Genomic DNA, 144,179 nt, shown 5'->3' with positions numbered 1-144,179 from the left:
ACTCAAATATGAACTGCCTCAATACAATATTGTAGAGCAGTTATCTTCCAATTAAAGCAAACAAACAAATGAACTGTCTTATGAAGTCAACATAGGATATAGTTACATAAAGAATGTTCAAACTACTGTAAATTGTGCTCATTTCATATGGTATCAAATTTATGCTCAAAATCCTTCAAGCTAGGCTTCAGCAGTAGGTGAACTGAGAACTTCAGATGTAAAAGCTGGATTTAGAAAAAGAAGAGGAAACAGAGAACAAATTGCCAACATTCGTTGGATCCTGGAGAAAGCAAGGGAATTCCAGAAAAACTTCTGCTTCATTGACTACATTTAAGCATTTGACTGTGTGGATCTCAACAAACCGTGGAAAATTCTTAAAGACATGGGCATACCAACCAGACCATCTTACTTGTCTCCTGAGAAACCTGCATACAGATCAAGAAGTAAAGTTAGAACTGGAAATTGAACAACTGACTGGTTCCAAATTAGGAAAGGAGTATGACAAGACTGTATTTGTCACCCTGCTTATTATTTAACTTATACGCAGAGTGAAAGTAAAAGTCAAGTCGCTCAGTCGTGTCGGACTCTTTGCGACCCCATGAACTGTAGCCTATCAGGCTTCTCCGGCCATGGGATTTTCTAAGCAAGAGTGCTGGAGTGGATTGCCATTTCCTTCTCCAGGGGATCTTCCCGACCCAGGAATCAAACTTGGGTCCCCCGCATTGCAGGCAGACACTTTATATGCAGTGTATATCATGCTAAATACAAGGCTGAATGAATCACAAGCTGGAATCAAGACTGCCATGAAAAAAAACATCAACAACCTCAGATAGGCACATGATATCACTCTGATGGCAGAAAGGGAAGAGGAAGGAAAGAGTCTTTTGATGAGGAAGACAGAGAAGAGTAAAAGCTGGTTTGAAGCTCAACATTCAAAAACTAATATCATGGCATCAGGTCCCATACTTCACTGCAAATAGATGGGGGAAAGACAAGCAGTAACAGATTTTATATTCTTGGAATCCAAAATCACTGCAGAGAGTTAAGTGACTACAGCCATGAAAGTAAAAGACATATGCTCCTTGAAAGTAAAGCTATGACAAAACTAGACAGTGTATTAAAAAGCAGAGATGTCATTTTGCTGACCAAGGTCCATATAGTCAGTTCAGTTCAGTTCAGTTCAGTCACTCAGTTGTGTCCAACTCTTTGCGACCCCATGAATTGCAGCACGCCAGGCCTCCCTGTCCATCACCATCTCCCAGAGTTCACTCAGACTCACATCCATCGAGTCCGTGATGCCATCCAGCCATCTCATCCTGGGTCGTCCCCTTTTCCTCCTGCCCCCAATTTCTCCCAGCATCAGAGTTTTTTCCAATGAGCCAACTCTTTGCATGAGGTGTCCAAAGTACTGGAGCTTCAGCTTTAGCATCATTCCTTCCAAAGAAATTCCAGAGTTGATCTCCTTCAGAATGGACTGGTTGGATCTCCTTGCAGTCCAAGGGACTCTCAAGAGTCTTCTCCAATACCACAGTTCAAACGCATCAATTCTTCGGCGCTCAGCCTTCTTCACATTCCAACTCTCGCATCCATACATGACCACAGGAAAAACCATAGCCTTGACTAGACGGACCTTAGTCAGCAAAGTATAGTCTCTGCTTTTGAATATGCTATCTAGGTTGGTCATAACTTTTCTTCCAAGGAGTAAGCGTCTTTTAATTTCATGGCTGCAGTCATCATCTGCAGTGATTTTGGAGCCCCAAAAAAGAAAGTCTGACACTATTTCTAGTGTTTCCCCATCTATTTCCTATGAATTGATGGGATCAGATGCTATGATCTTCGTTTTCTGAATGTTGAGCTTTAAGCCAACTTTTTCACTCTCCACTTTCACTTTCATCAAGAGGCTTTTTAGCTCCTCTTCACTTTCTGCCATAAGGGTGGTGTCATCTGCATATCTGAGGTTATTGATATTTCTCCCAGCAATCTGGATTCCAGCTTGTGTTTCTTCCAGTCCAGCGTTTCTCATGATGTACACTGCATAGACGTTAAATAAGCAGGGTGACAATATACAGCCTTGACGTACTCCTTTTCCTATTTGAAACCAGTCTGTTGTTCTATGTCCAGTTCTAACTGTTGCTTCCTGATGTGCATACAGATTTCTCAAGAGGCAGGTTAGGTGGTCTGGTATTCACATCCCTTTCAGAATTTTCCACAGCTTATTGTGATCCACACAGTCAAAGGCTTTGGCATAGTCAAAAAAAGCAGAAATAGATGTTTTTCTGGAACTCTTTTGCTTTTTCCATGATCTAGCAGATGTTGGCAATTTGATCTCTGGTTCCTGTGCCTTTTCTAAAACCAGCTTGAACATCTGGAAGTTCACGGTTCATGTATTGTTGAAGTCTGGCTTGGAGAATTTTGAGCATGACTTTACTAGCATGTGAGATGAGTGCAATTGTGTGGTAGTTTGAGCATTCTTTGGCATTGCCTTTCTTTGGAATGGGAATGAAAATTGACCTTTTCCAGTCCTGTGGCTACTGCTGAGTTTTCCAAACTTGTTGGCATATTGAGTGCAGCACTTTCACAGCATCATCTTTCAGGATTTGAAACAGCTCAACTGGAATTCCATCACGTCCACTAGCTTTGTTCGTAGTGATGCTTTCTAAGGCCCAGTTGACTTCACATTCCAAGATGTCTGGCTCTGGATTAGTGATCACATCATCATGATTATCTGGGTCATGAAGATCTTTTTTGTACAGTTCTTCCGTGTTCTTGCCACCTCTTCTTAATATCTTCTGCTTCTGTTAGGTCCATACCATTTCTGTCCTTTACGAGCCCATCTTTGCATGAAATGTTCCCTTGGTATCTCTAATTTTCTTGAAGAGATCTCTAGTCTTTCCCATTCTATTGTTTTCCTCTATTTCTTTGCATTGATCGCTGAAGAAGGCTTTCTTATCTCTTCTTGCTAGTCTTTGGAACTCTGCATTCAGATGCTTATATCTTTCCTTTTCTCCTTTGCTTTTTGCCTCTCTCCTTTTCACAGCTATTTGTAAGGCCTCCCCAGACAGCCATTTTGCTTTTTTGCATTTCTTTTCCATGGGGATAGTCTTGATCCCTGTCTCCTGTACAATGTCACAAACCTCATTCCATAGTTCATCAGGCACTCTATCTATCAGATCTAGACCCTTAAATCTATTTCTCACTTCCACTGTATAATCATAAGGGGTTTGATTGAGGTCATACTTAAATGGTCTAGCGGTTTTCCCTACTTTCTTCAATTTAAGTCTGAATTTGGCAATAAGGAGTTCATGATCTGAGCCACAGTCAGGTCCCGTTCTTGTTTTTGTTGACTGTATATAGCTTTTCCATCTTTGGCTGCAAAGAATATAATCAATCTGATTTCGGTGTTGACCATCTGGTGATGTCCATGTTTAGAGTCTTCTCTTGTGTTGTTGGAAGAGGGTGTTTGCTATGACCAGTGCATTTTCTTGGCAAAACTCTATTAGTCTTTGCCCTGCTTCATTCTGCATTCCAAGACCAAATTTGCCTGTTACTCCAGGTGTTTCTTGACTTCCTACTTTTGCCAAGAGGAGCAACCCAAGGAGTTGCAGGCACAGGAGGTCCAAGAGGAGCCATCCCACGTTGAAGGTCAGGAACGGTGGCGGTAAGGAGATACCCCTCATCCAAAGTAAGGAACAGTGGCTGTGCTTTGCTGGAGCAGCCGTGAAGAGATACCCCACGCCAAGGTAAGAGAAACCCAAGTAAGATGGTAAGTATTGCAAGAAGGCATCAGAGGGCAGACACCCTGAAACCATACTCACAGAAAACTAGTCAATCTAATCACACTAGGACCACAGCCTTATCTAACTCAGTGAAACCAAGCCATGCCTGCGGGGCAACCCAAGACGGGTGGGTCATGGTGGAGAGGCCTGACAGAATGTGGTCCACTGGAGAAGGGAATGGCAAGCCACTTCAGTATTTTTGCCTTGAGAACCCCATGAACAGTAGGAAAAGGCAAAATGATAGGATACCAAAAGAGGAACTCCCCAGGTCATTAGGTGCCCAATATGCTACTGGAGATCAGTGGAGAAATAACTCCAGAAAGAATGAAAGGATGGAGCCAAAGCAAAAACAATACCCAGCTGGGGATGTGACTGGTGATAGAAGCAAGATCCAATGCTGTAAACAGCAATATTGCGTAGGAACCTGGAAAGTCAGGTCCATGAATCAAGGCAAATTGGAAGCGGTCAAACAAGAGATGGCAAGTGTGAACGTCAACATTCTAGGAATCAGCAAACTAAAATGGACTGGAATGGGTGAATTTAACTCAGATGACAATTACATCTACTACTGCAGGCAGGAATCCCTCAGAAGAAATGGTATAGCCATCATGGTCAACAAGAGTCCGAAATGCAGTACTTGGATGCAATCTCAAAAACGACAGAATGATCTCTGTTCATCTCCAAGGCAAACCATTCAATATCACAGTTATCCAAGTCTATGCCCCATATAGTCAAAGCTATCGTTTTTCCAGTAGTCATGTATGGATGTGAGAGCTGGATCATAAGGAAGGCTGACCACTGAAGAACGTTTTTGAATTGTGGTGTTGGAGAAAACTCTTGAGAATGCCTTGGACTACAAAGAGAACAAACCGGTCAATCCTAAAGGGAATCAACCCTGAATATTCATTGGAAGGACTGATGCTAAAGCTGAAGCTCTAATACTTTGGCTACCTGATGTGAAGAGCCTACTCATTGGAAAAGTCCCTGAGGCTGGGAGAAGGGGGCAACGGAAAATGAGATGATTAGATAACATCACTGACTCAATGGGACACAAATTTGAGCAAACTCTGGGAGGTAGTGGGCTTCCCAGGTGGCACAGTGATAAAGAATCCACCTGTCGATGCAAGAGACACAAGAGACATGGGTTTGATCACTATATCAGGAAGATATCCTAGACTAGAAAATGGAAACCCACTCCAATATTTTTGCCTGGAAAATTCCATGGGCAGAGGAGCCTGGCAGGCTCTAGCCCATGGTGTCACAAAGAGCTGGACACAACAAAAGACTATGCCTCCAAAACCTTATAATCTTATCATCAAGGATCAAGAGGAAGAATCAAAAGTCTGCCACTCCTGCCATTTAACACAACCTCAGCATCCTACCAGTCTTGAACTCATTACAACTAATCTTATTATGTCCTTTATTCCTCATTATATTGGTTGACACAAGAACACTCAGTTTCCAAGATTAACTGCCATGTCTCTCACTCATATGCATGTCCCTGTAATCCTCATTCCATCACTTTCTAATTCATCAAAATCTTTCATGACACCTTCACATATTATCAGAATAACCTCCTATAGTCTGATCTTCTCCTCTGAACCTTTCCTTCATAGTCATGCTCTAAATTCATGCTCTTATCTGTCTTCCCTTCACAAACTTTGCTTACGAAAAAGTAATGATTATTTTTCCTCACACAGTTTTGATGCTGCAGAGCCTGGAGAGGGAGCATATAGATGCCTTTCTTTCACTCCACTTTTAGGCCATTCTTTTCTCATTCCAGACACTTTTAGTTTTGTGTATATGACACACTGTCTCTCAATGCTATTTTCTCACAACTGAGTAGTCATACCTGCTCATTTCTAGTGATTTTTTAACTTCTGAATCACAGCTACTCTCCCCAGTACCACACCTTGATTTTTTAAACTGTTTTCATATACATATGAAAAACAATATACAGATGATACTTCTAATACACTGGATTCTCAGGTATGTGAACTCATTTCCTCTTATTAGCTCATCTCTTTGTTTAGCTAAGCACTCTTTCTAATAATTGCAGACATTACAATGATAAATACATACAAATATGCATTATAAGTAGGTAAAACTTCTCTGGGAAAGAAAAAAAAACAACACAACTTGATCTGTAGAATTTACTTCTGGTATACCAATTGTCCAGTCATGGTTGATTTTAAAGTACTAATGATTTTGCACACGGTGGTGTGATCACTCCCCTAGAGCCAGACATCCTAGAATGTGAAGTCCAGTGGGTACTAGGAAGCATCACTAAGAACAAAGATACTGGAGGTGATGAATTCCAGTTGAGCTATTTCCAGTCCTAAAAGAGTGTTGCACTCAATATGCCAGCAAATTTGGAAACCTCAGCAGTGGCCATAGGACTGGAAAAGGACAGTTTCCATTCAAATCCCAAAGAAAGGCAATGCCAAAAAACACTCAAACTACCACACAATTGCACTCATCTCATGCTAGTAAAGTAATGCTCAAAATTCTCCAAGCCAGGCTTCAGCAATATGTGAACTGTGAACTTCCAGATGTTCAAGTGGGTTTTAGAAAAGGCACAGGAACCAGAGACCAAATTGCCAACATCTGCTGGATCATGGAAAAAGCAAGAGAGTTCCAGAAAAACATCTATTTCTGCTTTATTGACTATGCCAAAGCCTTTGACTGTGTGGATCACAATAAACTGTGGAAAATTCTGAAAGTGATAGGAATACCAGACCACCTGACCTGCCTTTTGAAAAACCTGTATGCAGGTCAGGAAGCAACAGTTAGAACTGGACATGGAACAACAGACTAGTTCCTAATAGGAAAAGGAGTACGTCAAGGCTGTATATTGTCACCCTGCTTATTTAATGTATATGCAGAGTACATCATGAGAAATGCTGGGCTGGAGGAAGCACAAGCTGGAATCAAGATTGCCGGGAGAAATATCAATAACCTCAGATATGCAGATGATACCACCCTTATGGCAGAAAGTGAAGAAGAACTAAACAGCCTCTTGATGAAACTGAAAGAGGAGAGTGAAAAAGTTAGCTTAAAGCTCAACATTCAGAAAGCTAAGATCATGGCATTTGGTCCCATCACTTCATGGCAAATAAATGGGGAAACAGTGGAAACCATGAGAGACTTTATGCTGGGGGGCTCCAAAATCACTGCAGATGGTGATTGCAGCCGTGAAATTAAAAGACGCTTACTCCTTGGAAGGAAAGTTATGAACAACCTAGACAGCATATTAAAAAGCAGGGACATTTGGAGATATTTCTCCAAAGAAGACATACGGATGGCTAACAAACACTTGGAAAGATGCTCAACATCACTCATTATCAGAGAAATGCAAATCAAGATCACAATGAGGTACCATTTCACACCAGTCAGAATGGCTGTGATCCAAAAGTCTACAAGCAATAAATGCTGGAGAGGGTGTGGAGAAAAGAGAACCCTCTTACACTGTTGGTGGGAATGCAAACTAGTACAGCCACTATGAGAACAATGTGGAGATTCCTCTAAAAACTACAAATAGAACTGCCTTATGACCCAGCAATCCCACTGCTGGGCATACACACCGAGGAAACCAGAATTGAAAGAGACACGTGTACCCCAATGTTCATCGCAGCACTGTTTATAATAGCCAAGACATGGAAGCAACCTAGATGTCCATCACCAGACGAATGGATAAGAAAGCTGTGGTACATATACACAATGGAGTATTACTCAGCCATTAAAAAGAATACATTTAAATCAGTTCTAATGATGTGGATGAAACTGGAGCCGATTATACAGAGTGAAGTAAGCCAGAAAGAAAAACACCAATATAGTATAGTAACACACATATATGGAATTTAGAAAGATGATAATGATAACCCTGTATGCGAGACAGCAAAAGAGACACAGATGTAAATAACAGACTTTTGGACTCTGTGGGAGAGGAAGAGGGTGGGATGATTTGGGAGAATGGCATTGAAACATGTATACTATCATGTAAGAAATGAATCGCTAGTCTAGGTTCAATACAGGATACAGGATGCTTGGGGCTGGTGCACTGGGATGACCCAGAGAGATGATCTGGGGAGGGTGGTGGAAGGGGGGTTCAGGGTTGGTAACTCATGTACACCTGTGTTGGATTCATATATAATTTATTTTTTTTAATAAAAATAAAATAAAAAATAAAAAGCAGGGACATTACTTTGCTGACAAAGGTCTTTCTAGGAAGGCTATGGTTATGTATGGATGTGAAGAGTTGGACTGTGAAGAAAGCTGAGTGCAAAGAATTGATGCTTTTGAACTGTAGTGTTGGAGATGACACTTATGAGTCCTTTGGACGGCAAGGAGATCCAAGCAGTCCATCCTAAAGGAGATCAGTTCTGGTTGTTCATTGGAAATACTGATGTTGAAGCTGAAACTCCAATGCTTTGGCCACCTGATGTAAAGAGCTGACTCCTTTGAAAAGAACCTGATTCTGGGAAAGATTGAGGACAGGATGAGAAGTAGATGACAGAGGATGAAATGGTTGGATGGCATCACCACCTAAATGGACATGGGTTTGGGTGTGGTCCAGGAGTTGGTGTTGGACAAGGAAGCCCGGCATGCTGCAGCTCATGGGGTCGCAACAAGTCAGAAATGACTGAGCAACTGAACTGAACTGAACTATTTTGCAACCACCTTAAAAAAATCCAAAGTATTAAACAGTTGGCTACTACAAACAAACTGTAGCTTAAATAACACATCACTGTAGCCATCTTAAATGTTATACTACTTTCTCATCACTTCCTCCTGTTTATCTCATTTACTTTGGTACCCCAAACTCATTACTCAGTTGGGATATTCAGTATATTTATGTCACCATCCTTTCATTGTTCCCTATTCCTTAACATGCATCTTTTCTATTTATCAATTATTAGTCTTTATTTCATTTAACTGGTTAGCATTTGACATTGTCCATTAATCGCTTCCTCTTGCTTTATAAACTTCCTTCACTAGGTTTCCAAGGTAACACCCTACTTCTATTATTTATTTTATCATTCTACCAATCTAGTTTTTCTCCCTGTATCTACTTTACTTATATCTTATCTTCTCAACTTCTTAGTTTGGAATACCATAGGAACTAGGCCTTCCATCTCATCTCTAAATTTTCAGTTTCTTGTTGATATGATCTATTCCCATAGATTTAAATACTCTCTATATGTCAAAGATTTGCAAAAATTTTTCCCCAGGCTAGTTATGTCCTCCCAAATCTATTCTTATAGGTCACTACCTACTTATCATATTCTATAAATTTTCTCAGACATACTAAGATACATTTAAATATAACAACTTTTTAGAAACTAAACTCCTGACTCAAGTTAAATTCTTTTTTATTGTCTAGTCTAAAGTCCTTAATGTCATGCATGACTTCATTGATCTACATCCATATCCAAATTCATCAGGAGAGCATAATTGCTCTATCTTCAATACATTCACATTCATCTCTCCTATCATCATTAACACTTCTTTCTCTCAGAACTAATGTAGCATCATCACCCATTTTTCCAGTATTATATTAACATGTTGTCATGCTCTGTATAGTGCTTATTAAATAGCACATGTTCACTGAGTGAAGAAACAAACAAGAGTGAGTATTCAGTTATTCTTGCCTACTTGGCTGTAAAAACTCGTAACATTTCATTATTTGACAAAAAAGTTCTCAGAAAATTTTTGAACCTGATATATCCAACTTTCTCCAGAAAATTTACAACTATTTTCTTGCCAGTGTTCTCTTGTTGTCACTGTTTATTCCCTCAAACAAACCAAAGAGCAGAATCTCCACCGTTCTTGTGAAAGGGAAAACAGCTTCTCAATATCTCACAAACTTTTCAGAACCTTACACTACTTACATGAAAATTTTTAAAATTTCCAGTTCATCTCAAAACTCAAATTATTTTTCAAATGCCTTATTTTTCCTGGTCCTGCTCCCTCTTCATAAAGTTTTTCGTTATTTTATTTTTTTGTCTCCTTTTTGCCCTAATATCACTGAATGTTCTATTCCTCACTGTTCCCATATTAAATTCCATTTTGCAATCCTGTCAGGTAGAGAAAATAATTTTCATTCATTTCTTTTTTGCACCATAACAAGGTCATTTTTCCAAATTCAAAATTGGTTTATAAAACTTTAATAGTTCCTGATACTTTAAAGTATTTGGTAGGCAATCAGTATATGAGATTATAGAGTTAAATGCCAATATATGAAGGGAGGACAATGTCAAACCCAAGAAAAAGACAAAGAAGGAAAACCGGGGGCATCAAACTAGAGAGTAGAAACAAACATTATCCTGACCTGACTTAGAAGGTAATAAAAGCACTTGTATAAAATCCACTAACTCCACATAATTCTCATCTCTAAGGATGAAGAAGTGATGAGAAGTAACTTAACTCTGTCAAGCATAGTAAAAGAAGTTGAATAGTTCCTTATAAAGGAAAGATTTATGAAGACTCTGGGTTTTCTTCAGGACCAAATGGTTTGAATGATACTCTCAGGGATCAGATATCACCTACAGGGATATATGTCACTTTCATTGTATTTTTTTCCTCTATAAAATTATTACATCTCCTATGCTTTCCTATATATTTTCAATGGATATTTGTCAGAATAAGAGAAACTCTCTCACGGAAATGCAAGCCTTATTTGTGATAATAAAAATGTGGAACAGTACAAACAAAACTCGTTTTCCTCCAAGAAAGAAAAATGATTCAATCATTCTTTGAATCATTCACTAAGGGCTGTGTTGTACTATTTTTCCCCTCAGCAATATTCCTCTGTGTTAGTGGGTTAGTCCAAAATACACTACAAAGAATGCACTAGAGAGTCTATTAAAAGGTACAGTAGCACCACTGGTGTGTGGAAAATGAATTATCAACAAAGTCGGGCTGGAGATATATCATATCTATTATTTACTCCTTGGTTATAGAATTTTTTTTTTTTTTTGGTTACAGAATATTTTTTGATGATTATGTGACAGTTGTTATTTTTCTTCATTTATTGACATAGGGGGAAATAAAATTTAGATTAATATTAAAACCATATTTTAGGAAAAGAGTACACATGAACATTAAAAATGTCGTTAGTGCAAACACTAACATGCATCAATTTTGGAGGAATGTGTGTAAACTACTTTCAAGATATGTTTTGTTTGGATGTTTGTTGCTTTATTTTTTATAGTTTGTGTCCCTGATTCATCAACTCGTTTGGCATGGTTTCCTCAGTACTCTATTTTTCAACTGCCATAATGTGTCCTTTGTGATTTTCTTTACCTCATTAACTTTACTTGTCCTTTCTAAATCTGTCCCTTCACACATATATATAACATATTTAGTGCTTATTAGCTAAGACATTTAAAAACACTTTTTTAAAAGAAGTCATTGCTTTTTTTACTTTATTTTCCCTAGATTTTCTTTAAGATACATATTTTAAAAACATTTATTTTTTTGGCTATTTATTGATGTGATATCTTAAAAATTACCTTCACCTTACAGTTTCCTTTATATATTTATGCTACATATGACTGTTACCTTTGTCTGTTGAGGATATTATATATGATTTTATTTTTAATACTTTATTAAAATGATATTAACAATTAAAAGTTTTCTTGGCATTGATTATACAACAAATATTTGTAAAATGTCTAATACATTTCATGTAATTTTCAAACTCTGTGATACAGAGATGAAAAAGACTGATTAAATCCTTGTTTTGAAGGAGCTCATATTCTAGGGGTACAGGAGCATCAGAGGTGTATATGATAATAAGCATAAAATCAAATGCAGACAAAATATTTCTGAAGTATTTTAGGAAGAATTAGAGCATGGTACTAGCATAGAAAATATCTGTGGAAGAAACTCTCAGAGAAGCAAGGCCAGGGAGAATGAGGCATATTGCATAAAGTTTGTAAAGTTTTGAGGTAAACTGGGAATTTAAAAATTCCCATGCATAAGGACAAAACAAATTTATGGGAAAGTTTTGATTATTTTTCCTTTCTCAGCAAGAGTGCCAATCATGTCTGAATGAAGTTAAGCCTTGACCTGGTGGAAATGACAGGCACTGAAACCAGGAAGCATAAACTCCCTGAAACTGGATTGTGCTCGGTATGTTTAAAAACTTGTTCAATCACTAAGTTGTGTCTGACTCTTTTCAACCTCATGAACTGCAGCATGCCAACCTTCCCTGTCTATCTCTATCTCCCAGAGTTTGATAAAACTTATGTAAAAACTAGTAAGAAAGCTAAATATATGGACAAGAGTGATCAAGCAGATAGTGGTAATAGATGAGATCAAAGAGATTGCTAGGAAACAGATCATATCTCTCAGGTCATGGGAAAGAGATGAGATATTTCTTTAAGTGTGACTGAAAAATATTGGTGTATATAGAATATAGAGGCTACATAATGATTTATGTCTTTTAAAAATCTGCCTGGCTGCTATGGCAATGGGCAGTGGGGAGGTAAGAGAGAATTCTGGTATTGTACTCCACAAAATATGTGCTACTTGCTTAGACAAGAGTTTTGGGAGTAAAAAGGGTAAGTGATGGTCAGATACAGAAAGTATATTGAGGGCAGAGTCAAAGGGATTTAAAAATATATTGGCCATAAAAGGTGAAATAAAATATAATCTGTAATGACTCATAGGGTATATTTGACCATTTGTGCAAATATGCACCATTTAGAGATGTGAGAAAATATTTAGAATGTATAGATTTAGGAGGATATATTAATAATATTTTGGTTGTGATAAGTTAAGCTATGAAATGTCTATTAAACCAAATATGGTGATGTCATATAGATGGACTAAAACAGATTGTAGCTCTAAGCTGTGCTAGTAGAGCTTTAAATTTGAGAGCAATTATAACAAAAAATTTTAAAAGTTATAGAACCAGACGAAGTCTGAAAAGGGAAAGATAATATAGAAGATACAAGTGATCTTGGGAGTGTCTCATCTGTTATGGTGTTATGAGAAAGGAATTGGTCAGGAAATAAAATTGGTAACAAAAAGTTAGCTAGATAATGATAAAATAATGGGTCAAAACCAAGAATATAAAAAGTGGTTCAAGAACAGGGCTATGGTATACAGATAGTATAAGATGACAATTATATATTATGGGTTGTTGTTCAGTTGCTAAGTCGTATCTGACTCTTTGCGACCCCATGAACTGCACCACACCAGGCTTCCCTGTACTTCACTATCTCCCAGAGTTTGCTCAAACTAATGTCCGTTGAGTAAGTGATCCATCCAACTATCTCATCCTCTGCAGCCCCGTTCTCCTCTGGCCCTCAGTCTTTGCCAGCATCACAATCTTTTGCAGTGAGTTGGCTCTTCACATCATGTGGCCAAAGTATTTGAGCTTCAGCTTCAGAATCAGTCCTTCCAATGAATATTCAGGGCTAATTTCCTTTAGGATTGACTGATTTGATCTTCTTATTGTCCAAGGGACTCCCAAGAGTCTTACAACACCACAGTTCAAAAGTATCAATTCTTTGGTGCTCAGCCTTCTTGATGGTCCAACTCTCACGTTCATATATGACTACTGGAAAAACCACCGCTTTGACTATACGGATGTTTAATGGCAAAGTGATGTCTCTGCTTTTTAATACACTGTCTAGTTTTGTCATAGCTTTTCTTCCAAGGATCAAGCATCTTTTAATTTCATGGCTGCAGTCACCATTTGCAGTGATTTTGAAGCCCAAGGAAATAAAGTCTGTCACTGTTTCTACTTTTTCCCCGTCTGTTTTTCATGAAATAATAGGACCGGATGCCAAGATGTCAGTTTTTTGAATGTTGAGTTTTAAGCCAGTTTTTTCATTCTCTTTCACCTTCAACAAGAGACTCTTTAGTTCCTCTTCACTTTCTGCCATAAGAGAGGTTTCATCTGAGTATCCGAGGTTGTGGATATTTCTTCCAGCAACCTTGATTAAACCTGTGAATCATCCAGCCTGGGATTTCACATGATGTACTCTGCATAGAATTTAAATAAGCAGGGTGACAATATGCATCCTTAACATACTCCTTTTCCAATTTTGAACCAGTGTGTTGTTCCATGTCTGGTTCTAACTGTTGCTTTTTGACCCACACACAGGTTTCTCAGGAAACAGATAAGGTGGCCTGGTGTTCCCATCTCTTGAAGAATTTTCCACAGTCAAAGGCTTTAGCATCAATGAAACAGAAGTATTTTTTTTTTAATTCCCTTGCTTTTTCTATGATCCAATGGATGTTGGCAATTTGACCTCTGGTTCCTTTGCCTTTTCTAAATCCAGCTTGTACATCTGGAATTTTTCAGTTCAAATACTGTTGAAGCCTAGCATGAAGTATTTTGAGCATTACTTTGATAGCATGTGAAACAGTGCAAATTGAACAGTAGTTTGAACATTCTTTGGCATTACCTTTCATTGTGATTGGAAGAAAAAATTATATTTTCCAGTTTTGTGGTCACTTCTGAGTTTTCCAAATTTTCTGGTATATTGAGTGCAATATTTTAACAGCATCATCTTTTAGGATTTGAAACAACTCAGCTGGAATTCCATCACCTCCACTAGCTTTGTTCGTACTAAAACTTCCTAAGTTCCAGTTGACTTCACACTCCAGGATGTCTGGCTCTAGGTGAGTGTCCACAGCATCATGGTTATCTAGGTCATTAAGACCTTTTTTGTACAGTTCTGTGTATTCTTGCCACCACTTCTAATCTCTTCTGCTTCTATTAGGTCATTGTCATTTCTGTCCTTTAACAAGCCCATCTTTGCATGAAATGTTCCCTTGGTATCTTCAATTTTCTTGAAGCGATCTCAAGTCTTTCCCATTCTATTTTTTTCCTCTATTTCCTTGCATTGTTCACCAAAGAAGGCTTTCTTATCTCTCCTTGCTATTCTCTGGATCTCTGCATTCATTTGGGTATACCTATCCCTTTCTCTTTCGCTTTTTACTTCTCTTCTTTTCTCAGCTATTTGTAAGGCCTCCCTCAGACAACCACTTTGCTTTCTTGAATTTCTTTTTCTTGGAGATGGTTTTGGTCACCACATCCTGCAATGCAGAAGACCTGGGTTCGATCCCTGGATTGGGAAGATCCCCTGGAGAAAGGAATGGCTACCCACTCCATTATTCTGGCCTGGAGAATCCCATGGACACTGGAGCCTGGCAGGCCACACTCTATGGGGTGGCAAAGAGTCAGATGACTGGATGACTTTCCCTTTCACTTTTCTGTAGTGTTATGGACCTCTCTGTAGTTCTTCAGGCACTCTGTCTACCAGATCTAATCCCTTGAATCTATTTATCACCTCTACTGTATAATAATAAGGGATTTGATTTGGGCCATACCTGAATGGCCCAGTGGTTTTCCCTGATTTTTTCAATTTAAGCCTGAATTTTGCACAAAATCTCTGAGTGATCAAGCCTCATCACTGGCCCCAGACAGAATTCCTGTCCTTCGGAGGCTAAGAATCCTGGCGTCATCCAGGGCTCGTAGCAGCAACCTTTCATTTTAATCAATTAATCAACTGATTCTTGCCTGATTATCAAAATGCATATATTCTTTTAACTCTAAAATATAATTTAAAATAAGTAATATGAGGTTGGGTTCTTTTCCTCCAATTACATTTCTGAACTTTGTTTTATACCCTCAGTTATTTGCTTCTTAAAGAGGAACTTTTGAAAGAATTTGACAGGTTCAAAAACAGATTTGTTGGAATAAGGGTCTTGTGTGTATTAAAGGTGTAAATTTCATTATGGAGAATTGACATCTTCCTAACTTCTTAGCTTTCCCTTATAGAAATATATATTTTCTATTTATCCAAACTGAAAATTCCTCACTAAAAATATATTATTATGTGGCAGGTACAATTACTTTTATTGCTATACACAAACACACTCAACATTTTTCTCTTTGGGGGAATTTAAAATTTATATTTTTTTTACATGAATATTAAGATTATATTATTAACATGTTGTTTAGTCACTAGGTTGTATTCAACTCTTTGCAACTCTATGGACTGTAGCCTGCCAGACTCTTCTCTCCATGGGATTTCCTAGGCAAGAAGACTGGAGTGGGTTGCCATTACCTTCTCCAGGGAATCTTTCTGACCCAGGGACTGAACCCATGTCTCCCACTTAGCAGGCAGATTATTTACCACTGAGCCACCTAGGAAGCCCATATAGTTATTAATAATTTTAAATATATATATATATATATAAATTTTCTAGGTACTTCATATTCTCATCAATACTCATAGCCTCTAGTAGAATCCTTAGTCATTTCTATATTCTAAAAGCATATTTTGCAAATAAGGAAAACTCTGGCACTTCCTGTGATGCCAGAAGTGGGATGTGGGAAAAAACATGGATGCTATAACATAATAGAATAGGGGGTTCCCTGATAGCTCGGTGGGTAAAGAATCTGTCTGCAATGCAGGAGACACAGGAGATACAGGTTTGATCCCTGGGTTGGGGAGATTCCCTAGAGAAGAAAATGGTAACCCACTCCAGTATTCTTGCCTGAAAAATCCCATGGACAGAGAATGCTAGCAGGCTACAGTCCAAAGGGATGCCAAGAGTTGGACATGACTGAGCATACACACACACATAATAGAATGGACAAAATTTAGAAAATTATGCAGTGAGGAAAACAACAAATTCTTTTTGAGGGGCAGGTACTGGAATGAGTACTGTAATAAAAAAAAAAGTTTAATTTTCATGTGAAGGAGCCAATGGAGAGAGAGAAAGAACATGATATAATGCAAGGTATTATATACATCAAGCAGAGGGAGAGGGTACAACTCTGGAAGGGACAGACAGGAACAGATGGAATAAAAAGATGGCAATGTTTACAGATAAATTTGTACATTTTGATGCAGAAGGATGAGGCATTTTGTAACTTATGGTTACCTTTTTCTTGGTGTAAGAGGAGATGTAGCTGTTATTTTCCTTACTAAATCAACATTTCTGTTCTGTTTTAGAAAGTGATTTTTATAAGGTTGGATTTATATTAGACTCAATCTTGGTAAATATATAATACCACAGTGCAATATTGTGTTTTCAGACTTTTTAAACAGACTTTAAAAGTCTTGCCCAAGTACGAGCATTAAAATTATTTGAGCAATTTGATTTTTAAAGTACCCAAACACCAATGGAATTGAAATGCTTGTCAGTCCCATTTATATTCCATTGACTCTTGGACAAATTGTCAATGTCAGAATTTGTGCACAGTATTCACAGTTGTTTCTGTACCATTATGCTTTGAAAGATTACATTATGTTATAGTGCATTCAGTTCCCTCAAGCAAGAAATAGGATGGTTTTCTATAGGTAAAAATATTTATTTTTACATTCAGACTGATCATTTCTGCCTCGTATTCTGGCTTTTTACTGGTTTTCAATTATATATGTAGTGTTAAAAATGAATCACAATTTTTAGCTTGTATGTAAAGTAGAATGTGGATGCAAATAGAGTTTGTAGAAACTTCCTTTTCAATTGAGTACTGGCATTTGATAGAACTTGACTACTTTTACATTGATTGTCAATGGCCATGAAAGCACCTTATCCTCAAAAAATAACAGAACATTTAACAGAGACAAAAAGGACAGTGAAAAAAGACATTCTTTTGGGTACATCTGGACAATCAGTCAGTTCAGTTGCTCAGTCATGTCAGACTCTTTTTGACCCCTGTTCTTCGGACTACAGGACAACAGGGCTCCCTGTCCATCACTAACTCTCGGAGCTTGCTCAAATTCATGTATGAGTCAGTGATGCCATCCAACCATCTCATCCTCTGTCGTCCTCTTCTCCTCCTGCCTTCAATCTTTTCCAACATCAGGGTCTTTTCCAGTGAGTCAGTTCTTCCCATCAGGTGGCCAAAGTATTGGAGTTTCAGCTTTAGCATCAGTCCTTCCAATGAATATTCAGGACTGATTTCCTTTAGGATTGACTGGTTGATCTCTTTGCAGTCCAAGGGACTCTCAAGAGTCTTCTCCAATACCACAGTTCAAAAGCATCAATTCTTTGGCATTCAACTTTCTTTATAGTCCAACTCTCAAATCCATACATGACTACTGGAAAAACCATAGCTTTGACTATATGGACCTTGATTGGCAAAGTAATGTCTCTGCTTTTTAATAGGCTGTCTAGGTTGGTCATAGGTTTTCTTCCAAGGAGAAAAGGTTTTTAATTTCATGACCGCAGTCATCATAAAAGTCTCTCACTGTTTCCAATCTTTCCCCATCTATTTCCCATGAAGTGATAGGACCAGAAGCCATGATCTTAGTTTTCTGAATGTTGGGTTTTAAGCCAACTTTTTTGCTCTCCTCTTTCACTTTAATTAAGAGGCTCTTTAATTCTTCACTTTCTGACATAAGAGTGGTCTCATCTGCATATCTGAGGTTATTAATATTTCTCCTGGCAATCTTGATTCAAGCTTGTGCTTCATCCAGTCCTGTATTTGCATGATATATTCTGCATATAACTTAAATAAGCTGGGTGACAATATACAGCCTTGACATACTCCTTTCTCAACTTGGAACCAGTCTGTTTTTCGATGGCCATTTATAACTCTTGCTTCTTGACCTGCATACAGATGTCTCAGCAAGCAGGTCAGGTGGTAGTGTGTGAGATGAGTGAAATTGTGTGGTAGTTTGAACATTCTTTGGTGTTGCCTTTCTTTGAGATTAGAATGAAAACTGACTTTTTCCCATCCTGTGGCCACTGCTGAGTTTTCCAAATTTCCTGTCATATTGAGTGCAGCATTTTCACAGCATCATATTTTAGGATTTGAAATAGTTCAATGGAATTCCATCACCTTCACTAGCTTTGTTTATAGTGATGCTTCCTAAGGCCCACCCAGTTGACTTTGCATTCCAGAATGTCTGGCTTTAGGTGAGTGATCACACCATCATGATTATCTGGGTCATGAAAATCTTTTTTGTACAGTTTTTCTATGTATTCTTGCCACCTATTTTTAATATCTTCTCCTTCTGTTAGGTCCATACCATTTCTGTCCTTTATTGTGCCCATCTTTGCATGAAATGTTCCCTTGTTATTACTGATTTTCTTGAAGAGATCTTTGGTCTTTCCCATTCTATTGTTTCCAACTATTTCTTTGCATTGATCACTGAAGAAGTCTTTCTTATCTCTCCATGCTATTCTTCGGAAGTCTGCATTCAGATGGGTATATCTTTCTGTTTCTCCTTTGCCATTAGCTTCTCTTCTTTTCATAGCTGTTTGTAAGGCCTCCTCAGACAACCATTTTGCCTTTTTGTATTTCTTTTTCTTGGGGATGGTCTTGATCATTGCCTCCTGTACAATGTCATGAACCTCTAACCATAGTTTTTCAGGCACTCTGTCCATCAGGTCTAACCAATTGAATCTATTTGTCACTTCCCTGTGGACAGTACTGATACTATAATACAAGGAAGGAGATCAACAAGAGAATCTTATTATATGAAATACAATGTGTAATAACTAAAACAGATTTAAGGGTGATAAAAATATAAGCCTCTTTACTTTCAGTCATTGAGATTGCTGCCCTACCTGACAAGTGTTTAACTAGGAAGAAGCAACTATCTGGTAGTGAAACTGTTTTGTATAATATATAATCATATTCTGGAGTTTAGATACTCTAATTTCATGTAAACAAAATAGTTATGATCTTTCTATCCATATATTTATTCATTTATGTGTTTCTTAATGTGATTATAACTAAAGGTTTAAAGAAGTTTTATGACCAAAGACAGCCTTAAAGGAAAAATAAAGGACTTACAGCAGTAGCAATGAATAATTAGAAATTTATAAATCATTATTTAAGAAAATTCTATAAACTTGTTATATAATGATCCACATACACTCTCTAAATCAAGAGGATTTGACCACCGTGACATCATCACTTCAACATGATGGATTGATTTATCAGCTCCTCCATTATTACTAAACCAAGGCTATGTGCCACAAGTCTTTATTATTATGATAAATAATTTAGAAGAAACAAATCAATCAACTATAAATTAATTCTTTCCATTGAGCCACTTCTTAACCTATGGAAATCTGGCAAAGAAAAGGATTTAATTTATAGAGTAATATCAATTAATAATTTAAAAATAAAAGAAATTAACTATAAAGATGTTCAAGCTGGTTTTAGAAAAGGCAGAGGAACCAGAGATCAAATTGCCAACATCCGGTGAGTCATCGAAAAAGCATGAGAGTTCAAGAAAAACATCTATTTCTGCTTTATTGACTATGCCAAAGCCTTTAACTGTGTGGATCACAATAAACTGTGGAAAATTCTGAAAGAGATGGGAATACGAGATCACCTGACATGCTTCTTGAGAAACCTGTATGCAGATCAGGAAGCAACAGTTAGAACTAGACATGGAACAACAGACTGGTTCTAAATAGGAAAAGAGGTACGTCAAGGCTGTATATTGTCACCCTGCTTATTTAACTGGAGCTTCCCTGGTGTCTCAGAGGTTAAAGCATCTGCCTGCAATGCATAGACCCAGGTTCAATCCCTGGATTGGGAATATCCCCTGGAGAAGGAAATGACACCCATTCCAGTACTCCTGCTTGGAGAATACTATGGAGGGAAGAGCCTGGTAGGCTACAGTCCATGGGGTCACAAAGAGTCAGACACGACTGAGCTACTTCACTTCACTTCACTTATTTAACTTACACGCAGAGTACATCATGAGAAACGCTGGGTTGGAAGAAGCACAAGCTGGAATCAAGATTGCTGGGAGAAATATCAATAACCTCAGATAAGTAGATAACACCACCCTTGTGGCAGAAAGTGAAGAGGAGCTAAAAAGCCTCTTGATGAAAGTGAAAGAGAAGAGTGAAAAAGTTGGCTTAAAGCTCAACATTCAGGAAACAAAGATCATGGCATCCAGTCCCATCACTTCATGGGAAATAGAGGGGGAAACAGTGGAAACAGTGTCAGAATTTATCTTTTTGGGCTCCAAAATCACTGCAGATGGTGATTGCAGCCGTGAAATTAAAAGACGCTTACTCCTTGGAAGAAAAGTTATGACCAACCTAGATAGCATATTCAAAAGCAGAGGCATTGCTTTGCCAACAAAGGTCCATTTAGTCAAGGATATGGTTTTTCCAGTGGTCATGTATGGATGCGAGAGTTGGACTGTGAAGAAAGCTGAGCGCTGAAGAATTAATGCTTTTGAATTGTGGTGTTGGAGAAGACTCTTGAGAGTCCCTTGTACTGCAAGGAGATCCAACCAGTCCATTCTGAAGGAGATCAGCCCTGGGATTTCTTTGGAAGAAATGATGTTAAAGCTGAAATTCCAGTACTTTGGCCACCTCATGCGAATAGTTGACTCATTGGAAGAGACCCTGCTGCTGGGAGGGGTTGGGAGCAGGAGGAAAATGGGACGACAGAAGATGAGATGGCTGGATGGCATCACCGACTCGATGGGTCTGAGTTTGAGTGAACTCCGAGAATTGGTGATGGACATGTAGGCCTGGCCTGCTGTGATTCATGGGGTCGCAAGGAGTCGGACACGACTGAGCAACTGAACTGAACTGAACTGAACTGTGAGATGTTTTCACGAGTTCCGATTATTTTATTCCACCATATCTTCAAATGACAGAATCACTGAATTACATTTTGAAGGACTGATCTGACAAAAGTATGAAATATGGACTGGAAAAGAGAAAGATTCTCAAAAAACAAAAACATGTTTTGCCTAGATAACAAAGTTTAATAGAAACACAAATACCATTTATATTTACAGGTAAACTTTAAAAACAACTTGACCCAAAAATGTATACAATTTGTATGAGGATTATTATTAAACTCGAATGAGAATCAAAAAGAGGCTTAAATAAATATGGAATCATTCATATATAGATGAAGATAGAAATTCTCCCTAACTAAGGATAGTAAAAGTTGTCTTCAAAAACTTCACTTAAAAAAAAAAAAAAAAAAAAACTTCACTTACCCATATCACTGCTCATATCACTTATCATATCACCTTATTCCCCTGCTGACAGGCTTGAAGCTATTCACCAAAATAAATAGACTGCCAGATATTTCTGAAAGATGGGTTTATTTGGGATCAAAAAGAAGTGCAATTAGGGATTGGTAACCTTGACAAGCCACATGCAAGTCCCCAAACAGGAAGGTAAAAGCTTTTAGAGAGGAAAAGGAAGTTGGGAGGACTGTAGAAAAGAGGTCCCATGGCTTTTCACTGTCTAGGTCCTTTCTAGGAAGAAGAAGAGTGTTTCTTCTTCTTGTTCAGCTCTTCCATTGGTGCTGGGCATGAGAGCTCCTTCTTCAAGTCCCCTGACTGTTTAATTTAGGCTTCCACTTATTAATTTTACAGAAAGCCATATTTGGGTAATTTTCAGTATGTCCCTGTACTTACAATGGATAAATTCCAATGCTTATAGAGTTAGTTATGTTTGTTCATAAATCTGTGTCAGTTCTGTGTGTTATTATATATAATGGAAAAATAATTTTATTTAACATAATATCATGCTTACTATATGCATTATGTACATGTATGCTAAGTCATTTCAATAAAGTCTGACTCTTTGTGATACTATGGACTATAGCCTGCTAGGATCCTCTGTCCATGGGATTCTCCAGGCAAGAATACTGAAGTGGGTTGACATGCCTTCCTCAGGGGGATCTCCCCAGCCCAGGGATTGAATCCACATCGCTTATCTCTTCTGCATTGGCAGGCAGCTTCTTTACTACTAATGCAACCTGGAAAGTCCTATATGCATTATAACAGCATGCAAATTATGTTGTTGTTTTCAGTTGCAAAGTCATGTCCAACTCTTTGCGACCCCATGCACTTCCCTGTTCCTCACTTTCTCCTGGAGTTTGTTCAGTTTCAAGTCCATTGAGTTGGTGATGCCATCCAACCATCTCATCCTTTGTTACCCCATCTCCTCCTGCCCTCAATCTTTCCCAGCATCAAGGTCTTTTCCAGTGAGTCAGCCCTTTGCATCAGGTGGCCAAAGTATTGGAGCTTCAGCTTCAGCATCAGTCCTTCCAACGAATATTCAGGGCTCATTTCCTTTAGGATTAACTGGCTTACTCACCTTGCTGTCCAAGGGAACCTCAAGAGTTTTATCCAGTACCACAATTTTAAAGCATCAAATTATTATAAACAAGAGCAATATGATTACATAATTATCTTTAAAGAAAATGTATACATTAATTTTAAAATGACAGAGTTTTATTTCAATGAAAAATAACCTGAGTTTCTTAGAGAGACTCAGTGAAAGTACATTACTGTAATGTTACTGTCAGAATAAGTGTGCCTGAGACAGTAGTAGATAGTAGAGAAATAACACATAAAATATGGAAGAAAAATGTGACAATCTTATATTTGAAATAGAAATGGTGTGAACTCAAGATTCATTTATCTTTACTCTAAAAAAAAAAATTGCTTTCAAATTTTGCCCAGTCCAGTAGCAATGAGTAACCTTAGTGACCAGTTTGGGAAAGACTCTTTAAAAAAAAAAAAAAAAAGGAAACAGGGGTCCTTAGAAAATGACCAAGGGTAGGTAAAGATCAAGAAGTTTACAAGAAGAGATATCATGTGTGCATCATATGTGCATTAAAAATGTATCTTTAGATTTAGAATCAATACCTTTGAAACACATATCCCTGGAATTTTATTCTTAGAGCATAGGAGTAAAATATAGAAACTGTGAGTAGTATGTAAGTTAAATTCTGTGAATTAATGTGAAAGTAGAACTTCATAACAAACCTAACCAAACAAAATTTAAATAAATGGAAATAGATTGCTATCATGATCTCAAATGACCTAAAGAACTCCAGAAATTTGATGGAATATTTATCCGATGAGAGAAATTTAGTATAGTTTATTTTTGTCCATCCTTTAGGCACAAGAGAGTAGGAAATTTAAATAAGCTTTGTATTGTTTTCCTAAGTAGTTTCTGTAACAGGCTTATGAACACAGGTTATCAAGTAGAAGTAAGCATCATTCCTCCTCTTTGATGTCATTTAATATTCTGTTGCCCAGAAAAATAACTATTAAGTAGATCTCTTACTTTCCTGTACCAGGTAACTATAAGTAGGGCCACTCCCACATTTTTGTTTTGTCATTACCTATGGTTCCTCTATGTTCTTCACATGCTCCTTTTTTAAAATTTTTTGCGTATGATCTTTATATTCCCATCTCCACAGCCTGGGATGCTTTCCCTTCTCTGTAACTCCTCATGGGTACTGTGCTTTGTGACACTGAGACCCTGCATGTTTAATCTTTTCTCTATATTCTTGTCTTTTTTCCCTTCTCTTTCCTTCTAACTATTCTCTTCTCTGCCTTTTCTGTTCTCTTCTCTTTTGTTCTTTATCTTTTCTTTCTTCATTGTCCTCTTTCCTTTTCCTTCTCTCTGTTTTACCTTACTCATCAGGCACACAAGGCCATGAAAAGGCAAACCATGACCCCTCAGTTCAAAGCTCATTTAAGAGACAACAATTTTTGTGGCTCTTAGGTCAAACTTTAAAGAAGGATTTAACTGTTAGAACTTCTCTGGGTCAGAACATAAAATAATTGTCAAATCACTGAGTTAAGTATCAGCCTCTGCCCCAGTATTCAATAGTGCTGAAGTGGGACACCATTACACATACATCAGTGATGATACCATGTAGCAGCTTGCTGGTGAAGTGAAAAGAGTGTTAGACTCTCAGTTGTGTCCAACTCTTTGCAACCCTATAGATTGTATCCCGCCAGGTTCTTTTGTCCATGAGATTTCCAAGGCAAGAATACTAAGATGGGTAGCTGTTCCCTTCTCCAGGGCATCTTTCTGACACAGGAATTGAACCCTGCTCTACTGCATTTCAGGCAGATTCTTTACCGTGTAAGTCACCAGAGAAGCCCAACAGTTTGCTTAAACAGTGCTACAGCAGGGGCAGGTTATGATGCATGTGTACACAGTGTTGTTTGTCCATGTTTTATGAGGCATGCATAATTTATGCTGTTTTCAATAAATATCTTTAAATATGTTTTCATCATTTTTTGTTTAACTTCATAACCTTTGAATTCAAATAATTTAAACACGACAGTTTTTCACATGGATATATTTATTATAGTCTGTGTGCTCTGTGTGTGTGTCAGTTGCTTCAGTCATGTCTGACTCTTTGAGACTATGAACTGTAGCCTGCCAGGCTCCTCTGTCCCTGTGGTTTTCCAGGCAAGAATAATGGAGTGGGTTGCCATGCCCTCCTCCAGGGGATCTTCCCAACTCAGGGATCGAACCTACATCTCCTGTATCTCTTGTGTCTCCTGCATTACAGGTAGAATATTTGCCCACTGAGCCACCTGGGAAGCCTTTATTGTAGTCTACTTTCTTTCAAAACATATGTAGTATCACCATTGAATGTAGTTTTCTTGGGAGTTCTCCATTTGCTATTATACATGGGAAATTGTTCCCTTAGATAGAAAAAATACTCAACTTTATTTCCTACTACTTTTAAAAATTAATCTCTTTCATTTAAATTATTACTCAATCTGTAATAATATACTTTAGAATCTGCTATGTAAATAGGTATTTTTACATAAAAAAATAGTTAGATGTTCCAATGCCATTTATTGAATAAATGTTCTTTCTGATGTAGCTAAAAATATACATTTCTTACAAAATAAAATAAAAAAATATATAAAATTGTGTGTATTTCTGGGCTATCTAATCAGAACCATTGATCTACCAATTGAACCCTGTGCAAGGAAAAATCTATTTTAATTATTGAACATTTATGGTATATTTAATGCCAATTTGAGCCAGTCCCTTCTTATATTAGTTTTCTATTCCATGTTCCAAATTATCATAAATATAGCCACTTAATTTATTATCTCACAGTTCTGTGTGACATAAGTTTGGGAGTGGCTTTAACTGGGTGCTCCGCTGAGGGTTTCACAAGGCTGAAATCAAGGTTTTGGTTAGACTAAGGAAGAATCTATTTTGTAGCTCATATATATTGTTAATAATTCAGTTCCTCATGGTTATGAGAGTCAGTTCCTATTTTCTGGATTACTGTAGGTCAAGCGGCTTTCAGGTCCTAGAGGGCACCCTCAAGTCTAAACCCTACAACCCATACACACAGAGTCCTATTTTGTTTTTTTTTCAAACTCAGCAGAATAATCTCTAACTTCAAAACTCTCCCTTCTGGAAGAGTCGAATTGCTTTTTTAAGTTTAGTTTGATTGATAGTAGCATACTTTTTTTTTATAAGTACCTATCAGAATGTGCATATCAGGGGCTAGAAACCTTGGGTGTCATCTTAGAATTCTACCTATTACATTTCTAATTTTTATTTCATTCAAAAGTATTTAAAGAATATTATGTGGAAGATATTATGCTAAGACATACTCCCTATCCTTACAATAAATTTATGATCTAATCTTATTCAAGATGTTTTGATCTAGACTTCCCATGTCTATTTTCAAATAAATCAAAAATACTCTGTAAATTCTTGATAGGATTTTGATTTTCATTGCATTAAACTTAATCATTTAGAAATGTTATTCTATGTGGTCTAGTCATACAGAAATATAGTTTTTTGTTTTACTATTTTAAAGTTAAATCCATTTTTTTTTCTAGATCAACTGAACCATAATTTTGAAGAGGACCAAATGCAAAGTATAGATAAATGAAGCAGGATAAGTTTTTGGTAATTGTTGTCACAAACAACCACAAAATTGTTGTTAAACAACAGAAATATACTGTCTCACAATTCTTGAGGTAAGAAGTCTATAATCAGTTTCACTGTGCCAAAATTAAGATGTTTGTGGGACCAGATCACCTCTGAGGATCAAATAGAGATTCCATTATTTGTTTCATTCAACTTCTGATTTAATATTACTTTTTTCTGTGTGTATCTTCTCCCTCTTTGTATCAAGTCTCCCCTTGCCTCTCTCTTATAAGGTCATTGTGTTGCATTTCAGAAACACCTGGATAATCCAGGATAATATCCCTATTTCAAGATACTTAATAATCTTTTTGCTTTTAAAGTAACATTTGCTGGTTCCAAAGATTAGGACCTGATATCTTACAGTGGCTATTAGTCAGCCTACTACAGGAAATGTACACATACTTAAACAAACAGATAAAAAATGATTAAGTTTACTTTGGTTGATAGAAGCATACAATTATCCTAAGTAATGTTTCAGCATCAATTAATTGTGGTTAATCAAACACATCAATTTGCTTTGATGTCCATCAGAAACCCAAATACAGTTATTCTAAAGTAACAGATGCTTTGTGAACAAAGAACAGGAAAGGACACTTTAAATCATCTAAAAAATATGGAAAGCAGATAAACAAATTTAAGCTGGCTTAGCAGAACAAAGAAACTAAAACTTAATATACAAAGTTTAAGATGGCAATAAGAGAAAAATGCTTGTAACTGGCCCTAGAAAGCACAGTAAATTGAAAAATGTGATGACAACAAGAGTGCATACATGTGTGGCTAAAACCAAGAATTAAAACTGAAAACTGAAGTAATCTAAAGCTTACATTCCCCAATCTACTCAGACCTAAATTTGAAGTTTTACTCTCTGGAAATTTTTAATTGGAGTTTCCACTAAACTTTGGCATGGAGTCTTCAGGCACAATGAAATTCAGGGCCATGGAGAAAACATGGGATTAAATCAGTTAACCACAACGATTTACAAAAAGATAGCAATCAGGTCTATAATCCCTATACATGGAATTAAAAGATTTATTTATGGAGAAAACATCTACATAGTAGTCAAGGCAAAATATAATAATGATTCATGGATATCCCAGGATCACCAGGAAAAGCCACTAACATATAAGATGAAGACCAATATAAGAAAGTAAAAATAGGGACTTGAAAGAAAGAGTAAAGAGTGAATGGTAAAAATCTAAAACAAAAGGAGTATTAAAGTACATAAAACAGAGGAAGATCATGAATCAGAACAAAATGTTATAAAAATGACTATTAATAAACCAAAAAGAAGTCTTACAAATAAATAACTCAATAGAAGAATTGAAAAATTGAGGTACCATTAAACAGTCAAGTTAAACATTAAAAATGAGAAAGATGAAATGATTAAGAAATGATAGCAAAACCATAGGCTAGGTCTAGGTATTGCAACATGTGAATAATATGAATTCTAAAAACTAGCAACATTGAAAGTGACAGTATTTTATACTGGTTTCATATCATTTTAATCCACTTGTTATGACTTAAGTAAAATTGTTTTAACACACCTGTTAATAACCAAGACAAAAACAAAACCAAAAACCTTCTTTTGACATAAGAATGAAGTAAATTGGGTCAGGATGTCATCATCTTACCTGTTGTCACTGATAAGCCCTTACCAGCTGAGCAGCTGAAGGGCTCCTCTGGGGGCCTATTAACAAAAGCAGATATAGAAGGGAACATTTACATTACAGATACGGTTTGTGAGGAATAACAAAGAGCTTCATTCAGGACAAAGCTACCCTTAACTGATCTAGCTCTCTGAAGATCTTGTTCCTACCATGGCTAGGCTACTCTTAGTTAGCAGTGGTGTTAAACTGTGCCACAGACTCAGAAGAGAAAGTGCATCTGTTTCTACCTCGGTGAAGCACAGCTCATAGGCAGTGGCACAAACTGGTCCCTGGAGTGATAATGCTGGGGGCACTCTAGCCTGCCCACTGAACCCTGTGTCTTCCTTTCCTAGCAACATGTTCTAGCAACAAGAAATATTGAGTATTGCACTGGCAAAATCAAATTATATAAAAAGTATCAGCTCAGTTCAGTTGCTCAGTCATGTCAGACTCTTTGCCACCCCATGGATGACAGCACATCAGGCTTCCCTGTTCATCACCAACTCCCAGAGCCTGCTCAAATCAGGTCCATCGAGTTTGTGATGCCATCCAACCAGCTTATCCTCTGTCATCCCCTTCTGCTCCTAACTTCAACCTTACCCAGCATCAGGGTCTTTTCCAATGAGTCGGTTCTTCCCATCAGATGGCCAGAGTATTGGAGTTTCATCTTTAGCATCAGTCCTTCCAATGAATATTCAGGTTTGATTTCCTTTAGGATTGACTGGTTTGAACTCCTTGCTGTCCAAGGGTCTCTTAAGAGTCTTCCCCAACACCACAGTTCAAAAGTATCAATTCTTCTGTGCTCAGCTTTCTTTATAGTCCAACTCTCACATCCATACATGACTACTGGAAAAACCATAGCTTTGACTATGCAGACCTTTGTTGACAAAGTAATGTCTCTGTTTTTTAATGTGCTGTCTAGGTTGTTCGTAGCTTTTCTTCCAAGGAGCAAGCATCTTTCATGGCTGCAGTCACCATCTGCAGTGATTTTGGAGCTGAAGAAAAAGTCTGTCACTGTTTCCATTGTTTCCTCATCTATTTGCCATGAAGTAATAAGACCAGATGCCATGATCTTAGTTTTTGAATGGTGAGTTTTAAACCAGCTTTTTCACTCTCCTCTTTCACTTTCATCCTCCTCTTACACTTTCATCAAGAGGCTCTTTAGTTCCTCTTCGCTTTCTTCTTTAAGGGTGGTGTTTTCTGTGTATCTGAGGTTATTGATACTTCTCCTGACAACCTTGATTCCACATTGTGCTTCATCCAGCCTGGCATTTCACATGATATACTCTGCATATAAGTTAAATAAGCAGGGTGACAAAATACAGCCTTGATATACTCCTTTCCTAATTTCGAACCAGTCCATTGTTCCATATGCGGTTTTATCTGTTATATCTTGACCAGCATACAGATTTCTCCGAAGGCAGGTAAAGTGGTCTGATATTCCCATCTCTTAAAGAATTTTCCACAGTTTGTTGTGATCCACACAGTCAAAGGCTTTGGCGTAGTTAATAAAGCAGAAGCAGATATTTTTCTGGAACTGTGTTGCTTTTTCTATGATCCAACAGTGGTTGGCAATATTATCTCTGGCTCTTCTGCCTTTTCTAAAACCAGCTTGAACATCTGGAAGTTCTCGGTTCATATACTGTTGACAGTATTGCTCAGCCTAATTTGGACTTTATTTTTGTCATTTGCCCTTGTCTGAAACCTCTACCCATACTCCCCCTAATTAATGTACTGTTTGTTTGAGTATGTTATTTCTTTATTATCTTATTAAGAATATCATCCTATATGCTGGTAGTCTGTGAAATTATTAAAAATCCCACATTGAACCTGTCTGTGTTAAATTATTGACAAAGGCAATTTCAGTCTCTGAGCACAACTAGTCCTCAAGCAAAACAGTCAGAAAGTACACTAAACACACATAAATACACATTTTCAAGAACTGATAGTGTCCTTACCCCTAAGGAAGAGTAAAAATCCAGAAAGTCACTTTATTTAGAGATTTCATAAAATTCTATACAAATTTGAGCTAAAAGCATCCAAGAATTTGAGAAACAAGTAATACTAAACATAGAAAGGCACTGGACTCATCAAATGGCAATAATGAAACCTAGAAGAACATATAAAGATGACTGAAACTCTGAGAAAAATGAAGTCCGTTCAAGAATTCTATACAAAATTTAAATGAGGGTAAATGAATCACTTTTACACAACAAAATATTATTTTTTCTATGTGATGTTCTTCAAGAAACCACTGAAATATGTTTTTTCTATTAAAACAAGTTAGTAAAGCCAAGAAGTCTAAATACAAAAATTTAGGAAAAAGAGAGAAAACATGAGAATCTTCATGACAAAATGGAAATAGACCCCAGGAAAATGTTGCTTCACTAGGTCTGAAGTTGCCTTTTTAGAGCAAAAGAGAGAGCTTGGTCTTTAAAAAGAGTAGAACAATATCCATCTACTTGGTCTGATAGATATATCCAGAAAAGAAGATTTTAACTACTAATAAAAGTTTGGATTAAGTTGTTGACAGATTTACAGAAATTAAATAAAAAGGAATTAGAGGCAATTATCAACTTTGGAGAAAACAAATATTTGTATAACAAAGGGTATGTATTCTGCATGACTAAATTCTGAATAAGAATTTTCATATTATTTTCATAACATAAGAACTATCTAAAATTTAAAATATAATTATATTGGGTAGTAGGAAGAAGGGCATGAATATGAGTATGCAAGTGAGTGTGTGTGAGAGAAAGCAAAAGAGAAATGGAGGTAGGACTTTAAGTAATCAAAGCATTCCTTATTTTAAAAAATCATTTGATGGCTAGGTATTTAAAATATCTAATTCTAAAAGTAGTCATGTATGGATGTGAGAGTTGGACTATAAAGAAAGCTGAGCACAGAAGAACTGATGCCTTTGAACTGTGGGGTTGGAGAAGACTCTTGAGAGTCCCTTGGACTGCAAGGAGATCCAACCAGTCCATTCTAAAGGAAATCAATCCTGTGTGTTCATTGGATGGACTGATGTTGAAGCTGAAACTCCAATATTTTGACCACCTGATGTGAACCACTGACTCATCTGAAAAGTCTATGATGCTGGGAAAGATTGAAGACAGGAGGAGAAGGGGACAACAGAGGATGAGATGAGATGGTTGAATGGCATCACTGACTCAATAGACATGAGTTTGGGTAAACTCCGGGAGTTGGTGATAGACAGGGAGGCCTGGTGTGCTGTGGTTCATGGGGTCGCAAAGAGTCAGACACGATTGAGCAACTGAACTGAACTGAATTTTAAAATATTAAAAATAGCAGGATTAGATTTAATTTATAAACATGAAGGTGATTACCTATAAATTATGTCACAATTTGAAAGTGCTTACCAATGAGAAATGAAAAAAATGTTTTGAGTAGGGAAGGCAGATGGAAGAATATCAGTAGCTTTTATAATGATTTTATGGAAATATTACTTTTTAAGATTTTATATATATATATACACACACACACAATTTTAAAATGATGCTTTAACTATTCATTGTATTTTTCAACAACATTGTCATGCATGCTTTTTACTTAAACTCATTACAGTTCGTTGTAATTGTGGTTTCTGTGGTTTTGCTTAGCATTTCCCTTCTACATATAATTATTTTCTGCTTTCTTTGCATTCACCTGACATATTTGTCAAGATCAAATTAATGCCTCATCATGAATGCTTTACTGTGTGTGTGTATGTGTGCAACCATTCAATCATTCATCCATACACTCATTTATTCATGAAAACAGACAATTAATTGCCTATTGTGAATTAAATATAGTGACAAACATTCTAGCCTGGAAAGCCAATAATGCAATTACAGTAATTTACACTGCTTTTTGTTTTCCTCTTTGAATTTTTGAAACACATTTTGTAAGGTCATCTTAATATAGCACCAAGGGCTTTTCTAGTGGCTCAGAGAGTGAAGAATCAGCGTGCAATGTAAGAAGACCTGGGTTTGATCTTAGGTCAGGGAAGATTCCCCTAGAGAATGGAATGGAAACCCACTCCAGTATTCTTGCCTGAAGAATTGCATGGACAGAGGAGCCTGGTGGGCTGCAGTCCATGGAGTCGCAAAGAATCGGACACAACTGAGCAACTAACACAATATAGCACTAAACGTTCCAGAGTTTTCATTTACTCCTTTACATCTCAATTCCTCAACGTTTTCAATTCCTCCACAGAGATTTAAACATTATTTCTCAAGAAATCCCAGAGAACTTTACATAGCATCAGAGAGGTTAATTTTAAATGCATAATGATTTATTATGAAAACAAAGCACATCAGCTATACATTTTTTAAAAAGCCACACAATTATAATAGCAATTATCAAAAGCCTATGTTCTTTAACAACAATCCTAGGAAATCAAATGTGCTTCCCTTGTGGCATAGCTGGTAAAGAATCCGCCTTCATTGTGGGAGACCTGGATTTGATCTCTGGGTTGTGGAGATCCCCTAGAGAAGGGAAAGGCTGTACTGTATAGTCCATGGGGTCTCAAAGTGTCAGACACAACTGAGACACTTTCACTGGGAAATTAAATAGTTAATCTAACTAGTTAATCTAAAGATAAAAATTGGAGTTTTAGATATGACTTCTAAAGTCCTAAGGCCTGGTTGCTATTTCCCCATGTATGTGATTATCTACAAATGATGTTAATATATTATCATTCTAAACAAACACAAGTCATATATTTGTTATGCTAAGTCCAATACCAAATTGACTATGTTAGAATAAAAACAGAAATAGAGAGTACCTCCAAAATCATTGCAGATGGTGACTGCAGCCATGAAATTAAAAGATGTTTACTCCTTGGAAGAAAAGCTATGACCAACCTAGACAGCATATTAAAAAGCAGAGACATCACTTTGCCAACCAAGGTCTGTATAGTCAAAGCTATTGTTTTTCCAGTAGTCATGTATGGATGTGAGAGTTAGACCATAAAGAAAGTTGAGCACCGAGTAATTGATGCTTTTAAACTGTGGTGTTGGAGAAGACTCTTGAGAGTCTCTTCGACTGTAAGGAGTTCAAACTAGTTCATCCTAAAGGAAATCAACCCTGAATATTCATTGGAAGGACTGATGCTGAAGCTGAAACTCCAGTACTTTGGCCACCTGATGCGAAGAGCTGACTCACTGGAAAAGACCCTCATGCTGGCAAAGATTGAAGGCAGGAGGAGAAGGGGACAACAGAGGATGAGATGGTTGGATGGCATCACCAACTCGATGGACATGAGTTTGAGCAGGCTCCAGGAGTTGGTAATGGACAGGGAAGCCTGACATGCTGCCATCCATGGGGTCACAAAGAGTTGCACACGACTGAGCGACTAAAATGAACAGAACTGAACTGATGGATAACTGTATATGCATACTGAAATTCATTCAAGATTAATCTAACACAGAGATAAGAGAAGATGCTTGCCTGATGGTTCACATTCAGGAACATCTTTAAAATCTCCACTCAAAATTATCTGCATCAGATCATCCTTTTTTGTGTTTTCCCTGGATTATAGCTCTGATAATGTCTAAAATCAAATACTTACAGCAGAGGAAAAATGTTAGGCTTCAACATTTATTTATATCTTAATACTGATATAAATGAACTATTAGATACATTTCTTAATAAAGTGACAGAACAAAACACCATTGGGAGAAAGGAAGAATACTAACACCTACTTTATACTAGGAACTTTATATATATTTTATATAATTTAAAATCTATTTCTGAATAATATACTTTATTCCCATTTTACAGATGAGTAGAGTAAAATTTAGTGATCTGCTTGAAGTGACAATAGAGTTGAAGAACTAAAATGTAAAGCTTCAAATGCTAAAACTCATACTTTTTACAGCTGCTTCATATATGTAAATAAAATGAGCCCAAAATCTGAATTAAATAGAACCTTCATTCTTTTCATAATGTGTCTCTCCATTCTGCTTTATACGGTATTTGTGAATGATGAAGCGGCAGCACAGAGTCACAAGACAGACACTGTAAATATCAAACAGAAAGTGTGCCAAATTGATCATTTTATGGTCTAGTATGGTATAATTATTTATAAATGCAAATATATTTATCCATATGTATATATAAATATGTTTGCATATATAATACCAGAAACAGTGATTATTTTTCAATAATAATTTATTGCAATGTTGAGAACATTCATTAATGAAGAATATCTCAGAGGAAAGGAAGAGGGCCCTCGATCCTTTAGAGTAAAGTAAAGAAGGGAATCATTGGTAATTATTCTGAGATTCAGAATAATGGAGAAAGGAATAATTCCTGAGATTCAGGAATAATGGAGAAAGGTTTTATCTTAGAACATATTAGGGCAGGGTAGTCCTTTGTTGTTAGCTCTTTCCTTGAAAGACAAAGGGGAGATTCTGGGAAACAAACAACTAAACAAAACATAGGATGCTTAGGTAAAGTTTAACATTATATAGATAAACACACACCCGGATCTAATACATAACCTCTTTAACATGTTTAACAAAGATTTATCTGTCTTCCCTATTCTTTAGAATGTTACTCTTTTGTTGTTTTAATATGTTAACATTTATGAACGTATTTATTTTATAAGAGCTCTAGAGAAAACTGAAGAGGTAGAAATGTGGCAGTACCAGCTATACTGACAATATGCTACAAACTGGTCAATGATAGTAGATTTTCAAGAGATATATTTGGCTAAAATTCAAGTGTTTTCAGGAGACCCTTGGTATTGAGAATTTCTGTTTTGTTTTGTTGTCAAGTACTCTGTGCTTCTTATCTCAATTGTTTTTCTAATACTCTGACTAGCTTTTCATTAGTCTAAGGAAGTGATTTCTCATCCTTGTTTTCATTGCCAGTTACCATCCCAGTCACTGTAATCTATGATAGGTGATATACTCTACTTCTTGAGATAATCTTACACAGAGATTAAAAGACAACAGTACTACCAAAAACAATTCAAACTAATTCATTTTTTGGGTTTGTTTTCATTTGAATATTAGTTTTCGAACCCAAACCAGCTATACAGATTACCCAAACCAGATAAGGGAGTTTAGAGAAAGCCTTTACCTGCATTTGCTGTTTTTCAAGTGTTTACTGCCTAAAATAATTAATATATCCAAGCGGAATATTTTGGAGTGGTATATTCTGCTATTTTTCGTGAGCAGCAGTTATCAATATATCAAGAAGAAAGGACTTCATTACATAGAAAACACTAAACAATATCAATGTTATTTCAAATATCATTTCCCTTGTCAGTTCATCTGTCTTACAAAATTCATTCTTTATTTCTTCTTTTCATTATTATTTATTTTTAGTTAACATCTATCACCTCAGAGTTGTGAATTTCTTTTTTCCTTGTAATGAGAAATCTTAGGATATATTCTCTTAGCAACCAAGAATTATAGCATACAGCAATGTTAAATATAGACATTCCATATTATGCTAAATCAGCAATACTTATAATTCATTCTTAATCTACTAACTTTGGTTAACAGTCTCATTAAGACACCTGAAAAAGTATATAGGTGGAATCTGAGGAATCCTGACTTAGCCAACTGGTACCAAAATGACATCAGAAGCTTAAGACCACAAGGTTACTCTTTGAAGTATAAATATTTTGAAGTATCTGATACAGTCCTTTTTCATGGGGCTCTGAGAAAGTCTCCTTTGTTCAATACACAGTATTTGAGAGATGACTAATGAGACAGCCTTTAGGCAGAAATCAGAATAAACTACCGGTAGACAGCAGAGATTTAAAATAACTGTGGTTAACTTATTAATAATTTCCAAATTTCAAAGTTCTAACAAGAGATTATAGGGGAGAAAAAAGTTATTTTTCCTACTATCTTCCTAGATTTCTGGTGGAGCCTTGTCTATTAGACAAATCAAAGACAATAGAAAAGCAAACATAAGTTTATTGGCATGTGCATCATGGTTACATATGGGAGTACCTAGAGATGAGTAACTCAAACAGGTGGTTAGAACTTGGGTTTATGTAGAATTTTAAGCAAAAGGAAAGGAAAAGGAGTTTTGGACTTCTGGGCAAGGGAAGGAAAGGTATGGTGAGATAAGTGGGAAAAAGTATGCTAAACAAAGCTTGTTTCATTATGTTGGTTAGTTAGTCTTGTAATTCAGATGTAAGTCAATGCCTTCTCCACTGGTAAGAGTTATTAAGAGTTCTCTTATTCCTGATAAGATATCTGGAGACATCATTTACAAATATAAATTTCCCTTATAAAAGGAAAACATGTGCCGTGTTTTTAGAGCTTTTCCACTGTCAGCCAGCTTTCAATGACCTTTATTTATTTATTATTTTTATTTTTTTAATTTTAATTTTTACTTTATTTTGCTTTACAATACTGTATTGGTTTTGCCATACATTGACATGAATCAGCCACAGGATGCTTGGGGCTGGTGCACAGGGATGATCCAGAAAGATGATATGGGGTGGGAGGTGGGAGAGGGGTTCAGGATTGGGAACTCAATGACCTTTAGCTAAAAATAATTCATATGCCAAAACAGCATATTTGTGTGTGTGTGGGGGGCATATTCTGATATCCTTCAAGATCATAACAAGAATGATGCAAAATCACTAACAAAAATATCTGGTTGTTTCTTTATCATGCTACCAATAGAGTAAGATCAATCAAAAAAAAAAAAAAAAGAAGTTCGACACAAAATACACAATAATATAAATATTAATCCTATTTCCAAAAAAGAAAGTGAATGCAATGTCTGGTTAAATGGAAAAATGTAATTTTTAGATACAACATTGGAATAAGACATATAATAATCATGAAGTAAAATTATATACTATAATGTGAACACAGAAATCATACACTTAAAAATATATTCAAGAATATATCAAGCAACAAGATTAAGACATCTATTGTATTAAACTCTTTTGGTAAGTTGGATGAGTTGTGAACTGCTAGAAGACGCTAGTTTCAAATTATAAGTTGCTACCTAGTTAACACTTGTTAACATATTGATGAAGTTTAGGACATTCTATCCCCAAAATATGGCACCTTAGCATGTTGAATATCTTAAGTGGAAAGAAATCAAGAAAAACAAAGAAGCAGGAAGGTCCCTCCGATAACCCAAAACAACTTTCTTTCCTGAAAGCAGGAGATGAATTTCCTATGTGAAAGATACTCTTCTTTGTACCAGGAGGAATGAAGACATTCTTAGCACAGAAACAGGGATTTGGGGGCAAAACAACAACAACAACAACAACTATATAAACAAACCTTGTTAATCTAACCTTTATCTTCCTAGTTACTTCTTTACCATTTACTACCCTTAGTACAAACACTTTTGTCTTTCCAAATTCTTTACAAATGTATAGATTGGTTGACAAAAAGTATAAAAGCTTCCTGCTCTGGTCACTTCTTTGGGTCTTCAGTTTCTTGTGAAGTCTCCTATGTATACGAACAATTTTGATAAAATATGCATGCTGTTTCCTGTTAGTGTGTTCTTGTCAGTTTACTTTTCAGACCAACAAGGGACCCTAAGAGGGCTGACAAAAACTTTCCCTCCCCTACAATGTGGGTGACTTATAACATTATACATTATTGCCTAAATCATCAGATCAAATACCACTAGGAATCTGATACATTTAGATGAACCCATTGAAACACTATTTCAACACTTTTTATGAGTTTAGTACATATTATGAAAAATAAGAGAATTGGCAAATCACCAAAAATTTCACAAAACCATATAATTTCTGAATGTTTTACTTACCTATTACATCTATAAGTTTAACCAAGAAAAAGCTGAGCATTTTTTCTGAGTTCTCAACTTCTCCGTGCAACCCATCATCAGAAACATATCAAATAAACCTGATTATTTATAGCACACTTCTTTTTTAAGGCTAAAGAATGTATCTTTGTAACTTTCCAGAAGTCCTCTGAAATATATCAAAGATAGTATTAGGTGCAAGAGACATCCTCTAATTTTAATTGAATTGAAATAATTAAAATCCAATTTGAGGAGCAGAAATCAAGTTGTCAAAAGATATTTGAATATTTCATTGACATAAATTGTGGGTGTCTGAAAAAAAAATACTTGGACACCTATTTAGTGTAAATGACTATAAAACCTTTAAAAATAAGCATAGAAAAAAATATGGTTGTAAAGAGATTAGTTTCTCCATAAATAAGCAATCTTTATTTTCTTAAATAATTAAAGCCATAAGTACTAAGGGCATGCTTGTGTTCTCAGTTACTAGGTCGTGTCTGAGTACGCAACCCCATGAACTTAACCTGTCTAGTTGCTCTGTCCATGGTACTTTCCAGGCAAGAATACTGGAATGGGTTGCCATTTCCTCCTCCAGGGGATCTTCCACATCTAGGGATCAAACCGAAGTCTCTTGTGTCTCCTGTATTAGCAGGCAGATTCTTCACCACTGAGCCACCTGGGAAGCCCATTAAGGGCATAAAACTACCGAATCTTTGCTATTTAGACAAATTACACACACACACACACACACACACACACACAAACTTTTCATATTATAGGGAAAATCAATATGAAATCAAGTAAATAATTCTATCACTTTTTGCTGTATCATTTAGTAACTTGGCAGCCTATGCATTTAGGAATATCAGTTCTGGTCTGAGAATTTGCTGGGTTGCAAATTCAGATGGCCAAGGGAATCATGAAGCATATATATACTGAGTCTTGATGCTAAAAAGGTATAAACAGTCCATTTTCAACATTCTTCCAAAAGACCTTTGATGACCTAAAACCTGAAGGCTTGAACTTCTGGAATCATAGAATTCTGATCATTGGATCTCAATGGAAAGAATCTTCTAATTTACTGTGAGCAAACAGCTCAGCAGTAAAATTTCAAGAGCAGGCTCCTAAGATCCATGTTTTCAAATTATAGACACAAATCTTTAAAAATGATTTTAAAAAATGTACCAACTACACACCTCAAACTGTGGCTACTTAAAGAATGTTTTGGTATCAGAAATCTATCAGAAGACTGCTATAACAAGACCTTTGTATGAAGTGGCTGACACTACAAATTCCACAGCTTCCACCCTAGATCTTTGCAGCAGGCCCATCTGTATGCCAAAAGCCATAGACTAGCATTTTCTTTCTTCTAGCAGGTTAACCTTTTAGTCTGTATCTTTCCAATTTGCTGCTTTCACGGTATTGGATTGCTGATAACTTAATTTTCATTCCTTAAATTTGTTGAAGAGCGGTTCTTTAAATATTGTAATATTCTTTTTATTCTTCCCAAAATGTATGCCAAGAGATTATCGCACATTTTGGCTACAGCTTTATATCCTGTGACTGTTATTTTTAATATCTACTACCTTGTTTCTCTGGATAAAAATCTAATCTCTATTTTTCTAAACACTTCAGAATATCATTGACTTTCTACTGGACACTTCTGATAAATGAAAGAATCTCATATTATTTATGACAACATTCAGTCACATTAAAATCAGACAAGAAATAGCAAAACATATCTTTGAAAAATAATTACAGATCTGTTCACAGGGGCTGAAGACACAACGTTAGGAACAAATATTGTTCTTTTTGTACTAATATATTTATTTTTCTTAGCTATTCTCCATCCCTACTCGGGGAATTTTTTCCTCCCCTAGGAATAAATCAATGGAATAAACACTTGCCACATTAAATGGCATTAAATTTAGGTTATATCTCTTTAAACTATTATGACTTCATTTTTTTTTTTTTTACCACACACAAACCTAATTTATGCCTAAGGAGTAATTATTAAAAACTTTTTCAGACAAGTAAGACCCTTGACACGCCCCTCCCAATTTTATATTGTTAGATTGTGTCTTGTTTAGTCCCTAAGTCCTGTCTGAGTCTTTTGCAACCTCATGGACTGTAGCCCTCCAGGCTCTTCTGTCCATGGGATTTCCCAGGCAGGAATCCTAGAGTAGATTGCCATTTCCTTCTCCAGGGGATCTTAACCGACACAAGGAACAAACCCAATCTCCTGCTAAGCAGGAGGATTCTTGACTGCTCAGCCACCAGGGAAGCACCTTAAATACCATATAAAAATAATACTTTGGTGAATTACTCAGAGTAATCAATCACTAATTCCATAAACTCTTTAAATTACCTGACACCGTACTTCTTACATTCCAAATAAAAGGTGGTCAGAAATTTATCATGAAGCTGAAATCATAAAGGTTCACATATGTTAAGGGTCCAGACATCGCGCCAAGCACAGTGTTTAGGCTGGGTCCATTCCCACACTTGGCCAAGGGCCTCCGAAGCAAGGCACTACTTCACTGTGATTCTGAGTAGGGATGCTGGAGGGACAGATGTGGCACTGAGGAGGTTTTGGGTTTGCTTGATAGATGACGTGAGTGACACACCTAACAGAACTTAAGAGACCACAGCCACACACAGCCGGGACAGCCCCGACTTTCTCTTGCCAGAATTCCCGCCGAGGGCTCTGAGATCCCACGAGATCTCGCTTCCTTCCGGAAGTGTGGTCTAGGCGGTGGAGGTTAGAGTCGGATTCAGACCCCTCCGTGCCACTCCAGGCACCCAGGGCTTCCCAGCACATTCTAGTTGGAGCCACAGTGACTCCTGGGATGCACCTGCCAGCTACAGATTCCAGCTGTGCTATTTGCCTTCCGGGGACATCCCGCACTCAACCGACTCTAGGTGACCATCACGGTAGGGAGAAAAAAAAAAAAAAGTATGTGTGCATGTTATATTTTTGTTTTGTTTTGTTGGGTTTTTTTGTTTGGCCATGTTGTGTTAAACTAATAGCTTTGACACTGTTAGCCAGCATGGTAGCTTTGCCGTTACTTTTTGTGTTGTACGCATTTAACTCCAGAATTAGTAGAAAACTCCATCTCCAAACTGAATTTCCAAGGCTGAACGTATAGAATCTGGAAAATGTTTAGTTGTCCTGGCTTCAACAGTTCTAACTTTGAAACGTTCAACCAAATCTAGTTGTGCTGCTCTTAGTCTCTGTGTGAGATGCTGCCACGAACTATATACTCACTGTTTCAGGAAAATTAGATTTCATGATTGAAGATTTTCCATCAGTCCTTTAGGATATCAACCAATGCAGAGACTTCTATGCTTCTGGTATTCTAAACTAAAATTTCTGACCCTAAACTATAGTAATAAACTCTGTACACTCACTTTTATTAACTTAATACCATTTTAAAATTGTCTTTGTTTTTTTACCTTCCATATTTTACTAAGTAAATAGAATTCAGATTGGTTATATCATTACTGGTTTCTTCACATGAGGTTGGGCCTTTTCTGTGATTTCAGTTATTAGTAAGAGTGAATTAGGCAGCTGCACTCTATCACAACATATTAGCATCTTCCATACAAATTTTTTTTTTTTTAAGTTGTGGGGGAAAGTATTTTAGAATTTTGAAAGGGGATGAATTGAATCTGTTTATTGCATTGGATATTATGAACCTTTTAACAGTATTAATTGTTCTAATCCAAGATGAAGGAAAGTTGCATGGCTCGAGCTAGCCTTGAGTTAAAACTCCCCTCCAGGTTCTCCCTACCATTCTATGCAAAACAAAGAACTCTCATGGGAAGAAAAAATGGACATTAGGTTGACTACGCCCAGCTCCCAGTCAGTCCAGCCTCTGGCCCATCTCCAAAATTCCTTGCCCCAGCCTTTTAAGAGATAACTACTCCCAGCAACCTTGGAGAAGAACAGGCCCCCTTAAGATAGTAACTTTCCACATAAATGCCTATATATACTTACTCATTTCTTGGGTTAGTGCAGCAGCTCGCTAATCTGACTGCTGCTCCTTCCCAAAAGGTGATCTGTTCCTGTAAAGTGCCGGTCTCTTTCTTTTTCTGAACCTTTTCTCTAAATCCCTTAACCTTACACAAGAGTGTAGGATACCTTTCCTTTTTTTGTGTTTTCAATTAGTTTCATCAACATCTTATAGTTTTCAGTATACTGTCTTTTACCTCCTTGGTTAAATTTATTCCTAAATATGTTACTGTTTTTTATGCTATTATAAAGGAGATTTCTTTCTTAATTTTTCTTTTGAGAAAATTTGTTGTTCAGTTCAATTCAGTTCAGTTGCTCAGTCATGTCCGACTCTTTGTGACCCCATGAATTGCAGCACGCCAGGCCTCCCTGTCCATCACCATCTCCCAGAATTCACTCAGACTCACGTCCATCGAGTCCGTGATGCCATCCAGCCATCTCATCCTTGGTCATCCTCTTCTTCTGCCCCCAATCCTTCCCAGCATCAGAGTCTTTTCCAATGAGTCAACTCTTCGCATGAGGTGGCCAAAGTACTGGAGCTTCAGCTTTAGCATCAAACACAAAAACAGCAGACTTTTGTATGTTGATTTTGTATTCTGCATCTTTACTAAATTTGTTTTCGGGTGAATAATTTCTGTGGCCCTAATATGCAGAATGGTTAATACCGTATTAAATATTTGAAATTTGCTGAGACTAGATCTTAGGGATTTTCATCACACACACACACACACACACACACACAAGTTAACTGTTAAGTTTGGTGCAAAAGTAATTGCGGTTTTGCATTGTTGAACTTTCCTGTTTGATATTGGAATACATTCTTACATAAATGTAGTTATGTTATACATCATTTTAATGTGCATTTATTGATTTATTTATTTCACTGATGACATTACTTGCTGCTCATTTTGTATTTATTTTATAGACTAGGGAAATGATGTTAGACAAAAAGCAAGTTTGAGTGATTTTTCTTATTCAAGTTCAAAATAGGTCAGAAAGTGGCAGAGACAACGTGCAACATCAATAATGCATTTGGCCCTGGAACCGCTTACAAATGTACAGTGCAGTGGTGGTTAAAGAAGCTTTTACAAAGACGATGAGAACCTTGAAGATGAAAACAGTGGCTGGCCCTCAGATGTTCACAATGACCACTTGAGAGCATCATCAAAGCTTATTGTCTTAAAACTACACGAGAAGTTGTCCAAGAACTCAGCGTTGAACATTCTAAGGTCATTTGGCACTTGAAGCAAATGAGAAAAGTGAAAAAGCTCAATAAGTGAGTGCCTCAGTAGCTGACCACAAATCAAAAGTATCTTCTTTTTGAAGTGTCTTCTCTTATTCTATGCAACAACAACGAACCATTTCTCGTTTAGATTGTGATATGCGATGAAAAGGGGTTTTTATACGACAACCAGTGATGCCTAGTTCAGTGGTTGGACCAAGAAGAAGCTCCAAAGTACTTCCCAAAGCAAACGTACCCAAAAAAGGTCATGGTTTGGTGACATGCTGCCAGTCTCATCCACTATAACTTTCTGTGTGCATGCTAAGTTGCTTCAGTCATGTCTGACTCTTTGCGACCCTGTGAACTGTAGCACACCAGACTCCTCTGTCCATTGGATTCTCCAGGCAAGAATACTGGGGTGGTTTGCCAGGCCCTCCTCCAGGGGATCTTCCTGACCCAAGGATTGAACCTGGGTCTCTTAAGTCTCCTGAATTGGCAGGCAGGTTACCACTAGCGCCACTTGAGAAGCCCATAGCTTTCGGAATCCCAGTGAAACCATTACATCTGAGAACTATGCTCAAGAAATGGATGAGAGGAACTGAAAACTGTAAAAGCTGCAGCTGGCATTGGTCTACAGAAAGGGCCCAGTTCTCCACAACACCTGACTGTATGTCACAACCAATACTTCAGAAGTTGAATGGATTGGTCTACGAAGTTTTGCCTCATCTGTTGCTTTCACTTGATCTCTTGCCAGCCAGATACATTTTCTTTAAGCATCTTGACAACTGTTGGCAGTGAAAAGGCTTTCACAACCAGGAAGAGGCGAAAATGCTTTCCAAGAGTTTGTTGAATCTTGAAGTGTGGATTTTTATGCTACAAGAACAAACTTATTTCTCGTTTGCAAAAATGTGTTGATTTTAATTGTTTTTATTTTGATTGATAAAGATATGTTTGAGTGTAGTTATAATGATTTAAAATTCATGGTCTGAAACTGCAGTTACACTTGCACCAACCTAATATATGAGGTGTTATATATGTTAATTAACTTGATTGTGGTAATCGTTTCATAATGCATACATATGTCAAATCATCAGGTTGTAGAGTTTTATTTGTCAGTTATTCCTCAATAAAGCTGAAAAATAACATTTTCCTTTCAATTATGAGGTAAGGAAATAACAATTTAAAGTTTTGAATTTACTGCTTTTGCCCAGATATTTTACAGTATATATAGATTAGAACATTCCTGTAAGAGAACTTTTGAATCAGATTCATTAAAGGTTTCTAGGAATTGAAGTCTTTCAAATTCTGTTCAAATCCACAAAAAATGTATATATCCCTTTATTTTGCTTCAGTTGTATCATTATGTCATCATATTCAGCATGAAGTAAAATGCCCAAATCTCAGATCTTGGCATCCTTCTAAAAGAAAAAAAATACTTACAAATACATAATTGCTTTACTAGCTGAAAAACAGATACACATTACCATTTACTAAATTTGCATGGTAGGTGGTTATTCTTCCTTCTGTAGTGCTTGGAGCTGTTTACAGACAGTAATAGGGATAAACTATTAGTAATTGCTATTATAATCAGCTATTTAATTTGGTGATGAAATAATAAGGGTTGATAAGCTATTTTGAGATCTTTCCATGTTGCACAAATGGTGTTTAAAAAAAAAAAAAACAAAACACTAATGAAACCTGTTTAGATGACCAAATCTAGTGTCAAATGAAGGTATGTTAATGAAAAAGTATTGACCTTGCTTTAGAAATGTGTGCAATACTAATTAATTGAGAATTGTCTCAAAATGAGCTTTAGTAAAAACATTTTTTCCCAGATAAAACCTTACCTCATTAATGACCCTTTTATATAAAAAATACTTTACAGTTCCAGATGAAAATTTAATAGACTCCTTAGTAGCAATTGAAATATAGGTTTCAATAAATGACTTTTACACTAAGTATTCCCAAACAGCCTCCTTGGATATGCTTTGACAAGTTTTTGTTTTCTCTTTTTATCCCTTTTTCAAACATTCCTCCTGCTAATTTCTAGTCTCTTCTCTCCAAAGGACTTAGAATTTGGAAAATAAAACAAAGCATAATTTTGCCAAATATAAAACACAGTTGGCTTTAAATAAGTGATTGTGGAGAGTTCCCAGATTTATAGAGCATTGCACTGTGAGCAGACTTAGAGAATTTAATTTTTGCTTCTCCATGTGAATTTTGAGTATTTATGAATTTATAAGTTCTTTCCAAGAACTAAAGAGAACAGTTTAGTGCAAGTTCATATGCTCATTCTTATGATTCTGCAATCACTATCACAGATATTTTGTTACTTAATCATAATTATTTAATTATTTAATATTTTGTTACTTAATCATAATTACTTAATCATAATTATTTTGTGATTGAGGGGGTTACAGTTTCTTGCTTCAGTTGTTTCACAGTTCTTAATTGTATGCCAGATGTTGGGTATTAAAGGATAATAGATATTGAATTGGAGAAGGATTGAAGTAGATAATATTTATCATCAACAAAAGACACACCCTTTCCTCAATCAGCCCTCTGAAATGGGACCCAAATCAGTCTCATGTGTAGTTAAGCTGGGTTTGGTTAGTTAGGTAATTCAGTCACTCAATTGTGTCTGACTCTTTGTGACCCCATGAATCGCAGCACGCCAGGCCTCCCTGTCCATCACCAACTCCCAGAGTTCACTCAGACTCAATGTACATCGAGCCATATCATCTTTGGTCATCCCCTTCTCCTCCTGCCCCCAATCCCTCCCACCATCAGACTCTTTTCCAGTGAGTCAACTCTTCGCATGAGGTGGCCAAAGTACCTGGAGTTTCAGCTTTAGCATCATTCCTTCCAAAGCAATCCCAGGGCTGATCTCCTTCAGAATGGACTGCTCGGATCTCCTTGCAGTCCAAGGGACTCTCAAGAATCTTCTCCAACACCACAGTTCAAAAGCATCAATTCTTCGGCACTCAACTTTCTTCACAGTCCAACTCTCACATCCATACTGACCACTGGAAAAACCATAGCCTTGATTAGATGGACCTTTGTTGGCAAAGTAATGTCTCTGCTTTTCAATATGCTATCTAGGTTGGTCATAACTTTTCTTCCAAGGAGTAAGCGTATTTAATTTCATGGCTGCAGTCACCGTCTGCAGTGATTTTGGAGCCCAGAAAAATAAAGTCTGACACTGTTTCCACTGTTTCCCCATCTATTTCCCAGGAAGTGATGGGACCAGATGCCATGATCTTTGTTTTCTGAATGTTGAGCTTTAAGCCAACTTTTTCACTCTCCACTTTCACTTTTATCAAGAGGATTTTTAGTTCCTCTTCACTTTCTGCCATAAAGGTGGTATCATCTGCATATCTGAGGTTATTGATATTTCTCCAGGCAATCTTGATTCCAGCTTGTGCTTCCTCCAGCCCAGCGTTTCTCATGATGTACTCTGCATAGAAGTTAAATAAGCAGGGTGACAATATACAGCCTTGATGTACTCCTTTTCCTATTTGGAACCAGTCTGTTGTTCCATGTCCATTTCTAACTGTTGCTTCCTGACCTGCATACAGATTTCTCAAGAAGCAGATCAGGTGGTCTGGTATTCCCATCTCTTTCAGAATTTTCCACAGTGCTTGTTAAAACTATATAGTTAAATTTAGATCAGCACTATTGTCATAAGCTGTTAATGTAGTAGCAGGAGTCTCCCTTCAGAAGGGATTAAAATCTGAGTGCAGCTGAGAGAGTTTCCAAAGATGACTGATCTCTCTCTCTCTCACTCTCCAAATATGTGTGTGTGTATCTCCTATTTGTTATGTTTCTCTGGAGATTCCTGATGAGCACATTACCTGTCAACCATCTATTTATATTGGTATTTGTATTTTTACTTTATTTCTCCTGCCACCAGAATGTAAGACTCACGAGGGCAAGGATTTTTATATGGCTACATTTATTATTTGACAGGAGTCTGAAAAAACAAAACTCCTTGAGACATTTTGGGCTTTGATAATATAATTCATGTACATTGCTTTTGACGCTTATTCCATCACTGAGCAACTTCACTTTCACTTTTCACTCTCATGCATTGGAGAAGGAAATGGCAACCCACTCTGGTGTTCTTGCCTGGAGAATCCCAGGGGCAGAAGAGCCCGGTAGGCTGCCGTCTCTGGGGTTGCATAGAGTTGGACACAACTGAAGCGACTTAGCAGCAGCAGCAGCAGCAGCAGCCATCATATCTTTTGCTTGCTACTGTGAATTATCTAACTGTATCTCTAGTTTTCTAATGTATTACTCTTAGCATATAATGTGTACAAATGATAGACATTTGAATTGTATCAAGTCAGCGGGAAAGCTAATAAGGGCAGCAAGTTTATATTACTAACAAACAGAGCTGAAACACTGTTCAGAATGAGTCACCTATCTGAATTTATATGATTCTCACGACATTCCCATTTCACAGATGAAAAAATTGAAGTAATTTGCCCAACCTTACACAGTGGCTAAGATGTAGAACAAAGATGTGAAGCCAGACATTCAGGCTCTGAAGTCCATAGTTTTACCACTATATTGTATCATGACTAAATGTAACTTCTCCATGAGGTTTAAAACCTTTAGCAAGCAGGATTCAACTGCAAACATGATTTCTTAGCTATTAGTGTCCAAAGGTTATAGAAATCATTTTACATTTAATTTAAACATGTATCTGGGGAAGACCTTGTTTTTCACTCAGGTGGCATATAAACCTTCTATCTTAATCAGTCCAGCTGCTGTAACAAAACACCATAGACTGTGTGGCATAAACACCATTTATTTCTCATCCTTCTGGAGGCTGAGGACTTTATGATCAAAGATGCTAGCAGATCTACTGTCTGGTGAACGTCTGCTTCCTTGTTTGCAGATGGCTGTGAGAGCCATCCCTCAGTGGCAGAGAGAACAGAAAGAAAGTGAACTTTTCCTTCTAAGAGCACTAGTCTCATTCTTGAGGGTTCTGATCTCATTAACCTAATTACCTCCCAAAGGTGTCACTTCTTAACATCTCTTCATGGAGGATTATGGATTCAACAGATAATTTTGAAAGGGATACAGACATTCAGAGCAGAACACCTTCCCTGACTTAGTAATGACCTGATGAACCATCAGACCAGTTACTTGCTTGAGATTTTTGAATTCTTACAGTAATATTGTTTTGCCTGGTTTCCAAAGTGTTCACATCTTTCCTTATTTAGCCTATATTAGCAAATATTTATCAAATGCCTATTAAATAAGCCAGAAATCATTCTAGATGTAGAAATGTAAAGTTCTGTAGAAATGTTAATATGAAACATCATCCCCCTTCAACATTTACCTCATAATATAACCAGAAGCTATTTCCTACTGTCATCCTAAAAAGCCTTCCTACAGTAAGTTAATTTTAGAAAACTAACTTAAAGAATATGGTTTCTATCTACTTTTTGAAATAATTTAACTTCTCTCACCATTTTATGGTTGACTCTAAAAGGTACACGTACTTGGTTACCGTTATAGCATTTCTAGTTAATGACTACATTCACTGAAAAAAAAAAAAAAAAAAAAATCTTGTGCTTGACTTGTCAATGAAGATAGTTATATATAAATCCATTTCTGTCCATTTCTGTTTTATATGTAATGTTTTTTAGAACATGTTTATTGCTTTACTGAAAGGCCCTCAAGTAAGTTAGAGTGCAGTAAAAATATAGATGTGTTTTTATTGTGGAAAAAGCGTGAGTTTTGGAGTTAAGTATATGAGGGTTCATTTATCTATATTGCAAACCATAAAAATAATCTCATTACTTAGTAATCCTTCCATTAACTTTTGGAAAGAAAATAAAAATAAAATGTGAGGTTTATGGACAAGAATGTTCAGAGAACATTATACATAAAGTGGACAATTGGAAACAATATATTGGTGTTATTGGAATAAGCAGTGTGATACAACTGTAACATGAAATACTATGCAGCCAGAAACATCTTATACAACATTTAAAGGTAATGAAAAAGCAAGATATAAATTTTATATTATTTTGATGAAAAAAGGTCATTTCTGCTCCTTATATTTGGAAAGATGTGGAATTAAAAAATAATCAAGTGCATAATTGTTTCATGTACATTATTTCATTTGTATTTAAAACAATTCTGTCAGAGATGAGTTATTTCTACTGTAAAACAAGAGAACTGATGTTTTCAGATGTTAACCAACTTTCTCAGTACAAAAGGGCTAATACAAAATTCTGATAAATTGAGCTTAGCTCAGTGCTAGGCCTAATCTAAGTTATCACAGAAAGGCTGTACCCAGTTGGACTTGCACCTGCTTTGGAAAATTCTTCCTGTCTTAAATAAGATGAGTATGGGCTATGTCTGTATTACTTATATATGTTTATCTTATATTTTCTCCAAAGAACAAAAATGTCTCTTTTCCTTGAATACAAAGTTTGGGGGTTTTTCACTTCTTGTCTTTTTGATATGCTTTCATGTGTAGATTACACACTGCTTGAGTTCAGAATTAATGTGCAAATCTTAAAGCTGCTTAGTTAAATTAATGTTCCTTCTTAAATATATTTGTCTCTAAATTGCACAGTCATTTTGCAAATAAAGGAAAACTTGTCTAAACTTTAGGAACTAGAATTGTAAGAGCAAACAATCTCAATTTATTAGCTACATTTGTGTCATAGGACACAAAAAGTGAACTTATTTCTCCCTTGAGATATTCTAAAAATATACTATACATATGCAAAACAAAGAGAGAAAATGTATACCTCTGTCTGGCTTAAAAAATATACAAAGACAATATCATACATACCATATTGGGATTGAATTATATATTGAAATTAAAGTCCTGAGTAGAATGAAATTTAAGTTTAATCAGTCAGCTTAATAAAGTTTGTTTTCCTAAAATTGGTTACTGTTGACTCCTGGAACTTCATAATATTCTGTTAGAGGTGTCGGTTTATAAGTTTTTCTCTCCTGCCAGACTATAAATTTCTTCAGGGCCAAGATCCTGTTTTACTAATATTTGTATTCTTTGCATTTCTATAGACCTGACATCTGGGAGAATTTGAGTGAGTTTTAAGAAGGAATCAGTGTAGACTAGATCTAGTTGAAATTTAATAATTGATAGGATTGTTGATACAAAATGGTGAGAGTATTTTATATTGTAGGGATTTGTTTTGCTTTTGTTCTCCCCTATTGGATATACAGAATGAAACCATTTTCCTGTATTTCTAAAATTATTCTTTGTAGAAAATCAGAAATTATTATGAAACCAGCATATAACTTATATAGTTTCTGAAAGTATGCCTCTTTTGATAACTCTCATTTGATATCTCCCTTTGGTGTTAATGTGGAAAATACGCTTTGTGTAATTGAAAAATTTTTCTACTTGACCTTTCAATTTATGGTTATACTCTGTCTAATGCTGAGGGAAGGCTCAAATGAAGAGGCAGTGTGCTATAACTCAAACCTCAAAATAGTAATGTCATAAGACCTCAGTTCCTGACATAGATTCAGCAAAAATCACAGTTTATTGTTATATGTTTTATTTAATTTTTTTATTTGTTGCAACCATGAAGAAAAATATTGGAATAGAGTAGGCAGCCACATATTTGTTTAAATCATTTATTCAACAGGCATTTTTCTTCTTTAGGTATACAGCACTGTCCTAGCATGTACACACAAATATAATCTTGGAATTTCATTAGATAACTCTAATGCCTTATTTTAGGATAGAAAAATATTGGCATAAAGAATTAATTTGAGAAAACTTTACTGTTCAGAAAAAATTTGCTGAAGAACAGTCATTGGGTCACTCACAAGTTAAAGAGAACAGAAGGAAAAATATTGGTTGTTATTATTGTCAGTGGTACTAACTAGTATCTGAGAATGCAGCCAAATAGTTTTGTAGAAAATAATACTAATATAAGTAGGAGGGTAAAAACAACAAGATATCTGAGAAAAAGGAAAGAAAGGCATGGAAAGAGAAAAAATGAGGCTTAGTATATGAAGAAGGGGAACCTAGGGTCACTATTATGATTTTGGAATTTCATTAACAATACCAGCACTTAATATTCCCATCCACCACATGCCTAAGTGTTAAAGCTTGTCAAATATCTGTTTATAAACAAGGGTTACATTTTAATGTCAAAATTAGATTTCAATTTCTTTTTTATGAGAAGTTCTAGAAGCCAGCAAAAATCAACCCCTCTGAAATTATAAAAGATATATCTAAACAATCATGACAGATTTTCTCCCTGAGCTAGGATATGGCCTGTGTATGTATCCATTGCACAAAGCCTTAAAATAACCACCACCAAAGAAGGCTAGTGTACTAGGGATAAGATCAGCAAAAGATGAGGGACCAGACTTTCTGATTTTTACAGCAGAGAGGCTTTCCTCTCATTGAAATGGAAAATCATTGGAGGCTTTTGATCAGTGAGTAACATTATATGACCTGTATTGAAAAGACTCCTGGCTATACAGTTGAAAGCATATTATAAAGACACAGAAAGGAACATGAACAGTTTGGAGGCTATTGTAAATATCCATGCAAAGGATAATGAAGGCTATAGTTGCTTAAATCTGAGTGGAGCAGTAAAGGGTGAGGAGTGGATATATTTTGAAGATAGAAACAACAGTGGTGATGGACTGGATGTGGAATGTGTAAGAAAGAAGAGTCTAGGATAATTTCAAGATTTTAGGCCTACCTGGAAGATAAAGTTACATCAAATTAAAATCAAGAGGACTAGAGATAGGGCTCGTTTAGAATGGTGTACAAATCAGAATAGGCAGTGTTGTGGAAACAACCAACTCTAACATTTTAGGTACTAAAAACAATGAACATTCATTTATAGCTGTGATACACTGCAAAGAAAATTGACAACAAAGTTTCTGTTTGAGAGGGGCTCATGCTGACTAAGGCTCCATGTTGATATTTGATTTAATAGCTACTGTGGCTAGGTCAGGAAACATATTGAATCATGTACTAGATCCTAAAGTTTCTTTCCAGAAATCAAACTCACAACTTATACTCAGTTATTCATTTGCCAAAGTGGGTGACATGCCCACATTTATATTTAAAAAAGAAGCTAGAGGTACATTTTTACCATGGATGCCAAAGGTGTAAACTGGACATATTTTGGAAGTAGCACTTAGGATTCTTCATAAGACATTTAATGTGCCAAGTTTGTCATTCTGATTAGAAATCCAACTAGTAAAGCCAAATTCAGAGTTGCCTGTATGGGTATAGATTTCAGGAGAAGGATCTAGATTAACCATTTAATTAAATATTTAAAGCTATAATCTTGAGAATCAAATGCACAGAGAGAAGAATATTAGGCCTAACCCATAGAATATACAAAGATGAGTAGTCAAGAAGGTGAAGGAGAACAAATAAAGGAAACTAAAAAAGTGTACCCACTGAGCTTAGTAGAATAGAAACCAAGAGAAAATGTCCCCAAAGCCAAGAGGATAAAATAATTCAGGAATGAATGAGTGACCATATATGCTTAATACTGATAATAATGAAATTGAACTCAATGACTGGACTTAGTACTATGGAAGCTATTGAAGACTTTAAAAGGGAATTTTTCTGTAAAGTGTTATAAAAAAAAATGCCTGATTACAACAGGCTAAAAGAGATATTCAAGAAATAATATTGTGACAGTGATTTTAAGAGTTTTGATACAAAAGAGGAAATACCTAGAGAAAGAATAGGGTCAATGAAGGTTTTTCCTCTCTTAACTTTTTTTTAAGATGAGTGATTTTAAATGTTTTTTATGCTGATGAAAATGACACAGTGGAGAGGGAAAAATGATGATGCAGAAGAATATTTCATGTTTCCTTAAGGGTAAAGTGGAAATCACATGCTTTTGATTGAGCTAATTTTGAAGTTTTAATGCCTTCAGCATTATCACACTTTTTTCTCTCTCCACTTCTCTTTTTGTGTCATGTAGAGGGAAGCGAAAAACTCATTAGGTCAAGAAGAATCTTAGATCTGTTGGATACCACTGCAGAAGTAGATTGAAGAGCAGATTCTTAGGAAATTTTCTGGAAAAAAAGTTATTGTAAGATGTATTTGTACAAGTGGAAGGGTTTACCTGCCAATATATGAGAAATTTTTGTCGTATTCCAGGGATAGAACTAATTGGACTGACATAAAAGTGATTTAGGAAAGTTAAAATCACTCATTTGTGTCCAACTCTTTGAGACCCCATGGACTCTGTGGAATTCTCCAGGCCAGAATACTGGAGTAGGTAGCCTTTCCTCTGTCCAGGGAATCTTCCCAACCCAGGAATTGGACCCAGGTCTCCTACATTACAAGTGGATTCTTTAACAGCTGAGTCACAAGGGAAGCCCATGAATACTGGAGTGGGTAGCCTATCCCTTCTCCAGGGGATCTTCCTGACCCAGGAATTGAACCAGGGTCTTCTGCATTGCAGGCAGATTTTTTTTACCAACTGAGCTATCAGGGAAGCCCATGATTTAGGAAAGAAAATTCAAATAAAATCCTAGAAATAGACTAAACTCTAATTTCCAGTTAGCTGGAATTTTTAGAAAGGGATGATATGGTACAAACGTTGTCGTGTATTTGCTTTACTAGATCCTGTCTCTGCCCTGGTCAGCCACAAGTGGGGCTGACTCCTGTAGTTACAGTACCTGGACACTTTTGCCAGTGGGGCCAGTAGGAGGTGTCAGCAAGATATAAGTGGGCAGATAGAGATCACCACTCCCTCACAGTTTCAGGTACCTCCTCAACTCTAGCAACCCTCAAGTAGTTTTTAGTCCACAGTTCACCAGGTCTCTCCCCAGTCCCTCCTCTAGCCCATTCAATTCTTTCTACTACTGTGGATTCCTGGGGCTTCAGCATCTCTTTCCGGTTCATTCAGCCTTGTTCATACGGTATAAATAGTTCATTTATTCAAGTTTTTTATTTGAATTATCTGGGTTGATTCAGTATAAATTCAGTATAAATATTTAAATAGTATCTTTAAATATTTTACAGGACAGATTGTATAGTTGATATATGTTGTAGTTGACATGTGTTATACTCAAGTCACTGACATTATTAATTTTGATGTCCCTATTGTTCCTAATTTGGCCAGTGGGAGCCCATTCAAGTTGGCTTCTGCATCTGTTTGGTGCATACTCTCCAGTTTTTGAGTTCTGCCTTCTTTCTGGTACAGTAACATATTTTGGGTACACTGTGTTTTTTTGCCTGCCCCGGTACCAGAATTGGCCATTTTTCTAAGGATCCTGGTTCCTTAATGGTGGGAGATAATATCTTAAATTAAATCAAGGTGTTAAATGTGCTTCTTTTGGAGATATCATTGATATTTTTTTTTTTTTGGCTGTTTCTTGCCTGTTAGCCCTTAGGAAATACACATATTTATGAATTGTGAATTAATACTAATACTTCTAATTGAACACAGCATGGTTATTTTGGCTTATTTCCTTTCATATTTATTATTCCTTTCTTTAGAGGAACTTAGTAAAATTGATTAGTCTCCTGAGTTTACCTGGTGAGCTAGCATAAGTCTCTGTTCTGTTTTAAAATCACTAGAATTGAGGTGCTTTCTCAATCATAGATTGTTATTGTTCAGTCACTAAGTCATGTTTGACTCTTTTCAACCCCATGGACTGCAGCACACCAGACCTCCCTGTCCCTCACTATCTCCTAGAGCTTACCCACAATCATGTCCATTGAGTTGATAATATCATCCAATCATCTCATCCTTCACCGCCCTCTTTTCCTTTTTGCCTCAGTCATAGATATGCTGTCATATATCTTCTAGAAATATATCTAATGTTAAAGAATCTTGCATCATGAAAATACAAATTTTATTTGCACAGTGATTACATACTCAATTTTATGATAGACTAACCAAACACACTTTCTGAGGAAGATTATTGTCAGTCTTTATGAAAAGCAGTTTGAAGGCTAATATAATAATCTGTGCAAAGGATATTGAGGCTCATGGTACTTATTAGCTTAAGGTAAAACAATAAATGGGAAGAAGTGAATACATATGAAGATAGAAATAACAATGATTAGTTATGGACTTACTGATGAGTAGTTAATAAAGAGAAGGGTTTAGGATGATTTTAGTATTTTACCTGTGAAAAAAACTAGAAGAATGAAGTTTGACTAAACTAAAATGAAGATGACTGGAGAAGGAGCTTATTTAGTCAGTCAGAACAGAGTGAGTTACACTGTTGTAATGAACAATTCCAAAATTCCAAGGGCAAAAACAAAGATTTATTTCTTATGGTGGTTTATCTGAATGCAGAGCCTTTGCTAGATAGGATCTTCTTATAATCTCTTTAATAAGAAAGAACTTTTTTTCATTTCAAGATTTAATGTAACCCACCTCTGAGTTAGAAAAGTCACCCATTGCTTGGCAGACACTCCTTATATTTCTCAAAATCAGCACAATGAAGAATTAGTGATGTGAGAATATGCTGGTATGTTTATTTTGCAAAGTTCTGCTTTTTTCATTCCTATGAAACTTTTGCTCTTCCTTTTCACTGTACCCTTTTTTTAAAAAAAAATAATCAAATTTGATTCTTACAGACTAGAAATTATAAGACAAATGTGTTTATTAAAATAGGTAATAGATACATGTCTCTAGTCTCTAAGTAGATCCCTCTTCTATGAGGTAAATATATGACTTGTGTAATAGCTATTTGACCTATGTATACTTCGATGGATACATTTTTCTTTTAAGTAATTAAATTTCCAGGTAATATGTACTTAGGTATTATTAGTTGCAGGAAGAGAATGAGACAAGGGAAGAGTGAATATAACACAAGAAGAATCAGTATAAACTTTCTCTTGCTGTGAAATAATTTATCACAAATCTTGATTTGACACCACCCATTTATGAATTCTCAGTTTTGTAGGTGAGGAGTCCTATATAATATTGTTGGGTTCTCTGTTCATGGTTTCACCTAGCTGAAATCAAGCTGAGCTCTTTTCTGGAGGCTGACAGAAAAGAGTTGACAATTCAGAAGCCAATCTTATTCTCCTTAGCAGATTCAGTTCCTTGCATTTAAATAATTGTGTGGGCCTCATTTCCTTTTCAGTCTTCAGCTGGGGGACACTCTTAACTCCTGGGGACTGCCCACATCCCCTACCTTGGGGCATCCCTAGTCATCAAGCCAGCAAAGGCATATCAAATCCTTCTTGTGGTTTACTTCTCTTACTTTCTCCATTTCTGACTTTTAGACCTCAGATGATTAGGTCAGGCTTACCTACAGAATCTCCCTGTCTTAAAGTCAGTCATTACAGGACATTAACTACAATTGGAAAATCAATTTTGTCAAGCTTTAATATAGTTTCAGGAGTAATATCTCTTTAATACTCACAGGTTTCATCCACACAAGGGGAAGAGCTTATACAAAGTTGAGTGTAATTTGCGATTAACATGGAATTCTACCTCCCACCTAAGTGCTCTTGAAAATATTAAGCAATCCTTGTTTTCTACATAAAATAAATACCTTATGTAAATGAATTGACTGTTTAGATTTTAGTGAATGACTTTAGATATTTTATCCTTGAGAATAAAATTTTATGTAAATTGTCCTAACATTTAAAGAAAAAAAATGAGGCATCAAGGAGAAAAATGCATAAAACAAAAGACTGTTCTGAACTAAAAAGAGTAACCATTGAGATTGGCATATTTATGAGAAAAGCCACTCAAATCAAAGTTTGAAGTTCATGCACTGATTGTTAAAATGAATAAAGAAATTATTTGAGTCCATTAGCTTATTAATTAATCAAAGTCCATTGTGTCTCAGAGGTTAAAATTGAACCATGTTCTAATAAGAATTTTTAAGAGTTCTGTCCTCTGATAGGATATGAAGACAAAGCCTTTTGCTAATAGAAAATGTCTGGAATTCTGATTAGATCAAGAGGGGTGCCCCTTAAGATAGTTTCAGGGTAAATTGAATGGTCCAACCTTCATTTCTCTCCCAGTGACCAGTTGGTGCTTGACAGTGATAGGGTTAGCCTAGGACAGAACAAAAGGAAATTAAAAATATCAGTGTCACAGATTTGTGGTTTCCAGAGGCCAATCTAAACCTTTATAAATCATCAATGTAAGATTGAGCTATTGTTCTGGGAAATATCTTAGATCAAAATTGCATAGTACAGCTCCTATAAATACTCTCAGAATATTTATTTCTCTGTTGCTGTATACTCATTTCTTAGCCTCTAAAGGGAAAATAGCATAACCTTACATTGGATGCCTTCCTGAGTGGTTGGAAGCTACAACTCTGTGCACAGTAACCACAAGAAGCAAGCAACCCCATTAACCACTCAATCTGATTATTAACCTCTAAAAATAAATATAGGTTGGAAAGCTTGTTTCCCCCATAACAAAGGGAAATAGAAATCAATAATGACTTACATTCTATCTGTGAACTAACATGTTCAAGCTGCTGAATAAAATGTGTCACAATGTGACAGGGTAAACACACACATGCACACACACACACACTTGTTGGAAAGGCCTGTGAAAAAACAAGAATTCCATTTGATCAACATTGGCCTTCTTGAAATGATAATAAATGTCAACAAGGACCTGAAAAAAAAGAATAACAGAGAAAGGATGAAAATGTATGCTGAATACTTACTGAATATACCCATAAACTTTCTTAGATGCTTTCACATGCTCAGTTATAGGATAGAAACTGAAGTTTTCATGTTTAATGGTATGAATAGTGCAGTCCCTACTTTAATAATTAAATTTCAGCTCTTCTTCTAGTAATTTGGGCAAGTGATAGATTCTCTATATGCTTTTCTTACTTTATCTGGAAAATAGAAATAAATGATCTACTTTATAATATTATTGTGACAATAAATGTGATATTTAAAGTGATGATGTGGTGGTGGTGTAATAATGACCTCCTTTTATTCTCAAAAGCCCATGGGTATCTGGCTTCCTGGCCAGGATGTAGAGAGCTGTAGCATTACTCTCAGGCTCTAAACAACTACTGTTAATTTATGACTATGACTAAACCCAAGAGAGAGTTGAGGTTGCAGAGCCAGTGACAGCCAGAGCAGTCCTGTATTGCAGGGAGAGAGAGGATTTGAGCACGATCTCACTTGAGATAAACATAACTGGACACCAATAAAGACAGTGCAACTGGAAGAAATGACAATTGAATGTCAACTATTGGCAGATGAGATAGTCTAAAATTCTGAGGACTACAGATATGAGGGGGTGGGTAGCTATACATTCTCTCAGAGTCTCTGTCTGTAAAGCCCATCAAACATTCATTAAAAAAAATTGAAAAAGAACTTTCTATTGAAGTGCTGACATCAGGGAGGTGAAGCTGCTGCTGCTGCTAAGTTGCTTCAGTCGTGTCTGACTCTGTGTAACCACGTAGACAGCAACCCATCAGGCACCTCTGTCTCCAGGATTCTCCAGGCAAGAATATTGGAGTGGGTTACCATTTCTCTCTCCAATGCATGCATGCATACTAAGTCACCTCAGTCATGTCTGACTCTGTGCAACGCTACGGACAGCAGCACACCAGGCTCCTCTGTCCACAAGATTCTCTAGGTAAGAATAATGGAGTGGGTAGCCATTTCCTTCTCCACAGGGAGGTGGAGACAATGGCCATATAAGCATGTGAGGATCAAGAACTTCATCTAAATCCATCTTCTCCTATTTCTTAAAAGAAAAAATGTTAATGTTTATGAGAGGTCGAGAGTAACCATCACTGCTGCCCTTAGTTGAAAACTGATTGCAGCTCAGAGAGGGAATTGGCAGAGAAAAGCCTACTTCTGGGGGAGGGGCTTCATTGCTGAGCTCACAGCCATCAGTTCAGTTCAGTCACTCAGTCCTGTCCAACTCTTTGTGACCCCATGAAACGCAAAACACCAGGCCTCCCTGTCCAACACCAACTCCCAGAGTTCACTCAGACTCATGTCCATGGAGTCAGTGATGCCATCCAGCCATCTCATCCTCTGTCAGCCCCTTCTCTTCCTGCACCCAATCCCTCCCAGCATCAGAGTCTTTTCCAATGAATCAACTCTTCACATGAGGTGGCCAGAATACTGGAGTTTCAGCTTTAGCATCATTCCTTCCAAAGAAATCTCAGGGCTGATCACCTTCAGAATGGACTGGTTGGATCTCCTTGCAGTCCAAGGGACTCTCAAGAGTCTTCTCCAACACCACAGTTCAAAAGCATCAATTCTTTGGCACTCAGCCTTCTTCACAGTCCAACTCTCACATCTGTACTGACCACAGGAAAAACAGCCTTGACTAGAAGGACCTTAGTCAGCAAAGTAATGTCTCTGCTTTTGAATATGCTATCTAGATTGGTCATAAGTTTTCTTCCAAGGAGTAAGTGTCTTTTAATTTCATGGCTGCAATCACCATCTGCAGTGATTTTGGAGCCCATAAAAATAAAGTCTGACACTGTTTCCACTGTTTTCCCATCTATTTCCCATGAAGCGATGGGACTGGATGCCATGATCTTCGTTTTCTGAATGTTGAGTTTTAAGTCAACTTTTTCACTCTCCACTTTCACTTTCATCAAGAGGATTTTTAGTTCCTCTTCACTTTCTGCCATAAGGGTGGTGTCATCTGCATATCTGAGGTTATTGATATTTCTCCCGGCAATCTTGATTACAGCTTGTGTTTCTTCCAGTCCAGCATTTCTTATGATGTACTCTGCATATAAGTTAAATAAGCAGGGTGACAATATACAGCCTTGACGTACTCCTTTTCCTATTTGGAACCAGTCTGTTGTTCCATGCCCAGTTCTAACTGTTGCTTCCTGACCTGCATACAGATTTCTCAAGAAGCAGGTCAGGTGGTCTGGTATTCCCATCTCTTTCAGAATTTTCCACAGTTTATTGTGATCCACACAGTCAAAGGCTTTGGCATAGTCAAAAAACCAGAAATAGATGTTTTTCTGGAACTCTCTTGCTTTTTCCATGATCCAGCAGATGTTGGCAATTTGATCTCTGGTTCCTCTGCCTTTTCTAAAACCAGCTTGAATGTCAGGAAGTTCACGGTTCATATATTGCTGAAGCCTGGCTTGGAGAATTTTGAGCATGACTTTACTAGCATGTGAGATGAGTGCAATTGTGTGGTAGTTTGAGCATTCTTTGGCATTGCCTTTCTTTGGGATTGGAATGAAAACTGACCGTTTCCAGTCTTGTGGCCACTGCTGAGTTTTCCAAACTTACTGGCATATTGAGTGCAGCACTTTCACAGCATCATCTTTCAGAATTTGAAATAGTTCCACTGGAATTCCATCACCTCCACTAGCTTTGTTCGTAGTGATGCTTTCTAAGGCACACTTGACTTCACATTCCAGGATGTCTGGCTCTAGATGAGTGATCACACTATCGTGATTATCTGGGTTGTGAAGATGTTTTTTGTACAGTCTCCTGTTTATTCTTGCCACCTCTTGTTAATATCTTCTGCTTCTGTTAGATCCCTACAGTTTCTGTCCTTTATTGAGCCCATCTTTGCATGAAATGTTCCCTTGGTATCTCTAATTTTCTTGACGAGATCTCTAGTCTTTCCCATTCTGTTGTTTTCCTCTATTTCTTTGCATTGATCACTGAAGAAGGCTTTCTTATCTCTTCTTGCTATTCTTTGTAACTCTTCATTCAGATGCTTATATCTTTCTTTTTCTCCTTTGCTTTTCGCCTCTCTTCTTTTCACAGCTATTTGTATAGCCTCTCCAGACAGCCATTTTGCTGTTTTCCTCACAGCCATAGTGGCAGAAAAATATCAGGACTGAAAAGCCACACTCTCATAATGCAGGGATGTGACATATGCCCAAGAATAAGGCTTAATAAAAATAAATGTTCACTCCCTACCACCAATCAAAGAAGTGTTGAATAATAAGTAACTTCAGGGTGTTGCTGAGAGAGTATCAAAAGAAAAACATGCAAGACAAGCCAATAGAATGACATCTTTGAAGTGAAAAATGTAGACGAAATATAAACCTGTCACCCTTGGTACTTTAATTAGATTACTTAAAGTAATCTAGCAAGCAAAAGCATCTTTCAAAAATGAGACTTTCTCAAACAAAAGCTAAGGAAATTTTAAGTTAAAGTAAGTTCTTTAGCTTGAAAGAATATAGTAGACTTACACGTTGTCGTTGTTGTTCAGTCATTCAAAGAGTCAGTCTAACTCTTTGCGACCCCATAGACTGCAGCATACCAGGTCTCCCTGTCCTTCACTGTCTCCTGGAGCCTGCTCAAACTCTAAAGTGGGACCATGCAAAGAAATAAATAGCATTGGAGAGGATTTAGAGGGGAGGAAAGTTTAGTTCTGTGGCTTTAAAAGAAAAAAATCAAAGTCCTTAAAGATAATTGTCCAATACAAAAAATACTAGCAGTATGCTCTATGTTAGTATGTGTAAAAGTAAAACAACACAGTAAGTTGGGTCGTAGAACTGGGAAGTATTCTAGGAAGGTTCTTAATTACTAGAAAGTAATACAATACTAACTTGAAGTTAGGCTCTAATTAAAATATACATGGTAAACTTTAGTAAAGTGACTTTTTAAAAAGATGTATAAACAGCAGGTTGATGAACTAGTATAGCAGCTTTTTCCTTAGTAGCCAAATAATAGAAACAAATCTGATGTGCTTCAACCAGTGAATGGATACACAAACTTTGGTATGTGCATACAATGGAATATATTAAATGCTACTTAGCAATGAAAAGGAATATTTAGATATTGCAGTAAACTTTGATAAATACTTTAAGTACTGAAATTCACCCCCCTTCAAAAGGGCTTTAGATTTCATAGATCTACTAAAAAACAAAAACAAAAAAAGCTACTCTTAATCCCTCTTTCTTTTATTTTTTTTAAAGAACAGATACAATCTTTGGGTTTCCTTCTATAAGCATATTTTTGTAGAGCTTAATATATAATTTTATGTTGTATATGATATTACTTGTAAATGTTATAATACAAGTTAATGTTTATACACACACACATATACACATGGATTTGAACTGCACAGGCCCATTGGTGCATGGGTTTGTCAGGGGTGTGTGTAATTTCCTTGATTCTGTCTTGCTACAGGAAAAATTTGAAGCAATGGACAGACCAGTGTTATACCTTAGTTTCGTTTAGAAAGCAAAGGAAAATACATCCTTGAGGCGTGAGAGTAGGTCGACCCAAAAGACGAGAGAAGCGAGGCCTCCAGCTCAAATTTGGCTCCTCTTTTTATGTGTTTTTTCTCCTCCCCCTGAGTCTGCCCTATGTAAATTGGGCTAGCCAAGAGACCTTCCTTTGTTCTATTTTCATGGGCTTTTCCTTTCTTTGTCTTTTAGCCACCACCATTTTGGACTCCTTTTTCCTATTTTAGCTACTTAATATTTCCCCCTCAAGAGTTGGGAGGCCCAATTATTTCCGAGTAGGGATGTCGGGGTCTCTCTGGCTACTTCCTGCTGAACTGGGATGGCAAGGGGCTTTGGGCCTCCCCCTCTTGCTAGTCTCAAGCCTCAGAGTCCTTATAGCAGTGCCTTTCTAACGCTGAGTGATATTTTCCATGGTCAGCTGTAATTATATACATCCTTGTTGAACTGGCACTGCATGTTGTAGCATGTTGACTTAGGCAGAGACAAAATGGGTTGGACAATTGATAATACATGGAACAATCATAAGCAGCATCAATATGGTGATAACAAGGATTAGTAGGGGCATTAGCCAACTCCAAGTTCCCCTTTGCCAGGAGAAGGATCCCCCAAAGAGAGATTGTAGCTACCCCAAGAACTTTCCAGCTCATTATTTGAGATCCTGAAGGATCTGAATGATTTTAGACTTTCTTTAACTTAGCTGGAGGTATTTACCCAGAAACAACATGTCTCATTCAAGATGGCCCAAGTCCTGCCTTGTTCAGGGATCAGGAGATCTATCTCCTGTCTGTTTTGGACTACAACCCCTGCCAAGCTGTGTTGGCTCTTTAGAGCTATCCTGAGAAATCTTATCCCCAGAAACTTGATTTTGGGGGTGTTCATTAGAATGACCCTCATTTGTAGTCCTGAATAAGTATCTCAGAGCTCCCGGGGGCTAACAGGTGTATTAAGTGTCATCTTGTTTTCTTCCATGGCTTGTCTTGTGAGAAGTGAATTCAGGAGTCATGTCTTGACTGCTGTGGGGGTAGAAAGTATTACAGGGTGGGGGCCCTTCCATGTGGGTTGGAGTTGAGCCTTTGGGGACCCATCTTTCCAGACTTTAATTAGGACTTAAGTCCCTGGAACATATAGTGGTGGCTCTTTAGAATCTTTTGGGTCCTGTTTGACACCTCACAATCATATATCTTATTGTAATTGTCCAATGACCATGGTATAAGACTAGAGGGTTTGAGCCTCTGGATCTAGGAAGAGGTCATTGACATAAACAAAAGGTCTCCCAAATAGCACCTCATAAAGACTAAGACCAACCTGTTCCTTAGAAGCAATACGGGTATGCTGCTGCTGCTAAGTCACATCAGTCGTGTCTGACTCTGTGTGACCCCATAGATGGCAGCCCACCAGGCTCCCATCCCTGGGATTCTCAACACTGGAGTGGGTTGCCATTTCCTTCCCCAATGCATGAAAGTGAAAAGCGAAAGTGAAGTTGCTCAGTCATGTCTGACTCTGCAAGACCCCATGGACTGTAGCCTACCAGGCTCTTCCATCCATGGGATTTCCCAAGCAAGAGTGCTGGAGTGGATTGCCATTGCCTTCTCTGAATAGGGGTATGGAGGAGAGCTAATGGTAAAGCCTCCTTCCATCCCAGGGGAGGACTCCCTGGGTTATCTTTTTTATCACTGATTTTAAGAATTGGTTGGCCCTTTCTACTTTTCCTGAAGACTGAGGCCTCCAGGCACAATGGAGATAATAAGTAATGCCCAGTGCTCCCCTTGGGCGACCTTAGAAGTAAATGATGTCCCATTGTCACTTTGTAATGACCTGGGAAAACCAAATCTCGGAATGATTTCATGGAGCAGTTTTATTACCACCTCCTCAGTCTTCTCAGTCCAGGTGGATTGAAAGCCTTCAATCCACCCTGTGAATATATCTATCATGAATAATGGTACTTATACCCTTGAGAAACTGGCTTCTGGGTGAAGTCCATCTGCCAGTCCTCTCCTGGGTAGATCCCGTGTCATTGGACAGGCTGGGCCAGCTTGGGTCTTCGAGCTCCTTGGGGGTTGTTTAATTGGCAAGTGGGACAAGAGGAAACTACTTGCCTTATAATCATTTGGAGGCCTTTCCCTCTGAAGTACTTTTCTAGTAATCTTTGAAGAGCCTTTTCCCCTAAATGAGTGTTGGCATGTAAGGAGTTAACCAACTTCCATTGGAGGTTCCCAGGCAGAAAAGGGAGTCCTTCCTTTTGGAACTACCCCATATAATCCTCTTGAAAGCCCCTACTCTTAGCTTTAAGAGTCTCACCTTCAGTATGCCTTTCTGGTGCTACATGCACATGTTGCTATCTGGAAAGAAAGAGGCCACTTGCCCTTGAAGGGATGCCACCCACAGATGGAATTCTAGGGGACATTGAGCATTTCTCTCACAGAGCCCAGCTATTTTCTGGTTGTCACGCCAGAACATTGTAGAGGCAACACTGTGGGCCCAGACGGGGCTCAGGAGAAGAGCATGAAACAGGAGGGAAAGGGGCAGAGCACAACTTTTGAAAAAAATGACATAACCCAAGGGCATAACATAAACTGATTAAAATCAGAAGGGTCCAAGATGACAAGTCAAATTCAACTAAACCTTGATCCTCAATCTGAAAGCTAAATGACACACCCAGTGCCAGGACAGTTCCAAGGCACTGTCAAAAGACCAAGGAGTGGGTGATTCCCCAATTGTTGGAATGATCCTCCCGCTCATTAGCATATGAAATCACCCAGCTGCTGGGGGGTGGGGGAAGTAACCACATTGCATTCCATGGCCTCACCCTCTGTGATGGCCCACACCCTGAGGAGTGTGGTTCTCTCTAAATCTGAACAAATCCACCTCTTACCTATTGCTGTGTCTCTCACTGAAATTTTTGCAGTGAGACATCAAGAGCCTGAGCTTCATTAGGTCCTAAAATCAAGCACCATGGGTTTTGGCCAGCCTCAGGTCCCAATTGGATACAACTGAGTGGCTAAGCACAGCACAGATTCCATACCATGTGGGTTTGAGTCCCAGTCATAGGTAAACGGTTTGAAGCACAAGTTTCAGAAGTGAAAGATGATGACCTGCCCAATACTTAGTAAGCAGTAGCATAGATGGAGTGAGAAGCTGAAGGGCAGCAGGAAAAAGCAGTGGGAAAAATGTGCAAAGGAATCCCTTTCATAACCTGCCAGAAAATCTGCTAAATACCTGACCTGTGCTCACACTTTTCATTGGCCTGATCCTTGGACAAAGAAGATTAATGACATAAGAACCCCCACTCGCTTGGGCAATAGCTACTAGGGCACTACAGATAGTGGAGGCTTTGGGACACCCTGGGGCACCCACTGCTGCTCGCCTGTTTGCATGAGTTTCGAAGAAACAAATGAGAGATTGTAAAGGAATTAACATTTTGTTAGCCATATGTCCTTCCAGCCGTAGGAGTGAGGACTTCCTATCCCAACCAGAGGTCTCATGGAATCTGAGACTGAGCCGCATGCATTTTTTTCTGAGTTTGTTTTTGCTGTCCCAGTTTCCAGCACGCTGGTCTTGTCACTTCCACTGCGCTGGGTTATTATCTTTGGGAGCTTTTGCCGAGTTGGGCCTCTGCTGTGTTTGATCTCTGCCTTGCGGCAGTAGTGGAACCAAGGATATTTCAGCCAGGTTAAATCTGAAAAACAGCACCATATATGTCGGGGAGTGTGTAAGTTCCTCGGTTCTGTCTTGCTGCAGCAAAAAATTGAAGCTATGGGTGGACCAGTGTTATAGCTAAGTTTTATTTAGAAAACAAAGGAGAATACAGCCTCAAGGCGTGAGGGTAGGTTGAGCCAAAAGACAAGAGAGCCACCCAGCTCAATTTCGGCTCCTCTTTTTATGTTTTTTTCCTCCTCCTCCTCCAGAGCCTGCTTTATGTAAATTGGGTTAGCCAGGAGGGCTAATTGTTTTACCTGAGGTCCTCACTCTGGTCCTCAGACCTTCCTTTGTTCTATTTTCAAGGGCTTTTCCCTTCATTGTCTTTTAGCCAGCACTATTTTGGACTCCTTTTTTTCTCTTCTAACTACCTAACAGATTTTTTTTAAACAAATATACAGTCAATCCTCTGGATTTATGGACTTTTGATCAGTGGATTCAGTCAACTGTAGATCTAAATTTCAGTACATGGTAGGTTGAATTTGCTGACATGAAAAGTGAAGTGAAAGTGAAAGTCACTCAGTCGTGTCCGACTCTTGCAACCGCATGGACTGTAGCCCACCAGGTTCCTCTGTCCATGGGATTCTCCAGGCAAGGATACTGGAGTGGGTTGCCATTTCCTTCTCCTGACCCAGGAATTGAATCCAAGTCTACTACATTGCAGGCAGATTCTTTACCGACTGTTCATTGTACTATGCAATTTTATATAGGACACTTGGGCATCTGTGGGTTTTGTTATACAAGGTGGAGGCTTCTGGAACCAATCTTCAGTGGATTCTGAGGGATGACTGTAGAGTAATAAGATATTCATAACTAGAGTATTAACTTTCTTAGGAAAAAAACATGTATTTTGCATTATTTTTCTTTGCTTGTTCAGTTCTTATCAACATAGCTAAATAGAAAAACGGAGTAGAGGTGAGACTACAGAATCACGATTTTGGTAGTAGAAAAACTCTTGATGATATTAAGATTAATAGTCTTTAAGATTAAAATCGCTTTAAGCATATATATCAGAGAAGGAAATGGCAACCTGCTCCAGTACTCTTGCCTGGAAAATCTCATGGGCAGAGGAGCCTGGTAAGCTGCAGTCCATGGGATCGCAAAGAGTCAGACACGACTGAGTGACTTTACTTTCACTTTTCACTTTCATGCGTTGGAGAAGAAAATGGTAGGTAACCCACTCCAGTGTTCTTGCCTGGAGAATCCCAGGGATGGGGGAGCCTGGTGGGCTGTAGTCTATCGGGTCGCACAGAGTTGGACACGACTGAAGCAACTTAGCAGCAGCATCAGCAGCAAGCATATAAATAACCAGAAGTCTTCAGAATGTATAAAATTCTCAAATGTACTTTATTCACAGAAAGAGAAACAGGTTACCTAGATGGTGTGAAAAGACCACTAGAATTCAGGTCTTTTGACTCATAAATCAATATAATCTTCTCCTCAGTATATCTGTTTGCTCTTAAAAGGTAAATTTCACCCAGATCTAGTCCACATATTGATGAAAGACTCTAAAGATCAAATTCTGAATTTACTGGAGAGGCGATAACATCCTTTTTGAATGATGCATTTTCTTTCATATTTTTATTAAGAATGATTTTTGCATCATATGCATATATATATATATATATATATATGTATATATATATTTCCTGCTGTCCTGAGAGTAGGAATGAAATAGCTTTAATAGAATATATACTTCCCCTCCTCCCACAGTTAAGTTCCTACATTTAATAAAAAATTAGGTCCAGGTTAACTTTTATGCATCAACTTGTGACCTTGATAATAGCCAGGCATTTATGGAGAGCTTTAAGCTATGGTGCAGTCTTCCCTCTATTTAAATGCTGCTTGAATGTAGTTTTCAGTAGATGTACTTGATTCTGAAGACACTTGAAATACTTCACATATGTTAATTATAGCAATCAAGACTCATAAAGCCTGGAATTTTACAACTCTTCAGAGAGCCTCTGGGAATAAAATATCTTCCAATTCAGTGGGCAAGTTAAATCCAATTATGCTTCCTTCCTTTTTTTTTTTTTTTTTTGGCAGCTTCCCCTTTTGTACTCTTATAATCTGCAAACTTAGAAAAATGGCAAAAGAAAGAAAAGAAAGGATCTAAACTGTTCTTTTATCAAGAGAAACACAGTCCAATATTATCCTACCATTGTAAGCTCTTCTATTGCCAAAAAGCTCCCTATATTTATATGTAAGAAGGTTGTATTTTCTAGACTGAAAAGAGAAAACTTGTCAACATTACCAGGATTTGTTATAGATACTGACAGCTACACCCACATATACACACATAGGCACACACACCAGAAAGCTACTTTTAAGCTTCAAGTACCAACATTTGCAACCTTTTATACTTTTCTCATTTTTAATTGGAGAGAACTTAATTCGATAGAGAAAACTAACCAAGGAGCTGAGAAATTAATTATACAAATAGGAAATGGTAGAACCATATAAAAAATAGAACATTGACCCATAACCTGCAAAAACCTGCCTAGGAAGTTAACCTCCCATACACTACACAGCACAGGACATCAGCCTGCTATAAGTTAGACTTGTAGGAAATCAGATTGTGATCTTTAGTTGACCAAAGAACTAAGAGCCTCTTGTTGAGGAACTAAAGAATATCTTGATGAGGGTGAAAGAGGAGAGTGAAAAAGCTGGCTTGAAATTCAATATCAAAAACCACTAAGATCATAGCATCCAGTCCCTTCACATCATGACATATAAAAGGAGACAAAAGTGGAAACAGTGACAGATTTTATTTTCTTGGGCATCAGAATCACTGCTGATGGTGACTGCACTCATGAAATTAAAAGATGCTTGCTCCTTGGAAGAAAAGCTATGACCATCGTAGACAGTGTATTAAAAAGCAGAGACATCACTTCATTGACAAAGTTCTGTATAGTCAAAACCATGGTTTTTCCACTAGTTGTGTATGCATGTGAGAGTTGGGCCATAAAGAAAGCTGAGAGCTGAAGAACTGATGCTTTTGGATTGTGGTACTGGAGAAGATTCTTGAGTCCCTTGGACTGCAAGGAGATCAAACCAGTCAATCGTAAAGGAAATCAGTCCTGAATATTCATTGGAAAGACTGATGCTGAAGCTGAAGCTCCAATACTTTGGCCACCTGATGCAAAGAGCCAATTCATTGGAAAAGAACCTCATGCTGGGGAAGATTGAAGTCAAAAGGAAAAGGGGGTGGCAGAGGATGAGATTGTTAGATAGACTCATCAACTCAATGGACATGAATTCAAGCAAACTTCAGGAGATAGTGAAGGACAGAGTTGCCTGGCATGCTGGAGTCCATAGGGTCACAAAGAGTCGGACATGACTTATTGACTGAACAACATCTTTTGTAACAGTCCAGGGAACTAAATGATAATGTTCATAGCATTTAGCCCCAAATGTCCAGGACTTGATTAATAACTGACATCTTTAATTTTTGTCCCTGCTTCCAAGTTAGGACAAACCAGGAAAAGCCAGAAGTGTGTCCCTTCATTAACCACACAGGATGCCCTATGTGTACACTATGTAGGTACACATAGTGGACCTACAACTTCTGCCTACCGAGTCTCTGATCAGGGTATACCTAAATGCTTCCTTCTTCCTCCAGTAAACACACACGCATGCAGACACACACACACCCAAGTGTCTGACTTCCTTGCTAAAGCAAGCTCTGAATAAATAGCCTTTGCATTTCTCATTTAGTTGGTCTTCATTTATTTCCATGGAGCAAAAAATCAATATCAACAAAAACAAAAATCTCTGTTTCAGAATCTCTAAAATGTTTGAATGTACTCATGGTTCAAATATCCACTTTCATAATTAAACTCTTATCTTTTTAATGGTTCTTTTCTAAAGTCATCTAGTGGAAACTATTTCACTTTGGGAGCATTTTTGTTATTTTTAAAAATAGTAAATTATGTATCTACATATTTGTTAATATGATTCTAAATGCATTTTAATTTATAGAATCCATTTTTTTAATGTTTTCATTGAAAAACTGAGGTACAATTATCCATATTATATGGACATATGTGTGTATATCTGTGTGAGTAGATATGTACATATATATATATTTTAAATATATATATATGTAAGTCAATGGAACAGAATATGAGTTTATTATAAAACATTAAAATGTTATCTTCTTTCTTTGTGTTTATTATTTAAGTAATTATATAAATAATACCGATAACATGATTACCAAAATAATAATTTTCTTTAGAGATCATTGGTGACTGCAGCCATGAAATTAAAAGACACTTATTCCTTGGAAGAAAAGTTATGACCAACCTAGAGAGCATATTCAAAAGCAGAGACATTACTTTGCGAACAAAGATCCGTCTAGTCAAGGCTATGGTTTTTCCAGTGGTCATGTGTGGATGTGAAATTTGGACTGTGAAGAAAGCTGAGTGCCGAAGAACTGATGCTTTTGAACTGTGGTGTTGGAGAAGACTCTTGAGAGTCCCTTGGACTGCAAGGAGATCCAACCAGTCCATTCTGAAGGAGATCAGCCCTGGGATTTCTTTGGAAGGAATGATGCTAAACCTGAAACTCCAGTACTTTGGCCACCTCATGAGAAGTGTTGACTCATTGGAAAAGACTCTGATGCTGGGAGGGATTGGGGGCAGGAGGAGAAGGGGACGTCAGAAGATGAGATGGCTGGATGGCATCACTGACTCGATGGACATGAGTCTGAGTGAACTCCTGGAGTTGGTGATGGACTGGGAGGCCTGGCGTGCTGCGATTCATAGGGTTGCAAAGAGTCGGACATGACTGAGCGACTGAACTGAACTGAACTGAAGAATTTACAATTGACTGAGTTATTTCTTCCGGACCCGGGGATCGAACCCAGGTCTCCCACATTGCAGGCAGATGCTTTAACCTCTGCACCACCAGGGAAGCCCATTCTATTATTAGAGTATATGTTTTTAAAGTTTTTTTTTGGATTATAGTTGATTAACAATGTTGTGTTAGTGTCTGTCGGCTTTCCTTATAGCTCAGTTGGTTAAGAATCCACCTGCAATGCAGGAGACCCTGATTCATTTCTTAGGTTGAGAAGATCCACTGGAGAAGGGATAGGCTACCCACTCCAGAATTCTTGGGCTTTCCTTGTAGCTCAGTGATAAATTAGACTGGGATTAACATATACATGCTGCTGCTGCTGCTGCTGCTGAGTCGCTTCAGTCATGTCTGACTCTGTGCGACCCCACAGATGGCAGCCTACAAGGCTCCCCCTCCCTGGGATTCTCCAGGCAAGAACACTGGAGTGGGTTGCCATTTCCTTCTCCAATGCATGAAAGTGAAAAGTGAAAGTGAATTCGCTCAGTCGTGCCCGACTCTTAGCGACCCCATGGACTGCAGCCTACCAGGCTCCTCCATCCATGGGATTTTCCAGGCAAGAGTGCTGGAGTGGGGTGCCATTGCCTTCTCCATATACATGCTACTATATATAAAATAGATAACTAAAAGGGATCTATTATTAGAATATTAGTCAACAAATTTTTTAGCCCTGGTTTTTATTTGGATAAATAATGAAAGTCAAATTTTCCATACATTACTCTTTCATTAGCTATATCTTCCTTATAGATCTTGGGCAATCTATTTAGAATTGTATTGTTCATTTTTGCTTTTTAATATGAGAACACTTGGCAAACTTATAATAATTTTTCCAAACATTTATCTTACAATAAACAAGAAAACATGAAGTCAGGATCAGTGAAAGAAAATGTAGGACTACCCAAACTCAAATGTTACGGGTTCCTATTCTGCGTCAATAAGACTTAAGCAATTAGTTACTTTTTTCCTTCAATTCTGTTATCTTTTTGCATAATCTTATCATATTTCAATGTGATGTTTATGTTTTAGTTCAACTTGGTACAAGTCATAAATATGAGCATCTACATATTAGGAATCTTACTGTATTGGCCTTTGTGTGTATCCATATTTTATTTTTCAAAGCATATTACTGCTGCTGCTAAGTCACTTCAGTCGTGTCCGACTCTGTGCGACCCCATAGATGGCAGCCCACCAGGCTCTCCCATCCCTAGGATTCTCCAGGCAAGAACACTGGAGTGGGTTGCCATTTCCTTCTCCAATGCATGAAAGTGAAAAGTGAAAGTGAAATCGCTCAGTTGTGTCCGACCCTCAGGGACCCCATGGACTGCAGCCTACCAGGCTCCTCCATCCATGGGATTTTCCAGGCAGGAGTACTGGAGTGGGGTGCCATTGCCTTTTCCGAAGCATATTACTAACAGTGCATATAATGATTTCAAACAGTACTCATCACTATCATTTATAGTGACATGTGACACTAGATAAGGTTTTGACCTATCTACACCTCAGATTTCTCATTTTCAAACTAGGGATTGCAATAGTATTTATTTCATTGGATAAATCTTTAGAATTAAGAGCACTTATAATATGCTTAGCTTGGTATCTGGAACAAAATAGCAGCTCAATAAACATTAGCTATTGCCTAACAGCACTGTCAAATGAATGAAATTCCTGATCATTAGATCAAAAGAATGATAACTTTTTCATAACTGAAAAAGTTATGAGCTTTCTTCAGCATCTTGTTTAGGCTGTCCACTGCATGATTTCTATGATACAATGTTTCTTCCCCTAAACATAACACCAGGAGAAAAATCTCACTGGATTTTCACTAGGAGGAAAACCTCACTGGATGGTATTGAGTAACATTTAACTGGAATTCCTTTGTAGGTGGTAAAGTCATTTATCCCTATTCTTCATCAGTTCAGTTCAGTTCAGTCTCTCAGTCATGTCCGACACTTTGAAACCCCATGAACCGCAGCATGGCAGGCCTCCCTGTCCATCACCAACTCCCAGAATCCACCAAAACCCATGTCCATTTAGTTGGTGATGCCATCCAACCATCTCAATCTCTGTCATCCCCTTCTCCTCCTGCCCTCAATCTTTCCCAGCATCAGGGTCTTTTCCAATGAGTCAGTTCTTCACGTCAGGTGGCCAAAGTATTAGAGTTTCAGCTTTAACATCAGTTCATTGTTCATCCAATGAACACCCAGGACTGATTTCATTTAAGATGGACAGGTTGGATCTCCTTGCAGTCCAAGGGACTCTCAAGAGTCTTCTCCAACACCACAGTTCAAAAGCATCAATTCACTGGTGCTCAGCTTTCTTTATAGTCCAACTCTCACATCTATACATGACCACTGGAAAAACCATAGCCTTTACTAGATGGACCTTTGTTGACAAGGTAATGTCTCTGCTTTTTAATATGCTCTCTAGGTTGATCATAACTTTTCTTCCAAGGAGTAAGTGTCTTTTAATTTCATGGCTGCAGTCACCATCTGCAGTGATTTTAGAGCCCCCCAAAATAAGGTATCTCACTGTTTCCACTGTTTCCCATCTATTTGCCACACATGCTATTGATGTCATTGAGTTCCTCGACTTACAAACTCTCTGTCTTTAGACTCAAAGTCGAAGGATATTTGAGACTGTCTTGACATGACTGTGCTTTTCTTAGTCATCATGTTTCAGACTAAATGATTGATGGTTCTGAAGTATTATCCACTTCCACTCAAATTCCCCGTCCAATTCCTTACCTCTGTGGTACCACTTGATTGTTTTTGCTAGGCCCATCACTTTTTGCCATTATTTTGCTCATTCACTGTCCTTCTTTCTCATTGTTTTTTGATATTTTTTTTATTGTTTATCTAATTTATTCAGTAGGCTATATGATATATAAAGGATATGATTACATCCATCCTGTCTCCTCTTATGTATGGTATTTGGGGGTTCAAATAATATGTGGAATAACCACACACTGGGAAATCTAGAACTTTTTTGCATAATTCTACTCTCCAAATTAGAAAAGTAAGCAGGCCTAATTGAAAGGGTTAAGGTTAGACAAGGTTAAAAGTTTCAGGAATATAAAGTTTTCCTTCTGTTTGTCAATATAAAGTTGTTTATTTAAGCAACTTTCAGTAAGAATATAAATGTATGCATATACAGAGAATGGTATATGATATCCTATATAAAAAAATAGGGATTTCAGTTTTCCTTATTATAAAGCATCTGTAATGTAACACTAATCTGAAATAACAATTGAAATGACACAAGCATTTAGACTTGACCTGGTAGTTATAGCTATTCAAGAGTCTTTGTTGTTCAGGAATTTAAATATTTTGTCTTCTACAGTTAAAAACTATTTTTTTGAATAGAAGACCTATTGGACCAACTGAACTAGAAAAGTTAGTACATGATCTTGGTACATTCAATATAACATTTATTTGTTGTTTGTTATTTTAGTTTTTTCTCTACTTTTCAGATGCTGCTTTTTACTGTGAGAATGTTAAATCCTATAACAACAATGCTTTATTTATTTGGCATTTCCACAGTGCCTTGTGTAATGCTTTTCTGATAAGAATTGCTGACTAAATGGCATCTATATAAACTTGAGACTATAGAGGGCTCTTTACACTGCCACCGTATAAATCACTATTTTAGCTCTCTTTAAATCCTAATCAATTTATTGAGGCTCATATTTATAGTTAGTTACCATAATAAGTGCAAAATAAAGTCATACTGAAAGAATGATATAACCTAATTTGAGCTCATTTGGATTCCCTATCCAGAGAAACTGAAATAATAAATGTGTTATCTTAAGTTGCTACATTTGAGAGTAATTTGTTATGCAGCAATATATACCTAATACAGGCATACATCAAAGTACATACATCTGCTTATTCAAAAATGTACTGCTTGCACAAGTTCCTATGATAGACTACTGAAAAAATAGGCAAAGGGTAATAAAATGTAAGATGTAGTAGTAACCCTGCTGACATCCCGTACTCTAATAGGTAGGTAATACATGTGAATAGATACGTGGTAATAAGGTAGAAAGTGATATACCGTAAAATATTTTAAAATTCAGGGCTAAGAGAGCATAAAGGAGAGGACTTAGATGTTGAACTGTATACCTTCTCCCCTCAAAAGATACGTGGTCACCCCCAATACCTCAGAATGTGATCTTATTTAGACATAGGGTTTTTTTTGTTTGTTTGTTTGTTTTTTTTTGCAGATGAAACTAGTTCAATTCAGATGTGATCCACTGGAGTAAAGTAGGCCCCTAATTCAGTATGACCAGTGTCCTTATAAAGAAGACAGCCATGTGATAGCAGATTTACAGAGAGAGAATGCCCTGTGATGACAAAGATAAATATTGGACTTACACTACTGCAAGCAAAGGGATGTCAAAGATCGATGGAAAGCCAGCAGAAGCTAGGAAGAGGCAAGCAAGGAGGTCCCTACAGGTGTCTAGTGTCATGGCTCTGCTGACATCTTGACTTCAAACTTCCAGTTTTCAAAACTATGATTTTAAGCCACCCAATTTGTGATAATTTGTTTCAACAGTTAAGGAAACTATTACATAAGGCTTTGGATTCAGACCACTTGGGTTTTCATCCAGGCTTTGCAGACTAATGCTGGGCTCTTGGGCAAGTTGCTGAACATCTAGTTTGTGATGCGTTTCTTATGGCAGCCTGAGAAAAATAACAGAGAGGGAGGGCTTTCCTAGCATCTCACTAGGATTTCAGGAGCACAGGAGAACAGGAGCATCTGTTCTCACATGTATGTCTTCCTTATAAGGACACTGGTCATACTGAATTAGGGGCTCACTTGACTCCAGTTAGAGAAGGAAATGGCACCCCACTCCAGTACTCTTGCCTGGAGAATCCCATGGAGGGAGGAGCCTGGTAGGCTACAGTCCATGGGGTTGCAAAGAGTCGGACAGGACTGAGCAACTTCACTTTCACTTTGACTCCAGTGGACTTTGCTAAGCTTCATGTGTCCTTCATCATCCAGAGGCACCTCTGGCCCAAGCACTCAGATTTTAGAGCCGGTGCAGGAATCCTAGTTTCTCACATGACACATTGTATGTTTGGAATATTTTGAGGCATGAGACTAAACTTTGTGCTTTGGTTTTCAAATCTCTAGGATGGATCTTTAGGCTAGATTTTATAATTCACAGTTTTATCACAGGGTTAATTGAGACAGTGCAGACAGAGTTTTAAAAAGTAGTGCTGTGTGCATTTTAAGTGCTCATCAAGGCTCAAATACCATATTTTCTTTGGAACCAGACTGCTTCATCAAACATGGATTTGACTTTAGCTGACAAAGCAAAAGGACTTCCTTCCATTGGTGTTTAAGTATGCATGGCCTAGTTGGTCTCTGAGACTAGGCCATTTCAGAGTTTCTTCTTTCACACACATGGGAGATGATGGTTGTATGAGTTAAATTCCTACGGAATGATGGTTTCTTTCCTAGAAGTCTCTTCTGCAGCAGAAGTTAAATCTTCCAAATGTCTAATACACAATGAAGAAGGCAGCTACACAGTAAAGTATTATCTTTTCTTAGCACCAGTCTGCTCCTATAACATTTCACAATGAGTCTCAGTTAAACCTGCCTCTGAAGGATGGAAATGGCTCAAAATAATACTAATACTCTTCGGACACCTAATGTGACATGCCACCAACTGTGTAACTCGGCCAAATAGAAGAGAGTCAGAAAGAGAGGGCAGATAAAAATACTGTACTCCCTAGGCACAATGAGTTATAGCTTCAAAAGAAGGAGAGGAGTTGAGTACTGTTAGAAAACAACAGTGGCTGTCAGACCCACCTTGCCTGAGGGCCTCTGAAAGCAGGAGGTTTTTTATTTATCTCAAACAAGGACTAAGTGAACCTGTAAGAGAGAACCCTAAATTACACTAGTTTGGGCAAATAGTTGCTGCCTGTGAAAAATGATTTCTTATGTGAATGCCATGTGGAAAGGATTATAGCCAAAAGAACTGACTTGTAGTCCATAGCTGGGCTTCTCCAGTTACTGATCACTGCAGGAAATATATCCTGAGGCAAACATGGTCTAAGATCTTTGCCCATGACCTGGATAAAGAGCTTAGGCTATACCCATTACATTTACAGATGAAATAAGTATTAATAGTATAGCTTTCTTTATAAGATCAGTTTTAGTAAGAGTACAATTTTATAGCAATATTTTTTTTTTCAACAATGCAAGGGGGAAAGAGCAAAGCAATACCCTAAAGGAGAGCTTAAAAGAAGCAAAATGGAATAAGAGAAAGCTGATTATGTACACACAACTAGCTGAACATCTCAGTGAATAAAAGGGGATAAATCTACATTGATATGGTGATGTTCTATTTAATGGTGTAATAAAATTCTAGTAAGGAAGACATTCAAAAGTATTAATATTTTGTTTCAACTCTTGTTTTGATATTTCCTGAAAACTATTTCATTATTGTTTCTATGGATATTGTCCTCAGTGATTTGAATTTTTGCCAGTCTACCATTATCAGTCCCTTTATTTTTCTACATACAGAAATTTATAGAAAAATGGAAAGAATATGAGCTGTATACTTAGTAACTATAGAGCAGAATTTAGCATTATTTTAAGTTTTAAGTACATTTCTTATTGTTATCAGCTGAACTACAAGGGAAGTCCAAGAATACTAGAGTGGGGAGCCTATTCCTTCTCTAGCAGAACTTCCTGACCCAGGAACTGAACCAGGGTCTCCTGCATTTCAGGCAGATTCTTTATCAACTGAACTATCAGGGAAGCCCTCTATTGTCATATAACATGCATAAAGAAATATGTACCTTTGAATAAATTTTCACAAAGTGAATATCCTCTAGTATCCAGATTGAGCACTAGAACATTGTCACTCATGAAGTGTCCTTATCTTGCTCCCAGACACTTCTTTTCTCTAGATAGGCACTATCCACACTGCTAACACTGTTTATAACTTTCTCCTCTCTTTCTATTTTGTGTAAATGGAATCATACTGTGAGCATCTTTTGGTGACTATCTTCTTTAGTTCAATAGTATGTTTGTTTAATTAATCTATACTATTGAGAATGGCAAGAGTTGTTTATTCTCATTGATGTATAGTGCTCTATTATTTGAGTATACCACTGTTGAGGTATGTTACTGAGGAACATTTGGATTATTTCCATTTGGGATACTATACCTGGTATTGTTTTTAACAATTTGCGTATGACTTTTGGTAGAAGTATTTAATAGACACTTCTGTGTGGCACTCTGTGCGGTGGGGGAGGGACTGGCAGAACAGGTCTGCAGATAGATATTATCAGGAACTGATTTTATGAGCCCGATTCTTTACCTTCTCATGTCTAGAAAAGCACTAAAATCCTTCATGGTGATGAATATTGCTCATTACTGTTGCTCCACACAGAAAAATTGACAAGACTAGCAGAAACCTTCTGGAAAAATACATACTTGCTTACATATTTACCCCTTCACCAAAATCACATATAAACTGACCTTCCTCCCACTTCTTTGGAGCAGTTTCTCAGAGCTATCTGAAGTGCTGTCTCCTGCACTGAAATACTCATTTTTCACTAGTTAAAACTTAACTCACAAATTTCATGCTGCGCACATTTTTAAAAGTTGACACTGGCAAAGACTCAGCTGATGAAAGCTATGGACTCTATTTACTATAGCTCTCCCAACTTCCTTTTCGTCTCTATAAAAGTGTTCTTCCCTTGCCATGAAAAACTTGCATGTGGCTTGCCATGGTTGCAGACACTGAAATACAGTTTCCTGCTGATCCCAAATAAAAGCATCTTTGCTGGAAAAATACCTGGCAGTCTGTTTCAGATGGACAATGTATCGTTTGCTCTCAGAGCATGAAGAGAGACAGTACTAGTTACTTGGATCTATGCTAACTGAAATTTTGTTTTACTTGGCTGAAAATAGCACTATTTTTTATGTTAGAAATCTGGAAACAAATTTTAATTTTCTAATTAAACTTTAAAGTTTGAGATATAGACACATATGTATTTGTAAGAATAATACGGAGAGATCCCATGTATCACATATTCAGTTATCCCAACTATAGCCAATTGGAAAACTAGTGCAGTGTCACAACCTGGATGTTGACATCCTTGCATTCAAAGTGCAGAACATTACCATCAGCCTCAAAGGTCCTGTGTCTAATAGTCATACTCACGTCTCTCTCTGTCTCCCCTTCTCTCTTACCCCAATCAATTCCTCATGAGCTCTCCATTTCTATAGTTTTCCTACTGTAAGAATGTGATATAAATTTAATTATCTAATATGTAGTATGGAGCCTTTTGGGATTGCCTGTTTTTACTTGGCAATTTTTGCTAATTCCCTGGAGATTCATTCAAGTTTTTGGGAGTACAAATAGTATTTTCTTTTTTATTGTTGACTAGTAGTTCCTGTTGTGGATGTACTGCAGAGCGTTTAACCATTTACTATTGAAGTATACTCAAGCTATTTCCAATCTTGGTTATTATGAATGTAGGTGTATGAACATTTATGTGCAAGTTTATGTATAGATATAACATGATTATAATTTATCCAAGGTAAAAGTTTAAGAGTGTAATATCTGGGGAGTAGTGTTGATGCATATTTTATAAGAAAATACATCTTTTCATAGCGGTTGTATCATTTTACATTCCTGCCAGCAATATATGTGTGACAAAGTTGTGTATGTTGATGTTGTATCCTGAAGCATTGCTAACTTACATTTTTGTTCTAGGACTTCTGTATTTTGTACATTCTTTGGGATGTTAGATGAAAACAATTAAGTGCTGTGCTGTGTGCTAAATCGCTTCAGTTGTGTCCCACTCTTTGCAACGCTATAGACTGTAGCCCTCAAGGCTTCTCTGTCCATGGGATTCTCCATGCAAGAATACTGGAGGGGGTTGCCACTTCCTACTCCAGGGGATCTTCCCAACCCATGATTGAGCCCACATCTCTTATGTTTTCTGCATTAGCAGGCAAATTCTTTACCACTAGCACCACTTAGAAAGCCCACAGACAGTCATGCCATTCAAAGTAGGAACAGTTTCATTTCTGTCTTTTCAGAGTGCTTGCCCTTTTATTTATTTATTTTGCCTTATTTCTCTTACATCAGTAGTGTCTGGAATTTCTGGTACTCTGTTAAACAAGACAGAAATATTTTCCATGTCACTAATCTTATGAGGCAGAGACATTACTTTGCCGACTAAGGTCCATGTTGTCAAGGCTATGGTTTTTCCAGTGGTCATGTATGGATGTGAGAGTTGGACTGTGAAGAAAGCTGAGCATCGAAGAATTGATGCTTTTGAACTGTGCTGTTGGAGAAGACTCTTGAGAGCCCCTTGGACTGCAAGGAGATCCAACCAGTCCATTCTGAAGGAGATCAGCCCTGGGATTTCTTTGGAAGGAATGATGCTAAAGCTGAAACTCCACTACTTTGGCCACCTCATGAGAAGAGTTGACTCATTGGAAAAGACTCTGATGCTGGAAGGGATTGGGGGCAGGAGGAGAAGGGGACGACATAGGATGAGATGGCTGGATGACATCACTGACTCGATGGATGTGAGTCTGAGTGAACTCCGGGAGTTGGTGATGGACAGGGAGCATGGGGTCACAGAGTCGGACACGACTGAGTGACTGAACTGAACTGAGTCTTATGAGGAACATAATCATTCCTTGATCATTAAATATTATGTTAGCAATAAGTTTTGTGTAGTTTTCTATTTTTCAAATCAAGTTTAGAAAATTGTCTTCCATTCCTCGTTTGCTGAGGTTTTATGTTAGGTTTTGTTGAATATCTTTTCTGCATTATGGTCATATAGTTTTGCTTTATCAGCCTGTTAATATGGGGATTACATTGATTGATTTTTAAATATTGAAGCAGACTTGCATACCTAAAAGATAAACCCCATTTAGTCTTTTTATACATTGCTGGATTCTCTTTAATAATATTTCTGGAGGAGTGGTATATGTAAGTTCATGATAGATACTATTCTGTAGTTTTCTTTATTTGCACTTCTTCCTGGTTTTGGTAGTAGAGTAATGCAAACCTCATAAAATGAGTTGTGTTTGCTCTTCTTTTGTTTTCTGAATGACATTTTGTAAAGTTGGTATTAATCGTTCTTTGAATAGTTAGTGGAATTTTGTAGTAAAACCATCTGAACCTGGAAATTTTTCCCTAAGAGCTTTTAAATTGCAAATTAAGTTTTTTTGATGGTTGTAGAAACAGTCCTGGTTTTCTGTTTCATCTTTGTTAAGTTATGGATGTTGTAGTCTTTGAGGAACTGATTGATTTCTTCTAAGTTGTTAACTTTATGAGTGTATAGTTGTTTACAATATTCTGTATGTACTTGAAATGGCTACAAGATCTTCAGTGGTATCCCCTGTTTCATTGCAAATAATGATGATTTTTGTCTTCTTTTATATAACTTTTTCAATTTTGCTAGAGATTTATCAATTTTATTAATTTTTTAAAGGCCATTTTTTCCCACTGATTTTATGTACTGCTTTTTAATATACTATTGTATTGATTTCTGCTTTTTAATATTTCCTTCCTGTTTTCTTGACTTGAATTAGTTTAACTCTTATTTTTCTATTTTCTTGAGGTAAAGATTTAGTTGTTTTTTTTTTCCTTTGAGAACTTTCCTATTTTCTAGTATTAATAACTAATGGTATAAGTTTGCCCCTCAGCCCCCACTTTAGTTGTGTTTCTCATATATTTTGATATACCTTAATTTTCGTTCATAGAGAAGGCAATGGCACGCCACTCCAGTACTCTTGCCTGGAAAATCCCATGGATGGAGGAGCCTGGTAGGCTGCAGTCCATGGGGTCACGAACAGTGGGACACGACTGAGCGACTTCACTTTCACTGTTCACTTTCATGCATTGGAGAAGGAAATGGCAACCCACTCCAGTGTTCTTGCCTGGAGAATCCCAGGGACGGGGGAGCCTGGTGGGCTGCCATCTATGGTGTTGCACAGAGTTGGACACGACTGAAGTGACGTAGCAGCAGCAGCAGCAGCAGCAGCAGCAATTTTCTTTCAAGTCAGTGTAGTTTATTATTTCCATTTGATCCTGCATTTTGTACTTAAAGATTACTTAGAAAAGTATTTTCTAATTCCCTGTGTTTGGAGAGTTTCATTTTGTCTTCTTGTTAAGGATTTCTAATTTGCTTCCATTATGGTTAGAGAACATAGTCCTGTATGATTTCAGTTTTCTTTCTTTTATTCTTTAAGTTTGTTAGATTGTTTTGTGGCAGTTGTGTTTTACTTTATAGGCTATATATTTTTCTTCTGTTTTTCTCTGTTATGACATCTATAATGGATTTAACATTTTAAAGGAATATGGGAAAGTCAGTTCAGTTCAGTTCAGTGGCTCAGTCATGTCGACTCTGCCACCCTATGAACTGTAGCATGCCAGGATTCCCTGTCTATCACCAACTCTCAGAGCTTGCTCAAACTTCCGTCCATCGAGTTGGTGATACCATCCAACCGTCTCATTGTCTGTCATCCCCTTCTCTTCCTGCCTCCATGCTTTCCCAGCATCAGAATCTTTTCCAATGAGTCATTTCTTCCTATCAGATGGCCAAAGTATTAGAGTTTCAGCTTCAGCACCAGTCCTTCCAGTGGATATTCAGAATTTATTTCCTTTAGGACTGGTTGGATCTCTTTGCAGTCCAAGGGGCTCTCAAGTGTCTTCTCCAACATTATAGTTCAAAAGCATCAATTCTTCAATGCTCAGCTTTCTTTATCCAAGTCTCACATACATACATGCCTACTGGAAAAACCATACCTTTGACTATATGGACCTTTGTCAGCAAAGTAATGTCTCTGCTTTTTAATATACTGTTTAGTTTTGTCATAACTTTTCTTCCAAGGAGTAAGCATCTTTTAATTTCATGGCTGCAGTCACCATCTGCAGTGATCTTGGTGCTCAAGAAAATAAAGCCTGTCACCATTTCCATCATTTTCCCATCTATTTGCCATGAAGTGATGGGACCAATGCCATGATCTTCGTGTTTTGAATGTTGAGTTTTAAACCAGCTATTTCACTCTCCTCTTTCACTTTCATCAAGAGAGTCTTTAGTTCCTCTTCACTTTATGCCAATAAAGGTGGTGTCATCTGCATATCTGAGGTTATTGATATTTTCTCCTGCCAATCTTGATTCCAGCTTGTGCTTCATCCAGCCCAGTATTTCACATGATGTACTCTGCATTTAAGTTAAATAAGCATGGTGGCAATATACAGCCTTGACATAGTCTTTTCCCTATCTTGAAGCAGTCTGTTTTTCCATGTCCAGTTCTAACTGTTGTCTCTTGACCTGCATACAGATTTCTCAGGAGGCACATAAGGTGGTCTGGTATCCCCATGTCTTTAAGAATATTCCACAGATTGTTGTGGATACATACCATCAAAGGCTTTAGTGTAGTCAATGAAGCAGAAGTAGATATTCTTCTGGAATTCTCTTGCTTTTTTCTGTGATCCAGCAGATGTTGGCAATTTGATCTCTGGTTCATCTGCCTTTTCTAAATAAAACTTGAACATCTGGAAGTCCTCAGTTCACATACTGTTGAAGCCTATCTTGGAGAATTTTCAGCATTACTTTGCTAGCGTGTGAGATGAGTGCAGTTGTGTGGTAGTTTGAACATTCTTTGGCGTTGCCTTCATTTGTGATTAGAATGGAAAAATACAAGAAATCTAAGGGAAAAATTTAATGATAGATAAAAAAGAAGACTCACATTTAAGGAATGATTTCTTTTACAAAAAGTTAATCATTATTTTTTTTTAACTGTTAGAAAACAGCCTGTTTTGTCAATGAAATGTAGCCTCCTATCTTCTGAATTTTTTATTGTGGCAAAATATACATAGTATAAAAGGTATCATTTTGAATTGTTTTCTCTTGAACAATTCAGCGGCATGAAGGACATTCACATTGTTGTGGAACTGAGGCAGGAAACAGATGAGCCCTTTCAGGGTAAAACAATTGAAGATTCATTCCCTATTGACTGAAACTCCAAACAGAGAATAGCAGGACAATTAAGTGAGGAGACTTGGCCCTGCCCATACCACATATTTCCAGTTCCAGAGGTCAGGAGACCTTCCCTAGCATACATGTGCAGAAAAGCTCCTTGCAGCCTAATGTTGGGAGCAATGTCTAGAGATGCTCTACCCAGAAGATCCATCTTGGCTAAGAATGCGTGGGCACAGATGGAAGGATCCTGAGATATACCAAATATGGGCTGTAAGTGAGGCAAATCAAAATGATTGGCCAAAGGAAATCCAAAAGAAATTCCCATAAAAGTGTTTCAAACTGCCATGAAGATGCGACTCAGCAATTAATGTACTCTCCCCCTGACTCTGCCTGTGTGTTTATCCACATGCATTGTACTCTTTTCCTTTTAATAAACACTTCACTTGATGCACTACTTTCTGTTTTTCTGGAAATTCTTTTCTGCAAAGCAGAAGGGCCAGGGCCCCGTCACTGATCATTGGTATATTGCCTGGGATCTGGTGCTTTCAACCACTTCTGAACCCAGCCTCAATTATGTTGATTTTAGTTGCTCATTTACCTTGTTAATATTGCAAATGGAATTAATATTATCATTTACTTAATTACTGCACCTTACTCTTAATTTTTATTATTACCGTCTTTCAAATTATGATTAGTGCTAGAAGCAAGTATTTGAAATTTTCTGAAACAGACATAGAACCATGATTTTTACTTTATAACAATTTTTTTTAATGACTTATTTTTGTTTATCCGGAGCACTTAAACCTTTCATATCAGTTCAGTTGCTCACTTGTGTCTGACTCTTTGAGACTCCATGGACTGCAGCATGCCAGTCTTCCCTGTCTATCACCAATCCTGGGGCTTGCTCAAACTCATGTCCATTGAGTCGGTGATGCCATCCAACTGTCTCATCCTCTGTTGTCCACTTCTCTTGCCTTTAATTTTTCCTAGCATCAAAGTCTTTTCCAAGGAGTTAGTTCTTCACATCACGTGGCCAAAGTATTAGAGTTTCAGCTTCAGCATCAGTCCTTCCAGTGAATAATCAGGACTGATTTCCTTTAGAATTGACTGGTTTGATCTCCTTGCTGTCCAAGGGACTCTCAAGAGCCTTCTCCAACACTTCAGCTCGAAAGCATCAGTTCTTCGGTGCTCAACTTTCTTTATAGTTCAACTATCACATCCATACATTTCCAGTAATTACATTTCATGGCTGCAGTCAAAATTTGCAGTGATTTTGGAGCCCCCCAAAATAAAGTCTGTCACTGTTTCCCCATCTGTTTGCCATGAAGTAGATGCTGGGAGGGATTGGGGGCAGGAGAAGGGGACCACAGAGGATGAGATATCTGGATTGCATCACCAACTTGATGGACGTGAGTTTGAGTGAACTCCAGGAGTTGGTGATGGACAGGGAGGCCTGGCGTGCTGCAATTCATGGGGTCACAAAGAGTTGGACACGACTGAACGACTGAACTGAACTGAACTGAATGGGACCAGATGGCATTATCTTTTTTTTTTTTTGAATATTGAGTTTTAAGCTAGCTTTATCACTCTCCCCTTTTACTTTCATCAAGAGGATCTTTAGTTCTTCTTTGCTTTCTGCCATAAGGGAAGTGAAGTGAAGTCGCTCCGTCATGTCCGACTCTTTGGGAACCCATGGGCTGTAGCCTACCAAGCTCCCCTGTCGATGGGATTTTCCAGCCAATAGTCTTGAAGTGGATTGCCATTTCCTTCTCTAGGGGATCTTACCAGCCCAGGGATCGAACCCAGATCTCCCTCATTGTAGACAGATGCTTTACCGTCTGAGCCACCAGGGAAGTCTGCCATAAGGGAGGTGTCATCTACGTATCTGAGGTTATTGATTTCTCCCGGTGATCTTGATTCCAGCTTGTGCTTCATCCAGCCCTGCATTTTGCATGATGTACTCTGAATATAAGTTAAATAATCAGGGTGAAAATACACAGCCTTGACATACTCCTTTCCAGGCTTGGAACTAGTCTGTTGTTCCATGTCCAGTTCTAACTGTTGTTTCATGACCTACATACAGATTCCTCAGGAGACAGTTCAAGTGGTCTGGTATTCCAATCTCTTGAAGAATTTCCCAGAATTTGTTGTGATCTACACAGTCAAAGGCTTTGTTGTAATCAACAAAGCAGAAGTCTGTGTTTTTCTGGAATTCTTTTGCTTTTTTGATGATCCAATGAATGTTGGCAATTTCATCTCTGGTCCTCTGCCTTTTCTAAATCCAGCTTTATCTTCTTGAAGTTCACATTTCCCATACTGTTGAAGCCTAGCTTGGAGAATTTTCAGCATTACTTTGCTAGTGTGTAAGATCAGTATAATTGTATGGTAGTTTGAGCATTCTTTGGCTTTGCCTTTCTTTGGGATTGGAATGAAAACTGACTTTTTCCAGTCCTGTGGCCACTGCTGAGTTTTTGAGATTTGCTGGCATATTGAGTGCAGAACTTTCACAGCATCATCTTCCAGGATTTGAAATAGCTAAGCTGGAATTCCATCACCTCCACTAGCTTTGTTTGTAGTGATGCTTCCTAAGGCCCACTTGACTTGGCATTCCAGGATGTCTGGCTCTTGGTGAGTAATCACACCATCGTGATTATCTGGGTCATTAAGGTCTTTTTTGTATGGTTCTTCTGTGTATTCTTGCCACCTGTTAATGTCTTCTGCTTCTGTTAGGTCCATACCATTTCTGTCCTTTATTGTGCCCATCTTTGTATGAAAAGTTCCCTTGGTATCTCTTTTCCTCAAGGGATCTCAAGTCTTTCCCATTCTATTGTTTTCCTCTGTATCTTTGCACTGATTGCTGAGGAAGGCTTTCTTATCTCTCCTTGCTAGTCTTTGGAACTCTGCATTCAAATGGGTATATCTTTCCTTTTCTCCTTTGCCTTTAGTTTCTCTTCTTTTCACATCTATTTGTAAGGCCTCCTCAGACAACCATTTTGCATTTTTGCCTTTTGTTTTCTTAGGGATGTTCTTGATCACTGCCTCCTGTACAATGCCATGAACCTCTGTTCATAGTTCTTCAGGCAGTCCATCCGATCTAATCACTCGAATCTTAAAACTTTACCTAGATGTGAAAACAGAAAGAACATTTGAGGCAGTTATATGAATAATTTTTACCATACACACATACACCACAAAATTAGGGATGGAATTAATATATTTACTTCATGGGTTGTTAGCAGTTAAAGAAGGGGATAAGTGTTTTGAACGCTTCTAACTTTACGGTTTATATCTATTTGAAAATCTTTACAACAATCCTGTAAACTCAGTATTATCTATATATATCTTGTGGGTGCAGAACTCAAGGATCAAAGAAATAAAGTAAATTGCCAATGCCCTTTAATTATGAGAGGAACAGCTAGTATTTAAATTCATGTTTATCTGATTATGTGATCTGTTCTCTGGTTAAAAAAAAAAAAAGAGCAAAATAACAAGTAAAATTATGTGGAAAAAGGAGAGCTTGTTCAATTGTATAATTCACTGTGTATATAAAAAATTAGTTTATTTTTTATTTCAGAACACATAGTTTTATGTGTAGCAATGTGCTTTATTAGCAATTTATTGTAGAATATTATTTTGTGCTTTGTTGTTTTTTTTTGTTGTTGTTACATAAGTGCATTCATGAGTTGTAAATGGATGAAAAGACAATTTCTTGCATAGTCTCACTGTTACTGTAAGTTGTCGGGTGTTTTTTTTTTTTTTTTTTGAGATACGGACTCTTTAATTCCAGAGTTAAAGAAGAGACTTTATGTTGATCTAACCAACAGCGTGTGATACACCCACTCTGGAAAAAATCTCTATGTAGTCTTTATTTTAAAATTTTTTCAGGTGCTTAGAGAGATAAGGTAAGAGTAGAAGAAAAATGGAAAATTAGTTGAAGACTGGAGGTCTTGACCCCAGGAACTGGTGAATCTCCAGAGATTAGAAGAAGGTCAGTAGAAACATGCTTGAGTGGTAGAAGCATGAACTATGCTTGAAGGCAGTACCTCGGGGAGATGGAAAAATCTCTTAAGTGATTATCTCTGGTATAGCCTTTGACTCTAGAAAAACTTCTAAGTCCTTATTACTGAGTTTGACTCCCAAATTTCAGTGAATCATGTGGAATGAATCTTGTAGGAAGATCCATTCTTTGAATAACCCAAACCCTGGGCTCTTTCCCTGGTTTCTTCACCATGTTAGTTCCAAGATTCTGGTACAACTGAAGGTAGGGAGAAAAAGCATTTGGCATAGCTCAGATAAATTTCTTGCCAACTTTAGTAAGTGAAGTTCTTTAATAGAATTTAATTTGTTGTTTTAAAAGTACTTAAATATCACATTTATCACATTATTTACACACTCTTATAAGAGGCTTAGGAACAAAACAGCACAACATTTATTGAATAATTTCCTATAAAAGCATGTAGGGTAGTGACATGAAAAGAGCAACTACAATGATATAAATTGAAATTTAGTTATTATTCAAAATGAAAACTAGTCAAACAATTTCAATTACTTCACAAACAAATTAGCTGCTTCCATTGGAGTCTGATAAGGCAAAAAGCTTGGTACAAATACTAGAAGGGTAACAGCCCCATGAACCAGAGAAATGTGCTGCAGATTTTCCATAGTCTACTCAGTATCATTATATGAAAGATAAGAAGCAGTACTATGGTAAATGTGAGTCTCATTTGCTAAAACCCTTTTTTACATGGTAGTGTTGCCAATTTCCTGTAAGATCATTTTCTAACATAAATTTATATTCCTTTAAGGTAAATGTGCCCTTTCCCATTTCACAGAGGGAGACACTATTAAAGAAATTCCCATGTTTTCATTACTCTTATTAATTACAGTGTCTACTGTTATTCATCTAAATGTTCCATCCTACTTTAAACATGACTCTGAATACTTATTGTGTATGTCCTATTACATTCTTCAATTTTAGTCTGCCAATGCAGTGTTTGACTTCTTTTTCTAGATTTTCATTCATTAGTGAATGAATAGCTCTAGTTTTGTCTGTCTCCCTTGGCATTTATTTTTAGCATTTACTGTAGTAGATTCAACCTGGTTAGCAACAAGTATAGTTTTGTATAGAGTTAGTCCAGACAGTAACTGCTTGCATATATATGGCGTAGTTTTTCATGGGATACTAAAAACAGTCCCATCAGACTTTATTTCCATGTTGGCATGTAGTTGAGGTAAGGTAATTATCTATTTATGGGTTTGTTTTCTTCCGTATGTTAATTGATTCTGAGTATTTCAGTTGTGTTTTATGCTTTTGCCTGGTTTTACATTTCTTATTATTTAACTCAATAGCTTTGTAAAGAAAATACAAGTAATACAAATACTTGTAAAGGAAAGTATTCTCCCATCTTCTGAATGAGAATGTAAATACAAATTTGAATAAGGAAAACTATGTTTTGATGTTTTTTTTCCTTGAGTGCTACTGTGCACTGCCTATGTGTGTTAATAGCTAAATGCATGGCAGGATTTATATGATGAAATGAAAGATGTGGTACATTCAGTCAAAATGATGGAGGTTAAGATTGTAATTGTGATGAACAAGGAGTTTCATGGAAATCTATATCTTTTAACATAAAAAGTGTCCTCTTTCTGTAAATAGACAAGAAGAGAAATATTCATCAGTTACATTTATCAGTTCTATCCACCCACTGCCTTTGTAACACAACTGAGTTCTCTGGTGGATAAAGAAGGAAAAAGCCAGAAAAAGGAATAACATTAGAAGTGAACATGTAGCATATGTTCTTCTCAGGGTGTCAGAAGTAAAAGGTCTTTTTTAAATTGCATGAATTTAAGGGCATAAATAACCAGGTCTATGAAATATCATGGACTAATGCTGAGCATGTGAAATAAGGGCATTGAGTAAGTGTTGGCATGAATAGTAAGAAAGCTCTGCAATTAATATAATTGCTCTGATATAACAGAATGAAGATCAACACGGAAAGGGAGCAGCACAAGAAACTGAAGAAATCAATGAACCAGATAGGAAATAAATGGGAATAGCATCTGTGTCTGGGCTATACTGAGGTGGAATGGTAGGTAGCCTTAGTACCTGAACTCTGCTTTTCCCCATTTTTAGAGATGAAACATACTATGAATAGATATAATGCATTACATCTTCTAGGAATTTCTTTATACCTTTATTCCAGACTCCTACCTTCTTTGAGTGCATTGATATATATCTTAAAGTTCACCTTAGACAGAATATATTCATATAATAATTACCACATCCTTCTAAATGAGAGAGCATAAGGGGTACCAGGCATAAATTAAATTAAACTTTTCCTGCTAGTCTGTTCCCCACTACTGAAAAATGTAATGCCTGTATGCTTTTTCATGTTCTTCTTAACTAGGGAAAAAAAAAAAAAAGCTTGGAGAGATTTATTGCCCATTTATCTCTGGATAGATTCCAAGGATCATTTTTGTTCCTATCTTAGAGAAAGGAGCATAACTGTAATTTTCTTAATTATGTGAGGTGCCACAAGTAAAAAGGTAGCAGCACTAGCTCAGTTCCCTGTGGGAACATCAGCATCTGTGAGAATTTGCACAATTCTTGAATTAGTAAGCTTCTCAACAGGGGGGAGCTATGCCTGCTATTCTATTTTGGATCTGAGAAAATGTTTCAGATTTACCAGTGGCATTCTGAAAATGCCTTACCAATCACCTAAGCATTGTTGTATAATTTTAAAATGTGTTGAAAGAATGTCAGTGAGATAGATTTTAGAAAGGAAATTTGACAATGGAATTCAAATAAGAAGAATTTCAAACTTCCTTTTGTGTTCACTGTGCCACAGTTTTTATAAATGTTCTTAAAAGGAGATATGTAGTTAACTCTCTATACGGCATTTGAAAATATGTAGGTTGCAGGTATTCCTAATAACTTTTTAATAATAAAAAGAGAGAGATTTTATGTTCTTTTCTCCTAAAATGATTAGTCTGTTATGGAACAAGAGTTTTAAACTGCAGGGTGAGGGCATAGAAATTTGGATAAGCCTAGGTCCCGTTCAAAAGAAAAAAAAAAAGAAACAGACATAAAGATGCAGTTAAGACAATATTAAGACAATGAACCCCTCTCTCTGTTCATTGTCAAACTGCAGCAAATGCAAAATTCTGCTTTAAACTTTTAAGTAATACTCAGAGAAGAGAAGTGAGTGTATATGTGTATGCGTATGTGTGTGTATACACACACACACACACGCATATATTTTTCTAAAACTTGTACTTGTGTGTTTTTTGGTTTACTCCATGTTGTTTTCTTGGGTAGAAGAAAGTGGGGCATGTTTACAAGTTTGGGAAGGTGGGACTAGGGATGATTGAAAATTGTGTAAAGTTAGGTGAAAACTGATGAGACGTATTCTGAGGAGGTAGAGAGGAAACGTACATCAGTTAATATTGTTTTTTGATGCAAAAATAGAAAACATATCTATCATGGGTTAAACATATAGGGATATATTTTTCTTATGTAGCAAGAATTCTTCAAAGTCCTTCCCACATGACAAGAGGATGGCTGCTAAATCTTTAGCCATCATGTTAACATTGATGGCGGGAAGGAGACAGCTGCATTTGAACTGCCACCCTCTTGTTCAGCAGATATAATAACTTTCTGAGGCTTCTCCAGCTTTAAATTAAGTGATATTAATCAGAAGTGGTCATGTGGACACCATTTATGAGGATTTAAAAGAGTGGGAAATGACATAGGTAAGATTGGTTTTGTACAATCATGATTATTGTCCTGGACTTGCCACAAAATTGTTACGTTAACTAGAAAGAAGGAGGAAAGAATAAGGAATAGAAAAATAACTGAATCTTGAATTTGATGAAGTGAATTGAGCAAATGTGGAAATGGTAGACTAGAACAACTGGTAGAAACATTTTCCACTGTGATAGGAAATAAACAGAAATATTAAGTGCCAAGTGGTTTATTTATTGGTGAAGGGAAAAGGTTTAAGATAATCCATGTCTTTTTAGCTTTTTCCACAAAACCTTTCATTTGCATCATACTTAAACTCTTCCTCTGTCCTATAAGTTTATTTTGTGCATTTTTGCAGTAGAAGATAAAAATTTGAGTACTGAAGACAAGTGGATTGAGTTAAAATATGGTTTTGCCACTTAATATGATCTTTGGCAAGGTGATTATCTTCTTTAAGCCTCAGTAGTCACATATATACATTGGAGTTATTCTTGAGTTCATTCATTAAGAGTTGTTTTGACAGTTAAATGAGGTAATACTGAAAAGTATTAACACATAGAAAGCAAAGAACAAATAATGGTCATTGTCATTACTAATGGTAATGAAAAAATAATTCATACACTTCATTATAAACAACACAGCAGTATGTACAGTAAAAGTAATACCTTTTCTATTGCCCCACCATTCCATTCAATAGCAGAAACCACTATTAAATATTAATATTAACTGCTATTTACATATTGATTGACAATTAATTGTCTAATACAGTTTTGTATCACCATGGGTTATTTTATTGGTATTTCCAGTAAACACAGTAAGCAATTACTAAATATTTGTTGTTGAATGAATTTAACTGTTTACATGCTTTTATTTTATTACCATATAATTAGAATCTGGAAGTTGGGATTTATGTCTCATCTCTTTCTATCTCTCTACAGCAACAACAATGGTACCTGAACATAGTAGAAGCTCAATAAATATCTGTTAACTACATACATTTTTGATTAATTAATTGGTTAACTGTGGAGCAATATTTAAATTAATGGGTGCTCAAAACCCAATTAGAAAAGCAAGGAGAGATAAGAAAGCCTTCCTCAGCGATCAGTGCAAAGAAATAGAGGAAAACAACAGAATGGGAAAAACTAGAGATCTCTTCAAGAAAATTAGAGATACCAAGGGAACGTTTCATGCAAAAGGACAGAAATGGTATGGACCTAACAGAAGCAGAAGATATTAAGAAGAGATGGCAAGGATACACAAAAGAACGGTACAAAAAAGATCTTCATGACCAAGATAATCACGATGATGTGATCACTCACCTAGAGCAAGACATCCTGGAATGTGAAGTCAAGTGAGCCATAGAAAGCATCAGTACGAACAAAGCTAGTGGAGGTGATGGAATTCCAGTTGAGCTATTTCAAATCCTAAAAGATGATGCTGTGAAAGTGCTGCACTCAATATGCCAGCAAATTTGGAAAACTCAGCAGTGGCCAAAGGACTGGAAAAGGTTAGTTTTCATTCCAACCCCAAAGAAAGACAATGCCAAAGAATGCTCAAAGTACAGTTGCACTCATCGCACATGCTAGTAAAGTCATGCTCAAAATTCTCCAAGCCAGGCTTCATCAATACATGAACCGTGAACTTCCAGATGGTCAAGCTGATTTTAGAAAAGGCAGAGGAACAAGAGATCAAATTGCCAACATTTGCTGGATCATGGGAAAAGGAAGAGAGTCCAGAATAAACATCTATTTCTGCTTTATTAACTATGCCAAAGCCTTTGACTGTGTGGATCACAATAAACTGTGGAAAATTCTGAAAGAGATGGGAATACCAGACCACCTGACCTGCCTCTTGAGAAACCTATATGCAGGTCAGAGAGCAAGAGTTAGAACTGGACATGGAACAACAGACTGGTTGCAAATAGGAAAAGGAGTGTGTCAAGGCTGTATATTGTCACCCTGCTTATTTAACTTATATGCAGAGTACATCATGAGAAACGCTGGACTGGAAGAAGCACAAGCTGGAATCAAGATTGCCAGGAGAAATATCAATAACCTCAGATATGCAGATGACACCCACCCCCCTTATGGCAGAAAGTGAAGAAGAACTAAAAAGCCTCTTGATGAAAGTGAAAGAGGAGAGTGAAAAAGTTGGCTCAAAGCTCAACATTCAGAAAACGAAGATCATGGCATCTGGTCCCATCACTTCATGGGAACTAGTTGGGGAAACAGTGGAAACAGTGTCAGACTTTATTTTTCTGGGCTCCAAAACCACTGCAGATGGTGACTGCAGCCATGAAATTAAAAGATGCTTACTCCTTGGAAGGAAAGTTATGACCAACCTAGATAACATATTCAAAAGCAGAGACATTACTTTGCCAACAAAGGTCCGTCTAGTGAAGGCTATGTTTTTTCCAGTGGTCATGTATGGATGTGAAAGTTGGACCATGAAGAAAAGCTGAGCACTGAAGAATTGATGCTTTTGAACTGTGGTGTTGGAGAAGACTCTTGAGAGTCCCTTGGACTGCAAGGAGATCCAACAAATCCATTCTAAAGGAGATCAGCCCTGGCATTTCTTTGGAAGGACTAATGCTGAAGCTGAAACTCCAATACTTTGCCACCTCATGTGAAGAGTTGACTCATTGGAAAAAACTGATGCTGGGAGGGATTGGAGGCAGGAGGAGAAGGGGATGACAGAGGATGAGATGGCTAGATGGCATCACCGACTCGATGGACAAGAGTTTGGGTGAACTCCAGGAGTTGTTGATGGACAGGGAGGCCTGGTGTGTTGCAATTCATGGTGTTGCAAAGAGTCAGACCTTACTGAACAAGTGAACTGAGCTGAACAAAACCCAAAGGGAAGCCTTATCCTGGAAAAAGCAGACCATTTATGTTTATTTCTCACTTTCTACTCCTTCCAAAGATGAGAAAAACATTTTTCCTACAACTAGGTAGTTTATGTTAAAAACTTGACAAAATATTTTTTTAGCCATCTGCTTTTCCATTTATCACAAATGGAAGCTTAGTATTCCAGCATAAACTGTCATCTTGAAGAGAACTGTTTGCATCTACAAATGTTCTCCTTTTGTGGATCCCAAGTATGTCACCTTCCTCTCAAAGGTGCACACATTATAGATAATATATCACAATGATTTTCATCACCAAGAATCTCTTGCTCTTTGCAAGATGATAGGATACTATTTAATTATTCCCAGTTGGAGATGTCAGTCAGCACTTGCTCTTGTATTGTGTGAAAATTCACGACTTTCTTTTAAAGACAGACAGTCTTGAGGTCTGCTTCAAAGTGCATCATTATTTTCATTTTTAAAAAGCTAACTACATTGTTGTTCTCAGCAATCAATAATGGGACATTTCAGATGTTATGGAGTCATTGTTCTCAAGAATTACTGATGGAATCTTTTAGGATGCTTTTTAGATGTTAAAAAAATGCTCATAATTATTCTCTGTATTTCAGAAAATAAGCTACTTCCTTTAGTTGTGTTTAACATCTGTATTCAGAGCATGATATTTTTTTCTAAGCATAATTTACATTCATAGATATAAAGAGTTAGCCTCATCAGAACAGTCAAATGGTTTTTACAGGAAATGCATGGCAACTCCTTGCTTTCATCTTTAAAGTAATGGTTAATTTCTCTTCAGGAGGAAATTCTGGGAACCAGTTGAGTCAGAAAAAAGATGAAACAGAAGCATTTTCTTCCTCTTTCCTATGTCACCTCCAAACCAAATTCTGCCAATCACAATCCATTTTGTTGTTAACTTCTTTAACCTCTGCATATTTCTGGCTATTTTTACTGTTCAATTTCTCTGTTTTGAAACATTTCTTCCTTTGGCTCTACACCACTGACTTTTGCTCTTTTTTTAAATTATTCCCCCATTACGTCTATCCTCACATCATCCTGGGGCTAAGCCTGCAGATCACATTCTTTTTCTCTCTGCACTCACTCCCTTTGTGAACAAAGGCATAGACTCATAACTCTCAAGTTTATGTCAAGCTCAGGCTTCTGCCCTGAACTGTAGATCCTTAAATCCATAGTCTCTTTTCTCCCACAGTCCTTCCAACTTTCAGTTAATGATAAATCCATCACCATTCCCCTCCCCTTCACCCCGCCCCCCCAACCCATGCATTAGGAACAAAATTCTAGTAGTCATTGTTGACTCTTCTTTCTTCCACATCCCAACTCAAACCCTTATTTTGCCTGAAGCATCTACCTTCAAAGTTCACCTTTCTATCTCTTCCCCAGCTGTGTTTTCCTTAGTGCCACAGCTATCAACACTGGTCCAGATCACCACCATTCTTCATAATCCTGCTGTAGCAGTAAATTCCTTGCTAGTTTCACTTCTCTGCCTCCTTTCATTTCCATCTATTTTTAGAGAGGCAGCCAAGAAGAAGTCATAGTAGATCATGCCACGTAGCTGCTTAAAACTCAAAGTGACTTCTCATCTTGCTCTAAGAAAATAACCTGGTGTGACCTTTCTCCAGATATCCACATGGCTGCCTTCTTCGGGTCTTCTCCAAGAACCTTTGCGTAACTATGCAATTTAACATTATAGCTCTCTTTAAGACTCCAGACTGTCTCCATGCCACTTATCACTATCTAATAGACTTTATCAGTGGTTCTAAAAATATGATGATCAGACTGGCAGCATTATCCTCACCTGAGAATCTGTTAGAAATGAAAATTCTCAGCCCTCTGTACATTCCTACTGAGTCAGAAATGTGATGAATAGATGCCAACACAGGTGATTCTGATGTGTGCTGAAGTTTGAAAACTATATATTTATTATATTTTATGTATGTTTTTATTATATATTTTATTATCTATTAGATTAATATATATTAACATACATTATATACACATATACTTTCACAAAAGTGTAAGTATCATGAAGGAATAATTTATGGCTGTTTCTTTTTTACCCCCTGCTATTAAAGCATTTGAAACAGTGGCTGGTTTACAGCATGTGCTACACAACTGTTGATAAATGAAAAGTGAATATAGGACTTCACAGGTCTGTGTCTCTACTCTTGCTTTTCCTTCTGCCTATAATCTCCTTCTTTCATCCTTTGCCTTATTAAAAGCCTAGCTGTTTGTCTGCACTTACTTCATGCATCATCTTATTCTCCCTGATACTCCACCTCTACTTTCCACCTGCAGCTCAATGTTTGTTAGGCACTTCTCTTTTTAACTAGAGAAGATTTTATATCGTTTTTAACCATACTACACATCTACTAAAGTTACCTATTTTCATACCCACTTTGTCCACTACAGAATGAATCATTTGAGGGCAGATTTTCTTTCTGCATACCTAGACCATTCCGCAGTATAGAATACAGAGTAATTATCAATATTTTTTTCCAAATATTTATTTGGCTGCACCAGGTCTTAATTATGGCATGTGGGATATCTATTTGCAACATGTGGGATCTAGTTCCCTGACCAGGGATTGATCCCCGGTCCCCTGTTTTAAAAGTATAGAGTATTAGCCACTGGACCACCAGAGAAGTCCCTCAATCAATATTTTTTAAATTACTGAATTGCATTTGGAAGATTGTTACCAATATGATGTAACAACTGAAAACAGCTCAAATTGGTTTAAGAAAGACGATTGTTGGCGGATTACAGTGCATCCAGGAAACTCAAGATCAAGGTGGAAGCCAGGCTTCATGAGGGTCTAAGGACAAGAACCAGAAGCCTTTCTGAAACAAGGTAGCTACTTCCTCTGTATTCACTGAAATGGTCCCTTATATTCCCTACAGACAGATGTCTTGTCTTCTGAGTGGGAAAAAAATGCAATGAATTTCCAATTTCGACTGCAAAACGAAGACTTGCTGGCATTACTATATCTCTTTTTCAATTTCCAAGTGAGAGAACATGATTGGTGTGCTTCAGTTAGGGACTCTGATCAAATAAACTATATTCCTAGGATTTATTCTCTGAGAATGGGTAGGTGAATGGCAGGCAAATTAATACATTTTTGCCTTCATACAAACACACAATTAAATACATATGTAATCATACAAATCTGAATAAGATTATATATAAAATTCTACATGTGTTAATATTCATACTATGAGATAGAATATATGATCACTGAAACAAATGCAAATAAATCACTTCATGTGAAATAGATGGAAAAACAGTGGAAACAGTGTCAGACTTTATTTTGGGGGGCTCCAAAATCACTGCAGATGGTGACTGCAGCCATGAAATTAAAAGATGCTTACTCCTTGGAAGAAAAGTTATGACCAACCTAGATAGTATATTCAAAAGCAGAGACATTACTTTGCCGACTAAGGTCCGCCTAGTCAAGGCTTTGGTTTTTCCTGTGGTCATGTATGGATGTGAGAGTTGGACTATGAAGAAGGCTGAGCACCAAAGAATTGATGCTTTTGAACTGTGGTGTTGGAGAAGACTCTTGAGAGTCCCTTGGACTGCAAGGAGATCCAACCAGTCCATTCTGAAGGAGATCAACCCTGGGATTTCTTTGGAAGGAATGATGCTAAAGCTGAAACTCCAGTACTTTGGTCACCTCATGCGAAGAGTTGACTCATTGGAAAGGACTCTGATGCTGGGAGAGATTGGGGGCAGGAGGAGAAGGGGACGACATAGGATGAGATGGCTGGATGGCATCACGGACTCGATGGACGTGAGTCTGAGTGAACTCCGGGAGATGGTGATGGACATGGAGGCCTGGCGTGCTGCGATTCATGGGGTTGCAAAGAGTCGGACACAACTGAGTGACTGAACTGAACTGAACTGAAACAAATGTAAAATATTTTTAGAATTTTTGCATGGATATAAGTATACATAAACTAAAGTTTATTTTTTTGAATTAAAATATATATATATATTTTTTACTTTACAATACTGTATTGGTTTTGCCATACATTGACATGAATCCGCCACAGGTGTACATGAGTTCCCAACCCTGAACCCCCCTCCCACCACCCTCCCCATATCATCTCTGTGGGTCATCCCAGTGCACCAGCCCCAAGCATCCTGTATCGAACCTAGACTAGCAATTCATTTCTTACATGATAGTATACATGTTTCAATGCCATTCTCCCAAATCATCCCACCCTCTCCCTCTCCCACAGAGTCCAAAAGTGTGTTCTATACATCTGTGTCTCTTTTGCTGTCTCTCATACAGGGTTATCATTACCATCTTTCTAAATTCCATATATATATGTTAGTATACTGTATTGGTGTTTTTCTTTCTGGCTTACTTCACTCTGTATAATCGGCTCCAGTTTCATCCACCTCATTATAACTGACTCAAATGTATTCTTTTTTAATGGCTGAGTAATACTCCATTGTGTATATGTACCACAGCTTTCTTATCCATTCGTCTGGTGATGGACATCTAGGTTGCTTCCATGTGCTGGCTATTATAAACAGTGCTGGGATGAACACTGGGGTACATGTGTCTCTTTCAATTCTGGTTTCCTCGGTGTGTATGCCCAGCAGTGAGATTGCTATACATAAACTAAAGTTTAAAGTCTTCACAAAATGTGCATATAGAGGAGCTGGTGTCATTTAAAATTTTCTTGTAACCAAACAATTCTAATTTGATGCATATATATAACTGGTGTAAGAGTAAAAATGTGAGATGGATTATTTCCTTTTCCTCTGCATCTTATACATGACATTTTAGTAAAGATGAACCCCCAAATTCTTTCATTCGTAGCAAAAACACTTGTTCATTATTCATAATGTTTATTGTGTCAAGCAAGGCACATAACATCTGTCCTCAATTTATATCTTGTACACAGAAAACAAAAGGAAAGTAGCTACAACATGTGATTGATAAAGAAATAGGTACTGAAAAGCAGTAGAGGGTAAGGTATTGGTCAGAATTTTCTGATTTTCTTTGGGGTAGGAGAAAAATCTCACAGCACCTGTATACATTGTAATCATAAACATGCAGGAAAAATAGACCTCTAATCCTGGGGAGTTTTGTATGTGGAAATAACCAGAATCTACAGGTAATTTTCCGAGGTCATTTTGCATTAAAATGCTGTATGCAGCTCAGCTTCCTGGTGTTGATGTTAATACAGGTCAATGATGACTCTACATCAAGTACTTGCATTAGATACTGTGACCCTTTCTTAATACTAGCACCTGTCTGTAGAGCATCAGGTATGAAGAAAGAAAGTCAGTAATCTAGTTTTTTAAGTCTCTTTCTGCTGCACTCATGCAGTCCGGCCTTTTGGGCAGAGTCAAGTTAGAGATGAGGGACAAACTTTTGACCAGGCTTTCTTTTCTGGATGTCCATGGCAATATTTAGCTCACAGCTTCAGAAAGAGAAAGATCAAGTAAAATATTTCAAAGTATATCTACAGAATTACTTTCCAAAGCCACTGCCTAAGTAAAATAAAGAATATATTTAGAAGACTAAATATTTACTAAACTTTCAGTTTCATAGTCTGGCCCTCCATGGTGTAATCTCAATAAATAATACTGAACACACACTTCTGGAACAGAGCATGCTGCTTGAATAATTATTTTCTTACCCTAAATTATCTAGATTTACTTGTCTTTGGGATCCTTGAAACCAGGGGCTATGCTATAATTTATCTTCCATGCGTGAAGAGCCTAGCTCACTGCCTTGCACACAGTATATCCTCAGTGAATGTCATTTGAATGAAATCATCTGTTGTGCTATTGATTTGCACTTACAGAATTGATTACATAAAAGATACTCTTTACACAAAATAAACAGTAAGAGGAAGATATAATTTTGTGATTCTTCTGGGAAGGACTTAAGGTCAGCCATTTCCCACCTTTGTGATTTTTAGGAAGAGAATAATAAAATAAAATACTGATAGATTATTCATTTACCTGTCAGTTCTTCTGACACTTTTCTGAGGTCATTTAGGTCTAATGCAATTCTTTTATTTCTTTTATAGATTCTGATGTTTTTAATAGAAAAAAAACTCTCTTGAAGTCTGTTTGGGGTTTTCTGCTTCTCTTTGATGTATTTCATGAAACACAGCACTTAAAAAGTGTATTGTATCCTCATCCACATCTACTCCCACCCCACTCCTCCCCTTACCATCAAAGAAAAAAAAAAAGACAAGTGTGGGTCTGATATTTTTAGTTCTTATTTCTCCTTTTTACACTCCTCTTCACAGCCTCTCTGATGTAGTCACTTGGTCATCTCACACATACTAGGACTCTGAAAATTGTTCTCACTACAGCAAAATCAGTGAAGACACAAGCTTCACAGCCTGATGAACTCTCTTTGTGGTTGTGAATATGCCTTATTCACTCAATAAGTTTTCAGCAGAAAACAGTGAAATGTGTAACACAGGAAGTGCCAGGCATATCACTCCTCCATACAAACTGCTTTTCTTCATATAAAACTCAACATACTCATTTTTGGCATAACATGCATTGAAAGAAATCAGAATAGTTTGTATGGATAAAAAGGTTATACTATATATTTTATTATTATGAACATTTTTAAAACACAACTTTCAAAGCTGTATCCAGTACGAGGAAACAAATATATTTTTAGTTTCTATTTATGAGGCATTAAATGTACATTTGTCAGTATGACAAGTTATGAGGTTGTATTACTGTACTATTCATATAGCATTATAGCTCAAGTTAGCTTAGGCACAGAAGTAAATTTGTTAGTTCAAGTAACCAAAAAAGCCAGGATATTTTGGCTCCAAGCATTGTTGAATTTAAGGTGGAAGTGGTACCTTCAGGGGTTCTTTTCTTTCAGTCCCTTAAACGGATTGTCTTCAAATGGTGGGGTGTCATGGTTAGCAATGACTTTTATCTTGACACTGTAATGACCCCATGGGAAGAGAATCTTCTTAAGGCTTAGGCAGAAAGCCCCCATGGGACTTATTTTGGACAGTTGCCATAACATGCCTATTCATGAGCTAATCACTGTGCCAAGATTGGGCATTATTACTTGGCAAGCCTGGGTTATGAGCCCATGTGGGTCACTTTCAGTAGAATTACATGTTTTTCCCAGAGGAAAGGGATATTTGTAACCAGAGACAGAGTACTCAGAACAAGCAGTACCAGTGGGTGTCTACAGCTGACATACAATATTGATGCTGATTTTAAAGATAAGGAAACCATGACTCAATTTTTCATAACTAAGCTTAGATCACACTGGCATCTGATATTCTAGTAAGCATCAGAAGAGAAGAGAGGCTTCCTTGTTGCTTTTTACATAATCTGCAATCCAGTAACATTTTCTATCTCAGTTACCTGACCAATTTTTTCAGTGTTTTTTCCACATAAAAATTCAGCCTTGTCTATGATGTCATGCTATCAAAGAAAGATTCACAGAAAATAAGGAGTGTTTGCATTTGTGCCTAAGAAAGACTATGTAGGAAAGAGAAATTATTAAGTGAGCTTGGTGTAAGCTAATGACCAGTTATGGTAATTTAGATCTCACATTATTATATTTATTTCCTTAAAAAGTCTAATTTGATCAGTACTAATTGATCACATAATCTTGGTATTAGGTGATCCCAAGATAATCTTTAAATTTTAAAAAATGGAATAATATTAACAGTAATAAACTGTCTTTTTCTGGTTATTTTCCATTCATTCTCCCATTCCAATGAGTGTTATTGAACATTAAACTATAGTCATTTGAAGGGGGTGAAGTTTGCATTTTGGTACCTCCAGCTAACACTAGGATGAGCTCCTTTCCTTTTCTCCTGTCCTAGACTGCTTCATCAGCACATGTATTTTCTTTTAGTGCTTTTGAAGACTGTGCCAGCACCTCCTCTGCCCAGCACCTGATACTTATGTCAGGTGTCTCTGTCATGAGACATGGAGAATTTGTCTCTCCAAGCTTCAGATATAAGCTCATCAATCCTGTAATGAATTCTGTCTTTTGCTCTTGAGAAATCTTTTTACAATCTATTAATATGTTCTGTTTCTACCATCATACAGGCTATCAGGTTGAATGAATGCCATCGGTCCCTTGAATTTTACCACATGTGAACATTTCATTGAATTCATCTCCTCTGATACACTAAAACCCCACTGATAAAATGAGCTAAAAGTTTCCCAAGACTGTTGGTACTGATGTCACCATTTTCTTTGGATGGCCTTAAAAGTAATAGTGTGTTTGATTGTGGAGAATTTATTTCCCCACTTCTAGAATACTTTCTCTTACATTAATTCTCAAGTTCCAATGAAGGTATTTATGTATGAAGTATGTTTTTCATAATGTTACATGTAGCACCCTTAATCCCAAATCCCTTTACTTTCTAAAGATTCGAAGTCCCTGAAGACTGAATTACAATAGATATACAAATGTACATTCTCATGATTTTCCCTCTGTCTTTAATACACGTCATCTTCCTCAATCAATCCTCTTTTCTTGGCAGTCAATGAGCCAGTCCTGAAAAACAGACTAAGCATGCAGTTGCCAGATCTGGGACCAGCACTGCTGCTATGATATGAATTCAAATCATATCTGGAAAGGGGACAACATAATTGGGATTTATTCAGTTTGAAGGTTTGGTGTGCGTAATATTAATTCATTTTCAGAGTAGCCACGTAAGGCATTTGTAAAAAACAACCTTGTAATTACTGAAGGCTTTAATACACTTTAGCTTATGGGTCCTATTTTAGTCTTTGTAGCCAAAGAAAAGTAAAATATCATTTATATTACTCATATATGTTGACTATGCAGTTGGTAGGCAGCAAAGTTTAAAAAGCTTACATGGTCATTCTTGAATCTAGGAATCAGGGTTTTTGCTTTCTTTGCCTCTTTTTTCCCCTTTGGTTATCAGGGAAATAGGTGGTTGATCCTTTGCAATAATTTAAAAAATATTTTATTTTTATCCCTAAATTTCAAATACTAATATAATGCTAGTCTTAAGAAGTGAATGACATATAGGCTAGTAATTATGTATCTTGTAGGTATGTATGTGTAGTATTATGTATCTAATATGTAGCAAGATGGAGTCTAAATTAATTGCAGTTCTAGGAAATTAAAAAATTAAAAGTTCAGGATAGGAAATTGAGAAATTTCATAATGATTTCATAAACGAAGTCTCTGAATTCATAAAATTTAGAGATTCATTTTCCCAAGTTGTTTTAGGTCAAGTGACAAAAGTATTTCAAGGTTCAGCTGCTGCTGCTGCTAAGTCACTTCAGTAGTATCCGACTCTGTATGACCCCATAGATGGCAGCCCACCAGGCTCCTCTGTCCCTGAGATTCTCCAGGCAAGAACACTGGAGTGGGTTGCCATTTCCTTCTCCAATGCATGAAAGTGAAAAGTGAAAGTGAAGTCAGAGTACCTAGTAATTCTCAGGATCTATATACTACTCAGTGCTACCTATCACATTTCTCAATATATGCCTTTTTTTTTTTTTGATGTATTAACACAGTAAAATTTTCTGTCGGGAGTATTGTATTATATTTTAAGTCGTCCTTTGAGAAAAGGAATATGGCAGCTCATCACTATTTCCTGGAAATTATCACCTGGTGAAGTACCTTAAATGTGCAGTAGCATTGTGTTGCAATGATAAAGACCCACCCCTATGAGGAAGTATTTTGTTTTGCCAGAAACTTTGAGGTGTCCAGATTGCACACTTAGTTTCTCTGATATTCACCTGTTCATAGTCTCAGAATGTAGAGCTTTTTGCGTCTTCATTGGCAGCAGGAGAGAAGAGGGTTAGCAGCCTCTCCAGCAGCTGGTTAAGAGATCTGCCAATTCTATGAACACATCATCACCTAAATCAGTATGAAATGAAAGCACTGGAAAGAACTATCAACTGTGATTTATGCAGATGGTTTGGTAGAGCAATGTTGTCCCCCTGCTGTGTCCATGGACAAGATAGACAAGTGTGTCAGCCCTAACTTGAAATATGAATGGTAGGGGGACTGTTTGTAATAGTTGTAATGGTTAACCTTATGTGTCATCTTGAGCAACATGAGGGTTAGGGACACAAACCCCTGAGGAGTTGAAAATCCACTTAATACTTTATAGTTAGCCCTGTGTATCCATGGTTCCATATTGATGGTCCAACCACAGATCGTGTAGTCCTTTAATATGTATTTATTAGAAAAAAATCAGATTTTAAGTGGACTTGCACAGTGCAAATCTGTGTTGTTCAAGGGTCAGCTTGAGTGTGAGTACAACTTTGATTTACTTATAGTCAACAGAGTATGACAAAGGTAATAGGATATCACTCTTTTGAAAAGATTGTAAAAATGATGTAGTCAAAACTATGGTTCTGTTTTCTTACATAAGACTTTGTCTGCATGACTATAAGCAGAAATTCTCTTTGTGGCCTTGAAGATGTAAGCTGCCATGCTGTGAAAGGTCCTGTGAAGAAGGGCATCAAAATGTGAGTAGCCTCCAGTATCTGAGAGCCAGATGACAGCCAGCAAAAAATGGGCATCTCAGTCCTACAAGCACAAGTGATTGGATTTTGCCAATAACTAAGTTTATGAGGTAACACCAAACTTCAGAAAGGAATACGGCTTTACTATACTTATATTGCTTCTTTCTGAGACCCTGAGCTCAGGACCCGGTTTAAATAAGACTCAGGCTCATGATTCCCGGAAAGTACATGATAATATATGTTGTTTTATGATTCATACTTCTGTTAGTTATGCATCAATAAATATTAACTCAGTAGATAAGTAATGCCATTTGTAAATAATGAGAGCATTGACAGGATTCCTCACCAGAAAGGCCAACCCCTCTGGAATTTAAGACATGAAGAAGAGGTGAGCACATACTTTTATGGTAATGTGATAGAGTCTGATTCCATGATTGATGTTTCCTGACAGCTTTCGATCTTTACTTAGCCCTTTTCCACTCTTAACTCACATCTTGGCAAGCCATGGTGAAAGCCTAGGTGCTCCATCCTTTGGACTGGCTGGACCCTGCCTGCCCTGACCTATAGGTACACACAGGAAATCTCACTCCGACCCCATCCTAATGCCAAAGCCAGTCACTGATTCTGGATCTGAAGACATTTAAGGAACTGCTTAAGAGCCTTCCCCATTTCCTCCAGAAAGCCTCATTGTGTGACTACCTTTTTCATATTCTCTAGGAGTGAGTATGTGTGTGTGTGTGTGTGTGTGTGTGTGTGCACTCGTGCATATGTGTTGTTTATCAAGCTACAGCTTTTGCTCCAGAATTAATACACTAGTGTTTTTCCTGTGTTTGTTCATTTTATCTTCATTTTTTGAAAATCATGTCCAGGGGAGAGAAACCTGTGGTAAAGATTTTATGCACTCTGCTTAATCGGTGGAAAGATCTTTCACTATCCTTCTGATCAAATCCTACCCAAAGGGATTGTTTTGACCAGAGAAATATATCTTCTAAGCTTTGGGCTATATTCAAAGAGATAAATCAAAAAATAACTGGTTTCTAAAGATTCTCTTGAAATGAGTATCATGCTATTTGTTAGCAGTCTAGCAGAGCAAAAAATAAGATACCAAATAAAGTGTGAAAAATAGTTTTAAAATTCTTATATCCCAGATTTAGCAGCTTCAGTTAAAAATACCCAAGGGAAGTTTACATGAAATCTAATATATTTTGAATAGCATTTTTAAGACTACTAGACTTGATAAAATATAAATATGATATTTTATAATTTCATGATAAGAAATTACATAGGCAAATACATGAGATTTCTTTTAATGTTACTATTTTTTGTGGTAAGAATCTGAATTAACTTAGGATGAAACATAGGACATAAAAATTTTGGTTTGTTTTTTATGTCATAAATGTTGACCCTGAACTGAACTAAAATCAGTTATTTATTTCTCTTGTTCAAGCTATATGTTATAGGCCCTCTTCATAAAACATGAACTTTCAAATGGTTTTTCCAACTTTCCTACTGAAGTAAGTGCGATACTTTTATATTTTCCTTATTTTTACAAATTTTGCTATTTGTCTTTCTTGCAATTTGTCTTTGCTTCTTTTCTTTCTCTACTTGATCTTAAAATGTTGTATTTTTCCTCAGATTTTTCTCTTTTAGAAGGAAATCTTAGTGTCTCCTGGAGATTTTATTCCCACCCAAGGTTTCTGCTACCACGGACACATAGGTACACTGCAGACATTTGCCTTCAGACCAGACTTTTGTCTTAATAGTTTATAAATATGATGTAGTAACAGTTTGCTTTTATTTTGATTTTTTCCCTCATATTTCTGTCCATAATGTTATTCTTACTTCTAGAAATCTCCTCTTCTATTCCATTCTCCAATCCCCATTATTTCTTTTTATAATTTGCCAGGATATTAAAAATCAGAATGATAGTTTGCTAAGGTAACTTTTTTTAAAATATTTTATTTTATTTTTTTTAATTTATTTTTTTATTTTACTTTACAATTCTGTATTGGTTTTGCCATACATTGACATGAATCCACCACAGGTGTACATGCGTTCCCAAACATGAACCCCCCTCCCACCCCCCTCCCCACAACATCTCTCTGGGTCATCCCCGCGTACCAGCCCCAAGCGTGCCATATCCTGCATCGAACATAGACTGGCAATTCGATTCTTACTTAAATAGGAGTTTATTTAAAAAATTATATATAAAATGATAAGGACTTCAATATAAAGTAAAGAATATGAAAAAATTTTTATAATGTTCATAAGTCATTGCATCAGTCCTTATTTGGGATTGTGTTCTAATGGTTTAGAAAATTAGCAAACATATCTGGATAAATTAGATTAATTTTGTTGAATTTTTACATGAAATCTGGATTGTTTGGATTAAGTTTTAATTTGCCTATATGCACTATAATTTGCAACAAGTAGTATACACACAGAGGGCTTCCTGGGTAGCTCAACTGGTAAAGAATCTGTCTGCAATGCAGGAGACCCCGGGTTGATTCTTGGATTGGGAAATTCCCCTGGAGAAGGGGTAGGCTACCCACTCCAGTATTCTTAAGCTTCCCTGGTGGCTCAGATGGTAAAAGAATCAACCTGAAATATGGGAGATGCGGGTTCAATCCCTGGGTTGAGAAGATCCACTAGAGGAAGGCCTGGTAACCCACTCCAGTATTCTTGCATGGAGAATCCCCATCAACAGAGGAGCCTGGCAGGCTGCAGTCCATGCGATCACAAATAGCTGGACATGACTGAGCAACTAAGCACAGCACTGAACACAAACATATACTAGTATTAAAGTGGAGAATTATAACTTAGTGGCGGTTTAGTTGCTAAGTCGTATCCATCTCTTGTGACTTGACCCCATGGACTGTAGCCCACTGGAGTGGGTTTCCATTTTCTTCTCTAATACGTTTGCATTAGCAATATGAATATGACATTTGTAAGGTCATTTCTCTTTTAATTTCTTGTATTTATTCTTATTTTTATTCATTCCAATATGTTCCTTTCCAAAGCTTCACATTCTCTTCTTTTATTATTCTCTTTCTGTTTATAGAGAATTTTCTTTACCTATTCTTAGGGGTAGGTTTGCTAGCAATAAATTCTCTTAGTTTTCTTTTGTCTGAGAATTACTTTATTTCTTCTCTATTCTTGAAACATATTTTTAAGGATTCAGGAATATTTCTTCAGAATTCACATTTGACAGTTCTTTTATTTTGCTGTTTCCTTCTGGAAGTTGAGAGATCTGTTGTCATTCTAACTGATATTCCGCTACAGTTAATGCAACATGTCTCTATGGTTGCTTTCAAGACATTTCCTTTTAAAAGTTTAATTATGATGTGTTTGAGCATGAATTTATTTCAGTTTATCCTTTGAGAGGTTATCTTGGCTTCTTGAGTCTGTAGATTTTGTCTTTCCCACAGGTTTGGAAAGTTTACATTCGTTATTTCTTTAAATAGTCTTTTAAGTCTTTCTCTTTCCTCTTATTGTGGGAGTCCACTGATTCAAGCTTATTTCTTGCAAGCTCTAGATACTGTAATTTTTTTTCTTTTTTGGTGGTGGTGGGGCAATCTATTTTACTTCTCTATTCAGATTGAGAAAATCTGAATAAGTCTTCAAGTTCATTGCTCTGACATCTCTAATATTAATCATATTCAGCAATGTATATTATGAGACTCCGAGTCCTACTTTTCTCTTTTATCAGCCATTCTTCCTGTTGAGGTGTATCAGATCAGATCTGGGTGTGTGCAAGTTCAGCTTCCCACTGGACCCTACCTATCCCACCTAGCAGAAGTGATGAAAGGTGACTCAGACTGCCTTGGGATGGAAGTTCAGATAGCTATTTCCTGGTGAAAGTGAGGCATGGATACACACTGTGCTGTTGCCCTCAAGTCACGTTATGTGGTCATCTTCCAATGAGCTAATACCAGGGAGGAGGGAAGCAGGGTGATGTAGAAGGTCAGCCCTAGCTCAACTCCTTGGCCAATGAGGGGGCAGATGCCACCTTGATAAAGAAAGAGGAGCACCACCTGCTTCCACTGAACAGGGCAAGAAGGATCAGAAATACTGATGCCTGCTTCCTTGCAGTATAGGTAGGAAAAGTAGAAGATCAGCTTTCTACTCAGCCTTGTTAAAATTGTGATAATGGGGTGTGGTAATTTTTTCCTTTTGTATTTTGCAGGAGTAGGGCTTCTTGTTGTTCAGTCACTGAGTCATGTCCTACTCTTTGCAGCCCCATGGACTGCAGCATGCCAAGCTTCCCTCTCCTCCACTGTCTCCCAGAGTTTGCTCAGATTCATATCCATTGAGTCGATGATTATATCTAACAGTATTGAACAGTATTCTTGCCATGAAAACCCTATGAATGGTGCAAAAGGGAGAAGGACAGGTCTTTCCAAAAAGGTTTTCTGTTGTGAAGCCACCCTTTTCCAGGACTTTTCGCTAGGGAGAACAGACTTAAAGCTTTTTGGGGCCAAGTAATGGTTCTGGGTTAGAGGCTTCTAGAGCTCTCTATCCAGGATATTTGAGAGGATAACAAAATCCAGGGAATATTCTGCCATGTGGCTCTTCAAGTATGGAAAACTCTAGGCAGTGCACAGTGAACCCTCTTATTTCTGCTTTTCCAAGTCTTCTTACTTGTGTTATAGCCAGGGTTTTGCTTTTATTTTTGTTCAGTTGTTAAAAAGAGGACTTTGGAGGAATGTGTGTCCTCCATCTTTAGGACTATATTTTTCATCTATTGTAACACGTATTTCTCTATCATCACTTCACTCTGATAACTTTCTATTGGTGAACATGTAGCCCCCTCCCCACACTTCCCACACTTCAGTGTATCTTAGAATCTTCTCAACTCTTTTGGTGAGGTTTGAAAGAGCAATTCTTACATGGGTATACTCAGCCACTATGGGACATTAGACGTGTTACTTTCCCTTTCCTTTTTTTCTATTAGCAGTATTACCTGTGAAGCCTTGTAAAAGAGCATCACCCCGTCTGTGCTGATTTTGATGATAAATTCTCAATCATACTGGGTACTTACATATTGGTTCAAAAACATTTTGCTGAAGTTGAAAAATGTCCATCCCTCAGGCTCATGTCTGTGCCAGAGGTACAAGAGTAAGTCATAATGATTTAAAGGGGGGGGGGGTGCACTTGCACTTCCAATAACAATACCACTTATGTTGGGTTGAATAGTGTCCTGTGAAATTTTCTGTCTACTCAGAACCTGTGAATGTGACATTATATTGAAATAATGTCTTTGCAGGGAGAATCAAGTTAAGATGAGGTGATTGTAGATTAAGGTGGTTGGTGATGGACAGGGAGGCCTGGCGTGCTGCGGTTCATGGGGTTGCAAAGAGTCGGACATGACTGAGTGACTGAAATGAACTGAGACCTAATAAGACTTGTGTCCTTATAATTGGGAAATTTGAACAGAGAAATACATAGAGAACATCTGAGTGATTTAATAAAATATGCTTTGTTAGCCACCACCCTTTGCTTAAGAAAAGGGATATACTGAATTATTAAAGTGTTCATTGAAAACAGAAAGATACAGCAGAAAGTAGTAAATGGGTTGTGGTAAACAGATTTTCCTTAATTTTGACTTGGACTGTGGAGTTCAGTTCAGTTCAGTCGCTCAGTCATGTCCAACTCTTTGTAACCCCATGAACCACAGCACGCCAGGCCTCCCTGTCCATCACCAACTCCTGGAGTCCACCCAAACCCATGTCCATTGAGTTGGTGATGCCATCCAACCATCTCAATCTCTGTCATCCCCTTCTCCTCCTGCCCTCAATCTTTCCCAGCATCAGGGTCTTTTCCAATGAGTCAGCTCTTTGCATCAGGTGGCCCAAAGTATTGGAGTTTCAGCTTCAACATCAGTCCTTCCAATGAATACCCAGCACTGATCTCCTTCAGAATGAACTGGTTGGATCTCCTTGCAGTGCAAGGAACTCTCAAGAGTCTTGTCCAACACCACAGTTCAAAAGCATCAATTCTTTGGCACTCAGCTTTCCTTATAGTCCAACTCTCATATCCATACATGAATACTGGAAAAACCATAGCCTTGACTAGACGGATCTTTGTTGACAATGTAATGTCTCTGCTTTTCATACACTGTCTAGGCTGGACATAACTTTCCTTCCAAGGAGTAAGTGTCTATTTTAATTTCATGGCTACAATCTCCATCTGCAGTGATTTTGGAGCCCAGAAAAATAAAATCAGCCACTGTTTCCACTATGTCCCCATCTATTTTCTGTGAAGTGATGGGACCAGATGCCATGATCTTAGTTTTCTGAATGTTGAGCTTTAAGTCAACTTTTTCACTCTCCTCTTCACATTCATCAAGAGGTTCTTTAGTTCTTCACTTTCTGCCATAAGGGTGGTGTCATCTACATATCTGAGGTTATTGATATTTCTCCTGGCAATCTTGATTCCAGCTTGTGCTTCTTCCAGCCCAGTGTTTCTCATGATGTACTTTGCATAGAATTTAAATAAGGAGGGTGACAATATACAGCCTTGACATACTCCTTTTCCTATTTGGAACCAGTCTGTTGTTCCATGTCCAGTTATAATTGTTGCTTCCTGAGCTGCATACAGGTTTCTCAAGAGGCAGGTCAGGTGGTCTGGTATTCCCATCTCATTCAGAATTTTCCACAGTTTGTTGTGATCCACACGGTGAAAAGGTTTGGCATAGTCAAAAAAGCAGAAATAGATGTTTTTCTGGAACTCCCTTGCTTTTTCAATTATCCAGCAATTTGATGTGTCTACCTTTATTGAGAGTTATGTATCTTGAATCTAGGTTGTTTGACTCAAATTCCAGAGCTCTTCTACATGTACTCTTTTGCTTTAAATTACCATCACCTATTCTTTTTCCCTGTTTATAATAACATTTCCTATTGTTCATTTCTGAGGAGACAAAAAAAAAAGCATATGATACATATGATAACACCTAGCACTTGAGGTTGTTGCGATCCATCAATTACACTCGTCAGAGAGTGAATGAAAACCATTTATGGCAAGTCTATAGGTGATTTTATCTCCTTTCCCATGACTCTCACAGTCATCAGTTTATATATTAAGTCTTAACCTTAACAATAGCACACTTCAGAGAGAGCTCATCAGCTTTTTGTGGTTCAACATAGATAGCTATGTTCTCTTCCTACCAAACCTATGGGCAGGAATTAGAGGATCAGAGTAACAGCTGTATATCAAAACCAGTTATCCAGTACAAACTGAGAAGAAAGCTAAGCTTGAGATTTTGTGTTAAAATCTTTAAGAGATCTGATGCCTGCCTGAGGGCAAACAGTGATTTTTTTAAGCCATAGGTACATACAGCTGGGATGTTGGTAGATTTGTTTAGGAAGGTAAGCAGACTGCCCCAGATATTGAGAGATACTGATAGATCCCTTGGATAGCATGTGCTTAGTTGCTCAGTCATGTCCGACTCTTTGTGACCTCATGGACTGCAGCCCTACAGGCACCTCTGCCCATGGGATTCTCCAGGCAAGAATACTGGAGTGGGTTGTCATGCCCTCCTCCAAGAGATCTTCCCAATCCAAGGTTGGGAGCACAGAGACTCAATCAACTCAATCAACTCAAATGTTGATATATCTATGATCATGCCATATATTCATCTCATATGAGTCTGCTTACATAAGAAGGTTTATATTTGTGTAAGATATTTTAGGTATACAGTACCACTGGCTGGCAACATGGACCAGACTCATCCATTCTGCTGCACTTAAGGCTTGATATATGAATACACAATCTCATAGAACATAATAAAGGATCTTTGGGGAATCCCTGCTGTGTTCTTAATTCAGTGAGTTATTTTCTCTTGAATACCCATTGCTTACTCTGAATTTGTTTTAATACCTCAAGAAAATAAGGCTCAGAGTCTAATAAAAAAATATATATATATCTCCAGGTAGGTTTTATAGAAAGTCCCATTTGCCAAATACCGAGGAATAATGAATCCATCAAATCCTTTCTAACAGAAGGCAGCTGGGTTTATCGGATCCAAATAGTGATGATCCTACAGTACCCAAAACTTTGTCATGTCCCCTGTGGTACTACTTGTCAAACAGGCAGAACAGTCAAACCATGGACAAGTCTATCCTCAGGGTGCTCAGGAAAAATGGACACAGCTGCCAGAAATGTTGTAGCATATGCTATTCTGGGCCATCAAAACTACAAGTCCAGTCCTCTGCACAGACTTACTCATGCAGTAAAACATAAAGTGGAGAAGCAGAGATAAAATGATACAATCTAAACACACATATTTGTAAGATCCATCCATGTATTGGGATTTCTGGCAGGTTTCTCTTAAATCACACCCATCTTCCTTGCTTAGGTTTTAAAATATTTGAGACATGACACAGAAGAATGACATATGGAAACCAAAGAACTCCTCTATATTGATTGCAGCCAGGCTGGAGAACATGAACAGGTATATTAATCAAGTGGATCTGCAGATACTTAGCAGAATTAAGCACATGTCCCCATCCGGACCTGCAAGTGCCGAGCTTGAAGCAGAATTGTTGATATGGCAGGAAGCAAGCTGGTCTTTAAAGAAACAGAGATTGCTGATTTCCCAGAACATCTGATCTCCCAGAACATCTGATCCCTGAGGGAAAGAGAGGAAGAGCTCAGGTACATTTCTAAGAATTAAATGTTAATTCCCCAATTCTTCCATCCAGTGTCTATAACAGCTCTAGAATTTTACATGATACAGACTAAATTTTTCATTTGAAAGTTTTCTAATTAATTATTTTATATCCATCTTTAATAATGTAATTTATGTCTCTACTTTCTTTTAAATTTCCTGTTCCCATTTGTAAATATTCTTTTTTCCCTTTTCCTCTATTATCTTGTAATACTATTTTAGAATGCTCTGTTTTATTTTCCTTTTCATTCAGAGTAAAGTGATCACTTCATTGCTTACATAGTTTCTTCTAAACTTTGTTTTCCTCATGGGATATGGAATTTTGATAGAAAGGGGCATCTTAAGGAGGAGTGTTTTTTTGTTTTTTGTTTGTTTGTTTGTTTTTTGTTTGTTTGTCTTTTCTGTTTTTTGTGTGTTTAGTCTTCTAATAATTGTATGCTTGCCTCCTTTAATCCTGCATGGACCCTAGTCCATAACCAACTCATTTTGGTGGCTCAAACTCCTGCCCCATTATGATACTGAAGATTTTGCTGGTGTGGCCCTGAATGACTGGGCAAGTTGTTCCATTTTGCAGCCAGTTTCCTATTATACTTTGAGCCAAACACTTTCATATAAATTGTTAACAGAGATTAAAGTCAACTTTAGCTATTTTAAGTTTCCTTTCTGGGTTAGAGGGATTCCTATTTAATCTCTAGATTAAGCAGAGTTGCTCTTACCTTTCCTCCTCCTGTGCTGTGTTTAGTCACTCAGTCATGTCTCAGTCTTTGTGACACCATGGACTGTAGCCTGCCAGGCTTTTCTGTCCATGGGAATTATCCAGGCAAGAATACTGGAGCGGGTTGCCAAGCCCTCCTCCAGGGGATCTTCCCAACCCAGGGATCGAACTCAGGTCTCTCACATTGAAGGCAATTTCTTTAAGCCACCAGAGAAGCCAGTTGTACTAAACGAGCACCCAATACTTGGCTGGTGAGAATAGCTCCAGTTAAATCATCTGCCTTTATAAATCTGTGTTGATTGATGGCAAACATATGTTTGTGTATAGTGATAAAAATTGTCTAAATGTGTAGTAGTCAAAGGGTAAACATTTTAGACTAAGCTTCACAGAAAAAGCTCTGCTCTTTGTCCCCATAGGGCTTCCCTATTCTAGTGAACCCGTTACTGTTACTCCAACAAACAGGCTTCTTTTAAAGCCTTCAGATGACTAGATGAGGCTCACTGACATTATCATGAATGCTGTCGTCATTGTTCAGTCACTCAGTTGTGTCTGACTCTTTGTGACCCCCATGAACTGGGGTCAAACTCATGTCCATTGAGTCAGTGATGCCATCCAACCATCTCGTCCTCTATTGTCCCCTTCTCCTCCTGCCTTCAATCTTTCTCAACATTAGGGTCTTTTCAAATGAGTCAGCTCTTTGCATCAGGTGGCCAAAATATTGGAGTTTCAGCTTCAGCATCAGTCCTTCCAGTGAATACTCAGGACTGATTTCCTTTAGGATGGACTGTTTTGAATCTCCTTGCAGTCCAAGGAACTCTCAAATGTCTTCTCCAACACCACAGTTCAAAATCTTCAATTTTTCGGTGCTCAGCTTTCTTTATAGTCCAACTCTCAGATCCATACATAACTACTGGAAAAAACATAGCTTTGACTAAACGTTCCTTTGTTGGTCAAGTATTATCTCTGCTTTTTAATATGATGTCTAGGTAGGTCATGACTTTTCTTCCAAGAAGCAAGTGTCTGTTAATTTCATGACTGCAGTCACCATCTGCAGTGATTTTGAAGCCCCCCAAAATAAAGTTGGTCACGGTTTCATTTTTTTACTCCATCTATTTACCATGAAGTGATGGGACCAGATGCCATGATCTTCATTTTTTGAATGTTGAGTTTTAAACCAACTTTTTTACTTTCTTCTTTCACCTTCTTCAAGAGGCTCTTTAATTTCTCTTTGCTTTCTGCCATAAGCGTGATATCATCTGCATATCTGAGGTTTTCTATATTTCTTCTAGAAGTCTTGATTCCAGCTTGTGCTTCATCCAGCCCAGCGTTTCGCATGATATACTCTTCATATAAGTTAAATAAACAAGGTGACAATATACAACCTTGACTTACTCCTTTTCCAATTTTGAACCAGTCCCTTGTTCCATGTCCAGTTCTAACTATTGCATCTTCACCTGAATACAGGTTTCCCAGGAAACAGGTAAGATGATCTGGTATTCCCATCTCTTTAAGAATTTTCCATAGTTTTTTGTTATCCACAGAGCCAAAGGCTTTCACATAGTCAGTGAAGCAGAAGTAGATGTCTAGATGTCATGGCCCTGCCATGATGACTCATAACAAGTGGCCAACTCAAGGCTGCAGTCACCTCATTGGTTGATTGGAAAGGCTCCCCTGCAAATCTGACTCTTGTATTTTGATGAGCCTTGAGTTGTTGATAACTGTCAGCTGTAGAAACAGTTCCTGGCCACATGAGCCTCTCTTTACAACTGTTCCCAAAACAATAGCTACCTTCTCCCAGGTCAGGTGAGCTAAGAGAGAAAACTAACAGACACCCATTGTGGAAGCCAGTCTTTATAACTTAATTTCAGAACTGACATACCTATCATCTCTTCTGTGATACTGTGTTCCTAGGAAGTGAGTCAGTATGTACAGTCCACATTCCAAGAGAGGAGTTTACCCATGAATTTGAGTGGCACAAAGTAGAGATCATTGGGAGCCATCCTAGAGTTTATACATCTCAATATGTGTATAAATTCAAGTATGGTTTTGTACGTATTTTCTGTGGCACAAGATTAAGTCCTCATGGTGAATTTTTTTTCACTGATTTTTTTTTCAGTTTCAGACAATAAGAAACATCTTTTTCATATAACCCCACTCCTCTGCATTATTACCCTCAGTGTGCTTAAAGTGCATATAATGGGTTTCCCAGGTGGCTCAGTGGTAAAGAATCTACCTGCCAATACAGGAGACTCAAGAGACATGGATTCAATCTATGGGTTAGGAAGACCCCTGGAAAGGAAATGGTAACCTGCACCAGTATTCTTGATTGAGAAATCCAGTGGATAGAGAGACATGGCAGGCTACAGTCCATGAGTTTGCAAAGGAGTCGGACTTCACTTAGCAACTAAATAACAACAAAATATCTCAAGAGTCAGTGATATTGAGTAAGGAGCTAAGGGCCATGTTCAGCAGCATCAGACTGTTTTTTGTATGGTCTGCTTGGTAAGAATTTTTTTTTATACTTTTAAAATGTTTGCAAATCAAAGCAAAAAAAATGAATAATATTGATAAATGTGTAACAAAGGTTATATGTGGCCTTTAAAGCTTACAATTTTTAACTATCTGGTCCTATTTTTAAAAATTGCCAGTGTTGATCTGGTTTTACCTTTCAGAAATATAATAAAATATAAATGTGTTAGAAAATAGTATTTGCCAAACTGTACTTTGAAATTAATATGGAACAAAAGGAAGACAAACATCAGTTTTCCCTTTTATAATTTTTAGTGATCCAAGTTAACAAATCATTTATGATCCTAATTTTTCTACTTTTGATTTCCCTCAGAGTACATTTTTAAGAATCATATGAGATGGTAAATTTCAGCTTGTTATCTTTGTGTGTGGAAAGCAAAGAACAAAAAAGCTAATCCAGAGAAATCCCAGGGTAAATAACAGCAGTTGATATTTGAACTGTAGTAAGAGAAGACTGGATTCATATATTCCTTTCTGTAGGGTGTTCAGCTTTTTGACACATCACAGTAGGTAAACCCTTCCAAAATGAAGCGAGGGCTCAAGTCAGCAGGTTTCTGAGAGCCAGCTTCAAAAAACCCCTGCATTTTGTCCATGGAGGGGACAGAGAAAGTAGAGAGGAAGTTAACAGTTTATTGATTGTTTAATATTTACTGAGTAGTTACAAACATAGAGGACCTGGGATACTTTTGAACAACCAGTGTATTTAATAAAATATTTCAAAATCCTACACCAAACTCTGCCTTGCATGCATGCTCCATCAGGCTTGGAAAATAAACAGATCCACTCAGATTTTCATCTCTGTTGTTACACTCTACTGTTCCTGAGGTTGGAAGCTGAGGGCTTGAGAGTAAACAGCAGAGATCTCTTTTTTAGTTTGTAGATCTCTTTGTTTAAAAATCCACATTTTTTTAAATTGTAAGACTTCCAAACGTATCAATAGCAATTGTTATCATTGTTGTTTAGTCACTACGTCATGTCCAACTCTTTCCAACTCCATGGATTGCAGTATGCCAGCCTTCCCTATCCTTTACTATCTCTTAGAGTTTATTCAAACTCATGTCCATTGAGTTGGTGATACTGTCTAACCATCTCATTCTCTGCTACCTTCTTCTCCTCTGGCCCTCAATCTTTCCCAGCATCAAGGTCTTTTCCAGTGAGTCAGCTCTTTGCATCAGGTAGCCAAAGTATTGGAGCCTCAGCTTCAGCATCAGTCTTTCCAATGAATATTCAGGGTTGATTTCCTTTAGGATTGGCTGGTTTAATCTCTTTACAGTCCAGCAGACTCTTTTAAAGAGTCTTCTCCAGCACCACAATTCGAAAGTAACAATTATTCGGTGCTCAGCACAGAGTTGCACACAACTGAAGCGACTTAGCAGCAGTAGCAGCAGCCTTCTTTGTGGTCCAAATCTCATATTCATACATGACTACTGAAAAGAGCAATATTAACTCATTTACTGAGTCCCGATTACGTATTAGGTATAGTGTTCTTTGGTGCTAGAGCTGGGCTCCATAGTCTCCACTCATAAAGCACTGTATTTTACTGCTTTCCACAATGGATATGAAACATACATTACAACCAGTTTCTGATCTCTAAGAATTATGGCTTACAGTTTTCAGATTCTCATTTCATCAGTGCTGTTTTTCTTCATTGCTATTGTTTTATTTCCATTTGTTTCTTTCTTTTCCTAGTAGTTTCTCTGACCTTCTACTTAAAAATTGTATAATTATTATACATTTTATATTTCCTGTATTTCTCTGAAATCTGTATTTATTTTGGATTTTTATAATGGTGGAACAGTATTATTTTGGAGCTAAAGAATACAATCTGCCTTTTCTAGAGAAGGCACTCTAAGTTTTAACATATAAAGCTAAATTTTCTGCTTTTCTTAGTTCATAGAAAATATTAACTGTACTTTCTCAACACACACGTATGTGTAACATTTATATTTATTTTTTGGAAATGTATTCTGCTATATTTTCAGGAAATTTTATATTTTAAATATCTACAATTTATTGAACATATATTATGCCCTAAGTTATAAATACTTAATTTTTATAACAAATAAGCCTATAAATTGCTGTATTTTATGCCTCAAAAGAGTTTGGAGGCTAAATAACTTTCATTGATAGACTTTAACACCTATTCTAACTACTGTACTATAGTGATAGTAATAGCAAGTCTTTATATCCATTTTTCTTTTATATTTTGTGCATACATGCTAAGTTGCTTCAGTTGCATTGACTCTTTGTGATCCCATGGACTGTAGCCCACCTCTGTCCATGAGATTCTCCAGGGAAGAATACTGGAGTGGGTTCCTGTGGATCTTCCCAACCTAGGGATTGAACCTATGTCTCTTATATCTCCTACATTGGCAGGTGAATTCTTCACCATTAGTGCCACCTGGGAAGCCCTCACTATAAATATATTTTTTAATAATATATACTAATTTAAATATCTTTATTTTTGCTGGTAACTTAATAAGCCAGCTATTTCTAAACCCACTATTATAGCTACAAAATTGAAAGGCTCAGTAAAGTCTTAGTTGTTTAATCAGAATGACCTGACTAAACCTGGCAAGACTGGGGAAAAAACTTTAGTCTTCTTTGTCTTACTCCAGTGACCTTTCCCCTGACTTGAATCATACAGCTATGGTTTTTCAGTGGAAAGTCTCAGTTTTATGCTTAAACTCAGTCTACTTCTGCAACAGTGATGAAGTAAATGTTTTTCACAGTGAATATGGAAAAAGCTGGATCTGCAAGAGGGAGAAAATTCAGTTTTCTTCAAACAATTTTAGGTTTCTTTGGGACCCATTATATTTACAATAGTTTTCCTGATCATTTGTTTTCTTCAGGGGATGCTTAAAGCTATATGCAGTTAAAAATGAAGGCTGTTGAGTTGCTTGAAGGCAATCTAGGTTGAACAAGAATTTGACTATCCTCAACAATGTCTCTTATCTTTACTTAGTAATGACATTTTTTTTTAAAGGAAAACTATTGCCCTGAGTATCCTAAAATTGATATAATTTACCTAGTACAATTTTACCATGCTCTCATATTATATTTTATGACACTATGATCTCCTCATGTGCTATGATCTGAGACATATTTCCTCACACAGGGATCAGGGAGAAATACGAACAGAGCTTTAAGTCAATGAATTAGTGGTGGCTTGGAGAGGCAAGAGGTTCTTGTTTAACAGGAAAAAAAAAAAAAAGATCTTGTATCTTCTATTATGTCATTTGTCTAATTGGTCATTTTGTTTGCATAAGCAAAATTTAATTCTTTCATTTCTTGTGTGGTAAATTTCATGAGTACAATAAATAAGATACTTTCCTACCTCCAAGAGCTAATAAGCTAGAAGAGGCAAGATAGTGAACAGACTTTCATAATAACAGGGTTAAATGCTGTAAAATCTATGTACAAGGTGTGATAAGTGGGCCAAGAAGAGGCACCTAGCAAAGTCTTGGAATAAAACACATCAAGAAGGCTTTATCTAAAAAGTGTTGCATAGATTAAAGCTTAAGAATGAGTTAGCCCTGGAAATAGGAGAAAAGGTACAGGAGTAAATGATACTGGTGCTTGCTAAGAGGTCTAGCTTTCCTTTTCTGACAGAAAAAGATCCTTTGAAGTTAAACAAAGCCATGTGATTTTTTTGGCCAAGTGAATATGACCCATGTGAGGGAAGGTGACAAGGTTTTTACTAGTGGATAGAGGCAATTAAGCAATTAAGGTGCTTGTTCCATGCTCTTGCCATGGTGCAGTGAATCCTGAAGACTCAATTTGGTATGAAAGCTCTTTAAGGTGGTGGAGCTTCCTGAGTCTTATGCTACTGATATTATAGTGGTATTTCTTAACATGTCACAGCTTGCCCTACCTTGAATGACAACTTTTTTTTTTTAAGTGATAAATAATTCAAAACAAGGAGGTAGAGTGACAAGAAATAGCATGAAGATATCTGCAGGGATTAAATATGAAAGACTTTGTTTGCTGATTTTAATTAATTTGGACTTTATCACCTTATTGACATGAATGAATTGATGTATTTTAGCATAAAGTGGAGTTTCACAACCTTGGCACTGTTGGCCTTTGAGAGCATGAGAATTCTTTGATGAGGAACTCTACCTTATTCATTAAGGATGTTTACCAGCATTCCCATCTTATACTCATTGGCTGACAGTTGTACCATTTTCCCCAGTTGTGGAAACTATAAATGTCTCCATATATTGCCAAATGTCTCCCAGAGGGAAAAATCACCTAGAGTTGAAATTATTGACAAAAAGGAAAAGGAAAATGGATATAAGATAAGCAAGATAGAATAACTGTCATGTTTATGAACGATCATTTATATTTTCTAAACTGGAATATGCATAATTTTGAGTTTTTTTTTTTTTAAATGCCTCAGATTATAGCATTGAAATCATGTTGGAGAGGGGCAATATACATTGTGATGATACCTCCTGGTAAGGAAATGGACATCATTTGGTTCCTGAAGAATTCCAAAAGTTCAGTTTGTTCCTTGACTGTTCTGGCTTTTATCCCATACCTGTGTGACAAAGATATCTTAATAAAAGTTGATTATCCTAGAACTTCAAAATAGTCTAGTACTCTGAATTAAATGGAAAATTTTCTAGTTATATTATGAGTGGTTATACCATTAAAAGTTTGGACTTTGATGTATGAATGATCAATGGAGAGAATTCAATAATTGTCTAATCCAGTGGCTAGAGTTGGCTGGAAATATAGTACATTCTAACTAACCTTTTGCTGATGCAGCTTGTTATAATTTAGGGTGAGCATAAGAGCTGTGGATCTGGGTATTAATCTTACCTCAGATATATTGCCGTCATGGTTTGTATCAAGATTTTTACCTTACATTTCAATTTCATTATTCATATAATGAAGTGAAAATGTGCTAATAACATTGTTTCATTTAATCCTTCTAAACATTAAGATAATGTTCAGATTGATAAAATTATACCAAATTGAATATAAATACAGTTGCTTATCTTGGAATTTTCCAAGATAGACTACATTTTTTTTCCTTTTATTATTTATTTATTTTTTACTTTACAATATTGTATTGGTTTTACATTTTTTAATGCTTGAATGAAATTAGATATGTCAGCTGTCTTACTTACACTCTATGTTTTGCTGGTGTTTGCTTTTATAGTATCAAAATATCTTGTTCTCCTCAAATTCCTTTGTATTTTATCCTAAGATGATTGGGAGATATCACAGCATTGAGCCACTACAATAGAACAATTGGATCAAATTCAGAAGATGATTTGAGATGCTCAGTGGGGAATGAATTGAGAGTTGCCAGAACCAAGTCAGGCAGCAGTTACAACAATGCTGTAATATATATATATATATATATATATACACACACACACACATATATATATGTTGCTGGTGTTTTGCTAAGTTAGTGGGAAACAGCACTGTGAAATGTTGATGGAATTATGCAAGATTTATCTTGACTTGGTTGTTGATTTGATGTGTGGGATGAGGGAGTGGAAGAAATCAATTATGTGTCCAAGTTTTCCTTATTGATTTGGGTGCATAGTGATGCTGACAGAGAACACCAAGAAGAAATAAGTATGGAGAGAGAATAATGATGGTGAATGTTAGGGTTTTACTGGAATTTCAAGCAGGATTATCATTTGGCTATTTAGGACTAGAACTCAGGTGAGAGAAATAGCCTGAAGGTATTGATCAAAAAGTCATTACTATGTTGATAGATTATAATATTAATAAACAAAATTACCTGGGCCAAGTGTACAAAGTGATAAGAAAGGAGAGTTGAGGATAGAAGAAATTCTGAAATTCAAGGTGCACCTGAAGAAGAATGCTAAATAGAGACTGGGAAGGTATAAGGAAAAACCAACATACCACTGCATCTTGGAGGTCAAAGTAAACAACTGCTTTGAAAAAGAAAAATAAAAACAAAAACTAAATTTATTGATAGTAACATGCTTCCCAGGTAGCTCAGTGGTAAAGAACCTGCCAACCAAGCAGGAGACACAGGTTTAATTCCTGGGTTGGGAAGATGCTCTGGAGAAGGTAATGGCAACCCACTCCAGTATTCTTGCCTGGAGAATCCCATGGAGAGAGGATCCTGGTGGGCTATAGTCCATGGGGTCACAAGAGTCAGATACAGCTTAGTGACTAAACCACCATCACCAATATAGTAACAGCAGTAGTTATGAAAGAATTATGGTACTGCTCTGGTAGAAAGCAAGCAACTTCAAGGAAAATTCTTACTAACTTCCTAATTAGAAATGATAGCCTCCCTTTAAATTACACTTGAAAGTCCAAGATAAAAGTCCTTAGGAAATTTCATGTGTTATACTCTTGTGTGCGTGCTATGTTGCTTCAGTCATGTCGGACTGTTTGCGACCCTATGTACTATAGTCCACCCGGTTCCCCTCTCCAAGGGATTCTCCAGGCAAGAATACCAGAGTGGGTTGCCTTGCCCTCCTCCAGGGGATCCGCTTGACCAAGAGATTGAACCGGTGTCTCCTACATTGGCAAGCAGGTTCTTTTTTTGTTTTGTTTTCTTTTTTAACTTATTTTTAATTGGAAGAAAATTTCTTTACAATATTTTGTTAGGTTCTGTCATATGTCAACATGAATCAACCATAGGTATACATATGTCCCCTCCCTCCTTTTGTTTTCTTTTTTTTCAAATTTATTTTAGTTGGAAGCTAATTACTTTACAATATTGTAGAGGTTTTTGCCATACATTTGCATGAATCAGCCATGGGTGTACATGTGCTCCCCATCCTGCCCCTCCCCATGCTATCTCTCAGGGTCATCTAGGTGCACTAGCCCTGATGCCTTGTCTCATGCTTTGAACCTGGACTGGCGATCTATTTCACATGTGATAATATACATGTTTCAATGCTATTCTCTCAAATCATCCCACCCTCGCCTTCTCCCACAGAGTCCAAAAGTCTGTTCTTTACATCTGTTTCTCTTTTGCTGTCTCGCATATAGGGTCATCGTTACCATCTTTCTAAATTCCATATATATGCATTAATATACTGTACTGGTGTTTTTCTTTCTGACTTACTTTGCTGTGTATAATAGGCTCCAATTTAATCCACCTCATTAGAACTGATTCAATTTCATTCTTTTTAATAGCTGAGTAGTATTTCATTGTGCATATGTAGCACAACTTTCTTATCCATTCATCTGCTGATGGACATCTAGATTGCTTCGATGTCTTGACTATTGTAAACAGTGCTGCAATGAACATTGGAGTACATGTGTCTCTTTCAATTCTGGTTTCCTCAGTGTGTATGCCCAGCAGTATACACTGGGATTGCTGGGTCATATGGGAGTTCTATTTCCAGTTTTTTTAAGGAATTGCCACACTGTTCTCCATAGTGGCTGTACTACAGCCACCAACTGTGTAAGAGGCTTCCTTTTTCTTCACACCCCCTGCAGCATTTATTGTCTGTACTAGTGCCACCTGGGAAGCGTTATACTCTTAAACCATCAATCTTAAAAAACCTAATATCTTTCCATGTCCCATGTGCATTGGATTAACTGTCCAGTTTTGAAGAGCACAAAGGAGGGGAGTTGCTTTTTCATCTTTGGCTATGGTTTTCTCTTTCTTAAAATTTTCTAACTTTCATAGCATCTAGGGACATTGTGTTCAATACCATCATCCTTTCTGATGGGAGTATATTAAAGTTCCTTTCCCCCTTACTCCATGTTTGGTTCTTTATAGTGAAAAGCTAAATATGGTGCACATACCCTCTTAATGCTAATGGCCCAGTAAATTGTAGATAAGACAATTTAAACATAAAAAGGAAGCTGTATCCTCAGAAACTTTGTAAAATGGGGTGGAGAAAAGGTAGCAAAATATAAATATACATTGACAAACTCATTAATGATGTTTACTTTGTTACTTAGCTGCTGTTACCTAGATTGGGTCATTCAAAAATAGAATTTCTGTTCAGCTTTAATAACAGTCTTTGTGTTCCTTATTTTATTGCAAGCATGGTATAAGAGTGGCAGTTTCACAGTAAGCAGCTGGACTAATGCTATTCATTAGCAATTGTACAACATATCATAGGAAAAAGTAATGTTCCATTCAAGTATGTATTTCAGAATCTTAACTCCCTAACTGAATGTCTCTTACACCCTATATACATAATGACATTATTTTTCATCAATGAGATAAGACTGAAAACATTTAAATAAATTTCAAAGTTTAAGATAAACTTTTTAAAATACAGCTGTGTGAAAACCTTGTATTATGAATTACCACGCTGAGAAAAAAACAATCTGTCTCGTTAGCTCGATTTTTTGCTCAGCCCAGCTGGGCCTTTCCAGTGATCTGGGGAGTTGAGGTGATCATGAGCCAATGATTATTCATTTGTATGAACTGCCAGCATAACCTGCCAACAATAGTTACCCACACTCAGCATCTGTGCATTGACACTGATAGGGGTAATTGTGATGGCAGCCAAAAATGGCAAACCTCAGCATGTCCTGGGCTTGAACACAGCTATTCAAATGAAAGAGCATTTTCAGATTACCTGAAATGGTGTAAATTCCTCAGTGAATTTGATCTGTATCATCATGGATGGATTATGGTTCCAAATCTGGCTCAAATCTACTCCAGATTGACTACCAATCATTAGAAAAGTTAGATTAAAAAAATAATGATGCAAATTTCAGGGATATAAGCAGCAGACAAAATGGATGCTAGTATAGTAACAGTCTTCTCAAGTCATGGACACTGTTTATTTTACTCTGTTATAAAGTAGAAAATTTTCTCATATGTATATGTATATCTATATATTGTGTATATATGTTTAATGTAAACATTTATTTTTCATTTATTAATGAGCTTAAAGGTTTATATTTGTACAGTTGTACATATATTTGCTTGTTATCTAGTTGTATGTTTTATTTTTAGTATTTTTTTTCTGGCAACCTTTATTACAGTAACCTATCCTCTTTGAAATAATGCCATTCATTCATTAATTCATTCTTTGACTAAAAACTTATTGAACAATTACTCTATTGAAAGGTTAATCTATGTAATAAATGGTTGTGTCTCATGGAGAATTCTGTTCATTTCGAGTGTGATGAATTTCATCTGCACCGTGGTTTAATTTGGTGGTTTTCTAAAGCTATTTTCCTAATACCTGGTTGTTTTTTTCAGAAGATATATTTCTATGTTCTTTAGGAAAGATTTTAATTCAGTACTTTGAAAACCATCCTGGGTATCTGGTATTCTGATACATATTCCTGGATGACTGTGAAGTGATTATTGTGAAGATCATCTTTTCAGACAATGATCTCTCTAATTAAATGATGCTACCCAGACAAAATTTATTGAAGAAGAGGCAGAGAAATAAAGATAGAGAGAGAAAATAGTATTGTAATAATAAGGTTTTATGCATTAGAAATTACATATATTGTTTCTACTTTTCTCCTTACCTAGGCACTGACTCAAATGTATTGATATCTAATATTTGTGTCTTTTAATAACAAAGTCTGTTTTGTTATGTGCTTCAGTTTATAAAAATGTGTTTATGTTTTACTTATTCACTCAACAATGAAAATGAACATATATGTTACTTAATACTTTCATTTATATAGAAAAATCTTTAAAAGTTTTCATTTAAAGTAAAGATAAATGATGTACCTTCAAAATTAGGGAAAAAATTGTAGGAATAAGTAAGTGGATATATACTTGACTATTCAAATTAGTCAAGTTATATGCTTCTAACACATTCATTTCTTTCATTTGTGTGGCTTTCAAGATTCCTTTGAACCAACAGTACTATTATGAGCATGACTTCCTACAGAAACTTTGAGAGTTTCTTGGTGCAGGAATAGAACTTATACAATATTGTAGCTGTACAATACTGTACAATATGCTGTAACTTACAGCATATTGTATGAGTCTTCTCTTACATGTAGCAGTGTTCTCACTTGGGGAACATCACTGATGCAAAGTGAGTGAAAATCCCTGTCCGTCATGCTATCATCTATAAAAAGTGGCATTTCAGATCGTTGTTAAGGAATGATCAGAACTTTATGTTGTTGTAAAAGAGAGGAAAACTTTTCAGGAAGAGGGAAAGCCATGTACAGAAGCTGGGAAAAGTAAAAGTTCATGACTTGATCTCCAGTGGGTAAAAGTGCATTTATCTGAGGACTATGAATAGTTGAGATTTCAAGACATGCAGTTATACAGGCAAGTTGAATTTAAGCTGTAAAGAGTTTGATGGATTATAGAGATCCCTATAAGGATTTCAGCAGGAGACCATCACAATTTGATTTTTGATGTTAGACACCCTCCTGAGGGAATATTAGACTGGATGGGAAAAAACAATATCTGCTAATAATTGAAATAAAAGGAATAATTACACATATGTAGAATGAAAACAGCCAAAACTAATATTTACTGGTCCTTTGCTGTGTCTTAGAGCCTCTACTGAACACATATGATGTATTATCTCAGTTAATTCTTGCTCTAACCCAGAGAGATTGTTATTGTCCTCATTTTAAGATGAAACATTCTGAGAGTTGAAGTGATTATACCCAGTGTAATAATGTAGGGCTTGTGCATTTTGCAATGTGAGAGTCTTTTAATAAGACAAAAAAAAAAAAAAAGAATTGAGTGACAAATACAAAATTCGGTCAAAATTAATTTGTATTTCAGATGAGAAAATTAAACAAAATAAGTTATAAATTTAACAAAGTGTTAACTTTGCCTAAATGCCCTCAAATCAGAAGAAAATACATTAATTCTATAGTAAATACTAGATTATATACTCCTATAATCTTTTCCTACATTTTGAGGGTATCTAATCTATCTTCAAATGGTACTTTTTAAAGATTTTTCTATATAAATAAAGATAATCAGTTTTTTCCTTGTGGTGTAATTGTTTAAAATAATATTTTAAATGTATTAATAGATTACAGGTGTTTTGAAGGCTAACAAATTTATTTGCTGTCCAATTGGAAAATCTGTCTTTATTTTTCTTTTTATAAGTTATATAATTTGGAAGTACCAAAACTCAAAATCTTTTTTGCAATAAAGCTCAACCTCTCTCCTTTTTATCACAATGCTTGGTAAATCCACTGAATGGGAGGTGTGGTGGCAATGTGCTATATATTTGATTCCTCCCAAAATTCATATGTTGCAACCTAACACTTAGAGTGATAGAATAGTATTAGAAGGTGAAGCTTTTGGGAGGTGCTATTGGTGCCACTAGTGGTAAAGTGCCTGCCAATCCTGCCTGCCAATGTAGGAGGCATAAGTATCTTCCCTGAGTTGGGAAGATCCCCTGGAGGAGGGCAAGGCAACCTACACCAGTATTCATGCCTGGAGAATCTCATGGACAGAGGAGCCTGGCAGGCAATAGTCCATAGTGTCACAAAGAGTTGGGCATGGCTGAAATGACCTAGTTCTGACACATAGACTATGAAAGTGGAGCCCTTATAAATGGGACTAGTGCCTTTGTAAAAGAGATCCCACAGATATCCTGAGTTCTTTGCATCATTTGAGAATGCAGCAAAAAAGGCACCATCAATGAACCAGAGAGCAGTTCCTCACCAGACACTAAATTTGCTTCTATGATTTTGGATTTGATCTTGGATTTCTCAGCCTCCATAACTAAGGAATTTTGTTTTAGCAGCCTGAATAGGCTGAGATATAAGGTCATCTATTAGCAATAGCATAATTGTAAGTGGAATTGACCGTGAATTATATACCTATTATACCATCAAACCAACTAAATATATATCCAAGTCAAGTTCTCTTTAAGCTGCATCTACAAAATTGTTTCCTGCTACCTCAATGCCACGTGATACAAAGAAAGTGAAACAAATGAAGACATGGTGAAAAAGATAATGGTCTTATTCAATTCGATTAAATTATTTACCATATATTGAAAAAATTGTGATAGCACATCATGATGTGGTACACATTGCTTTGACCTGGACCCTAGAAAGGTCTGTACAATTGGATGTCATTGAATCTTAAGCATCATTGACTATGTGGTAAATCTACTTATGTTTGTAACAAATTCCTTCAGTATCTCCCCAGGTATTTGATCATTATACTGGCCCACCAAATCTATGCCCAGGGTTAAGAAGGCAGAATTAACTGCTTTTTCTCTTTTTTGGTAGCAATTTCATTATACTTGTTATTGTCTACTGATAACATATTTGTTTTTATCAATTAAAATTAAAGGCAGAAAGGAAAATGTCACAACTTGCTATGGTAACCCAGATGTTCAGGTTACTCCTTCTGTTTAGACTAAGGAGACAGAAGGCTGTATTGGAAATCTGCTGTCTCCTTAAGATCACTTCTAAACTGTTACTCTGTGACCTAGATTCAGGGACAATTTTTCTTTGAGTTTTTGCTGCCAATTATATCTTGCTGTGATTTGAAAGCATCTGGGAGATTCATAAAGACTTAGGAATAATTCCTGACTAATTACTGATTAATTTCTAACCTAGGCTAAATCCTTGTTACTCACATTATGGTCTATGCTTAACAGCAGCATCAAAATCAAGTGAGGATTTGGTAGAAATGCAGAGTCTCCATCTCACTCCAATCCACTGAATCAAACATTCTTTGAAAAGATCCCTAAGGGATTCTAGTATAGATTAAGGTTTGAAAAACACTGGCCTTGATATGGTTAATTACCTGAATTGTTTTGGTCAGCCTCATGAAACTTTTGGCCCACTTAATTTTCTTTGACTTTCCACCCAAATCCTTAATTAAGAATACATTGTGATTTTTGCATATGTGAGGTACTAGCCTCAGAAGTGAATAGCCATACAAATTTGGAACTTACTGTCCTGGTTCTACATATGTGTTTCTACTATCTTTTGAGTCCTTCTGTCATTTGGATACATTCAACATAAGGTATATTTAATCTTATACAAAAACAGTTGATTTTCAGTAGAGAAAATATAAAAAGCACAGGAATATAGAAAAATTAATATATAATATATAAAATTGTATAATATACTAATAATATATTCTCACTATTCAAGACATTTTAATATAAGACTTCTATTATTTATCTTTTAAAGTTATGTATATAATATATAGGTCCTCTCTGGTCATTCAGATGGTTAAGAATCTGCCTGAAATTCAGGAGACCCAGGTTCAATCCTTGGGTTGAAAAGATCCACTGCAGAAGGGAATGGCAACTCATTCCAGTATTCTTGACTGGAGAATTCCATGGACAGAGGAGCCTGGTGGGCTACAGTTCATTGGGTTACAAAAAGTCAGATGTGGCTGAGTGACTGACACATTCACATATCATATATGTCTGATAGTTTTTGATATAAACTTAGCTTTATACCACAAGTATTTTTTTTTTTTGGATATCATTGTAAACTCTTTTTAGGAAGTTATAATGATTATGTATTAGTCCATTTAGGATATACTGAAAATTTAATATTTTCCCTATTCTTGATCTGAGATTATTTCTGATGTTTCTCAACAAATATGTATGTCCATCATGACCAATTGGGCTTTATCCCAGGGATGCAAGGATTCTTCAATATCCACAAATCAATCAACATAATATACCACATTAACAAATTGAAAAATAAAAATCATATGATTATTTCAATAGATGCAGAGAAAGCCTTTGACAAAATTCAACATCCATTTATGATAGAAACCCTCCAGAAAGCAGGAATAGAAGGAACATACCTCAACATAATAAAAGCTGTATATGACAAACCCTCATCAAACATTATCCTAAATGGTGAAAAATTGAAAGCATTTCCCCTAAAGTCAGGAACAAGACAAGGGTGCCCACTCTCACCAATACTATTCAACATAGTTTTGGACGTTTTGGCCACAGCAGTCAGAGCAGAAAAAGAAAATGAATCCACATTGGAAAAGAAGAAGTAAAACTCTCACACTGTTTGCAGATGACATGATCCTCTACATAGAAAACCCTAAAGACTCCACCAGAAAATTACTAGAGTTAATCAATGAATATAGTAAAGTTGCAGGATATAAAATTAACACACAAAAATCCCTTGCATTCCTATACACTAACAATGAGAAAACAGAAAGAGGAGGAAACAATTCCATTCACCATTGCAACAAAAATAATAAAATACTTAGGAATATATCTAAAGAAACAAAAGACCTATACATAGAAAACTATAAAATACTGGTGAAAGAAATCAAAGAGAACACTAATAGATGGAGAAATATACCGTGTTCATGGACTGGAAGAATCAATATAGTGAAAAGGAGTATACTACCCAAAGCAATCTACAGGTTCCATGCAATTCCTATCAAGCCACCAAAGGTATTTTTCACAGAGCTAGAACAAATAATTTCAAAATTTGTATGGAAATACAGAAAACCTCGATTAGCCAAACCAATCTTGAGAAAGAAGAATGGAACTGGAAGAATCAACTTGCCTGACTTCAGGCTCTACTACAAAGCCACAGTCATCAAGACAGTATGGTACTGGCACAAAGACAGAAATATATATTAATGGAACAAAATAGAAAGCCCAGAGATAAATCCATGCACCTATGGACACCTATCTTTGACAAAGGAGGCAAGAATATGCAATGGAGAAAAGACAATCGTTTAACAAGTGGTACTGGGAAAACTGGTCAACCACTTGTAAAAGAATGAAGCTAGAACACTTCCTAACACCATACACAAAAATAAACTCAAAATGGATTAAAGATCTAAACGTAAGACCATAAACTATTAAACTCCTAGAGGAAAACATAGGCAAAACTCTCTATGACATAAACCACAGCAGGATCCTCTATGACCCACCTCCCAGAAAATTGGAAATAAATGCAAAAATAAACAAATAGGACCTAATTAAAATTAAAAGCTTCTGTACAACAAAGGAAACTATAAGCAAGGTGAAAAAATAGCCTTCAGAATGGGAGAAAATAATAGCAAATGAAGTAATGGACAAAGAATTAATCTCAAAACTATACAAGCAACTCCTGCAGCTCAATTCCAGAAAAATAAAGTGAAGTCGCTCAGTCATGTCCGACTCTTTGCAACCCGTGTACTCTAGCCCACCAAGCTCCTCCATCCATAGGATTCTCCAGGCAAGAATACTGGAGTGGGTTGCCATTTCCTTCCACAGGGGCTTTTCCCGACCCAGTGATCAATCCCAGGTCTCCCACATTTCAGGCAGACACTTTAACCTCTGCACCACCAGGGAAGCCCTTAAATATAAGAATCCAAGTACTAACATCAAAGATTTCAAGGGAGGAAAGGAAGCCAGGTTGAAAGAAAAAGGGGGAGGAGGTGGGGGGGTTGAGTAAAAGGGAGGGGCCTTACAGACGTCTCCTGCCACCTACAGTTACCCTGGCATCATGGGACTTTTCCCTGGGCCTCCAGAGAAGGGAGGACTGGAACTCAGCCCTACCAGAAATCAGACCAGACCAGAACCAGAATTCGAGTTCTCTGCCAAGAGGAGGTGATCGGTCTCCAATCCTCAGCTCAGGCTGAGGGCCCTTCGACCAGATTCCTGTGTCCAGGACCGGGGGACTAGAAAAACAGAAAAATAAAAGACCCAGTCAAAAAGTGGGCCAAAGAACTAAATAGACATTTCTCCAAAGAAGACATACAGATGGCTAGCAAACACATGAGAAATGCTCAACATCACTCATTATCAGAAACATGCAAATCAAAACCACAAAGAGAAACCCAATCAGAATGGCTGCTATCCAAAAGTCTGCAAGCAATAAATGCTGGAGAGGGTGTGGAGAAAAGGTTCCTCTTACACTGTTGGTGGGAATGCAAACTAATACAGCCACTAAGAGAACAGTGTGGAGATTCCTTAAAGAACTGGAAATAGAACTGCTATATGACTCAGCAATCCCACTGCTGGGCATACACACTGAGGAAACCAGAACTGAAAGAGACACGTGTACCCCAATGTTCATTGCATCACTGTTTATAATAGCCAGGACATGGAAGCAACCTAGATGTCCATCAGCAGATGAATGGATAAGAAAGCTGTGGTACATATGCACAATGGAATATTACTCAGCCATTAAAAATAATACATTTGAATCAGTTCTAATGAGGCGGATGAAACTGAAGCCTGTTATACAGAGTGAGGTAAGCCAGAAAGAAAAACACTAGTACAGTATACTAACGCATATATATGGAATTTAGAAAGAAGGTGTTCAAGCTGGTTTTAGAAAAGGCAGAAGAACCAGAGATCAAATTGCCAAAACCTACTGAATCATGGAAAAAGCAAGACGGTTCCAGGAAAACATCTATTTCTGCTTTATTGACTATGCCAAAGCCTTTGACTGTGTGGATCACAATAAACTGTGGAAAATTCTGAAAGAGATGGGTATACCAGACCACCTGACCTGTCTCTTGAGAAACCTGTATGCAGGTCAGGAAGCAACAATTAGAACTGGACATGCAACAACAGACTAGTTCCAAATAGGAAAAGGAGTACGTCAAGGCTGTATATTGTCACCCTGCTTTTTAAACTTATATGCAGAGTACATCAAGATTGCTGGGAGAAATATCAATAAGCTCAGATATGCAGTTAACACCACCCTTATGGCAGAAAGTGAAGAGGAGCTAAAAAGCCTCTTGATGAAAGTCAAAGAGGAGAGTGAAAAAGTTGGCTTAAAGCTCAACATTCAGAAAACGAAGATCATGGCATCCGGTCCCATCAATTCATGGGAAATAGATGGGGAAACAGTGGAAATAGTGTCAGACTTTATTTTTTGGGGCTCCAAAATCACTGCAGATGGCAATGGATGCCATGAAATTAAAAGACGCTTACTCCTTGGAAGAAAAGTTATGACCAACCTAGACAGTATATTCAAAAGCAGAGGCATTACTTTGCCGACTACGCTCTGTCTAGTCAAGGCTAAGGTTTTTCCTGTGGTCATGTATGGATGTGAGAGTTGGACTGTGAAGAAGGCTGAGCACCAAAGAACTGATGCTTTTGAACCGTGATGTTGGAGAAGACTCTTGAGAGTCCCTTGGACTGCAAGGAGATCCAACCAGTCCATTCTGAAGGAGATCCACCCTGGGGTTTCTTTGGAAGGAATGATGCTAAAGCTGAAACTCCAGTACTTTGGCCACCTCATGAGAAGAGTTGACTCATTGGAAAAGACTCTGATGCTGGAAGGGATTGGGGGCAGGAGGAGAAGGGGACAACTGAGGAGGAGATGGCTGGATGGCATCACCAACTTGATGGACGTGAGTCTGAGGGAACTGCGGGAGTTGGTGATGGACAAGGAGGCCTGGTGTGCTGCGATTCATGGGGTCGCAAAGAGTCGGACACGATTGAGCGACTGAACTGAACTGAACTGAGAGTACATCATGAGAAATGCTGGGCTGGAAGAAGCACAAGCTGGAATCATGATTGTGAGAGAAATATCAATAAGCTCAGATATGCAGATAACACCACCCTTATGGCAGAAAGTGAAGAGGAACTAAAAATCCTCTTGATGAAAGTCAAAGAGGAGAGTGAAAAAGTTGGCTTAAAGCTCAACATTCAGAAAATGAAGATCATGGCATCCGGTCCCATCACTTCATGGGAAATAGATGGGGAAACAGTGGAAACAGTGTCAGACTTTATTCTTTGGGGCTCCAAAATCACTGCAGATGGCAATGGATGCCATGAAATTAAAAGATGCTTATTCCTTGGAAGGAAAGTTATGACCAACCTAGATAGCATATTGAAAAGCAAATACTTTGCCAAAAAAGGTCCATCTAGTCAAGGCTAAGGTTTTTCCTGTGTTCATGTATGGATGTGAGAGTTGGACTGTGAAAAAAGCTGAGCAGTGAAGAATTGATGCTTTTTGAACCGTACTGTTGGAGAAGACTCTTGCGAGTCCCTTGGAATGCAAGGAGATCCAACCATTCCATCCAAAGGAAATCAGGACTGATGCTAAAGCTGAAACTCCAATACTTGGCCACCTCATGGGAAGAGTTGACTCATTGGAAAAGACTCTGATGCCAGGAGGGATTGGGGGCAGGAGGAGAAGGGGACGACAGAGGATGAGATGACTGGATGGCATCACCAACTTGATGGACATGAGTTTGGGTGAACTCAGCGAGTTGGTTATCGACCAGGAGGCCTGGTTTGCTGCAGTTCATGAGGTCGCAAAGAGTCGGACATGACTGAGCGACTGACTAGAACTGAACGATAACCCTGTATGCAAGACAGCTAAAGAGACACAGATGTATTGAACAGTCTTTTGGACTCTGTGGGAGAGAGCGAGGGTGGGATGATATGGGAGAATGGCATTGAAACATGTAAAATGTCATATGTGAAATGAATCGCCAGTCCAGGTTTGATGCATGATACAGGGTTCTCAGGGCTGGTGCACTGGGATGACCCATAGGGATGGGTTGGGGAGGGAGGGTAGAGGGTGGTTCAGAACGGGGAACACATGTCCACTCATGGCAGATTCAAGTTGATATATGGCAAAACCAATACAATATTGTAAAGTAAAATAAATAAATAAATTAATTAAAAATAAATAAGTAATAATAAAATAAAGTAAAAAATGAAATATGTATGTCATATAAATGTATATTCAGAATTTTTCTGTGTTTCAGTTTATTGCTTTCAGCAAATTCCTGCAAGTATAATTTCAGGGTAAGTAAGAAATGGTTATTTCAATTGTCTTGATATAGATTTACCTCTAGTCAGCATCAGTTCTTTTTTTTTTCTTTCCCTGTGTAATATCATCAAAAAAGGAAAAATTCAAAAAAATCATTGCCATACTTTTTTTCACTTCCTTTCTTCACCATTTATTTCTCATTGCACTTAAAACCTGACCATCGCCCTCAGAGCCATCCTAAAGTGTATCTCACTGTGCTTCTGTGGATATTCTAATTGCCAAATACAGTAATTTTGTTTTCAATGTCCCACCTTAAGTATCTAATCTGACTTCTACTTATTACTGTGATTCCTTCCAACCTTATATACTTTGAATACCTTCTATATAAAGTTGGCCACTTTTTTCACTGTGCTGTCATTAACCCCAATCTCTGCCCCTAGTATTGTTTTGCAAGTTTGCCTTCTCTCTTAAGCTGAAAGAACCTTGAGGATGACGACTGTTATTCATCTGTTTCCCCACTGCTCCACCAAATCCCTGCCCCAGTGTAGGTGCTTGACAGATGATGAATTGAATTGGGCTCATCTTAAGTGGTTGTGGGCATATGGCCATTTGATCATGTGAACTTCCTTTGGCTTATGGTCTTTGCTTTCAGTCCTGGTTTTCCTCTTACCACATAGAGCATTTCCTCTGTCATTTTTCTAGTACTCCTGACAAGGTGGATGCAGGATCACAAACAGGTAATGAAGAATGGTATTTAGGAAAAATGGAAAATTTAGTAGACATACTCATGATTTCAGTAAATGCTAGCTAGATTACACTATGGTGAAAGCACACCAAAAAATTATAATGGCTTACAGTTAACTTCTAAATATCCAGCAAGGATCAGCTTCAGTTCTGCTCCACACCATTTACACCATTTCCACACATGGAGCCTAGCTGAGGAAGCAGCCTTTGGCTTGAACATTGTTCTCATGACAGAGCAGTAAGAACTTGGCTCTAAAGTTTCTGCTTGCAAGAAACATATTCCATGGGTCAAAGTAAGTCATATATCTAAGCCTGATGCCAGCAAGGAAATATTTTAGGAAAATAACATATACCACAATGATTAGTTCAGTACTTTGTCTATAATATAAATCACTGAAATAATTCTGAGAGAAGTTTAAAAATACTATACTATAAATTCTGCTGCTGCTGCTGCTAAGTCACTTCAGTCGTGTCCGACTCTGTGCGACCCCACAGACGGCAGCCCATGAGGCTCCCCCATCCCTGGGATTCTCCAGGCAAGAACACTGGAGTGGGTTGCCATTTCCTTCTCCAATGCATGAAAATGAAAAGTGAAACTGGAGTCGCTCAGTCGTGTCCTACTCTTAGTGACCCCATGGACTGCAGCCTACCAGGCTCCTCCGTCCATAGGATTTTCCAGGCAAGAGTGCTGGAGTGGGGTGCCATTGCCTTCTCCGATACTATAAATTCTAGAATCATGATATATGTCAGAATTATCAGGCAATAATCATAAAACAAGTGGAATATTATTATGTTAAGGTGAAAAAAATTACTATTATTTTCTGTATTGGAAAAATACATAATGTTTAAAAAGTTAATGTAGTTTGTAATTATCATTCATTTTATTCATTCTTTACTTTGTGTTCATATTTCCATGATTAAATTGTATCAGGAGTAATAATGGATACTTACTGAACAAGAACAATGTTCTACGACCTGTGCTAAAAGACCATTTATTTTATCATTTTATCTTCACAGTACCCTTTTGTAGTAAGGACTGTTACTGTCTCTATTTGATAAATGAGCAAACTGAGGCAGAGAGAGGTAACATAACTTGCCTGAGGTAGCCTTTAAAGAAGTGGTGGGAAAGTGTTAGAGTAGGGCTGTGCTGACTTATGTTACTACTGCGAAAGCTCCTGTTACATGTAACTTTAGCACTTTTTTCATAGAAATGAAATTTTCTTGAATTTTCTTGCTATGTATGCTTTTCTTTAAGAGAGGCAGTAACAAGCAGATGTGCCCTTTTATTTTTCCATCCTTATTAGGGTATAACTGACAATTGTATTATATTTAGAGTATCTAAGGTAGTTTTTTTATTATTTTATATATGTGTATATATATATGTGTGTGTGTGTGTGTGTGTGTGTGTGTGTGTGTGTGTACACACACACACACAGCCAACAAAAGTCCGTCTAGTCAGTTCAGTTCAGTTCAGTTGCTCAGTCATGTCCGACTCTTTGCGACCACATGAATTGCAGTACGCCAGGCCTCCCTGTCCATCACCAAGTCCAGGAGTTCACTCAGACTCATGTCCATCGAGTCTGTGATGCCATCCAGCCATCTCATCCTCTGTCGTTCCCTTCTCCTCCTACCCCCAATCCCTCCCAGCATCAGACTCTTTTCCAATGAGTCAACTTTTCTCATGAGGTGGCCAAAGTACTGGAGCTTCAGCTTTAGCATCATTCCTTCCAAAGAAATCCCAGGGTTGATCTCCTTTAGGATGGACTGGTTGGATCTCCTTGCAGTCCAAGGGACTCTCAAGAGTTTTCTCCAGAACCACTTCCCTGGTTGCTCAGAGGTTAAAGCATCTGCCTGGAATGTGGGAGACCTGGGTTTGATCCCTGGTTCGGGAAGATCCCCTGGAGAAGGAAATGGCAACCCACTCAAGTACTCTTTCCTGGAGAATCCCATGGAGGGAGGAGCCTGGTAGGCTACAGTCCATGGGGTCACAAAGAGTCGGACACGACTGAGCGACTTTACTTCTTCACAGTTCAAAAGCATCAATTCTTCGGCGCTCAGCTTTCTTCACAGTCCAACTCTCACATCCATACATGACTACTGGAAAAACCATAGCCTTGATTAGATGGACCTTAGTCAGCAAAGTAATGTCTCTGCTTTTTAATATGCTATCTAGTTTGGTATTACCTTTCCTTCCAAGGAGTAAGCATCTTTTAATTTCATGGCTGCAGTCACTATCTGCAGTGATTTTGGAGCCCCCCAAAATAAAATCTGACACTGTTTCCACTGTTTCCCCATCTATTTCCCAGGAAGTCATGGGACCGGATGCCATGATCTTCGTTCTCTGAATGTTGAGCTTTAAGCCAACTTTTTCACTCTCCACTTTCACTTTCATCAAGAGGCTTTTTAGTTCCTCTTCACTTTCTGCCATAAGGGTGGTGTCATCTGCATATCTGAGGTTATTGATATTTCTCCTGGCAATCGTGATTCCAGCTTGTGCTTCTTCGAGCCCAGCGTTTCTCATGATGTACTCTGCATATAAGTTAAATAAGCAGGATGACCACCTACAGCCTTTGGAACCAGTCTGTTGTTGCATGTCCAAGGCAATGGTTTTCCCAGTAGTCATATATGGATGTGAGAGTTGGACTATAAAGAAAGCTGAGTGCCAAAGAATTGATGCTTTTGAACTGTGCTTTTAGAGAAGACTCTTGAAAGTCCATTGGACTTCAAAAAGATCCAAGCAGTCCATACTAAAGGAGATCAGTCCTGAGTGTTCATTGGAAGGACTGATGTTGAAGCTGAAACTCCAATACTTTGGCCACCTTATGCGAAGAATTGACTCACTTGAAGAGACCCTGATGCTGGGAAAGATTGAGGGCAGGAGGAGAAGGGGATGACAGAGGATGAGATGATTGGATGGCATCATCAACTCAATGGACGTGAGTTTGTGTAAACTTCAAGAGTTGGTGATGGACATGGAGGCCTGGCATGCTGCAGTCCATGGGGTAGCATAAAGTCAGTCACACCTGAGTGACTGAACTGAACTGAAAATTGTGAAATGTTTCCCACCATCCAGTTCTTTAACACACCCATCACCTCACATATTTCCTTTTTTTTTTCTCTAAGAGCACTTTTTTTTTTATAGCAAATTTCACTTATACATTACACTATTATCAACTACAAGCTCTATTTTGAACTTTAGAGTCTCAAACTCTGTTGAGCTTATAACTGAAAGTTTATATCCTTCTACCAACTTCTCCTTATTTCCTCCAGCCACAGCTCCTGACATCCATCATTCTACTCTGTTTCAATAAGTTCATTTTTTCTTTTGTTTTGCTTTTCTGGATTCTACATAGTAGTGTTAGTGTACAATATTTGTCTTTGTGTGTATGACATTTTGCTTTGCATAATGCCATCAAAAGTCCATCCATGTTGCCACAAAAGGCAGGAATTCCTTCTTTAGTGACTGAATAATATTCCATTGTAAATACATACCACATTTTCTTTATCTCTGCATCTCTCGATGGATATCTAAGTTGTTTTTGTACCTTGGTTATTGTCAATAATGCTTCAGTTAAGATGGGAATTCAGATATTTTTTAAGATAATGGTTTAATTTTTCTTATTGATTAAATAATATTTATCATTTAAAATCAATGAAATAACATAAATAAAATCAATCAAAATAATTGATTAAGAACTGGGTTTACTGCATCATATGGCAGTTCTGTTTTTAATTTCATGAGGCACCTCCATACTGTTTTCCTTGTGGCTCCACCAGTTTACATTCTCACCAGGAGTAAACAAGGCCTCCCTTTTCTCCATGTCCTTGCCAACATTTATCTCTTATTTTTTTCATATTAAACATCCTAACAGGTATGGAATAATATCTCATTGTGGTTTTGATCTGCATTCCCTGATGATTAGTGATGTTGAGCATTTTTTTTAATGTACCTATTGACCATTTGTATGTTTTCTTTGGAAAATTGTCTATTCAGATCCTTTCCCCATTTTTAAATCAGGTTATTTGTGAGATTTTTTTGGTCCTTTTCTTTTCTCTATTGAGTTTTATGAGTTGTATATTGAATTATATATATATATATATATATATATATATATATATATGGACATACCTCTTATTGGATATGTGGTTTGCAAATATTTTCTGCCAGTCTGTCGGTTACCTTTTTATTTTGTTGATGATTTCCTTTTTGGTATCATTGTTCTCAGTCACTCAGTCATGTCCAGCTCTTTGTGACCCCATGCGCTGTAGCCCACCTGGCTCCTCTGTAATGATTATCCAGGCAAGAATACTGGAGTGAGTTGCCATTTCTTCCTTTAAGCAGCAATCTTCCAACCTAGGGATCAAGCCCATGTCACCTGCATTGGCCCTCAGGTTCTTTACCACTGAGCCACTGGGAAGCCTTCCTTTAAGGTGCAAAAACTTTTTAGTTTAAAATGTTCCTACCTGTTTATTTTGCTTTTGTTTTCTTTGTTTTTGTCAACTGCAAAAAAAAAAAAAAAAAGTCTCTGCAAAGAAATGCCTAGTAAGTTATCCCTCTATGTTCTAGAAGTGTTGTGGTTTCAGGTCTTACCTTCAAGTATTTATTTCTTTTTGAATTGATTTTTGTGTTATGATATATGACAAGAGTTCAAGTTCTTTCTTTCACAGGTGGTTATTCCAGTTTTACCAATATCATTTATTGAACAGGGAGTGGGTTTTTAAATTTAAACATTATTTACAATGATTATATAAGTAATTTATATTCCTATCAATTCTTATGATAAAAAGATTTATGATGTGGACTGAGATATTCCACTGTGTTTCCAACTAGCTATCTTTTTCTTCAAGATTAACAACTGTCTGTTACACAATGGTGTTGATTTCAAAAGTAATATGGTTACTCTCTCATAGTGACTACTTGATCCTTCCCCTCGTTTGTGAGATACTGTTTGATGCCTATAAAAAATATAGGTATAGCCGATTTATTTTATTAAGATATCTTATTTTGATATAGTTTAATTTCACAAATGATTAAATTAAGTGATTTCTATTATATTTATAAATTTCTAATTCATAAGAATTTTTCTCATCAGAAATGGTATAATTTTTTATATTTTCCTTTGAATGAAATTCATATACTTTAAAAACACACAATTCATTAAAATGAATACATTATTAAAATGGGCATTTCCCCCTAATATTCTGTTCTATTTATGAATTATTTAACCCTTTATAATTTCTCATTTTGAGTACTCCAATTATCTTTGAGATTGTTCATCAATTTGCTAAAAAGGGTTGAGAAATTCTTTTAACTTTATGACTTTTAAATATTTAATGAGCGCTTTAAAGCTTAAAGAAAGACAATGTCAAAGAATGCTCAAACTACTGCACAATTGCACTCATCTCAAATGCTAGTAAAGTAACGCTCAAAATTCTCCAAGCCAGGCTTCAGCAATATGTGAACCATGAACTTCCAGATGGTCAAGCTGATTTTAGAAGAGGCAGAGGAACCAGAGATCAAATTGCCAACATCCGCTGGATCATGGAAAAAGCAAGAGAGTTCCAGAAAAACATGTATTTCTGCTTTATTGACTATGCCAAAGCCTTTGACTGTGTGGATCACAATAAACTGTGGAAAATTCTGAGAGAGATTGGAATACCAGACCACCTGACCTGCCTCTTGAGAAACCTATATGCAGGTCAGGAAGCAACAGTTAGAACTGGACATGGAACAACAGACTGGTTCCAAATAGGAAAAGGAGTACGTCAAGGCTGTATATTGTCACCCTGCTTATTTAACTTCTATGCAGAGTACATCATGAGAAATGCTGGGCTGGAAGAAGCACAAGCTGGAATCAAGATTGTGGGAGAAATAACAATAAGCTCAGATATGCAGATGACACCACCCTTATGGCAGAAAGTGAAGAGGAACTAAAAAGGCTCTTGATGAAAGTGAAAGTGGAGAGTGAAAAAGTTGACTTAAAGCTCAACACTCAGAAAACGAAGATCATGGCATCTGGTCCCATCACTTCATGGGAAATAGATGGGGAAACAGTGGAAACATTGTCAGACTTTATTTTTAGGGGCTCCAAAATCACTGCAGATGGTGACTGCAGCCGTGAAATTAAAAGACGCTTACTCCTTGGAAGGAAAGTTAACGTCTACCTAGATAGCATATTGAAAAGCAGAGACATTACTTTGCCAACAAAGGTCCATCTAATCAAGGCTATGGTCTTTCCAGTGGTCATGTATGGATGTGAGAGTTGGACTGTGAAGAAAGCTGAGCGCTGAAGAATTGATGCTTTTGAACTCTCGCGAGTCCCTTAGACTGCAAGGAGATACAAGCAGTCCATTCTGAAGGAGATCAGCCCTGGGATTTCTTTGGAAGGAATGATGCTAAAGCTGAAACTCCAGTACTTTGGCCATCTGATGCGAAGAGTTGACTCATTGGAAAAGAGTCTAATGGTGGGAGGGACTGGGGGCAGGAGGAGAAGGGAACCACATAGGATGAGATGGCTGGATGGCATCACAGACTCGATGGACATGAGTCTGAGTGAACTCCAGGAGTTGGTGATGGACAGGGAGGCCTGGCGTGCTGCGATTCATGGGTTCACAAAGAGTTGGACATAACTGAGCGACTGAACTGAACTGAACTTAAAGTTTAATAGTCTCTATATTATGAAGGAAGTTTTTACCTTAGTAATAATTTCCAAATTGTTCTTCTTTCTTTTATAGCAGGTTTTATATTTGAATCAGTAATGTACCTATTTAAGAATAATTTATTCTTGAAGACTTTTATATGTTAGTGTTATTTCTGCTTATCCAAGGAAGGTAGGTAGTTTGCCTTCCATATAGGTTGAGCCCAAGACTAAAATTGTCAGTGGTGTTTGAGTGTTCCTGATCTCACCAGCACTGCTGTTTATCTTCGAGAACTACTTGCTTCTGTTCATTTTGTTCCCTATCAGACTTGTTCCACCTGGTACTAAAATGGGACCAGCAACTCCAGAGATACAGGGTTATTTTTGTTTGCTAATTTGACAATGTCCCTCTTTCTTCTAGAATATATACATGTGTGCATATGCACACAAGCATGTGCAAATATGTGTGTGTTCATATATAAGTATAAATGTTTACACATGTAAATACATATATGCATATATGAGTGTGTGTGCATGTGTGTGTTACAAATTAGCCAACTTTGCCTGAACCCTTTGTTCACAGTGTGTCTGGATCACTAACAGGGATAAAACGGTTTGTGTGCCACAGTGGCCAGTCCTGTATCACAGCGTCACTCCTATATCCAGAGGCCAGGCCGCCATGATGATGAACAATACCACTAGCATGATGTGTATGGGGACTGAGAAAGTCCCTAAAATTTTCCATTTGCAATAGTATTTGTAAATCACTAAGCACACCTCTTAAAGACTCATGATCAGAATTTTAGTTTATGTGACTATCACTTCCTAACTCTGGTGCATTCATTTTTACACATACGGCCCTCAATGTCACCTGAGGTAGACAGCATAAGGAAATTTCTAATTCTTTAATCAAACTGAGTATGTATTAGTATAATGCCAAAATCAAATGTCAACTTCTATAGAAAGTATATACTTTGTAAGTGACCGACTTTCTTAAAGTGTGTACAGAAGGTGAAATTAAGAGGTGTTTATTCATAATATGACCTGAAGTCACCTATTTCATAATATCACTCCATTTTTTTGTTGCTTCATGTGAAGTTGGAGTGTGACAAGATAAAGAGAAGCATAGCTAATTTGACAGGAATGCAGAATCAGAATTTATCATTAGATACCTGCTGTGTGTTGGGTCTATTCAGGTTATTTCTTTAGGATTTGAGAAAGTCAAATTGCAGTTTCCCTTGCACATGATTTCAGTCTTGAAAGAAAAAGAGAATTTGTCAACCTTAAAATGAGGATAATATTAAGATGAAGACAAAGCAGCAACAAAAACTGATGATGACTGTAATGCTGGAAGACTCAAGGTCTTTAGGTTGTAGAAAATGAAATTTCTGTAAT

Source organism: Oryx dammah, unplaced genomic scaffold (genome assembly GCF_014754425.2).
Source record: "Oryx dammah isolate SB20612 unplaced genomic scaffold, SCBI_Odam_1.1 HiC_scaffold_3, whole genome shotgun sequence".
Classification (NCBI taxonomy): Eukaryota; Metazoa; Chordata; class Mammalia; order Artiodactyla; family Bovidae; genus Oryx; species Oryx dammah.
Note: the sequence above shows the minus strand (reverse complement) of the source record.